Source organism: Mya arenaria, chromosome 3 (assembly GCF_026914265.1).
Source record: "Mya arenaria isolate MELC-2E11 chromosome 3, ASM2691426v1".
In the NCBI taxonomy this organism is placed as follows: domain Eukaryota; kingdom Metazoa; phylum Mollusca; class Bivalvia; order Myida; family Myidae; genus Mya; species Mya arenaria.
Window position 1 is genome coordinate 76,834,613 of NC_069124.1, and position 144,179 is coordinate 76,978,791.

The 144,179-nt window shown below is 36.6% G+C and overlaps 8 protein-coding genes across 11 annotated transcripts in view; 7 read left to right on the forward strand and 1 right to left on the reverse strand.

Annotated features, from left to right (window-relative positions):
* Positions 1-984: 984 nt before the first annotated feature.
* Positions 985-11,549, forward strand: LOC128228306 (uncharacterized). The gene is made up of 2 exons (XM_052939541.1): positions 985-2,184; positions 8,903-11,549. Exons 1-2 carry the CDS (start codon positions 1,164-1,166, stop codon positions 10,402-10,404), a joined length of 2,523 nt encoding a protein of 840 aa, XP_052795501.1. The 5' UTR covers positions 985-1,163; the 3' UTR covers positions 10,405-11,549.
* A 6,554-nt stretch (positions 11,550-18,103) lies between these two features.
* LOC128228027 (probable ATP-dependent RNA helicase DDX49) lies at positions 18,104-50,536 on the forward strand. 2 transcript variants are annotated; one of them, XM_052939053.1, is made up of 11 exons: positions 18,104-18,270; positions 26,356-26,565; positions 31,407-31,528; positions 34,836-35,014; positions 36,926-37,066; positions 40,656-40,808; positions 43,002-43,099; positions 43,334-43,408; positions 44,039-44,127; positions 44,694-44,765; positions 49,672-50,536. In XM_052939053.1, the coding sequence occupies exons 1-11, from the start codon at positions 18,114-18,116 to the stop codon at positions 49,831-49,833; spliced, it is 1,458 nt and encodes a 485-aa protein (XP_052795013.1). In that variant the 5' UTR covers positions 18,104-18,113; the 3' UTR covers positions 49,834-50,536. The 2 variants fall into 2 exon arrangements, with proteins under 2 accessions (XP_052795013.1, XP_052795014.1); XM_052939054.1 differs by having other exon boundaries at positions 31,467-31,528.
* Positions 50,537-55,560: 5,024 nt separating this feature from the next.
* Positions 55,561-77,353, forward strand: LOC128227831 (uncharacterized). Its single transcript, XM_052938704.1, has 21 exons — positions 55,561-55,640; positions 56,035-56,192; positions 57,882-58,824; positions 59,120-59,420; positions 59,652-59,818; positions 60,094-60,216; positions 60,542-60,664; positions 60,971-61,045; positions 62,984-63,102; positions 63,535-63,624; positions 63,884-63,964; positions 65,251-65,352; positions 65,551-65,641; positions 65,908-66,258; positions 66,715-66,852; positions 67,053-67,135; positions 68,397-68,467; positions 70,459-70,478; positions 70,681-70,840; positions 71,099-71,172; positions 74,804-77,353. The coding sequence occupies exons 2-21, from the start codon at positions 56,082-56,084 to the stop codon at positions 74,857-74,859; spliced, it is 3,279 nt and encodes a 1,092-aa protein (XP_052794664.1). The 5' UTR covers positions 55,561-55,640; positions 56,035-56,081; the 3' UTR covers positions 74,860-77,353.
* Positions 77,354-77,838: 485 nt separating this feature from the next.
* Positions 77,839-104,485, forward strand: LOC128227690 (dual oxidase-like). The gene is made up of 35 exons (XM_052938452.1): positions 77,839-78,632; positions 78,882-78,965; positions 79,241-79,402; positions 79,608-79,795; positions 80,380-80,596; positions 80,852-81,018; positions 83,405-83,504; positions 83,681-83,819; positions 90,981-91,071; positions 91,216-91,309; positions 91,411-91,469; positions 91,635-91,742; positions 91,885-92,072; positions 92,330-92,454; positions 92,639-92,803; positions 93,072-93,188; positions 93,412-93,650; positions 93,859-94,041; positions 94,190-94,273; positions 94,771-94,906; positions 95,031-95,124; positions 95,335-95,513; positions 95,705-95,801; positions 96,793-96,957; positions 97,185-97,327; positions 99,192-99,422; positions 99,618-99,711; positions 99,871-99,920; positions 100,095-100,255; positions 100,519-100,639; positions 101,624-101,853; positions 102,201-102,359; positions 102,730-102,885; positions 103,279-103,407; positions 103,677-104,485. The coding sequence occupies exons 1-35, from the start codon at positions 78,590-78,592 to the stop codon at positions 103,797-103,799; spliced, it is 4,821 nt and encodes a 1,606-aa protein (XP_052794412.1). The 5' UTR covers positions 77,839-78,589; the 3' UTR covers positions 103,800-104,485.
* Positions 104,486-105,930: 1,445 nt separating this feature from the next.
* On the forward strand, positions 105,931-109,416 carry LOC128227626 (uncharacterized). The gene is made up of 2 exons (XM_052938337.1): positions 105,931-106,166; positions 106,715-109,416. The coding sequence occupies exons 1-2, from the start codon at positions 106,116-106,118 to the stop codon at positions 107,639-107,641; spliced, it is 978 nt and encodes a 325-aa protein (XP_052794297.1). The 5' UTR covers positions 105,931-106,115; the 3' UTR covers positions 107,642-109,416.
* A 21-nt stretch (positions 109,417-109,437) lies between these two features.
* LOC128227625 (tripartite motif-containing protein 59-like) lies at positions 109,438-114,821 on the reverse strand. Its single transcript, XM_052938336.1, has 3 exons — positions 114,264-114,821; positions 111,430-111,519; positions 109,438-111,243 (listed from the first exon to the last, which is right to left on the reverse strand). The coding sequence occupies exons 2-3, from the start codon at positions 111,491-111,493 to the stop codon at positions 110,213-110,215; spliced, it is 1,095 nt and encodes a 364-aa protein (XP_052794296.1). The 5' UTR covers positions 111,494-111,519; positions 114,264-114,821; the 3' UTR covers positions 109,438-110,212.
* On the forward strand, positions 114,007-121,775 carry LOC128227624 (tripartite motif-containing protein 2-like). 3 transcript variants are annotated; one of them, XM_052938335.1, is made up of 5 exons: positions 114,970-115,164; positions 116,098-116,228; positions 117,932-119,006; positions 119,350-119,390; positions 121,571-121,775. In XM_052938335.1, exons 2-4 carry the CDS (start codon positions 116,147-116,149, stop codon positions 119,384-119,386), a joined length of 1,194 nt encoding a protein of 397 aa, XP_052794295.1. In that variant the 5' UTR covers positions 114,970-115,164; positions 116,098-116,146; the 3' UTR covers positions 119,387-119,390; positions 121,571-121,775. The 3 variants fall into 3 exon arrangements, with proteins under 3 accessions (XP_052794294.1, XP_052794295.1, XP_052794293.1); XM_052938334.1 differs by lacking the exons at positions 114,970-115,164; positions 119,350-119,390; positions 121,571-121,775 and adding an exon at positions 114,007-114,152 and having other exon boundaries at positions 117,932-119,320; XM_052938333.1 differs by lacking the exons at positions 119,350-119,390; positions 121,571-121,775 and having other exon boundaries at positions 114,971-115,164; positions 117,932-119,320.
* Positions 121,776-143,165: 21,390 nt separating this feature from the next.
* The window catches only part of LOC128226282 (sodium-dependent glucose transporter 1-like), a 4,986-nt gene continuing 3,972 nt past the window's right edge, over positions 143,166-144,179 (forward strand). Inside the window, exon 1 of the mRNA XM_052936163.1 lies at positions 143,166-143,435. Coding sequence (XP_052792123.1) covers positions 143,166-143,435 — 270 coding nt within the window. The remainder of the gene's footprint in view (positions 143,436-144,179) is intronic.

Below are 144,179 nucleotides of genomic sequence, written 5' to 3' on the forward strand. Positions count from 1 at the left end.
GATCGTAACTCTGGTGCTATTAATGCGATCATAAAGGATCGTAACACTGCTGCTATTGTTGCGATCATAAAGGATCGTAACTATGGTGCTATCGACGCAGTCATAAAGGATCCTAACTATGGTGGCATTGATGCGATCATAAGGGATCCTAACTCTGGTTCTATTGACGTGATCATTAAGGATCGTAACTCTGGTGCTACTGATACGATCTTGCGCACATTAGAGCTAGGTCTACAATGTTTGCCTATATATAGACATTTCAATGGACCTTTAATAAATGACGTCGACTTTCGTTTGTGATCGAAAATATTTGTAACAAAGCGGGCGTCGCCGGCGACACGAAACTCTACAAAATCGTTCGAGCCAGACAGACGGGCAGTATATATTAGTCTAGATAAGCTTTTATATATATATGTTTCAATCTTTTTCGGTCGAATTTTGAAAAAAAAAGTAAATTAAAAAAAAGTATATCAACGTGCTCCGTTTTAAGTTTAATCTGTCCACCATGCCAATTTAATAATTTGGATCTCCTTTTTATCTTGTGTCTATACATCATCATGAAGAAAGTGAATGCCGTACGAACTAGATATAATAATTTTATTCTATTTATGTACTTATTGCGGCTTTGTTTCAGATTATATAGCATGATTTAACGAATATAACTCGTTCATAATACACTATCATATAGACAAAACAATCTATGTTATACTGGTAATTCATATAGCAAAAACTTTAATTTCGATGATGGATTAACTACGCACTAACTTAGACAAATATTCTAAAAACGTGGCATTTTCACTTACTTAGTCAAGTACATAAACAATGGTCAACACAAATGGAAATACCGAAAATCATTTATGAATGATGATATACTAAATATATGTATCATTATGATTATGATTGGAATGTTTTATCAAGCATTGAATTGACGTTTTTAACAATTACATTTTCCGCCATTGACACTTGTTCGAGCGTTATGGGCGGAGCGTATCGGTAAGATGTTCACATGCATCGTTTACATCGTTTAAAATTTAACTCGGCGTGGTCGGAGCTGGTTCAATTTACCGAGCTTTATTTATTGAAAACACACTGTTGCGTAGAAGACTTTTATTAAACAGAATTACATGCAAAGTTCAGTGAATGAAATAAAATAGAAAAAGAAGATGCAACATCAGAAGTATTTCGTTGTTTCGATTTATTTACTTGGACTGCTGGGATTTGTTTCGAGCCAAAAATGCAGAGAGACCTGTCAGCCTCCGGATTGCTCATGTCCAAGGTTCAGCTACCCGATGGACAGGCACGAAATTCCGCAGATGGTCTACTTTGGCTTCGACGACGCAGTGAATCCAGTGATGTCTTCGTTGTACGATAAAATATTTATTGATGAGAGAACAAATCCAAACGGATGTCCGATTAAAATGACTTTGTTTATATCTCATCAATATACGGATTACAACAGAGTGAAAAGGTTTTATGAAAACGGCCATGAAATAGCAGTTCATAGTGTCACCCACTCCGCTATTGATAATGAGATAATATTGAGAAAGGAGGCTAAAGAACAGAAGGACAATTTGGTTAAATTAGCAGGAGTTTCACCGGAGGATATCGTAGGATGGAGATCGCCGTTTTTGAAGCCTGCTGGGAACAGTCAGCCGAAAGTCCTGAAAGAGCTAGGTTACGAATATGACATATCATTGACGTATTCTAGACCTCATTTGGACGTTCCAAAACCATGGCCCTTTACTATGGACAATGGCTGGCCATACAAATGCGGCGTACCCCCTTGTCCTACTGGAGCCCGCGTTAAAAACTTCTGGGCCGTCCCTGTCGTAAGCTTGATGGACCACAAAGACCAGTATCCATGTTCCTTCGTGGATGGTTGCGTAGTTCGAGCATCCAGTGAGAACAATGCGTACAAGTACCTTATGGACAATTTCATGTCATATTACAACACTACACGGACACCCTTTGGTCTGAACATGCACGCTGCATGGTTCTACACGCGCTACAACCTCAAGGCGATGATTCGTTTTGTGGAAGACATTGGCAAGCTGGACGATGTATATGTGGTAACAGTCAAACAAATGCTTGATTGGATGAAGAACCCGACTCCCGTATCCAACATTAAGAATCTAAAGTCATGGCAGTGTTCTGACAAACCAGCAGCATCTGACGGCCTTGCAGGTAAATAATTCGCACTATACCACACTTATGGTACCGGTATTTTATAAGGCACGGTTTCAAATTTATAAATCAGCGCCTGTATAAGTATTGGACGGCCAATCATGTGCCGGACAAGTCCTCTAACAAGGCAGATAGAATCGCCTGGCTTGGTCAAGTTGATAAGGCAAATTCAGTAGAGTTAGAAATTCACGCGTCGTTGATTCCCTTCAATATTTAGTTTGGTTGGCAAACGTATCTTATATGTCGTCGATTCATACAGTATGATTTTTGATGGTTGTTTCCCGGACATGCAATGCCAATTTACGCCACTGATTAAAGACAAGTTTAGAGTGGTATTTCAAAAAAAAAACCTATATATTTTTGCGTAGTGATATTTAGGTTTGTATTGTCCTATTTATAGCAATAGCATTTATACTCAAATGAAAATAGGTAACGATAACAGGGTTTATAATGTACCAAAGCAATCCATCTAGTTAGCAGTGTAGAATAATTTTCACGTCCGAAAAAAGTGCCAATGCGCAATGTTAGAAAGAAGGCAGAAAAAACGGAAATAGCCACAAATTATCGTCAGAATAATTCAAATACAAATAGAAAGAGCAACGTTTTTTGAACATTCCTATTTCCTCGATCAGTTTTCTGGCCCTCATTCGAAAAATCGCCCGTTTACCATAGTGTTTTTAATTTGATAATATTTATTGCACGCAAATACAAATGACAATGAAAATATAATGAAAATATAAAAGCATAGTGTGACAAAAATAATAAATATCAAATATGCAAGGCGGTTGTGCCACGAGTTTAACCAACACCTGTTTCGGCCTTTTCCTTGTCATGCAAAAGTGTTTTAAAATATTATGAATGATTAATTATGTATACACTTTATTGTCAAGTAAAAACATTAGAGATATGAAATTCAAGAGACAGCTATGTTGGGGTAAGAAGAGATGTCTGGAATAGACGAGCTTCTGATTGATAACTGAGTGAAATAGTTGTTGTGGCTAATAAGTGACCAGAAAACAACATTGGGTAAAATTGTAGCAGCCCTTGAGCATTTTTTTCAAACACAATATATGACAAAACTTGTATTCTCAATAATTATTTTAAGCAAAACGATATATAATCAAACGGTCATCAGAAATGTTTTACGGACAGTTCTTTCCCGTGCATGTCAACTGAACATATACATATTCAAATCGACCTGAAGATAACTGACATATATAACTTACATATCAAAGGCATCACTCAATTAACATTGTTTAAAATTGTTGTAACAGGTTAACGCCTGTCTGTAAAATCATTCTTGACATTATGATGCAAATAATAGTATGCACATATAATAGTTTGACCTTCAACAGTTAATCATCCTCTAAATATTACCATTAAGAAATCAAATTGAAATTTAATCTTAACAAGGGGCTGCCTTTATATCACTAGAATTGGTAATTGTCCTTTTACGAACAAAAACTTTTCGTTTTGTTTAATTAATTATTATAATGAAGCAACGCACAATTCATAAGCATCCTAGTTTATGTCATAAAATGGAAACATTTAATATTTGCGCACCTGTTACTGTTTTCTCGTCTCATATGTTTGCATAAGTTCCCAAATATTATTCTTATATTCAATATTAGATATGCAGTTGCATGGTGACATGACAAAGGCCAAGATATATAAAATTAATAACAGCACGTAACGCTCATGCTTTGACATTTTCTCATTTTGTATGCACCGTTTTGATATGAATGATGAACCTGATTTTCCTGTCTAGGTTCGTACGCGATTACACAACATAAGTATGTATTAATTACATCTTTATTAAATTCATGTCGACTGTGAATGATGCTTGAACACACTCAGCTTTTTGTCCGTTATAACTCTCCGTCATCATCCAGATACCACAACAATGTATCCATTATTACCATCATTCATTCCAGTTCATGTTTTGTTAATGGTTACGTTTCTGGTACAACATTTATTAAGACAATACAACCTTTTATGTTAGAATGACCGCATTTTAAAACTCGATTGCCTGCCTTTTACCTTATGTTAACATAAAATTATGGTCCAATGTATGCTATCCTTCAAAATCAATCCGTTAACATCTTACTATATTGTATGATTATTAACTAATGCTTTTATGTTAGGACATAATAAAGTATAGTAGATCTCATATATGGCTTATTGCCTCCTGATAATTATCCTATCACCATGTACCTAATAAATATTTTATATTGAATGCCATGTCAAAGTGATAATCTTAAATATAGATTCATTTTTAATTTATATTTAGTCTTTGCAAATAAAACAATATGTCAGAGCACACAAAGACAGTTTTCTACGTGAATAGTTTCAAGTTTGTTAAATATATAACACATAATTGGCGTGGAACAGGGTGGCACAGGGGTGACACGATGTACCACCACGTTCCAAGAGTCTGCTGCCTCCCTGTAATAATGGGAATAAAATCGCACATGCACTCTAAAGTTCCACTTGCAATCATCATCTGATAAGCCAAAACCCAAAACTGCTGAAGAATTATAAAATTTGTCTCGATCGTGCAGATTTTGTTTCCATACATAATTTATTTCATGTTATCACCAATTAAAATCTAAATACCGCAATGATCATTTACAAGAATGCTAATGAAAAGTACATTTTAATTTATTGAGTGTATATATTTTTATTATAATGACATCGTTTGTTAATGAAATAAAGTGCACTGACAATTAATGAGCGATTTGTTTTATGGCTTGAAAATAGCAGCATTCGTTGAGAAACATATGCTAGGTTAATCTATATTAAAGTGGGTGATTGTTTTAATTGCCATTATGAACCAATACAATAGTAAAGATGGAATATTAAGAATAGGTATCAAATTGATTGAGAATAGAGAGTAACAATAGTAGCAATCAGAGTGGCACAGGTCATTATCCCATCAGATTGCTGGATTTCCAATAAATTAATGTATACATAAAATATATAAGAATATGATTACTTCATTTCTCATTCCTAAATAAAATAAAACAGTGTTTTAAATCGCTTAAAATATACATGTATCTATATACTCTTTATTTACCACCCTAGAGTGATTTGAATGTTAACATTTGGAAACAATCATGTACACTATATGAAGCAGTACAAATAAGAAATACTATGCACACAACTTCAAGCATTTCATTAATAATCATGTCATAATATAATATGTATATGATGAAAAATAATGAAATATAATTTAACTTGCTGTGCAACTAAGTTAACGATCGGTTTTACGACTAGTCTTGTGACTCTAGCCTGTGACAGGAACGGAAAGTGTCCCGGATGACACTAAACGAGACACACAACGCCACAACACAACAACTGTATATATATATCAACGTTTATATGCATATTGAAAATACACAGACCTCAAAAAGTAATCTTAATTAGAGTCTGATAGAAGAAAGTACACCTACATCAATTGATAATACTGTGCTCAAGCATCAAATAATAGGATACACACCTATCTAATTGGATATTTTTTCTGATTCAGCGTCATATTGTAAGCTTTATAGGTACCTAATTCGTTAATAATCTGAATCAGCATCTTATAGTCGGATATACAGCTGTCCCCTATTTTTTGTTCTTGTGCAATATCTAATTATTGGAAATAAGCACCTTATTTGGAAATATTATTGGGCGACGACTTTTTAAAGAATATCCAAATAGCTGGATATAAGTCTGGAAAAGATTTCTTTCTTAGTACGCCGTAGTGTACGTGTTCATGTCGGCACAGATGTCGCTCAAGATGTGAACATGCAATGATAAATTTTGGTTAACCAATAAAAATGTATATATGAAGGGAAACTATGCGATCTTTTAAAATCAAAGTATTCATATAGACTGTCTTCTACTATTAAGAAATTAATATCATAATATCGTATTACCTCGTCGGTTTCTTAGAGAAAAAAGTCGCGGTATTGTCAATGCATCGTTGTCGTCGATCAAGTTAAAACATAGTGTAGCATTAACTGTAATTGCATGCTATATGCACTGATTTTGACGTTATTAGTTACAAAAGCATATGCAGACGCCAGTTGTTAATCACTTATTGTGGTGTCTAGCAAGAGAAAACAAATAGTGAAGTTTTAATGGCTGGTAAATTCCACTGCTTAAGCCGCAAATTAACCGGCAACGCTTAAGACCAACAAAACAGTCACGAATGCAGACCAGTTGGTACGTGGTTAATTAAACTATGACCATGGTCCGTTTTATTGAGGCACTCTAAGAATATCTTAATATTAATAATTTGTAGAAGAAAGTACAGTTCAAACTTACGATGCTTCTGTAATATCGCCAACGATGTGAATTAAACTTGACTCAATTAAACCAAAACAAAACAAGACAGATGCGTGCCATATATTAATATGTTCAAAGGCCTTTGATATATCGCTTCCCAAAGAAAAAAAAGAGAATGACCAATCACATCACAGCTAATTGTGAATACTCTTTGTTCTTTCTTCTGTAATCTTGTCTGGTTTGCGTTTGAAGAGATATTAACAAGCTCAAAATTGATGTTATACGTCTTGAACATAAAGAAAAATATATATTAAGTGCATAACAAATTGTTCAAACCAAAACAAAAATTTACAATACTGTGATTTCATATAATTAAACAGAGCACCTGATGACCGTAACTGGTAATACACTTGGACGTAATTATGTTATTTCTCCTGCCTTATAACATGTATGATAAATTGAAAATTCATAATTCAATTATTTTTTTAAAAATATTTTAAGCATGCACATGTCAACACTATTAAATGATATGAAAAAGAACCATGGTACGTAAAGTGACACTCTTATTCAAAATCGATACATACACGTGTCTAACAAACATAAATTTAGCTGATAAACCTTTAACTACTTACTAAATAATGCATGTATGGAAAATATTAATTAATGAAAACAAGATTGTAAACGTGCATTTAATAGCACAAAGCGCAAAAATATTAAATGATTGGTGAATGCTAAAAGATTTACTGTGGTCTTCTATAGTCTCCTAAGGTAGAAATACCGTGTTTTATACTCATTTCTTTCAAATTCAACTCGGTAATCTTCATAAGAAAAATTGTTTTCGACATTTATTCATCCTTTTTGGAATATTAAAACAATATTATTAATTGTGGTAAATCTTATTTGGGACTAACAATGCATCTTTCATATTCTGCCGCTTATATTCTGCCCCTCTTCAAACATGTCCATGTCTCTATTTTTAAATGGATTGAGAAGAATGTTTAGGGCACGTCCCATTTCCAAAAACACACATGATAACTCGAAATACGTTGGTTTAAATTTCAGTTTGAAGTAAATTATTGAATTCATTTTTAAACAAGGGCAAGGAATATGAAATATTGGTGCATAATAAACATTCCACAATATGCAAATTACTCCTTTGAAAATGTCATTATTATATTGAAATGGCTCATTTGTAGAAATACACTTAACGAAATATTTTCGCGAGGACAAACGTAATAAAGATGTATCGTTTTGGGTTTATCCTGTTACTACCGTAACCAATACTCGCGTAGATTATACACATTGATTTCAATAGTAGCTCATGAGGTCATAATAAAAATTGGCTGAAACCCCCGTCGCCAGCAAGCACATCACCTCGATGGTTTTGTCACATTGAAGTAACCACAACAAAGAATTTGTTTCTATTTTGCAAAGTCATACTGTAAATTATCAAGTGTTAGAAATACATTAATTTCAAATGTGGTCGTATGATGTATGGCTGTTTTCATTACAATATGGTAGACAGTTTTCTTTTGCTCGTCATTTTTCTATAAATGAAACAATTCAGGATATGCAAGATACTTTTTCCTCCCCCCAAAATTCGAAAACCCCTTACTCAAATTCGTTTGACGTCGAACAAAATAATAATGTACCTTTTCAAATTTATAAAAACTAATGAAGAGACCAATGAACAGACCAGAACAGAAGATAATTTGAGCATAAACAGCTCATCGTAATAAACACAAAAAAAGATAAAGGTTTATACCTTGTGAACACCAAAAGTAAATACTAGTAGTTCACTTGTGGCTACGCCACTCGTGAAATATAGCTTTGGGGCCCCATCGGTGAAATATATTGCGATCCTTAACTGAATTACCCTCTATATACCTCTATCCCCTGTTCTTTATTTTGTTTAATTTTGCGATTTCTGTCATGATATTCTTTTAAAATAATGTTTTCCACGTCAAATAATCTTAATTTTGTAAAGTCAACCCGAAAAAGCAAAAAACAAAACAAAACGTTTTTACTCAATAACATAGCAATTTTCAACTTCTCGACCCATTGTAAAGCTGTAAACAAGCAAATTTCAATTTGTCGCGCAAGATTATTGGTCGACGAGTTGACATTTTCACAATAATTAACGTGTGAATGTCAGTCAACTCGTCGGATCAAGTTGTAGTGCCTGTATAAAAACGTTGAATTTAACACTTTTATTAACCAGTTTGTGATTGTCATTAATTTCATTTTTTTTTATTAATTTATATCGTTTACCTAATGACAGAGATGCTGAAATTTCATTGTGCATCTGTTAGAAAAGTTGTCAATAACCGGTATATTTTCTTAGGGTGTGTATTGTTTTGAATAGTTTTATTATATCTGTAAAAGCAGATATACTTTTTCAACTTATTTGCAATACAATTTTGCAATATTAATTTACTTGCAGTCTCTTCTCCGCTTCCTGCTACGACCCGCAGGCCATTTACTCGCCACCCCCTAAACCAAATACCCACGAACAACCAGTGGCCGATCCCGATGGAGTGGAGAAACCAGATTAGCAGGAACAGACCATTTGTGCAAGTTCGGACCGCTCCCAGATCAACACCCACTACAAAAATCACGCCTAAACCGACGACTACTACGACAACCACTACTACACCTAAACCGACAACAACTTCAACCACAACCACCACCACCACCACCACCACAACAACAACACCTAAACCGACAACAACTACCACAACCACACCTAAACCGACAACGACTACCACAACCACAACGAAGCCCACTACTACAACTACAACTCCCCAAACCACTACGACCATAAGAACAACCAGAACACCGAAACCAACTACATCAACAAGCGAAGCAACCGAGCTCATCGAAAATGGTCCCATTGAGGACCTATTTGGTCACATTTCTGATTTTGAAATACCAAATAATCCTCCTCGACCAGCCGCGCCAGCTCTGCCTTGGTGGAAATCTGTAGTTGATACCTCAGCGATAGACAACGAAGGAACTTTATGTATCCAAGGACTAAATTGTCACCTTCCAAATTGCTTCTGTCAGGGAACTATCGTTCCAAATAACATGAAGTTAAGCGACATACCTCAACTAGTTTATTTGACGATTGATGGGTCTGTCAATGCACCTCTTTACAGACGGTACAGACAGTTTGTAATCGGCAAGCGAAACCCGAACGGATGTCCAGTTCGAGGAACAGTCTTTGTCACTGGCATGGGTTCCCGTCCTCGCCTTATCAAAGCACTGAAAAACATTGGAGCTGAAATAGCTTTACGTGGATTACACCAGCATCACTACGATACCGCAAAACACCTCGAAGTTGAGCTAAAGGCACAGATAAGAGCAATGAAGACTCTCAATATAACAGCAGAGGGCTGGAAGACTCCAGAACTAAAGGCACTCGGAAATGACCAATTCAGTCTTTTACAGGAGAATGGTATGAAGTACGATACGACCATTTTAGAGAGTGTACCGAAAGCGGGTGAATTCAAGCATTGGCCGTACACTCTTGACTACAGCTACAATGGTGACTGTACAGTCCCCATTTGTCCTACAAAGAAATTCCCAGGAATCTGGGAGCTACCCTCAAACTCCCTACATGACTACAGAAAAATGTTCGAATGTGCCTACATTGACGGCTGTATGTTCAACCCTCCTACCATGCTTCACACCGAGAACTTCCTTTGGGATAACTTTATGGAAGGCTATGAGACAAATAAGGCACCTTTTGGTATACATTTGCGACAAGTCTGGTTCTCGCACCCAGCATACAGGGATAACCTGCAGGGACTCATGAATTTTATAGACAAACTTTTAACGCTCAAAGATGTTTACCTAGTCAGTGCAGGCGATGTAATCACATGGATGAAAAATCCAGTTGCAGTAAAGGACATGACGAACACTACTCCTTGGAACTGTGTTTGAGAAATGTATGCAAACCGACATAACTCGATCCTTTTTAGGTAGAATTAACTATTTAAGGTCCTACCAATGGAGGGAAAACTATAAAATGTCATGTTTGTATTTATCAATGGTGAAAACAAGCTTTATTACTTCGAACATTTATGTAAAGATGATATGAAAACGCCTAAAGATGCGCATATCAATGCATCCGTGATAAACCTTTGAACTCGGACAGACTGCACAAGCATCATAAAACGATTTATTATAAAATGGGGGTTGCCGGCTTGGGACGGTCTATTAAAATGACGGGTCTGTTGTCAGAACAGAACCAATATTTTATTGTAAACTCTTTTACATGTAACTGTTTTTAAATAGAAATACCGGCATATGATGCTTAGCAACGGCATTGAACGGTGTCATGACAACGATACATTTCTTCATATCGTTGTACCGTGCACACTAGACAACGTCAAAATCATATTCACAAAGCAAGGCAAAAATAAAACAAATTCCCCTTTATATAGGTTACAATTTTAAATGTAGTCATAAGCAAATCGTTCGTAACAATTGAAATCAAATGATGTCATAGCTTGTTGGTTCTTCGTTACTTAATCTGCTTGCAGAATATTGTCTATCTGCATGTGCAGAATATGGTCTATCTGCATTTGCAGAATATGGTCTATCTGAAAGGGCAGAATATGGTCTATCTGAATGTTTGGTTGGTTGAATGAAATACATATTTAAGTACCTGTACTCCTTTCTTTGTTAATGTTGGTGACGTTTGTGTACATTAAATGAGTAAATTAGTAAAAACAGGTGCTACTGATTATACTATTTATTAAAGGAAATAACACATTGACACATAATTAATATTATCATTATACATGTAAATTATCATCAGTCTAAATATGAGCGATCGTCATAACCAGAGTGGAACATAGTTTATGATACTTGTACGTTATTTATTCAATATCATTAAGGAGGATCTGATGGTGACACTTTGTTTAGAAATAATGATACATGTAATAGGGCATCATCAACATAAATTTTAAGTTATTAACATGCTTATTGAAATACCCTTGTACATACTTAGTTTGATTCCGTTGCTGTAAAATTGCATTTGCGAACTATTGCATGTTTTAAAACAAATAAAGAAATTCCCACTCCTCAGTTTTCGTTTACTTCATGTGCATTATTTGAAGACGTCTCTTGAAATGATAAATTCAAACAATGTCATATAACTGCAGTTTCTTTAAGAATTTGCTGGTTACCTGCTTTATGCAGGGTATAAGGGGATAAGAGAGCGAGGTTGACATGGTTATACCCGGTTCAAACGACCGGCGAATGCAGAAGGTCCCAAGCCTCTCCCTCTCGTCTTCGAGTTTCTATGACCATCTTCTCCCATTTTATAATCCGGTATCTTTCACTGTTATTTGTTTCATTGAATGCGTTCATAAACTTTTTGCCTAATGTAAACCTTTTAGACTATTTGAGGAGAAGTGGTTTTGCCTGCAAGCTTTGATTTTTTCGAAAAGGATACTACGATTATTGCGCGCACTGTAAAAACTTATATTGGTCGCATTAAATTGCGGACGAAATATCTGACAATTAAGGTTATAGCAGAAAATGCGGACATGTTGAAGAACCAACAGATCTACTGGAAAAGAGCTAGGGTATCAAATGCAGATCTCCTTGTATCTCACTCAGTTTTTTCAACTCTGTTTATTTCTAGATGTGACTATGTATTGCGATCACTTTTAAAGCATTGCCTTTAAATCATTTAAATACACTTTAGTCGTGATGGTACAATATAGCCAATGAGCGCTGGCAGACCTTTACAAACTCTAAAAAACAAGGACCTCGTGTGCCAGATAAAATACGAACACGAAGTCGAACGAGCTCATCTGTGCCTTAACACCGATTATTTTAGAGACCATGAAGCACATTGTAGCCGAGCGACTCTCTGACCCTCGGACACAACCCACGGAACCTCTGTAATAATGGTCTCGAACACGTTTCCCTATGCTGAATATTCCATACGCATGTATGTTTCTGGAACAGTGTCCAGAGCATTATCTTTTTTTGGTACCAAACTGCTTAGTTTAGGTCGTGGTCAAAGTATTAAGTGTTGATGGCGCGCGGCCTTCTACGGAATATACAGCTACTCGCCGCGTCATAGTTTTGGCCTCTCGGAGTTGTTTTGTGCGTGATTTTCTATCACACATACTAGGGTTGCAGCAATATTTTGTCGTCGACATGTAAAATGATGAATCTGGTGAAATATTCGTGAACCTTTAGGCTGACTTAAACATAACATAGAACATAACCGGCCTGTTAACGGTTTGTCTAATCGGTCGTAAAGTCAACCAAGATCGTTAAGAATGATTTGTGTGTACGTCCCTTGCTGTGTGTAGCGCCATGACCTACAAGATCTCGTTCAGAATTTTGGTTGACGTGTTTTATTGTCCGTCTCTCTCACAAACCCATGACGGGGTGGGATAGAAAGTTACCTTCGTCATCATCTTGGCTGCAGAGTCTATGTCCCTTCATGGCGAGTTAACGGATGCCGTGCAGGTTAGTCATTAGCCGGCGACGGATTGTCTTGTTATCTTGTATGTTGGCGGTAGACAGCGTCTTCCTGATATCCTTGGCCTGTCAAGGGGAATGTCACGTGCCTTTCAAACCATTCCTCATGGTATTTGGTATTTGAATCTCCGTCTCGGCATTAACTGTTGCTGATGTCCGCAGTTGGGCCCCCCGTTCTCCTTAGTGTTCCTGACGCTGTTTTAAACATATTTTTTTCAATATAAACAAGAAAACAATCACTAAACATAACCATAGGAAATTTAATATAGAAACATTTCCATGTTGAAGTTTATCTCATATATAATTTTAAATAATTAAAATTCTGACAGTGATTTAAAAAAAATGCTTAAAGCTTATCCGATATGTATCTCTTCTGTTCCCGATGTTGGCACCCCCATGGCTATTCTGCAAATGAAACAGAAGGCTTGGTCTATGGCCTGGAAATAAACAAGTCTCTATTAGATGAACATGTGAACTATTAATCTATTTTATTACTCTAGCAAATGCTATGGTTTTGAACAAATTTATGTGGATTTTACTTTTATATTTTGAAACGCCCCGACATAAATACATGTTAGTATTGCTGTAGCAGCGGTGTTAACTGTGAGTCGACTGTTGTCGTTCTTCCGATGTACAGGAAATCGCCAAAGCTGAAAGAGCCTTTTACAACAATGATTGCACATGGATGTAAAGGAACGTGCTGGGTTACTGATTTCATTTAGTTAAATTACAGACGAGGGCCATTCCAGAATATCGTGACAGCCGAGGTTTAAAAAAAGGGGAATTGGAAGACATTTTCGGACAACAATTTAATGACGACGTCAAAATCGCCAAATAATTTGAATCTGAAAATGTTTTTCAAGAAACGTGGAGTTTCTTTAAATGGCGCTGAACAACACTTTTTAATGTTGCATGTTATCTTTTTAAATACGCATCATCCTAATATTTATTAAACTCCTTGTTTACAAAAGATAGGTATTATATTTTTATGTGGTATTCTTTTGAAGCGTTTGAAGATTAATTTTCATTTATCATGATATCACAAGGATAACAACCTGTAAGTAAAAATACTCAATACTTATGCTCATGCCTCTGTAAACAGCTATTTTTAATCCTCGCGTATCATTTACTTATAATTTTCCTCAGAATCTAATAACCACATTTCATTTTTCACTGCGCTGTGTTATCGCCCGAAATCATTATTTTTGACATTTTCCTTTTCCGTTATTGCTTCTCCCAATGCCCTCGTTCTAGAAAATTCATTTTGAATTTGTTATGCAAAATGTTTGGTGTAATTAAGCAGGCATTAATACGATTAACGTCTCAGTAGTTAGTTCCTAAAAATATCAACTATACACCAGAATTAAAATACTTTGTACCGGAAACACTTGGCGTGCGCCCGTTCACTACAATTTACAAGATACAAACACGGACCTATATAGGTCCGTGATACAAAAATCTTTATTTAAAGTGGGGTGTATATATAATAACAAAAATAGCTCACTGAGCTGTCCGACATAAAAAAGCAAACCTACATATCATAACAATACCTAGAAATACAAGAGTTACAATTGGTTTATTGGCGAATCGGCATGTTCGCTTTGGCCATTTACAAACAATCTACTTATGGCAAAGACACATTAGTATAATGATAAAGCAATTATGTGATGACATAGCATATGTATTTAAAAAAAGCAATATTCTATTAAAGTGAAACTCTTATTCAGAATTAATTCATACACATGTATATCAAAAACAAAATTTGAGTGAGAAACCTTTAACTACTTAATAAATAATGCATTTATGGAAACTATTAATTAATGATAACAAGATTGCAACCGTGTATTTAAAGGGGCGGTCTCACGTATGATAAAATAGCGAAATAAAAAGAAAATTGCACCGATGTGTACAATGCATTGAAACTTACTAACTGAAGTACCACATAGTTTACAATTTATTCAAGTTTAGCAGTTATTTCGTATTTTTCTCTTAAAAAAGATTACTAGGTATGTCTACCAGGTAGAATTTATTCCTTATGCGTGATTGGCTAGTCGGTGTTATCACGTGATATTACCGCGGTAGGTGTATAGCTTAATTATGTCACCCGATTAGAATAATCCTTTGTAGCTCATTGAGGACTGCAATTTTGGCGACACGGGTTCGAACCCGGTCTCCGACACAATTTTTTTTTACAATTGGGTACTTTTTTACAATTATGATATCAAAGCGTATCACATTTTATTAGATAATTGTCCTGAGATTCGTTACAGAAAAAAAACTTGTTTTGGTGCCAATCTGTGACACAGTCCCTTTAATATCTGAAAACGCAAAAATATTAAATGATTGGTGAGTGCTTTTTTTACATTTATTCGTCTCTGTGATCCTTTTCGGCATATTGAAACAATTGTATTAATAGTGGTAAATATTATTTTGGAGTATGAGTGCATCTTTAATATATACGCAAATCATATGATAACCAATAGAAGCAGCTAAACTTCTAACGTTTCTTGTCTTAATTTCAAAGCACTATAATTATATAAAAAAATAAAGAGGCCAAAAAGAAACCACACGGATGTCCGAACCTGAAAACTAGAAGCTGTTGCGCAATGCTTCACTTTAATTCTCGAAGTCTCTAATAGTTCAGAACCCGCCCTAAACAGTACAAAATTATACTTTAAAGCTTTCCTATATATTAACGTGATGTTCCCCAATCGGCGTCGAGACACGAACTTGCCATTTCTATGCCTTTCGCTGCTTATATAACCTAGCATCACGTGTTCAAAACGGAATGATACATTTTAACAAACCCTATGGGTGAAACCATTATATATTATACTTACATTACAGACTAGTGATGTCAAGTTCACTAATCTTTAGAAAAAGTAGAAACCAAGAATATAACTTCTTTCGTATCAATCTTATACTAAACCATGACTTTAATATTAAATACACAAAAAATCCTGAAGAAGTAATAAGAAAACAGCGAAACTCTTAAAAAATAAATACTTTATCAATGTCACTAAAACAGGAATGTTTATTTTGTGGGCTCCGGACTACATGATTCCAAGAACATTACACAAGCAAGTAGAAAAAAAATAATGATATTCAGACTTCACAGTGTCATGTAAACAAAGCTTACATTTTCTGTCTTCTCTGTTAATATCAATATATCGACCAGTCTCTATTTCCAATGAATGAGATGATAGTCTAACTCTTGATGATTCTTTTCTGTGTTAATCATCACTGAATTAGTGACCTGGAAATAAAAGCATATAGTTTTAAAAGGTTACACATGGGAAAAGTTATCAACAAAAACAGTTTATAATAATCATCAGTAATATACCAAGACTTGGTCGCTCCTATGATTGGGTCAATCAGTACTTAAAGGCTACTAGCAACATCTCTGCCAGGCCACTCTCCAGACAATATCAGCACATTTTTATGCAAGTTGAAATATATTATTTGCACATTACGGGAGGGAGCCGTTCAGGTGCAGGTAAGCCTTTTAAATTCTAGCCGGGTAGTTGAGAGCACCTTATTTCCTTGTTTAGGCTTTTCCACATCTGAGTGGCCTCAAAGCAGAAAGAGTTCTTTTCATATTTAGGTGTTCTTACTGATGGCGCATTTTTCATATCTGACATTAAAATTTCATGTCTTAAAGCTTCAAGGTTTGGAACATTTTCTGGTGAGATACTGTAGATACATTTGTTAGTTTCAATAGCGATGGCGATGCATCTTACTCTTCTCAATCTCTATATAAAGAAGATTTCCATAAGTTGAGGTGTAATCATTGAAAACAATTTTTAAAGTTCTGTATTGAAACTTTTTGAAATTTCTTCTGTGTTTATCTTGCTAAAAAGGTGCCAAACAACAGGACAGTAGTTGAAATTGAATCTGAAAAAATATTTAAAGAACTTAAACTGCCTAAAAGTTTCGGAAAAAACGTTCACACTTGTTCCCAATTAATAACTGAATATGGTGCAACAAAATAAATGTGTCATTGATTTTTGGACAACCCTCGTACCGATCCACATATATGTGAATTTTGTATGCCTGGTTAGCTCATCTTTTTAAATGTCAATGGGTTTTGTGCAGTAACAAAAATAAAGAAATACCCAAAATATGTTTTTTAAATATGTTTGACTTTTAGAAATTGCAAAAGTGGTACTATTACGTCCGATTTCAGAAGAAATGAAGAGCAAATTTACACCCTGTATTACAATGTATATCCGGTGTAGTTTGGGTAATTTGTTTGCATAAATTATTAATAATACAAAATTATATGGTGTCACTGTATTAACATTTACCATTAAGGTTCCAGAACTAGCGTTGTTTGTGGGTCGGATTCCTTAAAAACTTTTTTTTAAAATCCCTCTCAATTAAATACTAGTTCTACGATAGATATATACAGCAAAATACGCCATAGGGGCTAAATTACTGGACAGTTAAATGTATATACTAATTGTATTTTTAAGGGCACTGTATATTACCTGGTATTTCAGGTGCGCTTAAGGGCTCAAACAACTTGCCAGTTTTAAACGTACATAAGAACTGTACTAATTTAAGGGCACTGTTTGCAGCTTCAATACTGCCTTAGTAACAATACACACTCATGCATTAAGCAATTGGTGGTGTCAGTCTTAAAATTGTCTTACCTTAATCTAGGACCAATATTTATCTTTTTCCCAACCCGTTAATGCATGTAGTTCATAATGATATGTGTGGTAAGACTATAGATTAAAACTTATAATTCTATAATGCATCACACTTTGTTTCGGTCATATAGGTCGATACATTATAATACATTAACTGCACAGCATCAATCGATTAGACATGTCAAATTAAATAATTATAGATAAAACGACCTTTATTATTATAGTATTTTTACTGATTTCAAGAGTGTATATTTATTTATACCAGGTACTGTATATATTAATTCATTTATAAAACATAATTTAATAGTTATAAAAATATAAACGAGTCATTATGTAAATGACAATCAGACTTTAAAAAAACCCCTCCCAATTAAATACGAGTTTTATGATAGATATATACAGCAACATACGCCATAATTAAAGCCGACCAATATCTGTCCTTTTTCGCGGCACTGGGTACGCTGTAACGACGGGAAATAGCTAGCCAATATGGACGACACCAGCATGGAAAAAGAGATAAACACATCAGCACATGCAGATTTTGACGAGCTTGGTCTTGATGAATGGCTCGTTAATCAATGTAAACAAATGGGATTATCAAAACCTACAGAGATTCAGCAGAATTGTGTTCCACACATTTTGAAAGGTATTATAGTCACTTTATCATACTATTTCGCGATGGTGTAAAAATGTCAAACTTTCATCAGGTTCAGGAACATCCTAAATTTCGGTATTATACTTATTTATAATATATGCAGCGTTTCCGTCAGGATTTAACGAAGGCTTGATGAGCATGACTAATGGGGTGGGTATGGGAGGGTGATTTTTTGATAATTGTTGTGCACATCGTGTGATTTCCTGCATTCTTAGCTAAACCATGGACCTATAAACCATGGATTGGCAACTCTCATCTGTGTTAATGCAATAATCTCAAACTCATGCGTGCAGCGGGATTTCATTCCGAGATCTTACCGTGTGGTCATTTCGAGACGCCCAAATCGGCCGAATATATATATGTAGGAAAACATTAATTAAAATTGACTCAAATGCATGGTACATTCATTTGAGTTGATAATAGTCTAATTGAATCTGATTAAAATCACAGTAATTAATTATAATTAAATCTATAACGAACACGGTATTATTAGCAGAGTTGGCGGAAATAACCGAAGATTGCCGTTAATCACCGATCAGAGATTCGGCGGAATTTTTCGATATTTGCCGAGCGCGCGCTAAGGATTGTGGGTAAATTATTATGTCTTATTGTTTCACCGATATGGGGCAGTTGCCAATCCATGGTTTATAGGTCCGTGGCTAAACTAATCTGTTATATAGGCCAACTATAAAATTGTTTTTTATTAGAATTGTTTTGTATTCTTCAAAGTGTTTTAACCCTTTCCGCATGATTGTGCCAAATTGCCCCTTTATCTATTCCCGCATGATTGTTCCAAATTGTCCCTTTATCGATTACCGCATGATTGTTCCAAAATGTCCCTCTATCGATTCCCGCATGATTGTTCCAAAATGTGCCATGCTTATTTACGGTCATTTATTAACATATCTGTTGCTTATTTTTTCGCAACAAATGCATTTTTGTGTAATATAAACATCGATAATTATATAAATAATTAAAAAAGATGATGTTACTATTCAAGATTTTCGGAAAATCGTGACTAAAAGAGACAGGGGTCAAACACGCCTTAAAAGTTTACAGCGCATGCTTGACGCGTGCTTGTCTCGTTTTTTTAAATGGAAAATCCCCATACACGTCACTAGCTATTTAAAACTACCAATAATTAATATCAAAAATAAATATATCCTATTGATCACGCGCTAATGACGTCACCTGCATGGTTTAGAAATGTGTCAAAATGGCTGATTTACGATGTAGTAAACAAGAGTCTGGCTTGAATAAACACATGTCATTTGTCACTTCTGTTTCCAAAAATGGAATGTTAATCCGGTAATAAAAATGTCCCCTTACGTCTGTTAATCAAAGTTAGTATTTTGTTGTGAACACTCGGATAATAATAAAATTATATGTGATATGACCCAGTTTGACAGCTGTTAAAACACGTGTTCTCTCGACTCGATAAGTACACAAGAATGTTGTCGTAATTGTCCATGCATTTCAGAACTTCATTTATTGCCTTGTGTTGACAGATTTTAATTATAATATTATTACGGAATCACTAAATTTAATTTAAATAGCCATTCTGACTATTAAAAATTCGAGTTGTTCGGCTTGTTGAGGGAAATATCTAGTACGTTCCCAAAGTTTTTAAAACAGTGCCAGTAGCAGACCCAGCCTTTTATTTTGATATTTACAATTATTTTATTCAATTCATTTCAAAACAACGGACATGCCAATTTTATTTATGAGAACAATGAATCTGAAATAACATTTGTTGTTTGCCCAATTAAATTGTGTTTATTTTTTAACAATGCATGATTTCTGTGATTTGAATATTTGTTTACAGTATTGTCAAAACATTTTTAGATTAAACTATGATCACTAGATTCGAAATTCAATACACTACAAATACTATATTCATTATTTGAATTTCTAACATTATTTTAATCAAAAGAAATACTACAAAATATTAACGTTGTTATGCATAGGTGTCAATGGAAATATACAGTACACTCCACGCGGAACTACCACTTTCCTCGGTGACTCGGAGGCGTTTTTAATTTATCGCGAATTTCCGCCGAGTACGCAACCTTTTTCCTCGCTAAATTTCGCCGAGTTGCACCCAGTTAATCGTTTTCTATGGAGGGTTTTATTGCCGGTAGCGCCGGTGATCGTATCGATTTATTGACCTAATCGCGGAACTCGGCGTTTTGTGCATAGCTACTACAGTACATTGCTTCTGTTAAAACAGTATTAAATAATTAGATAATTAATTTTTCAAAGTACAGTAAGTTTCTTTTTAAAAACAATTATTGTAAATTTTCATCAGCATCGTCAAACAACTGTTGTTTTTCACATTATGTAATTAAAAGATATACCTTAGCGTGCGTTTGTTATTGTCATCTTTCTCATACTATATTAAGGTGTTGAGAACTTTGTAAGTGTGAATATTTTTCGGTCATTATTTCTTAATTTGCATTTTACCACTTATTAATTTATCCGTAGTTATCAATGGTTCTAAACTTATTTATTACGCATATAAGTGTAAATCCTTCATCAAGTTAATTAAAATCCCATTAAACACCATTTTATACATGCATTGAAATGAATAACACATTCTATCGGCTTCAGATCAAACAGTCACACTGTGTGACGTCACATAACTCACAGTTTTACCCACGAGGATCTCATGGAGAGCATGTATATTGTTATGCAGGATTAATGTGTCTGAGACAATCGAAAACACCACTCAGACTCTGAGTGGTGTTTTCGAATGTAACTTAAGTTTTGCATTTTCAACTTTAATTCATCACATTAATTAGTTACCTATATCATTGAATGTGTTGACTTTTATTGAGGATTCAATAAGTATAACTGTACATAATTGCTTCTTACAGTCTATAAGTGTGGTACAAGTTTTATTATTGGCAGATCGTTTTACAAAAATGTCATGTCTTTGTTTTCTTAATCCCTTGATTGCCTTTGTTGTTTATTTAATCCTACAATAAATATTTCACACTTCCTCTTTCTACATGCAATACATCGTTTAGGATAGGTATTTACTAATGAACTTGTCAACAGTGGTGTATACGGTTAGGTAGATAGATAGATAATCTTCGTCTTTGAAACTTGGTAAGTGTGAAAGTTACGATTGATGTTCTTTGGATGTCCGAAAATTAGCTATTTTTATAAATAATTACGGGTGTAGCAAAAAATATCAAATAAATTAAACAAAATTAGCTACAGTGGGAGATTCTTATCGGTTTTCCTCCGAGTTTCGCGGTGGTTTTTAATTATACGGTCCACTGATCAGCCTCGGTGGGTGAACGAGTAAAAACGCCGAGGAAAGAGGATTATGATCAATTGGATGTCGTGTCCGCGATGACCAAAATCCGCGGAGGAAAACGGAAAGTGGTAGTTCCGTGTGGAGTGTACTGTAGTATAATATGAAATCAATTGAAACATCTTTAATTTTTCACAGGAGTTGTGTTTCTCTATAAATATTCAACCAAATAATTGAGACAACAGTATAAAAATTATACCACTGGGTTGGAAATTCATTTACCAACAAGCTTTATATTGAACTATAATTGATTAAACCAAAACAAATACTAGAAAAATAAGTTAGAAATTCATAGGGGGCAATTTTTCAATATTCTCCAATAATCTCCTATGCAGTAGGGGTACTTATAGGGGCTTATTATCTATTGGCTACTGGTTATCAATGTTCTGATAAGCCATGCAGTGGCAGGTCTAATATGGCTGATTTGACATGAGGGAAAGGGTTAACTAAACAATTTCACATGGTAGTGAGTAGTATTGTTTTTATTGACACCGGAGATCTACTGTACCCAGTGAAATGTGTAAAATGCGGTCTCCCTGGAGTCTGCTGTCCTTGTACATATAATGCACCAGTCAATTGTAACCACGGCCCCCCCAGGTCCGGGGAATAGCGGAGACTTTGACTTTCAGTCCAGCCAACCCCGGCTGAAATCCCCTACCTGTGGGGACGAACAGATGGTAAAATCCCCGCCAAATGCCCCCGCACCCCAGGGACCCTAGGTAAGACCCATTCCCTGCTATATTTAAAGCGAATACAAAACCACCGCATTCACCCGGCACTGCGGGGCCACCTGAAAGGTAAAAACACAGCCCATTTCCCTGGCCATCCCTGAGATCCCCGGACCTGGGGGGGGGGGGGGCTGTGGTTACAATTGACTGGTGCATAAAGCTCAGTCAATGCGAATGTCCGTCGGCCAGTCGGTCATGTCCGGTAATTTTCGGTGATGACCGGCTGAAATTTCTGTTTTTGTTGGACACAATGTCCGACGAAAATATTTCCAGTGAAAAGAAATCAAAATCGGACATTTATTGTCAGGAAATTTTATAAGTCCTGATGAGAAAAGCCACTTTTATTTCAGTGAGGTTTGAATTTTACCTATTTTTATGCCCCCACAAAGTGGCGGCATATAGGGTTGCCCTTGTCCGTACGTACGTACGTACGTACGTACGTCCCGAAGATTGTTTCCGATCTAATTCTTGAAAACCGTTTGTCCAATCCTCACCAAACTTTAAACACATGTTTGTGACCATAATATCTTGATCAAGTTCGATAGTCATGGAAATCGCTTTAGTCATTTAGGAGTTACGGCCCTTTTTTGCCAAAAATTCCCGAAGATTGTTTCCGATCTAATTCTTGAAAACCGTTTGTCCAATCCTCACCAAACTTTAAACACATGTTTGTGACCATAATATCTTAATCAAGTTCGATAGTCATGGAAATCGCTTTAGTCATTTAGGAGTTACGGCCCTTTTTTGCCAAAAATACTTCAAAAATATATGTTTCCAATCTAATTCTTGAAAAGTATGTGTCCAATCCTCACCAAACTTTACATACATGATTGTGACCATAATATCTTGATCAAGTTCGATAGCCATGGAAATCGCTTTTGTCATTTAGGAGTTACGGCCCTTTATTTGCAAAAAAAGACTTGAAAAATACGTCCCGAAGATTGTTTCCGATCTAATTCTTGAAAACTGTTTGTCCAATCCTCACCAAACTTTTAACACATGTTTGTGACCATAATATCTTGATCAAGTTCGATAGCCATGGAAATCGCTTTAATCATTTAGGAGTTAGGGCCCTCAGATTATCCTGAATAATCATTATGGCTTATTTTCTGTGACAAAAAATCGAAGTGGGGGCATCCGTGTCCTATGGACACATTTCTAGTTATTCACTCTGACACATGTTTACGTTTGCAATAAAGCTAGCTCTGTTTACGCTCACATTCGGTTACGACTAACTCAGCATGACAGCGAGAGTGTCGCTGTATTTCATTGGTTCATGGACATTTTCTTAGCCAATCGTTATTTTTATTGCATATATGCGTTCCGCTCTGTTTGTCCTTGTCATAAACACCGAGGTCACGTCAATCAAAGTCAAAGGTTGTATTTTTCGACCTATTATAAGTCAATTTATAGTGTGTTTGTTTTGATTTGTATTAATAAACAAGTATTTTTTGTCATTAGCTTGTGTTATTTATTAAATTAAAAGGATCTTAATAGAAACAATCACGTTTTAGACCCAAGTGACAACTTCTCCAGACAAACTTTTTGACAGTTCTGAATAATAATATTTTAGTATTTTCTCAAACTACGATTGCAATTAACCATTTCAGATTATTTTTTTAAAATATTCTAAAGATGCTCAGCCAGGGCGTAAATTGCAAATTTCATCTGCAGAGCAAAAGAAAAGACCCCCTGTAGACAGAAAGTTTGTTTCATCTTGGAAAGAAGGCAGGCCATGGCTTATCTTCAATGATGAAAAGAAAGTCATGACCTGCTCATCATGTATTGAATTTTATGGAGAGAATGCACCATGTAACCCAAATTTAAAAGGGCAAAATAAATTCCTTGTGGGCTACAATAACATGAGGGTTAGTGCTTTGGTGGACCATGAGAAGTGCAAGGCGCACCAGGATGCCTGTAGTAAGTTTGCAGCCAAGGCAGCTTCTCTGGTCGAAGTTAGCCAGTCAAAGGCTGGCAAGGCTTTAACCTTACTGAAGGCGTCTCAAAGAGCCAAGCTGGCATTATTATTCAGAAATGTTCATGCTATCGTGAAAAACAACAGGCCCCTCAAAGATTGTGTATGGTTGTATGACCTCGATGCAAAGAAAGGTTTAATGGAAGGTGAAACTTATCACTCCCAGAAGTCTGCTCTGCCTTTTCTCTCTTCCATTTCAAATGTTGAGCGTCAGAAGATAGTAGAGATGGTGAAACAAGCCCCCATCTTCTCATTCCTGATGGATGGAAGAAGAAGAAGAAGAAGGAAAAGAGGAAGAAACAGATCTGTTGGAGGATGAAATCAGTGACATGTTTGGGGAAACAGACTCAGAGGATAAGATTACGGACTATCAAAGTGTTGAAGAAAATCTTAGGGACATTGAGTTTCTTTGTTGGGACATTTGAAATTATGTGTATATGAAATAAATGAAATAATTTAGAATAGTCTATTAGTCTTTGTCACTGTAACTGCTATAAGCAATGCATTCAGTATTGTAAGAATTAATTGTATTGGGTAGAAGTTGTCGGACCGGGTAAAAAATGTCGCGATAGGTTAAAAATGTTGCGACAGGTAAAAAGTTGTTGCGACAGGTAAAAATTTGGTCCTTGTCTGTCGCAATGTCCTATGAGCTAGAAAAAGTTTTCGCATTGACTGATTTAGCTGGGATCATGTGAATCATTTCGTCATTCTCAATTAATAATTAAATGCAATCAAGTTATACAAATGTACATCATACACTTATTCATTCAAATAGGAATCAAGTTGGAAAAATACCTCTAGGAATGACGTCACCATTACGCCATATGTACTTCCGTTGTGTGGAAAATTCTCAATAAAAAAAAAATGTTCTTATGATTGATAGATATGTTTTCACATGCTCAATACACTGTAAATCAAAACTATCATTATTCCTGAAACTTTTATACATTTAGTATCTATTCTTGCTTGATTAGAGATTAAAGCATAAACCTATAGTTGAAAGGTCATTTTGGAAGATCTGCCATGGCGGACAGTGCAATTTTTAGAGTTTGTTTTTTCAAGTAGAGTGATTTTTCTTAGGAATAACTTGACACCCCTTTTTTATTGGCTTAAAAGGTAATTTAAAGTTGTACTTTAAGAATATATGTGGTTATCATAGTCTGCATTCGCTCGAAATGCCTTTAAATGTTGTCTAAAAATTATAATTTTACATTGAATTATATAGGGAATAACACTGGTGGTGTGTAACCTCTATATACGATTATATTGCGGTGAAATATTGTGAGCTTCACCTTCAAGCCGTCTGACGTCACCTTCAAAGAGATGCATGTATTTCCTTGAGGAGCATGAGATCACCAGACTCATCAGAGGCATGGGGAATTTGCGTTTAGACATGTTGAAATTCTTAGACTGGGAATGAATTGTTTTTCATGAAGACTTACAATTGAAACTTCAATTTGAATTAGCATTCTTGATTCGGACAATATGTTATTCATGATTTTTTGTACTGTTTTTTGTTGTACTGCTTATTCTTTTGATATTTTGCCAGTCAACGAAAAAAGACTTGGATTATCAAACCCAAATTCTTATACCATTGCTTGGCACCAAATTTGTTAACAAACCCTGCTATATAAAATTCAGAATTCGAGCAAGCCCAGAAGACATTTTACTAGTGCAGGGCTTGCGGGCTTGTGTTAATTTGAATCATTGCTTTGCACATTATAAGATGTGGAAGGTGTTATATATATAAACATTCAACCAAGAGATTTTTGAAATTTTGTTTTTTTAAAACACAGATTATAAATTTTCAGTATTGAGTTCTGTTTATCAACAGAAGTTTATAAGTTCATTAAACCAAGTTGTTCAATTCAAGTTGTGGCATACATGTACCAGAATGGGGAGGGACGCTTTCTGAGGTTTATTCAAGATTACCTTCTTCAAAATTCAGTCTCAGTGTAATCAGTTTATTGTAGAATAAACAGTATTTGAAGCACAGCTGACACCAAAGTGTAACATTTTTAACAAATAATACAAGTGTTTAATTTGTCTAGGTGAAGACTGCATAGGATGTGCCAAGACTGGAAGTGGGAAAACAGCAGCCTTTGCCTTGCCCATCCTACAGAAGTTGTCAGAGGATCCATATGGGATATTTGCGCTCATTCTCACCCCGACTCGAGAACTGGCCTTCCAGATCTGTGAGCAAGTCAGTGTTTTGGGTAAACCTGTCGGAGCGAGAGTGACTGTCATCACAGGGGGACTAGGTATGGTACCTGATTAATCTAAGAATTGCTATTTTCCTGTAACCTCTTTCCATTTTCAATAAAGGATATATATATATATATATATTATGCCAAAAAAAATGTTTTTTCTCTTGTCACACATTTAGCTAGAACAGTAAACTCTGATATAAAGTACTCCTCGGGACCTTTCAGACTAATTGCTTATATCTGCAGTGTGTATAATCAACTAACATTTATAACAAACAAGACTTTTAAGCACACATGGAATGTCCAATTACCAAAACCACATTTCATGGCATTATTTTCTTTTTCAAATAAACTTCATGTTTTTAAATTTTGATATAACAGTATGTCTTTTTCATTTATTTACCTTTGCATGATCTCATTTTTACCTCCTTTGAGAGAGTTTTAAGGAATAGTTACTGCAATATCATTTATTATGTCTCCCCCTCTCTGGGGGAGACATATTGTTTTTGCCCTGTCCGTCAGTCCGGTAGTCCGGTAGTCCGTCAGTCCGTCAGTCCGTCAGTCCGTCCGTACGTCACACTTCGTTTCCGATCGATAACTGGAAAACCGCATGACCTAGGATCACCAAACTTGGTAGGGAGGTTGGTCATGAGGTGTAGAAGATCCCTATTGTTTTTGGGGTCACTAGGTCAAAGGTCAAGGTCGCGGCGACCCCCAATGTAAAAAACATTTCCGCTCAATATCTTGACAATGGTTTGACCTAGGTTCACCAAACTTGGTAGGGAGGTTGGTCATGAGGTGTAGAAGATCCCTATTGTTTTTGGGGTCACTAGGTCAAAGGTCAAGGTCGCGGCGACCCCCAATGTAAAAAACATTTCCGCTCAATATCTTGAGAATGGTTTGACCTAGGTTCACCAAACTTGGTAGGGAGGTTGGTCGTGAGGTGTAGAGGATCCCTATTGTTTTTGGGGTCACTAGGTCAAAGGTCAAGGTCGCGGCGATCCCCAATGTAAAAAACATTTCCGCTCAATATCTTGAGAATGGTTTGACCTAGGTTCACCAAACTTGGTAGGGAGGTTGGTCGTGAGGTGTAGAGGATCCCTATTGTTTTTGGGGTCACTAGGTCAAAGGTCAAGGTCGCGGCGACCCCCAATGTAAAAAACATTTCCGCTCAATATCTTGAGAATGGTTTGACCTAGGTTCACCAAACTTGGTAGGGAGGTTGGTCGTGAGGTGTAGAGGATCCCTATTGTTTTTGGGGTCACTAGGTCAAAGGTCAAGGTCGCGGCGACCCCCAATATAAAAAACATTTCCGCTCAAAATCTTGAGAACGGTTTGACCTAGGTTCACCAAACTTGGTAGGGAGGTTGGTCATGAGGTGTAGAAGATCCCTATTGTTTTTGGGGTCACTAGGTCAAAGGTCAAGGTCGCGGCGACCCCCAATGTAAAAAACATTTCCGCTCAATATCTTGAGAATGGTTTGACCTAGGTTCACCAAACTTGGTAGGGAGGTTGATCATGAGGTTTAGAAAACTCCTATATTTTGGGGGGTCACAAGGTCAAAGGTCAACGTCGCTGTGACCTCTAATGTAAAAAAATATTTCCGTGCAATATCAGGAGAATGCTTTGATCTAGGTTCACCAAACTTTGAAGTGAGGTTGGTCATGATGTCTAGTTGATTTTGCAATCAGTTGGTCAAAGGTCAAGGTCACTGACCTTGAGGTGAAGAACCGGTTTCTGCTCAATAACTCAAGAACGTTTACACCCAGGAACTTCATACTTGGTATGCCAGTTAGTCATGACTAGTTGATGGCCCCTATTGATTTTGGGATCCATCATTGATTATTTCTCACCTACGACCACACAATGGGGGAGACATGCGCTTTTTCAAAAAAGCAATCTCTAGTTTAGTATCAGTATGCATCACATTGCATTTTGCCTTTTGGTAAAAACAACAGCTCGTTTAAAACATTAGCTTCACTGCTCATTTTTCACTTACGTCTAGAAAAAGTCTGGAGTTTAGTTATATCCGGAATAGTTTATATCTGTATTTTATACATTTAATTAAGACACATAATGGAAAACGAGCCAAAGTATTTCTTTGTTGTATTATTCTGGAGGTTTGTTATATCCAGAGTTTACTGTAAATGTCTGTCTTTTTCATAATGGTTGCTGTATATAAAAGCTATACCACTTTGATACTTTTTAGTTTTACAGGTCTCTATCTCTGTGAATTTGTCATTAGTGATGAACACAATACGTTTTTTTTAGACAACAAATTTGACAAAGACAAATCTTGTGCTGGTCTGATCCGTGCTGTAAATGAATTTTTAACAATTAACTTTATTATTTATACGGTATTTGTTATATCTGTTTGCTATGAGAAACTAATGGCAAAATGTAATGCACCGGTCAATTGTAACCATGGCCCCCCAGGTCTGGGGGTATACCGGGGATAGGCGGGGAAATGGGCCGTGTTTTTACCTTTCAGGTGGCCCCGCAGTGGCAGGTGAATGCGATGGTTTTGTCTTCGCGAAAAATATAGCGGGGAATGGACCTAACCTAAGGTCCCTAGGGTGCGGGGGCATTTTGCGGGGATTTTACCATCAGTTCATGCCCGCAGGGCGCGGATTTTAGCTGGAGTTGGCTGGACTGAAAGTCAAAGTCCCTGCTATTCCCCGGACCTGGGGGGGCCGTGGTTACAACTGGCTGGGGCATAATGTAATATAAGTGCCATTGTTAGAAATGTTTTAGTCATACCTAGCAGCCAGTGATTATCTAAAAAGTTGATTAAGTTTATGTATCACCTTCAAAGCATGGCAGAAACATAGTGATATCCGCATCGTTTTTATTTCCGATCTATAACTTAGGTACAATGTATGACATGTTGTAGAGTCTTTACACTTGCTATATATAAACACATTGGTGCTTATAGATGACTAGTTATATGTAAATAACAAACAATACATCAATTTAAACCATTGTGTATATCAGTTTAACAAATGTTTTTTTATGAATACATGTTTATATTTAGACTTAAAGAAATCTGCCTCATTTTTTATAAACCACAAGTCCTTTAGAGGTATTTGTGTACGTCATTACTGCGTTCAGATTTGATACTAACAACGTCATTCAATCACTCACAATTATTCTTTCAATGATTGGCTACTAATAATTCCTGTTAACCGAGATAATACTTTAAGTGTGATAACATTCTTTTGTCAAATTTCCTTTTATCTTTATAAAAATGTCATTATATAACACTTATTTTTTTACTGATGAAATAACAGTAAAATGCACGTAAGTTTATTATGATTGATAGACATTCTAGTGTGTTCAAGTTTAATGAACAAAGTAGGGTTTTTTCCAAGAATTGCTAGCATGCTTCAAAGATTGCTGTCACAAACATGTATTGTCAATAAGTACAACTGACCAACTAATCTCAGTGATGTGGTGAAAAATGCCTTTTTCATTGATAGGCTTAACTAATTATTCTTTAGAGCAGAGTTTCTTTGCAAAAAGATAAATATTTATTAGTTTTATTATAATTATTGAAGTGAAACCCTATAACAAAAAGCCCAAATCAACATATAGGTTAAGTCCTGCATGGGTTTTCTCCGAGGCCTTCTTATAGAAATAGAAATATAGTGTGGGCAGTCCTTATTTTAAGAGTGAAACAAAATTCTCATAAAAAAACATCAGTTTGAGTTTAATAAAAAAATATATCCTTATATCTGCACTAATATCTGATGACCCTGTGTCTAATATTAATATCACAGCCCATCCTCATAGTTTGAATGTTCCTGTCATAGTTTGAATGTTCCTGTCATAGTTTGAATGACATTTTAGAATGAAATAAATAAATGTTACTTGTTTGTATTTTTGGCAGACATCTGTAAATGTGACTTGTTTGTATATGTGGCAGACATATTTAAAAAAAATACTTGTTTTATTGTGTGGCAGACATCTGTAAAAGTGACCTGTTTTATGTGTGGCAGACATCTGTCTATGTGACCTGTTTGTATTTGTGGCAGACATCTGTAAATGTTACTTGTTTGATTGTGTGGCAGGCATCTGTAAATTTGACCTGTTTGAGTGTGTGCCAGACATTTGTAAATGTGACCTGATTGTGTGTGTGCCAGACATTTGTAAATGTGACCTGATTGTGTGTGTGCCAGACATTTGTAAATGTGACCTGATTGTGTGTGTGCCAGACATTTGTAACTGTGACCTGTTTGTATGTGTGGCAGATAATGTTTTTAAATGGAACTTGTCTGTGTGCCAAAATACTGTAAATGTGACCTGTTTGAGTGTGTGCCAGACATTTGTAAATGTGACCTGTTTGAGTGTGTGCCAGACATTTGTAAATGTGACCTGATTGTGTGTGTGCCAGACATTTGTAAATGTGACCTGATTGTGTGTGTGCCAGACATTTGTAAATGTGACCTGTTTGTATGTGTGGCAGGTAATGTTTTTAAATGAAACTTGTCTGTGTGCCAAAATACTGTAAATGAGACATGTTTTTCTGTGTGTCAGACTACTGTTAATATGACTTGTATGCATGTGGGTCTGATAATGTAAAATTAACTTTTAATGCTCTCACAAAAAGGGGGGGAGCATAATAATTTGCCCTTATTTGTCCATGCATGCAAGCTTCCGTTATTTCGTCTGTAAGTATTATGCCAACTTGTATCGCAGAAAACTCCAAAACTATATAACCTTATGTCATGAAAGCTTCAGAGAATGTTAATTGGCCATTTAAAGTTTTGCACCAGGAGTTTCGTTCCCCACTGCACTTTGTAAAACCAGAGTAACAGCTCTTGAATTAGCAAAAAAAATGTTTGTATGTGTTTGTGCCAGATAATGTAAATGTGATTTGTTGCAATGTGTATCAGACATGATGCAGCAGGGCCTGGATCTGCAGGTGAAGCCCCATATTGTCATCTCCACTCCAGGCCGCCTTGCTGACCACCTTGACAGCTGCGATACATTCTCTCTCAAGAAAATCAAGTTCTTGGTGAGAAAACTTTACCTTGTTTTATATATGCAGACTTTCAAGTGGGTCCTCCTTTTTCTCCCTTTTCCTTGAAAACCATACTATAACTACTTTTTGCCTGTTCATAGAACGGGACGTAATATTATAGTTCAACCTGTGGCATACGGGCAGTAGGGTGTGTTGTCAGTGTCCAGTATGTTGTCCAATAAATAGCTTTAGAAGCCTGTGTCCTCATCATCAAATCTGTTGAAAATAAATATAGTCATAATAACTTGGAAAATAACCAGTCATATCTCTTGATTCATTAGAGACTTATTGTCCTTTAATTATATCAATTAGAATTGGTCTTGACTGATCAATTATTTTAGAAGCCTTTGGCTTATTATGCCCCCCTTCGAAGAAGAGGGGTATATTGCTTTGCACATGTCGGTCGGTTGGTCAGTCGGTCTGTCGGTAGACCAAAGCTTGTCCGAGTGATAACTCAACAATTCCTGGACGTATGGTCATCAAACTTGACATGAAGGTTGGGCCTGACCAGTAGATGACCCCTATTGATTTAAGGGCTCATCGGGTCAAAGGTCAAGGTCACAGTTACCTTTAATGGTACAGTCAAACCTGGTTGAACGGTTACCTGCTTTAAATGGCCACCTGCCTTAACGGGCCACTCCAAATTCCCCCCTTACGTTTTTACTATATAATGTACGTGCTTAAGCGGCCAACTGTCTAACGCGGCCACGGCCACTAATTTTTGTCCCCATGAAGCCATATAATCACTGATTAGCGGCCACTAATCCCTTGTCACTGACACTTACGCTTATAAATGTTTCCAATACACAGCTTTAATTGCATATAGAAGTTAACGGAAAAGAACGACGGCCTCGGGTATCTCTCAAAAATGTGTGTGTACATGTAGTTGTGTAAGTGTGTAGACTGATATGTGGTGTGTTTTGTTTATGCCTTGTATCAACATTTATCTAATGTATTTTATTTATAAATTTGAAATAAAGTTATTTTATCTATACAAATGTATTTGTATTCAACCTTCTTCAATAATATTGATACAGATGTTATTGATTGTGGTATGAGGTGGTGGTTAAACCTGGATTAAGTGGCCACCTGTCTTAAGCAGCCACTTTGATCATTTCCCAAGGGTGGCCACTTAATACAGGTTTGACTGTGAAATAATTTAAAAGCTTGTCCGAGTGATAACTCAACAATGCCTAGACCTATGGTCATCAAACTTGATATAGAAGTTCGACCTGACCTGTAGATGGCCCCTATTGTTTTTGGGGGTCATCAGGCCAAAGGTCAAGGTCACAGTGACCTTGAATGGTAAAAGGTTGTCCGAGTGATAACTCGACAATGCCTGCACCCATGGCCCTCAAACTTGACTTGGAGGTTGGGCTTGACCAGTAGCTGACCCCTATTGTTTTGGTGGCTCATTGGGTCAAAGGTCAAGGTCACAGTGACCTTGAATGGTAAAAGGTTGTCAGAGTGATAACTCAACAATGCCTGCACCCATGGCCCTCATAATTGACTTGGAGGTTGGGCCTGACCAGTAGATGACCCCTATTGATTTTAGGGGTCATTGGGCCAAAGGTAAAGGTCACAGTGACCTTGAATGGTAAAAGGTTTTCCGTGTGATAACTCGACAATGCCTGCACCCATGGCCCTCAAACTTGACTTGGAGGTTGGGCCTGACCAGTAGATGACCCCTATTGTTTTTGGGGGTCATTGGGCCAAAGGTCAAGGTCACAGTGACCTTGAATGGTAAAAGGTTGTCCGAGTGATAGCTCGACAATGCCTGCACCCATGGCCATCAAACTTGACTTGGAGGTTGGGCCTGACCAGTAGATGGCCCCTATTGATTTTAGGTGTCATTGAGTGACAACTTAACAATGCCTGCACCAATGGCCCTCAAACTTGACTTGGAGGTTGGGCCTGTCCAGTAGATGGCCCCTATTGATTTTAGGGGTCAAAGGTCAAGGTTACAGTGACCTTGAAAGCAAACTCAACAATTCCTGGACCTATGGTCATTAAACTTGACATGAAGGTTGGGCCTGACCAGTAGATGACCCCTCTTGACTGGGGGTCATCAGGCCAGGGTCAAGGTCACAGTAACCTTTTACACAAACAAGTTAACAAATCTTCTCCCAGTGATATCTCAACAATGCCTGAACCTATTATCATCAAACTTGACATTGAAGTTGGGCCTGACCAGGAGATGACCATTATTGATTTAAGGAGTCATTGGGTCAAAGGTCAAGTTCACAGTGACCTTGAATGCGAAAATGTTTCAAGTGATAATTCGACAATGCCTGCGTCCATGGCCCTCAAATTTAACTTGGAGTTGTGTCTGACCTGTAGATGACCCCTTATGATTTTAGGGGTCATTGGGTCAAAGGTCAAGGTTACAGTGACCTTGAACGAAAAAAGCTTGTCTGTGTGATAACTTGTCAATGCCTGCACCCATGGCCCTCAAACTTGACATTTAGATATTTGGTGACGAGCTGATGGATTTTGAGGTCATAGAGTCAAAGGTCATGGTCATAACACACTCTATCCTCAAACTTTGAATGGTCATAATCTTAAAACTGCCTCAACGGCATCAAATGTCAGGGACAAATCAGCTGTCAGTTCGGTCCATGCATATTTCATTCAATTGTCCATATAATCCTGACAACATGGCGCTCAGGGGGGGGGGCATAATGTTTGACAAACATCTCTTGTTATCACCAATTTTGGTCAAAATGTGTATGGGAATAATATCTTGGTCAAATTTGATAACCAGCCATGTGGCTGGAGTTACTCAAGAGTAATCATCCTTCAATTAATTCAAATAATAACCTAAAATAGGTCTTCTCAGTTCAAGAACTTGAGAAGACTTTGTCCAATCCTCACCATATTTGGTCAGAATGTGTATGGACAAAATATCTCACTTCAGAGTTATGGCCATTGAATTTGACAAAACTGTATGTACATTGTCTTCTCTCTAAATTTGGCTTAATGTAAAGGTACAACAACTTATCACCAAACTTAGTGTTCTGAAAAGATGCCGGGTATATGTTGTGATAGGTAGCCCTCTTGTTGTGAAATAGTTTGGGAATAATATTGCATTATAAAATGTGTTAGAAAATGCCCTCAAAATGCAGGAAATAAGTACTCAATTTCAAATGTTTCGTATGCCAAATATCAGTTAAAATCATTACAAGTAATAATACATGTCAAGTTTATTGAAATTGAATATAATGTTTTTCCCAAGTAATCAAAAATTTCGTAAAAGATAAAAATAATTTAATAAAAAGTAAAATGTGAATTACTATCCCAGGTATTAGATGAGGCTGACCGGCTTATTGAGGACGACTATGGGGAACAACTGGAGGCGATATTCCGAGTGTTACCTAAGAAACGGCAGACCCTACTGTTCAGTGCCACCATGACACAGACTCTCCAACAGCTCCAGGAGGTGGCACTCAACAAACCATTCTTCTGGCAGCAGAACTATGAGTAAGGGGAAACTGATTGGTATTATGTTCTGTTTTTTCTGGTGTTGGATTAAGTTATAAAAAAATTGTGTTCAAATCTTTTGTTGAGACCACATTAGATAATTAAATATTGCCAATAAATAAAATGGATAAAAATTTTATATAGCATGTATTACCCAAAAACAAAATGGATGAATTTTTGGATAGCACAAATTAGAGTTAGATCCCGATATCTGTGGTAGTAAATGTTATATTACATACAAGTTTTATTGTTTCCTTGGCAAATTCACTTTGGGTCGGATTCTGTGATAGATTAACCATGCTTTTTTAAGGTGTGGAATGTAATATGATAATGAATGCTTTTATTACTCACTATTTAACAATAAAATATTTGTAAAGGATGATTTAATATAATAATAATCATTACATAAACACAATTTATGATATATATGGAATACAGAGAGTAAATCAGCCTTTTTATGAAGAGGAAATAATTTATGCGAATTGATTGGCATCTTTATGGCAAATTATATACTTGGTGTCCTATCCATCAGTCCAAGAGTGCAGCTGGTGGGTTGAAATAGGTTGAGGGATGATTTAGGGGATGAAATGAAACTAAATATAACATTTTTATCACATATCTTAGGATTCAGTTATGCATATGAATTATGTAAGAATCCTGCATGATTTATTATTCACTAATTCCTCCAATGACCCTATTTTGTGATCATGTATTCGAAATTAACAGTTCATAAAAATCATTGTATAAAAGAAAAACAAGCTAAATTGTTGTTTTACCATATTTTTCCCAATTAAAACCACGAGGGGACAATCAATTACCAAACATGCAATCAATTGGTGACCTCGTATTAAACTCACGTTTTGACAATACTTGATATGCATTTTATCCCTAACATGTATATGAAACAAGTGTTGTTTTTTTCACCATTTTGGAAATGATGCTCGGGCCTCTGATTTGGAAGAAAGCATCATTTTCACCATCCTCGGCACCCCAGTGTATCATAACCTATATGATATCCTGGGCAAATCAGCTGTAAAAATCTCATACTCATGAATAATTCTTTCCTTTTTGTTATTGGATAATTCATTGGTCGGTAAATGCTTATGAATATTCAAGATTACGAAGTTTTCGAAAGCTAATTTGCCCACGCTGGGGTGCCGAGGATGCATATTGACTTGGAATTCCAGTTATTTCCTAGAAATGAAAAAGAATGCTTTAAGGAATTGACCGAAAAGACAAAAGAAAATGAATTGTTTCTTCCATTTAAAACAAAAATGAAAAGGAATTTTATTTTCACTTTTTGGAAAAAAGTATATAGTATGTTTAAACATCAAGGATGGGGTTCCAAATTGGTTCAAAAACACACTGCAAAATGAAGTTCTGTTTTCTAAGTTCTTATTCAAAAGTAACCTCACCGCCACTGTAATGTACGTTTCTGAATGCAATAAGGCCTTTGAAGTTTATTAATTTCATTTTTATGACAGCATCGCTGGTGGTCGCCAGTTTTTTAACTAGAACGAATCAACCATATTAGCACAAGAAACTTTTGTGGTCTGTACTGATTGATTGATTGAATAAAGGATTGATTGATCTTTTTCAAGTTTGAGTGTGTTGTGCCCTGCTATGTTTTGAATATAAAAAGGCATTTTTGGTAAATCAAATGACCGATCTGGTAGGGTTATTTTTTACTGCTATAAAGTATTTGTAAAAAATGAAAAATGAAATAGGTTGGACCCTATATAAGGACCATTGCGAAAATTAATTACAACCTTAATCATGAAACTAGAAACAGAAAATTTGCTTTTTTGACTAAAAAGCACTGTACATATTGCATCTACATGATTGTTGAACAAAAAGGCAGACTGCTACAGGTATGCAGGTATTACAACAATAACCCCCTCTTGATTTCAGTGTGGTGACGGTGGAGCAGCTGAAGCAGTACTATGTGTTGATGTCTGCTGACGTAAAGGATGCGTACATGATGCACTTGCTTGATGTCTACTGCACAGACCATCCCAAATCCTCAGTCATGATCTTCACATCCACATGCAAGTACGTGCTTCACTGGTCAGCAATGATTCTTGTGGCTAGATATGATATGTAGTATTGTGTATAAGTTTTATGGACACTATCTTTTGTTCATGTTGTTTTGCGCATTTCAAGTTCAAATTTGTCTTTGCCATATCAATAAATAGATGTAAGATGGACTTGAAAGGTTAAGTTAATTAATTCACAGTCTGTTTTAATATTGCATACAAGAACACCATTTATAATTTTATGATAATTGAATGAGATAAATTACTGTGCTTGCTCATAATTCACAGACAGGCATTAAACTTTTTAATGCTGCAGAATCATATATCATCATTGAAGTTTGAGGCTGAGTGCTTCAGTCCGTTTCTGACCTTGTTATCTGCTGTTTTTATCAGGAAACTGTGCCAGATTAAAAGCCCCGTTTTGAATTTATTTTAGGTCCTGATTTTATTCCTTCTTTGTTTTTAGCTCTAGTGGCCAAAGGCCAGAAGAGCTTATGCGATGGTAATGTGTACGTAGTATGTGCGTTCGTGCGTTCGTGTGTCCGTGCGTCTGTAAACAATTGCTTGTGAACATGATACAGTCTTCAGTTTTAATTGTATCTCGATGAAACTTGTACAGTATCAAGATATCCATTAGAGCTGGGTTCCTTTCGAAAACCAGCCAGATCTGCCCATGCATGCCTAGATTATGGCCCTTGATAGTATAAAAAAATGCTATTGTGTAAACAATTGGTTGTGAACACGATACAGTCTTCAGTTTTGATTGTATCTCAATAAAACTTATACAGTTTCTAGATATCCATTAGAGCTTGGTTCCTTTCGAAAACCAGCCAGATTCGCCCATGAATGCCTAGATTATGGGCCGTGAAAATTTTAATGAAATGCTTTCTATTTTTAGCCAGGTCTGCATGAGCGAATTCTATTTTTAGCCAAGTTTACATGTACATGTAAATTCAAGTCTAGAGTTAAGGGAGACAATTTGCAAGTCTAGGATTTTGAGAGACAATTTGCTTTTTGCTTCTGCAGTTGATTTTGTGAATTACTGGTACTCTGCCTTGTTCTTGTTGAAAGCCCAAAAGCCATTTTTTAGCTTTAAATTCTGTAGTTTGTGCATTCATCTTAACTAAATTGGTTGTGAATGTTTAAGTTATGCACCTGGTGTCATTACTGGCCATACCCAGGGTTCACAGGTTTGGTTAACATAAATCTGGAAAGGTTTGAAAATCTTTTTGTGTGTTCGTGCATCCATCTCAGCACAATTGATTGTGAATGTTTGTTCAAATTGATCAATGTTGTCCTAGGATGCCCTTGACTTTGACCTTTTGACCAACTTTTTTTAACTTTTAAAACTACAGAAATTTTTACTATGAGTACAGTTTTGAAAGCATTTTTTTTTGTCAGATGACTTTTACTTGGCACATATTAAAATAGTTCATGCAACTAATCTGCTTACAATACTTTCTGGGCTCAGATGTTGAACGTTCTACGTTTTCAGGTAACCCAAACACAAAACATAAACTATATGTCTGTTGCCTTTTACCCATACATACATGCTCTGGATTGATATGACCACAAAAGCCATGCCAGTAGAGCATAGGCCCTTTTGGGCCTCTTGTTGTTGTTTTTTTTTACCAATAATCTGAGATGGCTATTTCAAAATAATCCCTATTTCAAAGCCAAAAAAACTGCCCCGATTTCGAGTTTCACATCTATTTATCAATCCTTGTTTTGAACTGGAAAATATCAAAGTTTTCCCACCATACTTTCTATAGCACTCAGGCATTGGCTTAAGGTGCTAATGAAGTTTAAGAATGACATAAAGCATGTGTATGTAACAAACATCGGTGTCAAATAATGTCCATTTTTTTAGGGTGGTGTAGTAAAATGTCTATCTCATCAAATTGGATCGGCACATTACTCACTGGACCTGCTACCGAGCAATCCAGAGAAGGGCCCAGTTAGCCAATTGTTTCTACTGTTATGACTGCATACATGTGAAATGCATACATGTGCTGTCATTTTGTTTTACATTCATAATGTGGTTTTAATTAAAAAAATATTAAAGAAGTAGACTTCTAATAACATATTATTTATCATTTATGAAACAATAATTCAACAAACACATATACTCAACATTCACTCAACATATTGGTAACCTGTATCCGACATTGCATTCTTTATGACTTAATATTTTGGGGCAACAATAATTCGTGAAGAACGCTGTCATTTTCAAAAAATTGTTAATCCGAAATATAGTTATTCCAATTTTTTTATCTAGGTCCCGATGACTTGGGATTAACGGTGTTTCAATGTATATTATTTTGATAGGAGATCAATTGAATTAGTAATAAAGTGCAGCTTTCATAAAAAAATGGGGGTACCATGCTTAATTTTCTGTATGATATTTAGCTTGGCTATTTGAAATATAAATAGGCTATACTACTTGGCCCGGCGTCTGCATCAGCGTCCAGCTTAAGTTATAGGGCTAGTTGGCATTTTTACTTATAACTCAAATAACCCTCATTCAATTCACTTAATACGTCACGCAGTTGTTTAGGACCATCACGCAATGAGGTTACTTAACTCCATATTATCCTAAATGCAAATTATGGCACCTGATTCAGATTGACTTAGGAATTAGTAGTTATAGTTTTATGGCACATTGTGTCAGGTTAAAGTCTTTATGGCTAGTTGGGATTTTTACTTAAATCCAAATACCTTTATTCAATTAACTTAAAGGGACTAGACTCCAGATGATATAATTGCAAGGAAAAAAGAAGATTGTCAAAAACTAACATAAAATTTATATCCTTGTGTTCAACGCATTGACTCTTACTTACTGATCTATCACATTACTAACGGCACATGTATCTTACGCAGTTTTTGGGTATTTTTCCAATTAAAAATTTACTTGGTCTGTCTACCACGTAAATACCAGTTAAATAGCGTCGATATATGTATCTGTATTAAATAAATGAATTTCGGGTATATATACTGTAAACTGGGAAACAGTACGCACTATTTTTAAATGAGTAAAGTCAGCTGAGACAGCAACAGAATATATTTTAATCATGTAAAGTGATATATTATAGGCCTAATACTAGCTTGTATTGAAAAATCTAGGCTTGTCTTGAGGAAATACTGTATTTGCACTTTTATTATGCAACGTGTACTTGTATGGCACCCAATCGTTTTAAAAAACTCTGACACTTTTCTCTGAAAACTGAATATTGAAAAATATATTTTCATGATGACCAGTTCTGTATTCATCTTGTAAGTGAACATGCCATAGTAAGTTTTAAAAAGAGAAAAAATAGACAAGATATCCCCATTTTTTCTTTTATGTATTTTGACCTTGAAACAAACTTGACCTTGACCTCAAAGAGATAATTCATGTATGTAAACACCAAACATGAAATAGATGCATGCCATGCATTTAAATACTTATGTCTAAGATTTATAGTGTTACACTTGTCCAATTTGCCATATTATTGAGACTCGATGAACTACAGTATATGTAAGGCAATGTAAGTACAGTAGAACATTCAGTTTATCCAAAAGTTATGAGTATCTTGATTGGACAACACATCTTCATTTGTTCCCAGGTACACCCAGATTCTGGGGATGGTGTGTCAGGAGCTGGGCTTTGACTGCGTGGTCCTCCACTCCATGATTCGACAAAAGGAACGTCTTGCGTCTCTCGCCAAGTTTAAGTCCAACCAGGTGAAAATCCTCATCGCCACAGATGTCGCTTCAAGGTGAGATTTTTCAAGGATTAAAGACTGGTCTTTTATGGGTAAGTTTTCCTGGCATGAACAGTTTCATATATTGAATAACACTTAAAAGCTTTAATGGTTTATTTATCTGAGTGCTAATGACATGATGTTGTTGTTGACGGTTTTGCTATTGCATTTTAAATGTCCAAAAACCACAAATTTTGAATTTATGAAAGTATGTTTAAATGTTCAGTTTTAGTGTAATTTATAGTATTTATGGTATAAACACCCAATAATTGTTTTTACATCAATCAGGTTTATGTTGTTCTTTATCTAAGGCTACTCGTTTCAAAACATCATAAAGTACATGTACATGTATATATAACTTATTAGGTAAAACATAATACCATATTTGGATTGCAAAAATATAAATCAAGGACGGTGTTACGAAATATTTGTCACGGTTGGTAATTAGAACAATAACATCTGGATTGTTATCATTACTTTAAAAGTTAAATCAAATAATTAACTTAGATATCAGTATTATCAGAATTGATCGGTTTCTTTGTTACTAATTTAACAGTATTGCGGTATATTTGTCACGTTTTTTACAGTTTCTCATGACCCAAGCACATTTTGTAAATAGATCACAAAGTTGTTGAACTGGACAATATGTAAGTGGAGATGTCTCTTTCTGTTGAAGTGATCTTGTTTAAACAATATTTATTAGCAGTGATTAGGGCAAGAATATTTTAGGGTGATCCTTTTTGTCTGCCCCAATAGTTTTTATTTGACAAAAATTTGTGTTGGCAAAGAAATCGTGAATATGGTTCCAAGTTTGAACATACTACACACTTTTTATAAAAATAATTGTTTAAAATGTGACAGGAGTTTTTTTTATTTGATTTTTATTAAATTATATACAAGCACCTGCCACATTTGTTTTGTTAAAACTGGATAGATATCTTAATGGGCTACAAGGAGAATTATATTCTTCACTGAATTTTGACCTTTTTTGTAACATTACTCGAAGGAATTCACCGATCTTTTCATGTGCAAATACCATTAGCATGATTTGTAAATTTCCTGGAAGTCCACAAGTTAATTTTAATATCATTGCATACTTATTAATCAAAGTGTGCTAATGCTGCACGTTTCTGCAATTAGTAAACTTAATTTGAAATAAAACCTTTCATGTTGTCAAATTAGATATCTGATGGCCTAGAAAAACAACTTCGTAGTGATTATTTGACATGATCAAAAACATTAATGGACATTACTTGTATTTACGACCTCTTAAGTGATTCACACTGCTCTGCAAATAGTGCGGTTATCTACTGCCAACCTGTCACACAAATGTTGGAACATTGTAGCTTAAATGTTATTTTAATTGTCCAAAAATGGTGCTTGCACCTGTGCTCCACCAAATGTGAGATTTGTTGGGGCTAAAGTACATTATTTAAATTGCCAGTTTTTTTTTATTTAACCGAAGAAAGTCTATACTAAAATGCCTTGTTTTCAATTTCATTATGTAATTTTATTGTAGTGTCATGCCTTTGAAACTTAAAGTAATAGTTTCATGATCATACCAGTATATCAGTTTGGACCCATAATGTGACCCTCATACCTAGCACTGAATGTGATATTGTGCCTTTTTTGGACTGGTAATTTTGACCCTTGTACTGAATGTGATATTGTGTCAGTTTTGTCAGGTAATATGACCCTTGTACTGAATGTGATATTGTGTCAGTTTTGACAGGTAATATGACCCTTGTACTGAATGTGATATTGTGTCAGTTTTGACAGGTAATATGACCCTTGTACTGAATGTGATATTGTGTCAGTTTTGACCAGTAATATGACCCTTGTACTGAATGTGATATTGTGTCTGTTTTGACCAGTAATATGACCCTTATACCTTGAATCAAATGTGAAATTGTGTCAGTTTTGACCAGTAATATGACCCTTATACCTTGAATCAAAGAGATATAATGGTAAATGTTTGGACCGGTAATATGACCATCACTCTTTAAACCAAAGTTGATGCTATGAATAAAGTCATATGAACTCCATACTTTGAACCGAATGTGATATTTTGTATGTTTGGACTGGTAATATGACCCTCATACCTTGCACTGACTGTGATAGTGTGTATGTTTGTACCAAATGTGATATCATGTATGTTTGGACTAGTAATATGACTCTCTCTGACTGTGATGTTGTGTATGTTTGCAGAGGCCTGGACATTCCGACAGTTGACCTTATCATCAACCACAACATTCCCAACAAACCAAAGAACTACGTGCACCGAGTAGGCAGAACCGCCCGGGCAGGTGAGAAATGTTTCATGTGTTTGAACTCTTTATCACAGGTCTCTTTATTTTGTATTCGTGCAATTGACTTTAAACTGCCTTATAGGATTGAACAATATAATGCCAGCACATTTGAAAGTTATTTTTGAAAGCATGAGTACATGTTTAATCAACTGGAAGTTACCTTATGATTGTTATGCATGTAGCATTAATTATGTACGAGTTCCTATTTTGAGTTTGCCAACCTATATGCAGGTCGGGGAGGGATGTCTATATCTCTGGTGACCCAGTTTGACATCAAGTTAGTCCACGCCATAGAAGCCACTGTCAGTAAGTATAAGTAGAGACAGTTACCCTCCATTAACCGTGCTCTCGTGTGACACAAACTATCACGGTTTCTATTTAAGCACCTGTTCTTTAGTCTTTTACAGAAGTTATAAATTATATTGTGATTTTAAGATCATTTGGTCAAAGGTCAAGGTCACAGTGACCTACTGGTGAAAACAATTTGTTAGGGGTAATCTAAAGCTGAAAAATGTTTTTCGCTCAATAACTAAACATGGCTTGCACCCAGGAACTTTATACTTTGTAAGCCAATGGATCATGACTAGTAAATGACCCATATTTATTTTTGAGATAAGTAGGCTAAAGGTCAAGGTCATGTTCACTATTGAAAATGGGTGAATAGGTCATACGTCAGGGTCACTGTTGGTTTGTCTCCAGTCCAAAGTACAATTTCAATGCTTTTTCAAAAAAGGAATCTTTAATTTTTCCCCAGAAAGTAGAGGTCATTTGTTATTGTTTCAGCAAATGTAACAATATCTCATCTGATTACCCACCCAAAAGCTCTCTTTTGTTTGTAATCTAGCATGTTCAAAACACTAGTATTATGAAAAGAAAACATCAACCAGTACTTAATAAAGTTATAGAACATGCTAATAATGTTTCGGTGAATTTTAGAGACAAAGATGGAGGAGTACCCGACAAAGGAGAAGGAGGTGATGAAAATCCTCACTGAGGTCGCCGTTGCACGCAGGGAGGCAGAAATTGTACGTACTGTTTGTAGAAGAATCAGTTCATGAAAACATGCCCTTGTTTTATGCATTGTGCAAAAACACTTATTTTTTCATAGTATTGAAACCATTCAAGATATTTATATGAAGCATTGTACCGGTACACAAGTTCAAAATGACAGTACCTCTAAGCATAAGCAAACATAAGGTTCTCTTGCTATCTCTTATCACTCTAGAGTACATATATTTTGAGTATAACCTTAAATAAGCTAAACAAACAGGTAGGTGCACCTGTGTGTGGTACTTCTCATTTGTAATTTTAAGATATCTGTATACATGCACATGCATTTGTATGATAAAAATATAGAATACTACAATATACATATACTATATGTAACTACACATGTATCAGAGATAGAAGAATAAGTTCTTTCCTTCTTTTTTAACTCATATGGTGTCTGTGATCTACACCATGGTTTAAATTTTGGATCAAATGCTTTGACTGATGTATATTGATAGTTGTTCTATACTTGGTATTCCCAGGAAAGATCTTGCATGTTTTGTATTACGTCAACCCAAATCACACATAATTTATTTTACAGAAGCTTGATGAGCGAGATTTCGGAGAACAGAAGGAGATCAACAAGCGGAAGAAGCTTATACAGGAGGGCAAGGTGTGTGTGGGGGTGGGGGGGATGTTTAGGGGAGCAATTCATCTAGTAATGGCATTAAAAATAAGTTTTTGATATTTATTATTAACACATTTGTATGTTGCATCTGCTGGTGGCTTTAAAACATAAATTAAGTTTCATCGCATCAAAACCTCAGGGAAGTAATCAAAATATTAAATTCGTTATGCAACGTTTTGATTATTTCTCTGACGTTTTGATTCGATGTTGATGAATTTATAAAAATTACATTTCATTATTTTTCCAAAAAACACTCAAAGCCAAGAGGAAATAAAGACATAACAATCTTAGAGCGATAACCGGATCTCAATAGATTGAGTTGCAATTCCAAGAAAAGACCATCATGACTAGAATCAATCAAATAGGAATACATTTTACACCTTGATTGAATAAAGACATGTGGTTTTGTGTTATAAATTTAAAATAATTATCAGCATGTGATATCAATAAATTTTGTACAACATGAGTGTTAATTATGGGAAACAATAGACATTAATAAGAAATTAATTTAAAATGTTGGCAATCAAACATGGGCCGCATCAAGCAATTTAGGGCCTTTCAAATTATATTTCATTTGATTGTTTATTTGGTGGATTGTTATTCATGGTATTTGGGTGAACGGATCTTTCAGGAAGCAATACTGAAATTTTGATATCACTTATATTATGAATGATATGTAATATTCAAGTATGAATGTGCATTGCACATTTTGCATTATATAGTTTGAAGTCACAAAAATGACGTCAATCACATGATGTCACACAAATGATGTCATAACAAAAGTACCTTAGGCCACACCAAATTGATAACTTGTTCATCGGATTTTTTCCAAAAAATAATGGGGTGAGCGAGCGAAATAATAATGAAAATATTTTGTTTTGCATTTAGCAAAAAAGAGGAGCGAGCGAAGAGCGAACAATTTTACTCACTTTTGCTCACATTTTATTCACTTATTAACTAAACAATGATATTGTAAACAGTACAAGAATAACATCCAGTGAAAGAATGATAACACTAAAAGATAATTCTATACAAATATTTGTTTTTAGATCAAACAAATGCTATTTGAGATCAAGCAAATGTATTTCTTTAAAATATTTAATAAATGAGAGAACTCAAAACCACAGTTTTTCAGTTTTTTAAACCTTTTTGATTTTTTTTTTTCAAAATACCCTATGCATGGCTAAGTTAAAGCCTGGACACAAGTGCCAATGGTCACAGCCACCTGCCTGCCCAGTGGTATATCCAAATCTATAAACTAGGATTTCCACTTTTCCTTAGGAAAACTTGGTTAAAAATAACTCTATTAAAATACATTGTCATATCTCATGCCATGGAAATGACTAGAGACAAGGTGACTTGAAAAATAACTCACAAAATAAATATAGGCATTTGCAATCAAATATAAACTACAGCTATCACTCTTGCAATGACTACACGATTGGCCTGGTGGTAGCCATCTTAGTTCTGGAAGAGAAGTTACAAAAATCCTACACCGTAATGTAAACCATTTCAGCACCAACTATGTCACAGAAAATTCCAGCCAGCGCCCGAGTGATTTTAGGCTTTCTCAGAAACGCCTATCATTTTTAAACTTGCAGATTTTCCTTATTTTTTTTAGATATCTTGTTCAAATTTAGACAAGTAATAGAAATACAAAAGACACTTTTACTTCTTTTGTACTGCAAATACTGATTGTGTCAATTTTCTTATATAGCAATAAAATATTTTAAGAAAATACAAGAATATGCAATATGTTTTCATAGACAAAAACCAATCAGCATAAATATTTAACACTTGAATGATTTTCATATATAGTTTAAATATACACATGAACATCTAAAAAATCTAAAAACATTTATTCGCAACACAAAGTGTGATTAAAACCTTTTTCCAAACACACAGTCTGACACCATTTTTTTATCCTTTTTGACTAATATTTACAAAATATACACATTCCGGCTTGTTTGATGTTTTTTTGTGAATGGTAAAACTCATGGGATTCCATGAAGCACATAGGAATGTCAGTCAGGTTAATTTTTAGCGTCATCCTACTGTCCACGAACATTGACTCACCGGGGACCAAGGCCTCCACCACGAGCACGCCCTCATTGCCTCATGGGGACAGGAATTTCATGATCCGCTGCATTGGAGGAATCTGAAATTTTAATAAGCAATATTATACATAATTGTTCATTGTAGTATAATGTAGTATGCATTACTGAAACAGTTTGATGATAACACAAGAAAAGTAGTGCTCGTTTCTTGGCCAAACTTTATTTTTCTATTACTGTACATGCATTGCATTTGAATTAAATAAACACTATACTCTGATCTGTAGCAAAATAAAAACAAACATGCATAAATCATTAAATATATATTTTTGAAGGCAACAAAAAATACATCATATTTGCTAACAACAAAGTTAAAATACACTCCTGAAGTTTTTACCTGGACAGGTGTAGTAGGTATCTGAATTCCCGTCAAACATGTCCGAACTAAATTCAAACTTTGGATAATCACTGTCATTCACGACAAAATTCAGCACTTCTTGCTCAGTATATAATTATATGTTTACTTTAAGCGGAAGCCAAATTAAAACAAACACATTTGTCCAAAATTTAATCAAACTTTAAATGGTGGTAGAATTGTCATTTGTTGACGTAATTTTCAAGAATCAGGAAATGAAATAAATGTTTTCATATTGCCAATTTAATCTCGATCATCTAGACGCTTGTATCCGGGTCTATATCGTTCATTGACTCTAAATAGAGCGGCTGCATGATTGAGACTAGCCGGTGCTTTGAACGAAAAACACGGTTATAAGGGAAAAGGCTACATTCTACTAAACAAATAAGCGCTCGTAAAAAAAACCAAACTCTTTTTTTAGATGGTGCGGGCGCAAGTAATGAAAAAATAATTTTTTTTTTTTTTGCTTTTCTGAAGAAATAAGTGCGGGAAATCCGATGAACAAGTTATTAATTTGGTGTGGCATTACTTAAATGATATGCATTATTATAATATTAATAATTCAACTAGCTGATAATTAAATTTTTATCCTAGCATAAAATTTATATAAAATCTAAATAAAGAACAGTTAAAAGATTTCTTTTAGCATTTTTAAACATCCAGTCATTTGAAACAGACACAATGAATGCAGTTCAAATAAGTCAGAATGATAGCTGTGGTTGCTATGGAAACATAAGTAAACTGTTACTTAATTGTCAGAAATCGTCAAGAAAATGATGTGCCAATGACAATCCTTTTAGAGATCGAAGTTAAGAAGAAAACACACTGAATAAATAATTATTTTTCACCTTTTATGAAAGATTACATCATTTGTAAATATTATGTAAAATGTCCCAAAATAGCAAGATCTTGCTTATGTATCTCAGTTTTGTTGTTGATTTTTCCGACCAAAGACAATAAGAATAATGTGATGACATTAAAAGGAATTGAGACAAGAACAGGGCTTAGTACATGTCACAAATTAGTTGAGTCCTTATTCAAGCTCATCTCTCCCTGGGCCAGTATGTTCTGACCGGCATATTGCTTACAAATGAAAGATGTGGAGACAATGTTTGTGTTCTTGAATATTCTCAGGTGAAAAATCATGTTTTTTCCTAATATCAAAGAAAGGACAAGACCATCCAGTGATTTAAACTGCCATTGCTGTTGCATAAAATCCTATTTTTTTTATCATTGTTAAGTTAAATTGTGTAATGGGATGTTATCTTTATATCATTTTTTTGTGTGCAAAGTATGATTTGTTTGAAAGCCATCTGTTCTGGTTTGGTATGAATTAAGTCCATCATTTTGTATCTGTTATTCAGTGGAACGCTTATTAAAGTTATTTTTATTATGTTTGAAATGGTGACTGATTAAATGATGGTATAACCTGTAACTGACACAATATGCATTATTGTTCCCACAAAAACTGCGTGGTAGGCTACATCAGTTAGGATATTTACGTTTGTTAGTTCATTATAGAGAATGAAAACTACCATTATTTTGTTGATGACCTGATTTGTTTGGCTGAACAGGAGTTATTGTGGAAGAGTTTAAAAGATTTATTCTGCAATTCTGTATTTAGTTGTCAAAATGATATTTTGTCTGATGGGATGGCAATATTTTTGATGTGTGTGCATCTCATTGCACCATTTAATTTGATAAATACATACTAATGATCTTAAATCTTTTGATTTTGAAACGCATAAGTACTTGAATTACTTACACAATCAATTACCTAAAAGAATGGTGAAACTTTAATTTTACCATAATTAGGTACAAAAATCCTCACGAAGTTTCTACAAGAATCTTGTTTATTCTTAAACCTATATAGATGGAATAAAAAGCAAGTTTTAGTACATTCTTAAAATAATTACTTTTAGGTCAATTATTAAAGCTGCACTCTCACAGATTGGACGTTTTGACAACTTTTTTATTTTTTGTCTTGGAACGAGCCAATTTTTGGGAAAATCCATGGAAACCTGTTATTTAAGATTGTTGACAAAAATTAGATCGCAGATTTTTATATTTCAGTTCAAAATTGGATGTTTTAGGCATTTTTCTTAAAACGTTAGTAAACCACAAAACATTAATCTTCGAAGGGAAATATGAAACATTATGATCTGATTTTTTGTCAGCAATCTTATATCATTGGTTTACAGATACTTACGCAAAAATTTGCCCTTTCCAAGACAAAAAATGGTAAATCTGTGAGAGTGCAGCTTTAATGGAACTAGATTATTAAATAAGAATTACTGAATACAACAGAATTCTTAATGGAATTGCCCACTTTTCTTCTAATTTCAAAAAATTTCAGGCAAATATCGTCTATTAAATGAAACGTAAAAAAGAAAGTAATAACATCTGTGTTAATCAATTTTAGAACCCAGATGAAGAAGAACGGAAACGAAAGAAGATGATTAAACAGAAATTCCGCAAACATCGGGCAAATATGGCCGTACAGGAGGAGCGGAAAATACAGAAAAGAGATAAAATTCTGGCCAAGAAGAAGCTGAGGGCCAAAGGGAAGGGAAAAGTGACTTGAATGTAGAGTTTTATTGTGGGAAATCATGTTTATCTATGATCCATGTGGGCTTTCAAAACAGGCGTGTGTAGTACTTGTTACTGGGTATTTTCTCATCTCCTGTATGCTGTTTTAAAAGCTGTATTCTTTTCATGAAAGTGTTTTTTCGAAATGTGCTAGAAAGATATATTAATGCTTAAATTTATGATCTACTTTATATTAAGGGATGATTGATTAATATATTATAATATCAAGCACACGTTTTGTTACTATATGTGAAGACAACTGCATTCCTGGTAATAATATGAAAGATTGAACGAACTGATGCCATCATTAGTATTATTTTTTCATTTAGATGGTGTTTGGGACAGTGTTTTTGACAAATGATGTGAGCAAAATAATGAATTACAGCAATGCAGTTTATGGGTTTCAAGAATATATAATTGCATCAGTGGAAGATTTATGGATTGTAAATTCCCTGAAGCTAATTGGTATGCAACCTATATTGAACTGCTTGATTGTAATAGATTACTGCAAGGTACTTACTATTATTGATTGAGTTAGCGATATTCTTTGACACTGACCTATACTTCATCAGTGCAACATGATGTTGAGAAGTGTGTTAACAATGAATGTGAGGGTTTTGCTGTTTGACATTAATAATGTTACTTCCATGAAGATATTGATGTATGTAGCAGAAAAAAATAAATTTGAAAATCGTTAATTTATGTGATTTTTAGCTCTACTGGCCAAAGGCCAGAAGAGCTCATGCGATGGTAATGTGTACGTAGTATGTGCATCCGTGGGGTCGTGCGTCCGTGCGTTCCTGCGTCTGTAAACAATTGCTTGTGAACACGATACAGTCTTCAGTTTTAATTGTATCTCGATGAAACTTGTACAGTATCTAGATATCCATTAGAGCTCGGTTCCTTTCGAAAACCAGCCAGATCCGCCCATGCATGCCTAGATTATGGCCCTTGATAGTATAAAAAAATGCTATTGTGTATACAATTGGTTGTGAACACGATACAGTCTTCAGTTTTGATTGTATCTCGATGAAACTTGTACAGTAAACCAGCAAGATCCGCCCATGAATGCCTAGATTATGGGCCATGAAAGTTTTAAAGAAATGCTTTCTATTTTTAACCAGGTCTGCATGAGCAAATTCTATTTTTAGCCAAGTTTACATGTATATGTAAATTCAAGTCTAGAGTTTAGGGAGACAATTTGCAAGTCTAGGATTTTGAGAGACAATTTGCTTTTTGCTTCTGCAGTTGATTTTGTGAATTACTCTGCCTTGTTCTTGTTGAAAGCCCAAAGGCCATTTTTTAGCTTTACGTTCTGTTGTTTGCGCATTCATCTTAACAAAATTGGTTGTGAATGTTTAAGTTATGCACCTGGTGTCATTACTGGCCACACCCAGGGTTCACAGGTTTGGTAAACATAAATCTGGAAAGGTTTGAAAATCTTTTTGTGTGTTCGTGCATCCATCTCAGCACAATTGATTGTGAATGTTTGTTCAAATTGATCAATGATGCCCTTGACTTTGACCTTTTGACCAACTTTTTTTAACTTTTAAAACTACAGAAATTTTTACTATGAGTACAGTTTTGAAAGCATTTTTTTTTTGTCAGATGACTTTTACTTGGCACATATTAAAATAGTTCATGCAACTAATCTGCTTACAATACTTTCTGGGCTCAGATGTTGAACGTGCTACGTTTTCAGGTAACCCAAACACAAAACATAAACTATATGTCTGTTGCCTTTTACCCATACATACATGCTCTGGATTGATATGACCACAAAAGCCATGCCAGTAGAGCATAGGCCCATTTGGGCCTCTTGTTTATATTATGCCTGGGTATTGAGAGTGCTGCTCTCATAGACTTACCATCTGAGCTAAGTATGACCGGATGTTTTTTGGTCTGACTGGATACCTAGTATTACCTACACTGATATTACATGGCATTTCCATAATATGTGAAACTTCTGTTTTCTTCCTAGTTATCATTTTGTGTAAACCTCCTAATACCAAAGATTTAAAATTCAAATCCAGAGGAACTGCAGTGCAATAGCAACAGAATAAAAAACACTCCAAATCCTGTGTATAAAAATCATATGTATGTCTAAGGTCATCCAATTTGCTTCATGACTACCTTTTGTTTTTCTGGTCAGAATTATAGGGCCACCAAAGCTCACTTGCTTTTGACTTAGTTTAATATTCATGATAATACTTTTAATTCTATTCTGTTGCTGATTTGAATGTATAAGGTACCAGTGGTTGTCACAATTACCTATTAGTTGTTTTAGTATGCACCAAGCTCACTCCAAGAATGTGGATTCTTTTGCACTGAAGAATATATTAATGTTATCATTAATGCGTTCCAGTCAATCAATCAAATGAAAACAATTTTGATTTATATAGATCAGGCTGTTTTTTCAACAAAAAGTTTGATGAATTGTTTATAGCCGTGGTTGGATTGTGCAAAAAACCTTTATGTTAACCATAACTAATTCGTTCAAGATAATTATGCATATAAAACTGGGTACAGATGTTGCATGACACCATGAGCAAATGGGTAGAAGCCCCATGGCCTCAGCAAAAATGATTGTTGAGATATGCTGTTTTATGGACTCAAAAACATCTGGCAATCATCGGCAAATCTTGTTAAACAAATATGCTGAACATCTCAAAAGTTAGTGAATTGAGATTTTCATTTTGATAAACATTTTATTTATTGTACTTTATTTTTTGAAATACAACAAGACGTATATAGCCTATTTTACAAGAAACATTAAAGTTGTTGGATAAAATTTAAAGTTGTTGGAATTTTTTTATAGTTGTTGGATAAAATTGCGATCTCCACCCTCCTACTACAAAGGTTTTAATACGCTGTTCACAGGATGGGATGTATGATAGTTTTACTTGCGGCGTGTTGTTTGATTAATTACATAAGTGTTCAAGCGTCATGGAATTTCGTCAAAATTTATATGCTTTGATAAGCAGCCATGTCGCCTATGTCACTTCAGAGTAATGATCCTTGAATTAAAATGAAAACTTATTAACATAGGTTGCTCTCTAAATTTGGCTTTAGGTTCAACCACTTATCACCAACCTTGCTGTCCTATAAAGTGGATGGGCATATTTGCGATAGTTGGCACCTTAATTTGTAATAAAAAAGATGGTTAACAGCATTGATAAAACTGTTTGCAATTGCTGGTATGATACTTTTAATTTAATGAAAACAGTTATCTTTGAGATTTTAGGCTTAGCATTCATTCATTTTATTTCAAGCAATTTATATATTGTAGTTGTGTCCATTGCTGAAAAATATTGTGTTGCATGCATATTGCATATCAAAGATTATTGAACCTACATTCATAAAACTACCGGTATATAGTAATGCTTATCAGCATGGGCAGTTGTGCACCTTGAGTTTGGGTTGATTCTTCGTTGGGTCAAACAATAGTTATGACCCTTGACATGGAAAACAATGGTCTAAACAAACTTGTGTTGCATGCAGATAAAACAGTATTGCACTTTCAGTCTTGTGTTGCATGCAGATAAAACAGTATTGCACCTTCAATCTTGTGTTGCATGCAGATAAAACAGTATTGCACCTTCAATCTTGTGTTGCATGCAGATAAAACAGTATTGCACCTTCAATCTTGTGTTGCATGCAGATAAAACAGTATTGCACCTTCAATCTTGTGTTGCATGCAGATAAAACAGTATTGCACCTTCAATCTTGTGTTGCATGCAGATAAAACAGTATTGCACCTACAATCTTGTGTTGCATGCAGATAAAACAGTATTGCACCTACAATCTTGTGTTGCATGCAGATAAAACAGTATTGCACCTACAATCTTGTGTTGCATGCAGATAAACAGTATTGCACCTTCTCTCGTGAAACATATCCTAGTTATTGTTGGTCAGCATGAAAAAAAATATCTGAAACATCTTGGTCAGTATGTAGCACCAAAAACATTTCGCAGCTTGGGGATTTTTTTACATTCTATAAAAGCTTACCGGTTAAATCTCAAGAACTATTATTTAAGGCTGATGGAAATTCATGCAAAATGAAAATCCACTTTGTTAAAAGCATCTCAATACATAATGATAAAAGTATGCAGTTGCTCCTCACATTTTTAATCATTACTGTATCCTGGCAATGTCAGACTTTTATTTAAAGTATATTATTGTTGTGGTTACTCTACCAATAATTTGCCTGCTGTTTTCAGATATAAAGCCACCACAGTGGGGAATTTTAAGGCAATAATGGCTTTTAGTTTTCATGTTCATTTTGCATCCCACCTGCCCATTTAATTGTTTAGAAAAACAATAATAAAAACACTATCTATTACATAATATTTGATCGAAGATAATTGTCCTATTAGTGTTTAAGAATGACAAATGAACATAAGGATAAGCTATATTTGTTTTAATAGATACACTATTATATGAAGATCATTTTGAGATCTTATGCAAAGTTCATATACAACTGTACGTGTACTTTTACAAAATGCTATTTCCAGTATAAAACTAAAAGGCTTTTAATGTTAAACTGTAAAACAACTGAAAAAGCCTATTAAAACATCTACCGGTAAACTTTAATTTCCATGTATTTTAAGGTTCAACAATTTCAAGCAATGTTTTGATCATGATTAAAACACTTAAAGGGACTTTTCCTATAAGGAATATCAGCACAATTATTTAATAAAATGTTTTACTCTGATATCATAATTGTAAAAAAATACCAAAATGTCAAAAACAAATTGAGTCGGAGACCGGGTTCGAACCCGTGTCGCCAAAATTGCAGTCTAGTGTTGTATCCACTGTGCTACCAAGGCTACCCTAAACGAGTGGAATATTTCAGCTATATACCTGACTTGGTAATATCACGTGATAACATCGACTAGCCAATAATGCATAAGAAATGAATTCTACTAGGTAGACTTACCTAGTTATCTTTTTTAAGGGAAAAATACGAAATAATCGCTAAAAGTAAATTAATTGTAAACTATGTAGTAAGTTTCAATGCATTGTACACATTGATACCAAGTTTATGTCTGTTTTCGACATTTTTTTTCGCTATTTCATCATATGGAGTACAGCCCCTTTAAAGGCAATGTTTGAACATATTTTGCACACAACAATATATTTACTACTGGTAGTTTTACTGACTGTCTTATTAAGACTAGAGTCGCCATAAAACCAATTATCTTTTTTATAATTACCATGCTATACTTCGGTCTAGGTATCCTGAATTTTGTTTTTTTCTTACAAACAACATTATAAATACAACCATTAAATGAAGGCTGAATTTCAGATATTTTAATGTATTCAAACTTTAGAACATTAAAATGATGAAATGACATATATGTCTTCATCGACTGGGAATTCTTTTGAATTTAAATTCATGACAAAAACACAAATCTTGAAGCATAATCATTATGATAGAGATCTTTTGTTTTCATTGTGTAGATGGTTTTTTATATAGTAAAAATATGTGCCAGCAAATTTGAAATTAGATAGACATTTGATTTAAACAATTAATTGACAATTGAATTACAAATGGAATAAAAATGAATAATCAACAAACAATTCTATTGTTTTTATATAATGTAAAAAGCATAACAATGAAATATGTTTTTTACTCATAAATGGAAATAACCCATACTTCACAAATATGCTGTAGGTGGAGAAGTTACTCCCCCTTGATGTATTAATATCACTTGTCCAAGTTAAATATAAAGTCTGGGATTTTGACTAGTTTCTGTTCAAGGCAATCATCATTTGGAGAAAACCTTTTTACATTTTAATGTAAGTATTAATATTACAAAGCATTGATTATTGCAGTATATAAATCAGGTTTCGTTTGTTAAATCTGTGTGTCTTACTGATATAATTTTAGATGAAAAAATAGTTTAAAATGATCTAGGAAGATTGAAATACTAAATAGAAAGTTGGAACAGGAAGGTTAAAATGAACTGTTAACTTCTTTGTATTAGTTTTCCTCATTAAGAAGGAAATATATCAACCAGTAAGATATATGTGAATCTGAATTTTAAATGAATTAAATGTACATTGTTTATTATAAATATAATTGTGTGTATATTTTTCATTGTGAATTCAGAACTACTTCTTAGTATGAACAATTTTGGAAATTTTTAAAATATTTTGTATTGGAAACCCACAGTTTCTATATATGTGACAGGTTGACTCACCACACAGGCAGCCCCCTGTGATCACCTAAGGAGCAGAATGGGGGACAAGGGAACAGAACTCGAGGTCAATATGAGGGATTTGGGCCCAGAACCCCATGAACAAAATAATTCAGGATTGAAGGAACTCATCAAAACTCTAATCAAGAAGGTAATATAGTATTTTTTTCAGAATTTGCTATTTTAGATATCATTATACACATGTGTTGGTTAATTTAAGAGTTTTGTGGTCATTTTAACCCAATGAAGGTAAAAAAATGTCTAAATTCAATTTACATTTGCACTGGGACCAATAACAAAGCCTACTTCAAGGTTTGCATAATTATAAAAGAGTTCACTTTCACTTTAGCATATTACATGCATGATAAGATATGATACTTTTTGTTTAACGAAAACAAGCATTTTTAGCTTGACTTTCAGAAAAATAAGGCTGGTTATACTACTCGTTCAGGGAAAGTGTCTGGTTAAAAGTAAGGGCAAGTTGGCATTTACACTCAATCTTATAACTTTACTGAAATTCACTTCTTACTTCACTAATTTGTTCAGGACCATCACACAATTAAGTTCCATGACTCTAATCATCCTAAATACTAATTATGGGCTCTGAATGACTCAGGGCATATTGTGTTTTAGGGCATTTTCACTTACAACTCCAATACTGCTGAATTCACTGGACGCATTGTACTTCACACGGATGTCCACGGCCATCACACAGTGATAGTTCATAACTCCATGTTATCCTAAATACAAATTACGGCCCTTGATCCACTTAGAAAGTTTTAATTGGTTAAAGTTTTAGGGCATGTTTGGATTTTCATCAAACCCTTCTTTCAATTCACTTCATACTTCAATTGTTGACAGCCATCATACAGTTAGGTTAAATAAATCCATGTTATCCTTAATAGAAATAATGGCACTTGATAGACTTAGAAAGTATGGTTAAAGTTTTATGGCAATTTTGGGTTTTTAACTCAGTTCTCCAGGAATGTTCACTCCATAGACTTCATAATTCACACAGTAACTGATGTTAAAAGTTCACAGCCATCACACAATTAGGTTACAGACCTTGAAATGAACCTTAATACAAGTTACTGCCTTTGATTGACTTACCGGTAACCCTTTTGTAATGACCTTGAACACACAAAGATTGTCTGATTGATAACCAATGTCCTAAAGTCCCAAAATTGGTAGAAAGGTTGTTCATGACCTCCAGATGACCCTTATTGATTTTGATGTCATCATATCAAAATTCAGGGCCACAGTGACCTTGAACACAACACTTTGGCTTACAGTCTTCAAACTTGATTAAGAGGTTGGTTATGGCCTTTAACTACCCCACAAACATTTGATGAAAACAATAATGGTCTAAATGCTCCAATAATGGTCTAAACTTTTAAGTCTCAACTCAGTTTATATTGTTAAATGTCCCATTAAACATGCATGCCCTAATAAATGCACCGGGGATCTTTTCGTGGATCTTTTTTCCTAATTTGAGACATGAATAATGGATAACTTAACCCTAAACTCCAAAACTCCTACTTCCCCATTTTAAAGCACTTGCTGAAGTCATGCATATACAGAAACACCATTCCCTGTTGTACACAACAACAGTCACACTAAAATTGCTGAAAATTGTGTATTGACTTTTAACCCCTGTGTGCCGTGGACCACTTTATTGATTTATAAAGAAGGATGTGTTTTATGTAAAAAATTTGACTGATTCAAAAATATACTGAATGGGGAAAATGTTCCTTTTTGTGCGTGCAGACTTCTTAAAAAGCCACATGCCCTGCATGTTTAATAAGACATATACGGTTATATTTTTAATTTCAATCCCAAGGTGACAGAGATGGAATCAAAGGTGAGTGAGGTTGGTGAGAAGATGGACATATTGAGGCAGGAGGTGCACAGCTCATTGCTACGGCGACAGAGCTCGCGACACAGCTCCTCTATATCCTCCAGCAGCTCTGCGTTCATCTACACCGGACGTCGAGGGGAGGACCAGGGCCTGTCACACAGTCCTGAGAGAGGCCGCCCCATACTTGATGAGATGGACACAATTACTGAGAACGATGTTGCAAGTTATTCACATAGGTCCAACATCAGACAGAACCACTCTGCACCTAATCTTATGTCACCGCAGGAAAATGTTGACATAGCACCATCCTTTCACCCAAACATTTCTCCATCCAACAGTGATAGTCATTTAGGAATTGAAGGTCCAGTAAACTATGGGAAGAAAGAGGGGGAACAGGTATTAGGAAAATCAGGTGATTCTGGTGATTCACTAAATGGTTACGCTTCACCTAGTGAAAAGAGACAGAAGAAAGACTCTGTGGCAAGCTTTTCTTCAAGTGGCTTTGACTTTGGTCAAGATACATTGACCAGAAACTCTTCAGAAACAGAGGTTAAAGAAATAGATGATGATGATGAAGCTTCAACCACTGAAGATACTGAAAGAAAGGCAGTTACATTTGGTGGGAATGTGACAGATTCTGAGGCAGCATTTGACCAGGATCAGAATGACTTTGAAGTTAGGGAAGATAACACTAAAGAAAATCTTGAAGAAATTGAGCCAGAAGTTAAAAAGCGTCCAAGACAGAAAGGGCCCAATGGTCTCAATTTTGACATAGTTTCTTCTTCTGTTTCAAGAGTATCACAGGTTCCATCCAAAGTTGGAGCACCAAGAAAGATTCCATATTCAAGTCTGAAAGGAAAACAAACCAAGTTTGCCTGGGACAACAGGCCTGACTTCCTGATGAACTCATTCACAGTCGTTGAAGGTTTGTTAGTATTTTTTTTCTCAGAGTTATAGGTTGTTATGTTTTTCCATTTATAACAAAAGTGAAATATTTCCTTTCTTAAATTACTTTCCATGACATCGGACTACCCTGGTATAACTAAGTCATAATTGTTTAACAGTGGGGAAGACACTTAGTAGGTACTTAATAACCTGCGACCAACAAATGCATGTTGATTTGGGTTTAATATAAAAAAAAAGTTAAACAAAGTAGGTAATTATCTGATTTAGGCATCATATCAACTACATGTTTAGCTAAATGGACAATTCAACTCCAGGAGCTGAAGAAGTTAAACCCAAACCCAAGCAAGATGATAAGTCTTTAAACATGGCACCTCTGCTGCCTCCAAACCAGCAACATCAGCAGCAGCAAGCAGCCCAATCACAGAAACAACAGCAGCAGCAACAGCAGCAAACAGTAGCACCATCACTGAAACAGCAGCAGCAGCAGCAACCAGCAGCACCAAAACAACAAGAACACCAAACACCAACATTCCCTCAGTCCCCAGAGTTTGCGACCAACAACCAGGTGCTGCCCCCTTCAGGGCTGAAGAATGAACACGGAGATGAAGACAACAGGTGAGAATGGAAGTGTTGTGATACAAAATCGTGCAAAGTAGCTATACACACCATTGGTATCAAGTTTCTCAATTTTGATTATTAGCATGATTCTTGTTCATAAATTTGTATAGGAATGGAATTAAAACATGGTTTCACTGTACAAGATATTAAACAATCACCACAAGGTTACATTTCACAGCATACCAAACCATGCCTACCATTGGAGATCTGTAAGATAGTTATTTCCAGGTTCCGTGAGGAGGCCCATGAGGAGATGTTACAGTCGGGGCCTCCCTACAGACGAATGGGTGTGCTCTCGAATGGGAGTCTCATCAGGAACGGCCTCGGTCAGCGACACAGGGATCAAGTCGAGGATGCCCATATTCAGGAACTGATACAGAGAGAAAAAGACCATGGTTGGTGGTAGTAAATCTTAATTTGATTATCAAAGTGTTCAGCATGTTTCTATCTTTGGCCAGTCATGAATGTCTGTGTTATCATTTTCAATTACATCTAACTGGTGTACGTCTTTTCTTTGTGTTTTAGGATGTAAAATTTAAAAGTTGGTAACAAAAACATAAAATTTTAGTAGGAAATATCACAATGTATTAAAAAAACTAATTGTTCATACGGTAGCATCTATTAAACTTCTAATATCTTCAAAACCTTTTGAGTTTTCCTTTTTGTACAGCCCATGAATGCAGTGACGTGAAGTCATCAGGAGTGGACACAGTGATCTGTCTTGATGTCTCTGACAGTATGCAAGGGGATAATTTAGAGAAGGGGATAACTGCCATCCGACAGCTACTGGATGGTAGGCTCACCTTAAACACTGCCCTGATGAACTGAATCATGAACAAAACTGTTTCTGATTTTTATCAAATATATGTATGAAAAACTGTCTGAAAATGTCTGCTTGTAATTAAATAAGTTACTATTTTAGATAATAAATTAAGTATTCCTGCTTAAACAGCAAAGGTGATGCTACTTAATTTTGCATTAAATGGTAGTTTAATGTGAAAAACAAAGACAACGTATGTTGAAATAATCTTGAATAATTTTGCAAATACTTATTCCATTTATTTGGATGATGAGAAATCGCCACTCCCTTATTCTGTCAATAATATGACATTTTATAGGTTTTGAGAACAATAGTATAGAATATGACTTGGAGGAGAATGTTGCCTTGGTAACGTTTGGGAAGAGGAACACCATTGTCCAACACCTGACCAATGACTTTGACCGGATCAGGAAAACACTAGGTGAGCATGTTACTGTTAGATATTAAACACGCTTGAGTTGCATTGTAGAAAAGATCTTCTCTCTACATGTAGTCCATTCTGTATTTATCTGTTAAATATTAAGAAACTTATGAGAATACTATAAATGATCACAAAAAAGTAAAAGAGTTGTACTGGTATGTCTTTTTTGGATGGCAAAAGAGGAACTGACCAAACCTCATGATATCAGTTGTCATCAGTTGTCATTTTGAGCACCTCAAGATAATCTTAAAAGAAGGTAATTCATTTTTCAGAATTCATTAAAATGGTGATGACATTGTATTTCAGAGTGTCTGGAGGTTGGAGGCCCCTCTCCCTTGTGGCTGGGCCTGGCCTTGGCGCTAACAGAGCTCAATGAGAGGGGTAAGGCATTTACGTGACTGTTTTTCAGAAAGCAAGCACCTTCTGTTGTACTCTTTATTACTTTTGTCATTTCCACTTTATGGTGCCCATTGAAATATCCACTTCAAAACTTTATACATTTCCTCAAAGTAACAATACACTCTCTTATGAACTTATTTAATACTAAATAATGTCCCTTTTCAACGAATCAATTAACTTTCCAGCAGCACTTTAAAGGTTTGGAAGGAGTCATCATTATGTCAACCGTTAAACTTTTTTGATAGGAAATATAAAAAAAAGATCTTTTTACTTTTGAAAGATTGGTTAATAGCTATATCAACGTGTGCACATTTAAAAAAACTATAACTTTGTCATATTTTCCCCTTATTTATTTCCTTGACAACAAAGTAAGTTGTTTTATGTTTAATGAAGAGAATGACAATCATAAATTGGTTGATTGCAGCATGTTTTTATATCCGTTTGAGATACCATAACTCTGTGATCTATATCTCCCAAAGTTACAGCCCCTGATGTTTTGATGTAAATAAACCAAGATTGGGATTTAAGAATAAAAATAAATCAAAAAATACTTTTGCTTTGCACAGATGGCAATGTGAATTAATGTTGCAAGAGCTTTCATTCTCATAACAGTACCTTTAAACATACATGTATGCTGATGATCAATCCCCCTTTGTTTATGTTCAAATATGGTGTTATTCCAGTATAAACACTTTGAAAATAATTTGATACAAAGTGATATTTCTGACAAAATGTTTGTATGATCTTTGAGGAAAATTTAACTGCATGGCCCATATTAACTTACCGTATTTTCTCGACTATAAGACGGGGAAATTGGGTCCCGATTTTTACCCCCAAAGTAGGGGACCCGTCTTATAAGCGAGTCGATAAAATATTAAAAAAAGATTCAAGTCAAAATCAGTTAAATTTTACATAGGGTATTCGTCTATCCAGTCTATCGTCTGCTGATATAAGTATGGGGCAATTAAGTAAACAACAACACGAAATCTCTTCACCGCGCGTGCTCTGACGTCACACAGTGTACCGTTATATCTGCATTTTTTCTCATGGCGCGTGTCAGTATAATTAGTATGACAGATATATCAAATCAATAAATTGGAATGTTAATATGATGTAGGTACCTAACTGTCAATTTGATTAAGCAAACAAATGACAATGCGAATATGAATCCTTTATGTTCGTCGCCAATCAAGGGACAATATTGCCTAAAGCATTATTGCTAAACCAACACCTATTCATGCCTCGGCTTTTCGCAGTTATGTTATTGAAGCCATTTATTTTGCCGAAGAACTTCATTGGTGTCTTCAATAAAAAATAAACTAAAACAAACATATGTTGTTATTAATTAATTATTACAATTTCGATAAGTAACGGCCTGTCCTGCAAACGTATGTACTCAGTTTTAACCTACCTCCAAATAGAGAGCTCACAGTTGCCCGCCATTTTCTTTGAGTAAAACAAAAACAGTTACCGCGAAAGTCGATAATTGTCCGTTGAGCTTGAACATTTTTACACATTAGGAAGAATTTTAGCATTTTAGATTTGCTTAAAAATTGACCCCGTCTTATAAGCGAGTCGAAACAAAAAGCACCAGATTTCATAGGCAAAGTTAGGGGGCCGTCTTATAAGCGAATCGCCTTATAGTCGAGAAAATACGGTAGTAACCCCTCTTTACTTTATCACTCCCTCTTTCCTATATGCTATCATTCTCAGCCCTTATCACATTTTGTGACGGCTTTAGTTCACATACTGTTTTGTTTGGTAAGAAATCTATTCAATTTTTCCTATAATAACAAAAACTTGGACTTATTTCAAAATGTTTTTTACGATGTTTGTCAATTTCAAGACTTCTTCTGCTATTGTTACAATTTTAAAATCACTGTCTTTATTTCCTATACTTTACCATAAAAACATTTCCAGGAGGAATAGTTGATGTTGGTCAGCTGAAGGTTCGCCCCAGGATCATCCTGATCACAGACGGCTTCGCTACAGAGAAGCACAGGCTGAGTGGGACAGACAGCAGTCGGGTTGAGCCTCAGGTAATCATCACGAAAAAAAATCATCGTAGTCCAAAAACTTTAACCATAACCATGACTCAAAAACTGTTGGAAGATATTAAATTTAATGTTGTGCACATTATTCAAGAGACATTTTGCACATGTATATCAAGTCCCTTAACTCTTTAATAATTGTCATGTTATGCCCCTTTTTGGACTGACCATTTGTATTTTCTAGCAGCACTCTTGTTAATGCATTTAAAATACCATCAGTTTCACTAAAGAGGAGTTCGTATTATATCATTAATGTTGAAATACCTACAATGCATGTATGCTTAGTTTCTATGAAGAAAAAAAAACTGTTTCTCTAGCATTGCATACAAATAAACCATAACCTTTAAAAAAGTAAATCTGCTATTATAAGACAAGTAAAAGTTCTGTGTTCTCTACAGAGTTATTGCCCTTGATTTTCAGGCATTCCAAGAACTCCAGCAGCTGTTGGCCTCAAAGCGTGACGTTGTCCATGGCATTGACTGTCTCCTCGTCTCTGACAACTATGCAAAGGTAAGTCACTTGGCTTCATGCTTATTGTCTCTACCACAGGTCAGTTATGTAGCGACTGGCTTCATGCTTCATGTATTCCCGTCCTAGACATAAGACAGATATTGATGTGTAATCCAAGATTAATATCGAGTTAGATGGGTAGATTTATGCTGAATGCAACCTTAAATAGAAAAGCCTAATTTAAATCAAACTTGTCTTATGTTTATTATTTTGCTAGCATTGTATATCTTTTTGTGTATTATATTTTCATTTTCTACAGGATGTGCTGGCTACTGTTTCTAACAACAGACTGTTTCCATTGGATTGTATAGAATACCTCACACAACATTTCAGAATCCAGGTTAGTTTACACATCACCTGATTGAGTGTTCAAGCATTTATTTCAAGTTCATACTACTAGTATTTTTTATATTTTTTTATGCCCCCGAAGGTGGGCATATTAAAATCGCACCGTCCGTCCGTCCCGCTCTGTAACTTTCCCTTGTATGGACAGATTTTAAAATAACTTGCCACATGTGTTCCACATACCAAGACGACGTGTGGCGTGCAAGGCTGGTGTCCCTACCTCAAAGGTCAAGGTCACACTTAGTGTTTATTCACAATGGAGTGCTGCATATAAGGACATAGAGTGTAGGTTGTCGTGTCCAGGCTGTAACTTTCTCTTGTATGCACAGATTTTAAAATAACTTGCCACATGTGTTCCACATACCAAGACGACGTGTTGCCTGCAAGACCCGTGTCCGTACCTCAAAGGTCAAGGTCAAACTTAGTGTTTATTCACAATGGAGTGCTGCATATAAGGACATAGAGTATAGGTTGTCATGTCCGGGCTGTAACTTTCCCTTGTATGGATAGATTTTAAAATAACTTGCTACATGTGTTCCACATACGAAGACGACGTGTCCTGTGCAAGACCCATGTCCCTACCTCTAAGGTGAAAGATACACTAAGTGTTTATTCACAAGGGAATTCTGAATATAAGGACATAATAGTGTAGGTTGTCAAGTATGGGTGGTATTTTTTTTATGTTCAGAGGAAATTTAAAATAACTTGCCATATGTATTTGACACATAAAGGCAAGATCAACTTTTCATGTACTGACCTTGTTCGTAGGTCAATGTCACATTCGGGGGCATTCATCACATACTGTGACAGCTCTTGTTGTACATTTTATTGTTGTACCGGTAATATTAATAATTCTTTAACAATTTAACTTTCACTTCAACCTTAGCTATTCCCAGTTTGCAATTTCAACAGTTGGCATGGATATTTGAATTCATTTGATTTAGTTATTGAAGCGTGTCTGTTTTTCGAAGATTTTTTTTTGAGATGTTGCCATGCCTTGGTATCGTTTGCATGCAAATTTTTAACCTAGGCCATAACTCAAAAAAACATTCAAATATTCAAATGAAAATTGGTTCACGTATTGCCAGAGAAAATAAGCACATGTACAGTCATGCTAATAACATTGTTGATTGCTTCTTGATTTGGTCTTGTTCTGTTACACAATACACAATAAAGGACCTGTTGCTAAATTGCGCATTTCAGCAATTATGTCAAACATTTTTAATGTAGTGTATTTAAATGTTTGTAGTTTTTTCCCCATGCTTATTATTTGTAACCCAGGAGAAGGCTAGTGAGGTGTTCAGGCGGCTACGTGGAGGCTCCCTGACATTTGCCCAGGTACCGGAGGACCTTGCGAAGTCACAACTCAACCATCTAGCCCAGGTACGGGTTGGGCAAGAGATCTGGGAGTTCTTGGAGAATAATTCTTAAAGCATTTCATGTACAAATAATATACATGTGTATACATGTAATAATGTCCTCTCACCCATAGATGTAAGTAACCTTTATATATTACCGTAGTTGTTGTGATTTTTATAGAGTAATACTATCTCCAGTCTATATTCTTATGGCTGTTTGTAGAATGAGGTGTTGCTGATGTTAAAATCCCTGGACCTGGGTCAGCAAGGGGGCAGCCTTGACCCAGATGCAAGCATCAGTCTCCCAATAACTGGTACAGTTGTATTGACAGTACAAAAATAAAACTTCTCTTTATAAAAGAGTAAAACTTCATAAGAATGTTCTGTTAGGTATAAGTTTTTAACAAATCCTGCAAATATTTACGTGTACTTAAATGACTTCCTGGCATGGCCAAGTTTGGTAACTGATACAATCATGTTTGATATTTCCACATCTTGTATTGTTTGACATGCAATATTAGATTGTCTCAGAAAAACATCAAAGAAAATAAGTAGTGAGCTTTTGTCACAAACCATCTAGAAAACCAGTCGAGGGAGAGTCCCAGACAGTCCCCAGTTCGGGAGCCAAATCCCCAGCCAACAGAAGAAGACCACCTGAGCACTCAGAACCAAGGTGCCAGACCAAAACAGAAATCCCTGGGCAATCCCTTACCCCAAACACTTAGTGGGGCAAGCCAGGATCTCATGGAGTCCAAATTGCCCTCAGACCCCCTTTCCCTGGGGTCCCTGGAGGGGCCCGAGTCGCTGGAGCCCATAGTGGATGAAGTAACAGCACCTGAGTTTGGAGCAACTATCAAGGCCAACCCAGACTGGGTTGGATACCAGACCCGACACAGCTTAACAGGGACAGTCATTAGTAAGAGGAAAAATGGTGAGAATGGAGGTTTTTTTATTTTTTAGGTTGCCTATTAATAATTGCTTTTAAGGATAATCATTATTTTTATATTTTTTTTGTTTATTTAAATTGACATTTTTTATTATTCAAACAGTATGTACAAAATATATACAAACAACCAAAGTAACATTTATACGTACATATATGATATAAATGGTATTTCTATCTTCTGATTAAGTAATTTTGGAGTCAATTTTATAATTGTTGGAATCAAACATATATGATTTTATACTTTGGTGGGGACACAAAGCACTTGATCTTGTATCAATAAACTGTATAATTCTGTGATCATTTATAAGAATATGATAAATACAAATGCATAAACAATAAGATATCATTTTAAGGTCTATTATGTTCATTTAGAACAACTCCTAAAATATATGTGCATCAGAAATTCTGTGCCCTTTTGTCTCTCATGTTTATGGCTTGCAGGGATGGTGAAGGTTGTATGGAGTGATGGTACCATTGATAAGCTCAGGTACGGGGTAGGAGGGGTGTACGACATCACCCTGGTGAAGAACCAAGGTGGGGAACAGGCAGTCATGAGCATCGGGGCACTCGTGGTCAGAGGTGAGAGTCTTATAGATGGAGGTAAATCTACTAAATTCAAGACTTTAAAATGGACAATACCATGATAAACAGAGGTAAGATTGGTTACATTTGAATATATGAAAGCAAAATGTTTTTGGAGAATTTTTTTTTTAATTACAATTCAAGAGTAAAGAAAGGCTTAATAAACCACCACTGCAGTGTCGCTGATGTTATTTAAGGTCCAGACTGGCGCTGGGGAGAGCAGGATGGACGAGAAGGGAACACCGGAGTTGTCCTCAAAATTGAGAAAAGTGTCCTACATGTAAATATTTTTTTCTACTGTATAACAACTTTTTGGGGACAAAATGTACATATAAAGGCTCATAACTTGGGCTTTAATAATTGTTGAGTTTAACCCCTTTTTGACAGATTTTGGTGCACTGAATAAATACAGCTATTAGTTTGTTATCCCCTGCCGAATCAAAGATTCCCCCGGGAGGGAGATATTGTTTTGGCGTTGTCCGTCCGTCCTTCCGTCTGTCCTTCCATCTGTCCAACCATCCAGTACCATATCTTGGTAGGCATTGATCAGAAAATGTTCAAACTTGGTCAGAATGTTCCCCTGGATCAACTCTCCACCACTTGTAAAAGTGGATCACATGGGGTCAAAAACTAGGTCACTAGGTCAAATCTTAGAAAAATCTTTGGAACATACTAGAGGCATTATACATGGTCAGATATTAACAAAACTTAATCAGAATGTTTTCCTTGATGAAATCTTGTTCGTAAATAAAACTGGGTCTTATATGATCAAAAATAAGGTCACTAGGTCAAATCTTAGAATGTTTTTGTCCGGAATTGAAATGATTGGTTGGATTATGTTCAAACTTGGTCTTGATGTCACATGGGGTCAGAAATCAGGACAGTAGGTGGGATCTTTGAAAAATTGTGTCCCAAACGAAACATTGGTATTGAATAGTCAGTTATGTTCAAATTTGGTCATAATGTTTGCCTTAATGAAATTTTACAAGAATTTTAAAATTGGTCACATGGGGTCAAAAACTAGGTCACTAGGTCATATCTTACAGAAATCTTGGGAACACTCTAGGGGCAATACATCTGCTCTAATTTCCATGAAACTTAATTAGAATGTTTGCCTCAATGAAATCTTGGAATAGTTTGAAACTAGTAGGTCATGTGGGTAAAATCTTAAAAAAAACACTTTTGAACACTCTAGAGGCTATATTTTTTGCAATATATCTGGACCGATCTTAATGAAACTTGATCAGAATGTTTGCCTTGATAAAATCTTAGATAAGTTTGGAACTGGGTAACATGGAGTCATAAACTAGGTTTCTTGGTCAATTCTAAATGTTACATTATATACAATATTTTTTTATTTCAAACAGTTGCAATCAAACTCAAACTCATATATAATTATTTCACCAACAATTGATTTCCATTCCTTGACTTAGCCCAATCAGGTGGGGGATATCAATTCAACAAATTTGCTTGTTGAAAATTTTGTTCGGTGTGATACTGCAATTGTGAAGGAAATTCTTTACTCAGAATTTTATCTCCAGGTGATATGGCAACATGGTGGCCAGGGAAACTACAGATATGGATACAGCAAAAAATATGACGTTAAGCTGCTGTAAGTATAACAGCCATTATCTACCTACCAATATACAGTTGCTTTTCTCATGTCTACATGTATGTATGTCATAGGCATACAGTGTTTAAGATCTAAAAATGTTCATTTTGCAGTGCACTGTGATTGAACTTTAACTTAATATGTTAAGACTCACAAATGAGTCCCACACATGGGTGTGATTCTAGAATGGGCTGGGCAGGGTCCCACACACAGGCGTGATTCTAGAATGGGTAGGGGAGGGTCCCACACATTGTGTGATTCTAGAATGGGCAGGGCATGGTCCCACACACAGTCCTGATTCTAGAATGGGCAGGGTAGGGTCCCACACACAGGCCTGATTCTAGAATGGGCAGGGTAGGGTCCCACACACAGGCCTGATTCTAGAATGGGCAGGGCAGGGTCCCACACAGAGGCTCGATTCTAGAATGGGCAGGGTAGGGTCCCACACACAGGCGTGATTCTAGAATGGGCAGGGTAGGGTCCCACACAGAGGCTCGATTCTAGAATGGGCAGGGTAGGGTCCCACACATGGGTGTGATTCTAGAATTGGTAGGGCAGGGTCCCACACACAGGTGCGATTCTAGAATTGGAAGGGCAGGGTCCCACACATAGGCTCGATTCTAGAATGGGCAGGGTAGGGTCTCACACACAGGCGTGATTCTAGAATGGGTAGGGTAGGTTCCCACATACAAGTGTGATTCTAGAATGGGCAGGGTAGTATCCAACACACAGGCCTGATTCTAGAATGGGCAGGGTAGGGTCCCACCCACAGGTGTGATTCTAGAATGGGCAGGGTCCCACACACAGGCGTGATTCTAGAATGGGCAGGGTAGGGTGCCACACACGGGTGTGATTCTAGAATTGACAGGGCAGGGTCCCACACACGGGTGTAATTCTAGAATGGGCAGAGCAGGGTCCCACACACAGGCTTGATTCTAGAATGGGCAGGGTAGGGTCCCACACACAGGCGTGATTCTAGATTGGGCAGGGCAGAGTCCCACACACAGGTATGATTTTAGAATGGGCAGGGTCTCACAAATTTTCTGATATGGTAATAGATCCCTGTTGGATCTCTGTTGGGTCCGGGCTGATCCAGCACAGCTGGGGGATGGTTTTTGAAGACAGAAATGGTTCTTGACTGTCCAGATCACAAAGGCAGTGTTAAACAGTCCAAAATTGCCCTGGGTGTTATCCCGGACCGTCGGGACCAAGTGGGGGGGGATTTTTCAATCTTGGGTAGTCTGTGTAGTGACCGTGTTGGCTCTGAGAAAGTCTGTAGCATAACCATGTTGATCCTGGTCGGTGTTGCTTGTTGGACAGTCTGTAGCTGATCTGGGATATCATCCGTGTTGGTCTGGGAAGGTCCTGGTCATTCCAGGACAGTCTGTGGTGCTGTCTTTGTGATATCAGGATAACCTGTGTTGGCTCTGTTTATCCCTGTTCATCCTTTAAATCAGAAGGATCATGATACTGTATACACCTCAACAGGGACCGGTCTACAATTTGATATTGGAGGGGATGTATTGGTGAGAACTTGGACAATTTGGTGTGGGGTGTAATGTGTGTGTGTGTGGGGGGGGGGGGGGGTTTAGGTGACCATTTCATCTCAAATCTCAATTGTGCAATTTACATTTAATTTATTCTGTCCTCATCATGTTTTGTTATTTTAAAGACCGAATCTATACTTGCCGCTGAAAACAAGCTTGATTACACCTTGTGACTTTTTCCCATGTCTGTGTACGGAAATGACATCAGGGCCATGTTGAATCCCACGATGTAAAAATCTGTTTCCTGTTCCACCACATCAGCATCACTTTGGAAAGAAATCTGCCTGTTGAGGAAATCTATTTTTAAGACATTCATGTTGTTGAAAAAAGTCAGTTTGTTTGGCCCTTCCGTTTGTGAGTCCTATTAATGTTTTTAAAAATGTGCTTAAGAAAGTTCATACTGGTGGTGTTTTTGTCTTAAGTATTGTTTTTATATATTTTCAGAGAACCTGGTCCAAAAGCAGGTAAGACATGTTTCAGGTATTTTAGCAATGGTTGTCACTTCAGCTGATTTTTATCACAGTGTATACTCCATGTATCAAAGATATATCAACTTGCCATTGTTTCAAGTAAGTAAGCTGTAGCATGATGACCAAATATGTGGCAGATTTTAATGACGGTTATTCAAATATATGTGTGCAAATTCCTCTCCAAATTTCCCCAAAGGTCCAAGCCCTTCCCCGCCAGTGGATCCCCGGGTTTTGTGGCAAGTTTGTGACCCTGAGGGCATCTGGCGGCCATTTCCCCCAGAGGTAAATGCAACCACAGAGAAAATGTTCCAGAAATCACCAACCATCGCATTCCTTGTTAAGATACAGAACAGACAGTAAGTTGACTCTCCTGGCTTTCCTTCAGATTGATAAATATTATACTTCTTCTGGTATGACTTTCTTTAATGACAACTGTTTTGCAGCAGATATTATTATTCTTTGTGAATGAATAAAATGATATTGAGCATATATGTCATTATTGCTAAAAGTCAGTTAAAGTAAAGTAATGAATGTAAGTTAAATACATCTGTGTTTTTTAAGTCAAATAATTCAAGTTTTATTTTTTTCTAATAATAATTTGTTTCTGTCTTTAGGTGCAAAGTATTGTTAGGAGAGAAAAAGCTATGTGACCTGTTAACTCAGAAAAACTACCCAATACGCAGAGAAGGTAGGTCGCGAGATGTGAAATGCTACGTTTATATGCCCAACATTTGCCTAATATAAAGCAAATTTGCCACAAAGAGCCCCTGGGCATATTTTTGATGTTTATAAAATTATGGCAATTGAATAAAATGATTAATACTTTAAATAAATATCAATTTTTAATGATAATAAATGACTAAAGAAATCTGTGTGTCTTTCAGACCATTTTTTGTAAGGATGACAGAAAGCTGTTAGTTTCATTCTCAAAACAAATTAAGAATCAAGTATGACGTAAATGTGTGGTTACAGTCCTGAAGCAACACACAATGAATGTTCATAAAAATTTAATAATCTCCACGATAAATATATGTATACAGTTGTACGGAACACTGGTAGAAATGATTTATACACGGCCATCAAAATTGTCTTGTAGCATAAGTATTAGTATTATAAATTTGTAAAATAAAGTAGATGCCTTAAAGTGACTCGCTTGTGTTTTTGGACCAAAAATAAGTTTTCCCAGTAATGCATCTGAAAACACTTATTTTATCATTATTTCACTCTATGATATCGATATTGCAAAAAAATACAGTTATAGCATAAAGTAATTTGGTTTCAGTGGGTTTCGAACGTACGCCGGTAAAGTTAGAAAAAAAATAGAAAACAGCTAGCTAGTCCACAAAAGAGGTGGATATGTTGACCTTTAAGGATACATTGATAACATCACGTGATAATGTCAATCAACCAATCACGCAACACCACAGCTGTAATTAATTTTCAATCGCATTATTAACCCTAGTGAAAATTGTGGTCCTCAAAGACGATATTTGTGCAAATATCAACATTTGCTGAAGGGTTCAAGCTTTTGGTATTTTTGTTAATTTCATATTTAAAAATAAAGTGCATTTTACAGACCATGAGCGTGTTACTTTAAATGTTCCTTATAAATATACGTGTATTTGTAACACAAATGAAATAATATCTTAACTGTCTCTAATAAATATATTTGTAACAGAAATTAGATGCCTTAACTGTTCCTAATAAATGTTCATGTATTTGTAACAAAAATTAAGTGTCTTAACTGTTTCTAATAAATATATTTGTATCACAAATTAAATGCAGGCGGGTAGCTATTCTACTAGCTGGGGCCAATTTGGGATTAAGCAGATCGATGCCTTGGTGTATATTAACCCCTTCACCCTCTACCCCATTTCAGGTTTCATTTGGTATGACAAAAACTTTGACCTGTCAAAATACAATTACGCAACTGTGTATTTGCGTACTTAAACATGTAATGGAGCACCTTACAGTTTGAAGTCTAGAATACAAGTGACTCTTTATGTTTTTTTATCAAACATCTTGTTGTTTTTAAAGGTTATAGAAATAAAAGGAATCTTTGAAATGTCTCACTCAGAATTAGTTAACTTTAATTGTTCAGCTAAAGCCTGTTGCTTAAAGATTTATCTAGAATTTAAATGAATTGGTGCTAAAATCAAAGGCAAAATGTAGACACAAGAAATAAGAGTTTGTTTAAGAATAAAGCCTTCAGATAAAATAAAATAAATAGCATGTATCAAATTTTGCAAATAATTTAAAGGTACAGTATTTTAAAGAATATTAATGATATTACATAACAATTTAAGATTCACATCTGAACAAAGAAAGAGACAATATATACATCTGAATAATGGGATCTATAGTAACAGAAATATCAAATAAAAGTAAACAAAACATTAGGAGGACCATTTGACGCAAACAAAGTGTCATAATATCAGCTGTATTTGCGTTTATATGCACATATATGACACAGGGCAAATTTGCACCCAAGTATATTTTTTATCATACTGTAATATAAGAAACAGTAAGAGATAATACTTTGTGTACTCTCAAAAAAATAAAATAATGGGTCACATATTAAGATATTTTTAACTCTACTGGCCATAGGCCAGAAGAGCTTATGTGATGATAATGTGTATGTCGTATGTGCATTCGTGCGTCAGTGTGTGCATCAGTGCGTTATTAAACAATTGCTTGTGAACACGATACAGTCTTCAGTTTTGATTGTATCTCGATAAAACATGTACAGTATTTAGATATCCATCAGATATTCCTTTCGAAAACCAGCCAGATCCGCTCATGCATGCCTAGATTCATTCTCGTTTACCAGAGTTACCTACCTTTTATACGATTAAACTGGCACATATACCGCATATTTTGATCTCGTCCATATTTGTTTACATCTTCTATCGAATGGAATTTCAATGTTGCGAATGTTATGAAATTTTCCCGTACTTTATATAACAAGTGTTTTGATTGGACAGCGATGATGATGATGGCATCAGGAAAATAATCTATTAATAGCTTTGCACTCGATTTGTCAGCGATTGAATCAGAGGTTAGATTTATAACGATGGAACCTCTGATGAATGAGAATGGCCTAGATAATGGGCCTTGAAAGTTAAAAAAAAATGCTATTTTTTAGCTATATTAAGTCTATTTTTAGCCAAGTCTACATAAGCGAAGTCTATTTTTAGCCAAGTTTACATGTATAGTCAAATCTAGGATTAAAGGGAGACAACTTGCTTTCTGGTTCTGCAGTTGATTTTGTGAATTACTCTCCCTTGTTCTTGTTGAAGGCCAAAGGCCATTTTTAGCTCTATTGGCCAAAGTGTCTGTTGTTAGCGCATCCATCTAAACACAATTGCTTGTGAATTTTTGTTCAAATTATACCCCTGCCAGGGGCCCTGGAGTCATTACTGGCCATCCCCCGGGGTTCACCGGTTTGGTATACTTAAATTGGGAATGTTTAAAAATCTTTTTGTCTGAACCAGCTATGCAGACCGTTGCTATTTTGAATAAGGCATAATTTAGTGGTCCGCTACAATGGTTGTTCAAATTATGCCCCTGGGGTCAAAACTGGCACTGCCCCCGGGGTCACAAGTTTTCTAGAGACAATAGAAAGAACCTTCTTGTTTCAAACCACAAGGCTCATACCATTGATATTTGTTGGGGAGCATTATATGATGATTGTCTAGCAAAACAGTTGAAATTATGCCCCTGAAGCCAAAGCTGGCCCCACCCCTTTTGACCTACTTTTGTATTTTTAAAGCTACAGCAATGAAATTTGGACCATGTGTAAAGTTTTGCAAACGAGCATCAATATTGTCCTCGGATGACCTTTGACCTTTTGACCAACTTTTTTTTTTTAAAGCTACAGAAATGAAATTTTGACCATGAGTACAGTTTTGAAAGCAAATATTTTTTTCGTCAGATGACCTTTACCTGGCACATATTAAAATAGTTCATGCAACTAATCTACTTACATTGAGTTACAACACTTTCTGTCCTCAGATATTGAACCTTTTCAGTTAATCCAAACACAAAACGTGAACTATATGTTTGTTACCTATTACACATACATACATGCTCTGGATTGAAAATGACCACAAGAGCCATGCCAGTAGAGCGTTTATTAGAGGTCAAATATTCTCTATCAATATTTGAATAGTTTCATGTGTGACCTTTAATGAATTCTGTTGTATGTATTTGTGAAGTAAAATAAAAGAAGTATTGTTCAATGTGTGCTGACTTACAAAGATACATGTACATGTCAGGGTCAATGTTGCTGACAATCATATATTTCTCCCATGTTTCAGAGGCACCAGGAAGTGACACAGGTAGCCAATCAGGGACCAGCGAAAACCAACAGTGATGATGCGGAGTGAATGTTTCATGTGTGAACATTGGCTGCTCCTTACAGTGGGTTGTAGAACTCAACTGGATTAAAATCCATGGGCTTTGTCAATGTGATACCGGTTACTCATTTTATATCCATCTACGTTGGAAATTGAACTATGAATGTACTCCTTATGTAATGATAATTATTGTTTTAATCTTTGGATGCATGCTATAATTTTTTTTTGTTCAAATGGATATTGTCATAACTGCTTGATTTTAAGGTATATTTTAAATCAGTGTTTATAACGATGATGAATTGTTTGATCAATAATCTAATAAGTATGTGTTATGTGAGATTGCCTTTATTTTATTTAATTATTTTTTATCATTGATATTTCATTAATTCATTGTAAAAAATATTTACAACTTGTGAGAGCTCTTGTTTATTCTATAATATTGAAATGTAGTTATGAAAGAACAACAATCATCCAGTTATACTTATATCTAACTGAAAGCTTTTATTATAAGTTTCCCATGCCAGCCATAGGCTTTTATTGAAACCCAATGTTGTTGGAACTATTTTTTTCCTTTTACAATGGAAAGTATAATTTTTGAATTCTACAAAAAGGGCATCATACCTAAAAATATTTTTTCTAGCCCTTACCAAACAAGCATTCTATGTAATTGGACAATATTTAATTCAACATCATAATTCACATATTCATCAATATTTGTATTATATGTTATGGTAAATGTTGTACGGTACTCCACTCAATCAACAAATGTGAGTACATTCACAAATGTACAATATTTTATGTAGCATAGAAATTGGTTTATATATGTTGAGTTTTTTTGTTTGTAACCACTAAATATAAGAGTGCATTGTACATTTAAATATGTATCTGTATGTATCTAATTTTTACACATTTGTTCACATTTGCATACAACAATAGCCATTTATGATGGCTTGTTGGTATATCATTATTGTTAAATAAATGTTTTGTTAATAACTTTGATAACATTTTTTTGATAACCAAAATTTGACATATAAACCAATTTATACCAATTATATACAGGGGTTCCTTAAAAACTTTAAAACCTAACTGCAACTTCTACATGTATGTGTACATGTGTAGCTACACAAAGGAGTGCATGTTCATGGTTTGTTTCACAATCCCTGTATTATTCCGAATGATTCTAAGCTATGCAATAATGTATAAATAGGCCGCGCAACAACAATAATATAAGTGGACTGTGCTTCCTTATTAGTTCTTCAGGAAGTTTATGTTCCCAATCTTATCAAGTGTCATAAGATCACAACTGAATACTAATCATGTGTCAGAAATAAATTGAAAGATTAAACTTGTTAATCTAAATAAGCATAGATTAATATTTCCAGCCAGGGTATTTGTTTCAAAGTATAAATCACTACAACTCGTAACAATTTGGGATCATCTATTTTGTAATGTTTCCAATGAGTTGTTTGTTTTTTTAGAAAAAAAGTATTGATCTACATGTATATTAGAAATATAATAATGAAATATACTCAGTGTTTAATAGATGTAATCATACATTTCTTCTTAAATTAGTTGAAATGTAGAACTTGATTGATACAATTGAGCAAAGGTTAAAGTTACAATGATATATACTCCACTTTGGACTAAACATGGGTTTCAAAGCTCAGGAATTCGTTCTGAAATCAGGCAGGAAAGCTTTTAACTTTGATTATTTAACAGTTGTTAAGAATATTTTTGCATGGACATTGGCATCAAAAACAGTAGGCAGTACCTTGGAATTAATATAAATGGGTTTGGAAATATGGGTTAGATAAGTGAGTGATTAAGGGCCATCATGGCCCTCTTCTTTTTGTATCTCAATCAAACATGTACAGCAATTTGATATCTATGAGCTTGGTTCCTTTTGAAAACCAGCTTAATCTGCTCTTGTGTGAGTGGATTATGGCCCTTGAAATTGTGTTGCTCTATTTAAGTTTACTCTAAGGGAGACAATTGTTACAGATAGTTGTGAAATATTGTAGTGCTTGTCTCCCTGTACCCTTTAAACATACGGTTCACTTTGAATGTGTGCTGTACTGACACATATTAAAATAGTTCATCCAACTAATCTGCTTACTACATTGTTTTGCCTCACATGTTGAATAAGCACCAAGTATTATTATGAAGAATATATATTTTAGAAATTAATTCACCAAGTATAGAACATGTGTAATATATCTGACGTCCCATCATTGTTTTATAATCATACATTGCTTCTAAAGTCCGTCAAAATGCAGAGCATGATCGATAGAAATATATAAACTAAAGATGTAGGTTACTATGATGTAATCAATGACTTAGACTAGTTACAGTCAAAACTGTGATACCAGAACATATGCCATAGTATTTATTCGAGTCAAAATGATACAAGTCTGCTGTCTTTGTTTTTTTGCCTTTTAATAAGAGCAAATGATTGATTAATGTTTGTATTGAGAACTCTTTAAAGATGTGCTAAATAAATTATGAACAAGCTAAAAATCTTTGTTTTCACATTACACCCAATCTGACATAGACACACACTGTCCAATAAAGATTAAGGTGACTTTCATATTTGAAATATGACAACTCAATATTTTAATAGTATAAAGTTTGCTTAAGATTAATAATGATAATTAAATGACGGGGTTATAATCGTTATAGTTTATTGACCTTGGTGGATAGAATTTGAGTTTAATAACACTTGTCATGTAACTTAACGCATTGTTGGTATTCTGAAGTTTCAGGTGAAATCAGAGATTTAATGTTTTCTTTCATAAGTTAAAGTTAATTTTATTAATGAGAATTGCCTGATGTTCATTCAAGCTACATAACGACCGGTCGCTGTAACCACGCTAAAGTCATACATGTATATTTACTGCATACATTCAGTAATTTTGTAAACATTGTAAACAGACTAGAACGGATGGTATGTATACATGCTGGGAATATCCTGAGTGCAATCGGATCATATATTGTATTGGGTTTTGTATGAATGATTCAAATTATATTGTAGTAAAGGCTAGCTTAAATATCGAGCCTAACTGAGCCACCTTAAACCAACCATGCTTAGCTTCGATAGACGCTTGTAAGTGACACACAGTGCAACCAAAGTGCGTTTGCTGTTGAAATAATAGGATAAAGAATACATAGACGATCTCAACGGTCTTGCAAGGACATGTATGTCAGGAAGTGTATTGAGATTGCGATATGATCATACAGAGTATACATGAGAAGTGATTGGATTACGTGTAAGTGAAGGAAGACACGCGCGATTGAGACATCCCTGTAAGTGACTCGATTGTAAGCACTAGAATTACAAGAAAACATCTTGATACGAGATACATATGATTTTTAGCAACCACTCCAGGATGAATTAAACGTACTGATTCAGTTCGCATACCCAACAAAGGATAGGTTAAATGATGCGTGCCCAGCAGTTAACGATTGTTTGTGTTCAGGATGTAAATAAGAATGACACTTATCCACCGGACATTGCTACCGTAAGATCATAAGTAAATATGGTGAAAATCTGCAGTACATTAACTACTCTAGTTCGTATTTACTTCTTGTACTGCACTTGACCATTTGCCCAAATAATTGGAAAGGATACAATAGTGATAGTTTTGAAATACATGACTATGAAGTAGTCAACTTTGCACGAGAAAGTGACACCAGAATGAACACTAGAATGTACGTAAGAATCTGAACTGCCATCACCGGTGTACTGCTATGAGACAACACTGTCTGTTTCTTATTCTACTACTCGTTGGAGGTACGTACCATAAGTTCGCTTTATTTAACAATATACATTTCATTTGATTCAGTTCGCTTGTACAAGTACGAAGAAATTCAAGCCGCGTGTATTTACTGGTTTAAAAAATTCGAACGTTCAAACGTTTATGTTATGCTTCGAAATAAACGATAAGAAAAAGAGCAGACTTGTTCATGGCTAAAACTGTAATATACAACTTAATTACTTAACCCTGCACTTTTTCCTGAAGTTGCCATGGTTTCCCTGCAGGTTGCCATGGTGATGACGGGTTCGAGGACCGGCCGTACGATGGCTGGTACAACAACCTCGACCACCCGGAATGGGGAGCCGCAGGTAACACAATTTGGGCACAAACTCCGGTTAATTGAACAGTTAATCTTATTTCAAATTGTCATATGACACTCTTTATTCTTTAACACTAACTAGCAAACACTTTAAATTAGTTGTGCAATATAATAAAAACTAAGTTTTGAAACAAAAGAAAGACGCGAATGTAAAAGTGTATTTACTCATTTGACAATTCCCTTGCATCATGTGGATTCCAAAATCAACTGAATCATCATTTTACATTATAATGGAACACAACGCTTGTCTTCTGGCCATTCCAGAGACGCCAATGTTGCGTCAGAGCCCTACAGCCTACAGTGACGGCGTGTACGGCCCTTCCGGTGCGGGGCGGCCCAACCCGCTGGATATCAGCAAAGCCGCACACCAGGGACGCACAGGACTCCCGTCATTCGTCGGAAGGACCGCCATGCTCGTCTTCTTTGGTACGTTTGTTCTCAAAATGTGTTACAAACCGTTCACCATAGTTTCGCTTAATATCAACAACGAAAAGAACGTTAGTATTGGTTTTAGACAAATGTTTTACGTCTACATAGACAAGTGTAGAAATAATTAGGCAATTATGACCTAGTTGCACCACTGTAAAGTTTATTTATATATGAGTTCTTATAAGTCAGCAATCACTTGCAGGTCAGCAGCTAGTCGAGGAGATTGTGGACTCCCAGCGGCCAGGCTGCCCAGTGGAGTACTTCAACATACCCGTACCCACGGGTCACCCGCAATTTGACCCCCGGGCCAATGGAGACATTGAAATGACCTTCAAACGCTCCAGATATGACTTCACCACGGGATACTCACCGAACAATCCAAGAAAGCAGGTAAAATGTATATACATTGGAATGAATGAAGGTATAAATGAAGAGTGAACTTGAAACAAAAACAAATATATTTTTTTGGTCTTGGAACTAGCAAATTTATGCGAAAATGCATGTAAACCACTCATATAAGACTGCTGACAAAATTAGTCACATATTTTTATATTTAAGTTTAAATATTGATGTTTTGTGCATTTATGTTTAAGCGTTCGTAACGCTTTACGCCATAAAACATTAGTTTTCGAACTAAAATATGAAAATTTGCGATCTAATAATTTTTCAGCAGTCTTTTTATCACTATTTTGCAGATATTTCCGCAAAATTTGTTTATTTCAAGACAAAAAAAAGTTGTTAAAGCGATAAATTTGTGATCTTTAAGAGTTTGAGTTATTCGCGATTGAATAAAAAATGAATAGATATATAAAATATTATGCATAATTTAGTGAAACATAATTTATGCGAAAGAGATTATAATAATAAATTCTCATTTTTAACTCAATACTCCAATTAGTTTTCAGATTGATGTAAAAACCTCTATCTGTATGTATAGCAGATATACCAATACAGATTATTTATAAACTTTCTAGTTGAATGAAATAACACCGTTCCTGGACGGGCAGGTCATCTATGGTCCGAACAAGGCGTGGACAGACGCCATCCGCGAACTTAAGGGTGGCCGACTGGCCGCCAGCAGCCCTGACAACATTATGATGTCCTTTCCGCCCAACAACACCGCACGCTTGCCCTACTCCAACCCGCCCGTCGCGCGCGAACACAAACTGAAGCCAGTTTCAAGGTTTCACGGTAGTCCAGCTTTGTCTAACTTTAGAATGTTCAGTTAGCTATCGTAAAAATAAGCACTTATTTCAGTATAGACCCTGGTGTTACTTAAAGCCCAATTTCGAATAATAAAATATATAACAGTTAACTGTTCAACATTATCACCCTTCTTTCTGATAGCAAAATCGGTCGACCAACTATAATACTAGCTTTACTGGCACTAATTTTCGTTTACTCGTCAGATCTTGTATATCCTTTTGTCCCTATTGTCGTTTCAAGCTCTTGGAAATCCACGCGGTAATGAGAACCCGTTCCTGCTGGCATTTGGCATCCTGTGGCACCGGTGGCACAATTTTCAGGCGGGCCAGATCGCCCTTAAACATCCCGAGTACACGGACGAACAGATCTTCAACATCGCCAGGAAGAGGGTCACAGCCCAATACCAGGTACTTAAGTATGCCTTCTACAAACAATCTAAAGCCGGTGTAACCTTTTAGTTTTGACTCAATGGGTCAATTATCAACGTTGGAAATTTACCCAGACAACAATTTAACTTTGCGTTTTTACCAAAACAGTGTTTAAAAATGATAGGTGTTAATCTTTTAATAATCGGGTCATTCTGAAATGGTTATATAAACATAAAATTAACGAAAAAGATTGTCTCCATGTACCAGGAAAAAAAACAAATAGAAGAAAGGTGAGGGGCTTACGTGCTTTAAGGGAAATAGCAAATGCATCTTATGAGGAATAGCATGTCATCATTATAACCTCTCTGCGCGCGTGTGTCCTTGAAAAGAAGTGTACGTGTGCTTCGACGAAAATCGCCCCCGTCAATAATAATAAATGGGAGTGGGTGCAAAGTGCGAGAACGCATATTTGAATTGTCTCGATTTGTAGATACCGCCGTTATCTGCATCGCTTGATGTTTAGTTTTATCATTGATATGTTATCAATAAAAAATCTTCTTTTTATCAAAAATAGCATAAAGGTATATTCGAAAAAAGGTACGTAAAGTCATCAATATTTACAGAAATGCTTATCAGTAAGTATTTAAGTTAATCAGCATCAACAGTATAATGTTTATATATCACTTATATCAGAAGTGTTTTGGTCCTTGGCTAAATTTAATTGATTGCAGTCTTTTTGTTAATCTACTAATTAGACGTGTACTGTAAAATGGTAAGTTATGCAACTAATCGGGTCAGATTTCAACGTTGAAAAAATACCATTATACGGTCGGGATGATTATAAATATTGGTCTAAATTGGATCTAAGAGTGTTATTAATAACCAGCTAATACAATGAACATAGTTTATAAAGTATGGTCATAGGGTCAAGTTAAGTTTGATATTGAATACCCTTGAACAGTTTCAAGTCAACGAGGGTCAACTGTCCACGCGAGGAAGGGCCGTCAAATAACTGTCGGGGTCAGTTTTCAACTTTAGAAATTGTTCCGACACCCTTTGAAGAATGACCATTGGGATCAGTTTTAACAAGGACAAAATGTAATGTTACATGGACGTTAGAGGCGTTGGCAGTGTTGACCCCCCCGGATCTCTTGTAATTTACTTTGTTACTTCAAGTCTTCTAATGTCAGGATTTGACTGGGAATTGCAGTCACATCCATTTCATGTTACTTATGGCATTTAAACGCAATTATAGTGTTGATGGCGTCACGGCAGGGTCAAGTCATAATGAAGCCAATGGCGCGGACAGGCCTTGATAAACTCAAATAATCAAACCGAAACTGCTATTTCCCCACCTTAATTGTATCGTCGTGGGTATTGTGTGTTTCGGGAGGTTAAGATTCAACATGATTTATACACCGATATAGACTGTAGCAATTTGTGCCTTAAGCCAGCCTGTTGTTATGTTGATGTCACCAAATGCAGTGCAAAAACGTATTCAATAACTTACGCTACAACCAGTTTCTACACTGAAAACTAGGGTTAAAACGATGATCGAGTATTGTCGAAAGTCGATTATTTGTGTCCGAGGTCGGCGATAATCGAATTCATATTTCCATAATTGATTATCGCTAATGTACGACAAAGGGAAGTAACCGTGTTGTGTATTTACTGATTTTCTTTAAAACGGGAAACGGTACGGACTTATACTTATATAAAATTATCAAGAAAAAATGATTATTTATTCAGCATTTCCCCATGTTATATCTTGCTAGAAATTTCAACATGATGTCATGATAATTGATAAGTATTTCATGTAATAGATTGGAACATTTTTTAAAATGCTACATGTAAATACATTTTGTACTACATTTTTGTTCCAAATTATGTTATATCTGATTTAAAGTGATGAAAATGCTACTAATTATGTAAATAATTCATCAGTTTATGGTTGATCTTTTTAATAAATATAAAACTACTGTCTGGTATATACTTGTAGTGTGGAAAAATCAAGTTTTTATTCTCAATTAATTTAGAATTAAGTTATCTCCTTAAAACATTTTACTAAATTATAAATTGTAACCTGGAATGTACAACAAAACAGCATATAAATCATAACTGATTGTAATATGTTTATTCATTTAAAGACATGTATGTACAAACCAATATAGTTTTGGACATATTTGTAATATATTTATTTGTTCCGTTTCGATTATATAATCGATGGTTGATCGAAATGGCTCGTCCGATTATTTTCGATGATCGATTATGACTTTGGTCCGATTTTCAATCCCTACTGAAAACATATAACACGGATAAGTTTCCGCTGTTTGCCTTTTAGTATTCTCTTAGCGATGAATTAAACTGAAAGAAATAAATTGCGTTCCAATCGATTGAGATTGTTTTATTCTATCAATATTTTCAGAAAATCGTGTTTTACGACTGGCTGCCGGTGTGGTTGAACACGAGCGTTTCTCCAGACCAGTTCAAGCGCATTTACCCCTACACCCGCAGCAGTGAAACAAGTACGGTGATTTTTATAAAAAAACATACATCGAAAACATGTAGTTGTTAACAAGTTAGGACACATTATCTGAACATGTTCGTCTTCTCCGAAACGTTTATTTAAAATGGGTCTACTCATACAGTATTGCTGTACATCGTGCTGTGTGTGGTAATGAAGTTACACTTTGTTATATAGCTTCGAAAAGCGACGGCTTCCCGTACGCGGGTTCGTATAGCGGCTACATGGCAGATGTACATCCGGGCATTAAGTTGGAGTTTCAGTCTGCCGCCATGAGGTTCGGCCACACCCTCGTCCCGCCAGCCGTCTGGAGGAGGTAAAGGGATTAGTATTTATATATTTATTTCACTGATTTTCACTTCTGTTTTAAAGCAACTGTGCACCAGATGATCAATTTGCAAGAAAAAAAAAGAAAATTGTCGAAAACTGACATAAGCTTGGTAGTAATGCGTACAATGCATTGAAACTTACTAACTGAAGTACCACATAGTTTACAATTTATCGATAAATCCTCAACTTACAAGAACGATTGAAGCGCTTAGCTTCTCTTACTCTAATTTCAATCATAACCATACGTTTTTGCTATATAAAACAACAGAGCAAATAACTTGTCAAAATTTTATTTTGTTTTATTTACATTTAAAGTTTGGATTTAATGGCGAGGCTCCATGTTATTTACACAAGCACGAATTCACAAGCATGAACAGCGAACGAAGCAATCTGGTCACCTGCCAACTTGGCGTATTACTGGCGACCGCCCCAAAGGGCAAAGCAGCAGTTTTGAATAGCCCCCACTGGGCTTTACGAGTTTGATTATGAAATAAACTTAAGTATTTGAACGTGAATTCCGTCAAGGTGTACTATGGCCGGAACTCACAAATTAGCATTTTAACTTTAAGTATACTGTCTGTATTTATATAATTCCAATAGCTTAATAAATATCATAATTTAAGTGCTGCCGAACGCTAATCACAACTCATAAAGCATTATATACATGACAAACACAAAATATCACGATTTTAATAGGAGCCACGCCGCTGGTAAATTCACGAGTTGTCCATCCGATGAGAGTTTTGGTCCCACGCGTGAAGAATATGCACCTGTGTTTGCGTAGTGGTCAGCGACTTTTCAAATTCGTCGTGGTGGCTTTATACGACCATGGATGTTGTAGCTCTGCTGAAAACAGATATGCAAAACGGGCGCAGACAAATGCACACATGCCGCTATTTATGAACATAACTTTAAACTAATCAAGAGCTAAGAAGCAAAAGGCACGGCAATTGGGTGGGTGGGAGGGATTTTTTCTTAAATAGCAAACCTAGCTCTTAAAAAACTGACCTTTCGGTTCGACTGCCTGAACGAAAGTGAATCGGTGGGGTTGCGCGCTCGATTTAGCGCATGCGCTGAATCTCTTTTTAAGTTTTAACCAATGAAATGCTTTAACGAAATGGCGGGCGCGGGAATCTTTTGATTACGTAATACTGTAAGGCGCCCTCAAGCGGATCTGTTGAATGATTAGATGTGTATTGCTAATGTAAACATAAAGGTGATGAAAACGGGTTGATTATTCTCGATAACAACAGCTATTTTATAGTTAATAGCTGGTATTATCGATAAATCCTCAACTTACAAGAACGATTGAAGCGCTTAGCTTCTCTTACTCTAATTTCAATCATAACCATACGTTTTTGCTATATAAAACAACAGAGCAAATAACTTGTCAAAATTTTATTTTGTTTTATTTACATTTAAAGTTTGGATTTAATGGCGAGGCTCCATGTTATTTACACAAGCACGAATTCACAAGCATGAACAGCGAACGAAGCAATCTGGTCACCTGCCAACTTGGCGTATTACTGGCGACCGCCCCAAAGGGCAAAGCAGCAGTTTTGAATAGCCCCCACTGGGCTTTACGAGTTTGATTATGAAATAGACTTAAGTATTTGAACGTGAATTCCGTCAAGGTGTACTATGGCCGGAACTCACAAATTAGCATTTTAACTTTAAGTATACTGTCTGTATTTATATAATTCCAATAGCTTAATAAATATCATAATTTAAGTGCTGCCGAACGCCAATGTGAGATTCTAGGTACTAGAAGCGAACTCGCCAAAATATAAGCATAAAGAAATAACACGCATCACAACCCGAAACAGAACTGGGTTTATTATCTTATAAAACAATTCATACTTTAAGGAAATTTTGGCTCGGCAGCAAAAAAGCAACAAGAAAAGGAGCCTCGCATTACTCAGCAACAACTTGAATGAACGGTAAAGCATACCGTAAACGTGTATTAGCGTATCATAAAGCGTCGCTGGACAAAACTGATGATATTTATTTCAATGATTTACCAAACTGCACACGCAGGACTTAAAGTCGCGAATCAAAAGCGCATTGCCATGCTCGTTCAAGTGGACACCGTCGGACTTCAATTGTTCAGGCGTAATATTATGAGAAATGAAGGAACCCCCAATACCTAATATGGTTTTTTTTACAAAGCCATTTAATCGGCGCCTTACATTTCCCATTGCACGCTTATTACTCGAATAGCGCCATGTTGTTCGAGGCGTTATCTGCGATACTGCGAGAGTAGTTGATGGGAATAAATCTTTAAGCGCTCTTATTACTTTAGCAAAAATTGCCATTAACACTTTAGTAGGATATTGGCCAATGTCATTTCCCCCAATGTGAATAATCATGACATGAGGTAGTCCATCTTCATTAATATGTTTCAAAAACGTGACTTTCCTTACAAGCGCTTTAAGGCTTAGACCTCCATAGCCCTGCCACCAAAAGGCACTATTGGGAATTCCCAGGTTCGCGTCGTGCGATCGGGCGTAGCAAAAGGCATGCCTAATAATTGAAGAACCGACGACCCACACGCGCGTCGTTCTATCTAAATAAGCAAAAAAATAAAATAAAATAATATGTAATATGATGTGATGAACCAAACCTAAAGTAAATTTGGAACCAAATGTATAGTTTCATGCCGAACGTAACGTTTGTAGGCGTCTGACGTCCACCTACCGGCCTCTTTTATCTGTTCCGTGGTGCAACCCACCATAGCGGCGGTTGTGGCTGCCCCAATGCGAAATGAATGTGTGTTGTACTTTGCAAATTCGAGGTTCCTAACAGATAAACATTTTTTTAATACAGAAGAAAACTGTGTGCGTGTAAGAGGAGTACCATCCATATGACACAGCAACGGACCGTTAATCTTTGACCTGCGTGCCAGAAAAATATTTAAACTGTGTACAGGGCAAACACTTTTACCGGTTTTATTGATCTGAATAATATAACCCTTTGACTCTTTATCCGTCTTTGAATTGCGAAGTGTAAGCAATAAATTGCCGTCGCTCGTATATCTTACATCACTAAATGCTAACGTGTGATTTACAACAGACTGTCGTGTTACGGCTAATTCTCCTACGCGGAAGAACCCAAAGAAAGCCAAAGTGTATGCCGCTGTAAATAGGGCACTTTCGTACATATTTATACACATGGATGGGAGTGTTTCAACAATAAGGCATAATAATTGTGCCGTTATTGGAAGTCGCGTTGTATGTGCGCGTGTATTCCTTCCCATGCCTGTTATAATTTTAGTGATTATATAATTTTCGGTGGTATCCGCGAACCCAAAAAGCTTGCATTGGGCACCGATAGCACATTTATATAGGCGAGCTGTATTGGCGGTTAAGCCATCAAGTGACAAAGATGAGAAAAACAATACCAAATTGTCAACGGATGGAGGCCACAAATTTGGCAATTGATACGTAAGCCTAAAATTAGAGAACCGGTTTAAACCGACTTGATACGACTGTAATGTATTGCCGGACATAGAACAGCCAATTAGTCGTCGAGCCTCATTTCGTAAATCATGCTCTGAAAAAGTGGTGGAATTGGTGCCCTTTCTGCCAAGTCGGGTACCAGCTGGCGAAGGCGCGCCCACTGCTTTCGTGAAATAGAATCAGCGATATTATTAAGTTTTGTTCGAATATGGACAGCCTTAAACAAAATATTATGGCGCATGCATCTTAACACAAAATGTCTGAGAATGTGCATAACGCGTTTGGATTTCGCAGACTGTTTATTGATTATGGCAACTAAAGCCTCGTTATCGATTCGTAAAATTATCTTTTTATTTTTTAGTTCGGGACCCCAAAGGTACAAGCTAAGCAGCACAGGGACCATTTCTAAAAACGTTATGTCTTTCATGACTTCATGTTTGCTCCAGTCAAGAGGCCATGGAAAAAATGCCCAATTGCCGTTTAAGTAACAGCCGCCGCCAAGGCCGGCTCTACCCGCGCTGTCGGTAAAAAGTTGTAAATGTTCGTTTTCCAACCAAGCATTTTCGGGAATGTAACATACCCCATTGAAACTTGTTAAGAAAAACAGCCACATGCGGAAGTCCTCGCGCATTCCTTCTGTTATCCTTATTTTATGAAATTCATGTTTTATACCGGACATTGCATCATAAAATCGCCGCAAAAAAGCTCTGCTTGAACGAATTGCCTGGCCGAAAAAGCAAAATTTACCAGCGAGTGACTGAAGGTCTCGCAACGTTATTTTCTTCCTAGTTATATAGAGCAAAATTAGGGACTTCAACTCTGCGATTTTGTGCTGGGGTATTCTAATAAGCATTTGTGAAGAATCAATTTCCAAACCCAGAAAAACTATTACAGTGGAAGGGTCCGTGCTTTTGACATCGTTAATTGGTACACCCAACTGTACACATACTTGATGGAAAGTGGAAAGTAAATGTTGGCAGTTGCCAGTTCCATGTGCCCCGCAAAATATGAAATCGTCCAGATAATGATCAAGTGATGGAATTTTTGAAATGTCTTTTACCAGCCAATGGATAAAGGTCGAAAATGCCTCGAAATAATATGGTGCACAACTGGCGCCAAAAGGTAAATTTAAGTTTACATAAATTTTGCCATCAAATTTAATGCCTAATAATTCGAAGTCTTTAGGTGATATTGGAAGTAGCCGGAATGCAGATTTTATATCACGCTTTGCCATTAACGTTGATCTTCCCAATTTAAATATCATGTCTGCCACTGTGTCAAATTTTGTGTACGATACTGATTTTAATTGACTAACTATGCCGTCATTAACACTACCGCCAGCCCGTGGATAGCTTAAATGAGTGATAAGGCGCCAACCGCCATCAGACTTCGGTACCAAGCCTATGGGAGAAATTCGAAGATTTTTAAACGGTGGACTAATGAACGGCCCGGCCATTCGGCCCTCCAATATTTCTTTTTGCAATTTATCGAAAACTACGCTTGGTCGGAGTTTAGCCGATCGCAAATTTTTTGCATCGATGGGTTCGCGCGACCCTTCAAATCCTAAACTAAAACCAAATCGGAAACCATTCCTTAACAATGTTGCATGGACCTTATCGGGATATCGCTGTAAAAATGCGTCTAAATTTGATGTGTTTATGGGGCTGTAGCCGGGGTACTTAAGACGACGGACGGGGCACGAATCGTTGTTAGTAACGGGGGGAGAACTTGGACCCGAGGTAAGGGCGAGTAAAGGAACGACCCCGGACGAGTGGAAACCTTGTCCGCGCGAGGTGAGCTGCGTCACGGACAGGTCGGGGCCCGGGGTATGGGATAGAACTTCTTTGGCTAACGCAAGACCTACAAGGATGATCAAGATTGCAGAACATACAACTATGTCGGTAAGCACAAACTATTCGATGGCATTGTCTATAATTGAAATCGAAGCATTTCTTCTCGGCAAGTTTGCCAATATTGCTTACCACTGCCAAGGACGGACCCATGCAAAGAAGCCACAATTCGTAATCTATTTTTGCGAAGGACAGGCCAGTTGGGTCGGCGGCTAATCTAAGTCTAAACTGCTGGTCATAATCACGCCAGCCTAGGCCGGCGTGCTTTTTGGCAGCTAGCCGGATGTCACGGCCATATTTTAACAATTCCTGAGTCCTGCCCGGATGAGCAGCCAAAAAAATGGACATGTATACTAAGAAAGCATCTGTCCACGAACTGATGTCGTTAACTTTTTGTTGTGCGGACTTGTTGTCAATAATTAGCCGACCGTCCTGGCCTATCATTAACGATTTATTTGACTCCTCGACACCTGATTTAGAATCAATCAAAGAAGAGAATTCTACAAATGCACCAGACACAATTTTATTCTTAATCTGATGCGAGATGTTGCACCCAACATTTGAAAAGACACTTGGCATCTGATTCACTGTGTTATCAATAACCGTTAAAGGCAACGGATCAGAAAGGAAATGTTCCGTACCTGCACCTTGTTCACCGTTCGCGACCGATACCTGCGGAATGCTGATGGGCCCATTCAATGGCTGGAGGCCTTCCAGGGCGGCGGTTTGTAAACCGTTGCCAGCGAGGAATGATGACGCGACCTGAGGTGTGGGTACCCTCCCCGTATTAGCCAAGTCTATGGGCGCTATAGGACCATCATCTGCAAGAGCCACAGTACCGGTAGTCAGCGCCACAGATGCATCAGCTGTAGCCGCGGCTAGACCGGAATTCACCGTCGGGGCTGATGCGGGCACTGCTGCGATTGTGTTTGATTTGGGCGTCTGGCCTGTCTGTACTGGAGGGGTCCTCCTTGCCCGCTTAGCGGCCCGAAACTCTTCCACAATATCTCGAAGCGGGAATGCCATCTTTCGGTTCGACTGCCTGAACGAAAGTGAATCGGTGGGGTTGCGCGCTCGATTTAGCGCATGCGCTGAATCTCTTTTTAAGTTTTAACCAATGAAATGCTTTAACGAAATGGCGGGCGCGGGAATCTTTTGATTACGTAATACTGTAAGGCGCCTTCAAGCGGATCTGTTGAATGATTAGATGTGTATTGCTAATGTAAACATAAAGGTGATGAAAACGGGTTGATTATTCTCGATAACAACAGCTATTTTATAGTTAATAGCTGGTATTATTTAAGTCTAGCAGTTATTTCGTATTTCAATTAAAAAGATTACTGGGTATGTCTACCTAGTAGAATTCATTCCTTATGCGTGATTGGCTTAGTCGATGTTATCACGTGACATTACCAAGTTAGCTATATAGCTTAAATATACCACTCGGAAAGGGTAAGCCATCGTAGCGCAGTGGATACAACACTGGACTGTAATTTTGGCGACACGGGTTCGAACCCGGACTCCGACACCTTTTTTTTTACATTTTGGTACTTTTTTTACAATTATGATATAAAAGCATATCACATTCTATTAAATAATTATCCTGAGATTCGTTACAGAAAAACACTTTTTTGGTGCCAATCTGGTGTACAGTCCCTTTAAGCTGAGTGAGAGTTTTGATTCCTGTTGTTTTTGTCCATATTTCTAAGGCTCGGCTTACCTCAAACGGCTCTTAGAGGTATGCATAAGGATAGGTCTTCGCACGTCTTATATGCATGAGTGTATAACAACTACAATGCGCTTGGTGTACAATTGTAAAATAATAACATTGTCCTTTAGGTCAGGTTGTAACTTCTTGCGAAGCACAGACCCAAACTCTAAGCGACAGTATGCTGCCCTACGCCTCTGCAACAGCTACTTCGACTCCAGAGTACGTAAACGCTGGTAACATTATCACAAAAAAGAAACAAATATACTAAATGTAGACATTATTATGCATCACTGTATTTAAATTTTAAACGATTATTTTATAACAGTTTTTATCTATGATCAGGACATTGCATTCTTGTTTTAGGGACCTGTGGAAGAGGACATGGACGCGCTGTTCCGGGGGATGGCCAGCACCATCGCCGAGCGGGAAGACTCCATCCTCGTGCCAGACCTCACAGGTGGGCCAGGATAGTGCAAACTTTTTTTTTATTTCGTACCGCTTGTGCAGTTTATTTATGGGCTGAAAATATATGTTTACACTTTTTCTACTGCTTTTCAGAGAGTCTCTTTGGACCGCTAGAGTTTTCTCGTCGCGACTTAGCAGCATTAAACATCCAGGTACGAACACTTCAAGCCATTTGGGTTATTTCTGTGTTATTTCTTTTAAAACAATAATTCGTATATTTAAGTCGAGGCATTAACATTCAAGTTACAGCTGAGAAACTTAACTTTGTGTTATTTGTGTTGCATTTGTACCTTTTAACCCAATGGTGTACTTTGTAGCGCGGTCGGGACCACGGGTTGGCGGACTACAACACGGTCCGGGAGAGCTACGGGCTGAAGAAAGTGAAAACCTGGGATGAAATCAATCCCATGGGCTTCAATAAACCGGTAAGTGATATCTAGAGCTAGGCTTCACCAGAAATTAGGATGACATTTGTATTCAGAAGCATTTAACACTTGCCAATGTCAATTGAATAATTGTTGCTCAAAGACAAAGAAGTTGCATGTTCATGTACGTCTTGTTTTTCAGGAGATCCGGAAGCTGAGCGAGCTGTACAATCGGACTGGAAGCAGTCTGGATGAGCTGGACTTGTTTACTGGGGGACTGCTTGAGACGACGGCAGAGGGCCCCGGGGAGCTGTTCCACCACGTCACCCTCGATCAGTTCCTCCGTATCCGACACGGGGATAGGTTCTGGTTCGAGAACACCAGATACAGGTGAATTGATAGCAAGCGTGTCTCCTTATTTCTTTTTATCGATTTATCGGTATATGTTATCATCGGACACCCAATGTATTTCATTGCTCTTCCCTTTCATTGTTGAAAACGAACGTAAACGTACAGTGTTGCCAGTAAAAAACGTAATGACGCTATTTTCCGACGGTTTTGCTATAACTTCAAAATCTAAGTCTTCTAACAGAAAGGAAGATAATTTTTGTTGCAGTATTAGCTAATTATTTGTCCTATGATTTCAGCGGACTTACGGAGCAAGAGTTGTATGACGTGGAGAATACGCGGCTGGTAGACATCATCAACGTGGTCACCCAGGTCAGCAGCCAGCAAGTGCAGACGGACGTCTTCCGCTTTCGCCAAGCGGACGGTAATGCTGGCAGTTATGCTCGAATTACTTATCCAGAACGTTATTGGTTCAATTTCTGTTTTACTTACTTTGCGCATAATAAGTGGAATTAAACAGTGAATTTCGATGATACCTGAACGATATCTTTTCACATTATTATAGTTATAATCTATTTTAATCAACAATCAATGTCATTTCGCATTAGGAGGGAATGGATGTTTTGACCAGCCGGTACAACTCGCCCCGAACAAGACATACGACGGTGTCCCTCTGTTGGCTCCATGTAGTGGACTGGAGACGTTCGACTACTTCTCCGGAAGTGAGGTGTCCTTCGCCGTCTCCTTCTTCGCCCTCGCCGCCTGCTGTCCATGTGAGATACAACCTGAAGTATCACCATGGATGTGTTTAGTTTAGGCTCGTTTATAATACTATACATGTATTGTTATAAATACACTTACAATATATTTGAAGCATCTGCCATCAATGCGTTCAATGATTCATTCAGATACATTTGTAATACCATATTAGGAACGAACTTGTATTTAAGTGAACTATACCAGTAAAGTTTACACACGTGCAGCTTTAATATCCAGACTCCTGAACTTTACTTTAAATGTACTTTACTTATATGCCTGTAGTGACACTGCTGATCATGCTTCTGCTGGCGAAGCACAGGCGCAGCTCCATATACCGCACGCGCGTCCTCCCCCAGCCCCTCCAGAGAACCACTTCCTCCAACGTCAATGAGTTCAGGGGTCAGTCCACTCTTTACTGCATTCAACTATGTAAAAAAAACATATTTTTTTGCATTAAGACTAAGTTTTTTTCGAAATCAATTCGATTGTTATTGTTACGTGATACAGCCGTTTGAATTGTTATTCCAAGAATACACAGTAACTAATGGATAATTTTGCTTCCTTTCAAATAAAAATCACTTGCAAATATTGTATACTGAAACAAGAAACTCATTTTGAATAGCATTGGAATGGGTTGACAACGAGAACCCTGAGCGGATTGTGAGTGTTGTACTGGAGCCAGAGGAGAGCAAGATTAGCGTCTACAATACCCAGAAAGTGCTGCTCAGATTCGCGGACGTAGGCGCACTTCCGGCGGGCGAGGCGAGGGACGGCCCCGTGAAGAGCGGCGACCTTGAGCTCCATCTGTCCAGCGACCACGACGAAAATCTCATCGCCGTCAAACTGCCGGAATATGATCTGGTATTTTTACCCTTCGTATGACATGCAATAGATCTAAAACAAAATAGTTCGTAACACTTGTTAACAATTTGTTATGCAAGATTGTGGAAAATTCTCCGGTTGTGCGCTTTGAGCATAATATATCCCAAGATTGCTTAAAACATATTGGTGATCAATATACGTTTTTGCTAGAGCTGCGTTGTGTAAAACTATGATAAAAATTGTTTAGGTGTTAAATTTCCACGACCGAGAGGAGCGTGACCGGTTCGCCCATCGCCTTACACTGTTCATCGAGGCCCGGCATTTGAAGGTCACGCGGCGCCACCTACAGAAGAGCTACATCCTCCGGAGCGCCGTAACTCGAAAGTTCCGCCAGGAGAGGCTGAACAAATTCTTCAAGAAAATCCTCGGTGTAAGGGTTTTAATCATAGAGTAAAATGATTGAACAGTTTTGTATTTATTAAGATGATCCGATAACTATTTAATATCAATATTATTTTACAACTTTCTTAAATGATTATATATATATATACAATGTGTGTATGCACATGTTTCGACAGATTTTCAAGGATGGTGACAAGGGCGAGGAGAACGTGTATGCGGATACCATTGGATCCGAGTTCACTCGCATTGAACTGACTCAGGTATACTTACCGCACAACAGGCCGAACATAGCCAATACATGATGTAATGGTTAAATGACATGAAGTAGGTTTTAATGATAAAGAATGGGCAGAGTAAGCTTAGTAAACGAGCCCTTCTTAATAATTAAAAATATTACTTCAGGTCATCTAACTGACTTATAATACAATCCAATTGCTTGACACATTATCAACACCAAATCTGACGCGGGGAGTTTATATCGGATGAGTGGCAGTAGGCGGACTTATAAACTGTTTTACAACCGCGAAAGTTGAAATTTTTAATGATTAAGCGTAATACTTTATGAATGCATATCTAAAATTTGAATGGCCGAGAATGTAAGTTGTATTCTGAAAATAATTTGATGTGATTTAAATATATTTCTATTAAAAAAGGTTGAAGTCGAAATAAGGTTTAGCTTTAATCAATAATGGCATGAATAATAAAGTCCTACCTAAGCTATATCACCCGTTTTACTGACGAGCCTCCCTCTCTGCAGGCTGAGTTCGGCGAGGCGTTCGGTATGCGGCCAAGCTCGATGTTCGTGAAGCACATGTTCATGCTGGTGGACAAGGACAAGTCCGGCCGCGTGTCCTTCCGAGAGTTCCTAGACATCTTTATACTTCTTTCCTCGGGTATGCAAACGTGCGCCAATATTACACTATTTAGTAATTGTTATGACGTTTTTCTAGTTATCACTGAAAACTTAATTGATGCCTTATTCTTGTTCAGAGTAAGATATAGAATTATTTTTTTCAGACGACATTGAGAGTAAAATCCGTCTGTTGTTTAACATGTACGACCTGGAATCTCGAGGTTATCTCGCTGGCGAGGATGTTGAGAAGATGATCAGGTATGTACATGGATCATAAATAGTTCATGCAGTAGAATGGACTTTGTGCGAAGGACGATGAGTCATAAGTCATGTCCAATCAAGTTGCATTTTGCTGATTTTACGTAATTTCATTATGTCAAAGGTTTATGACTTGCTATTTTATGGTTCATCCTTTTTTCATGGGTTTTCCTTAAATAATTAAAATTGCGTTTGAAATCGGTGTTGTAGGTCTCTATTGGACCTGTCTGAGGATGCGAGCGAGCAGCGCGTGCAGGAGTTCCTCACGGCCGTCTATCGGGAGGCGGGCCTTCGTGTTGGACAGGAAATGACGTTTGACAACTTTCGGCGCGTGTTCGCCACAGGAAACTATGCACAGACGATCAAGAATGCATCTCTTGGCTTGAATGGTTCGTTGCAATTTTGCTTCTTAGCGATAATGAATATTGAAAAGAAAACATCGATGTTTTAAATTGATGATAGTCGCATTGATTGAAACACACTTGCGCATTTCCTTTTTAAAACTAAAAAGAGCTTACTAGAGAGGAAATGTGATTTTTTTTATTCGATCTTCACGTTCAAATTCCTGTATCCTAAAAAGATTCGGACGCGGACAACGACCAGGCGGCGTCTCCGACCTCCCCGATTGCCGGTGCTCGCATGAGTCGTCGCCGCTCAACGCTGCTCAAAGGATACAGGTAAAGTCGGGCTACAAAATACTAAGAATTGTATATAATAATGTAGATATCATTTCATGAGCATTACGATTTGTTTTGTTTCTTAGAGTCGATGATGATCTGCCTGCTCCCATTTGTGCATCATGGCTTTTGAATCCGTCGTGACGCCATACTTACAATACTGACCTGAAATGAGAAAGCATTGACTATAATTCCCAGTCGCAAAGAGCTAGCAGCAGAGTTGAAGAAACAGCGATATACAAGAACATCCGGGCGCGATACCATAACTCTTATAAAGATACCTCTTGATTCTTTAACGTGCGCATACACCACGCGGGAAAAAATAATAATGCAAATCACGAAAACCCGTCTTAAACGTTACCATAGTGTTTAGCAAATGATATCATTTCGACCCTATTGTTTCGATTATAAGATACCGAAATAGTTCATGATGCTGTATTTAGCTTATATTGTATTGGTAAATATGCCACGTTTGTATGAATTGGTTATACGAATTGGTTATACGTGAATCCCTTCTTTGTTATGGGAGTTACATATTATGTAAACAATTAAATAAACACAATTTATACAAACGTGACATCTTAACCAAATATTATATATACTGGGGTTATACTTTAATATGTTCATGCAGACATATACCTATCTATATATATACCTCATCTACCACTGGGCTATCGGGGCGGTTATTAGTCTTACATTTCCTAGCGAGGGTTTTTATACAGCCATATTGAGAAGAATTTATTTTGTTAACAAGAAATTTATGCTATGTAATTTTGCAAAGCAATTCTGCATCGAAACCAAACAAAAAGCACTTCAGTTTATTAGGGTTTCGAAAACAGCAGTGAATCGATTTTGAAGCAATAGGTTTTAGCATTCATTATCATGAATGCTAGCTGTGTATTTCAAGCCTTCCACGAACATCAAAAATGTATATGCTAAAAATCCCCGTCTCACATACGCTTAAAATTCCGTTTCAACTTCTACCTCGCAGCTCACTGGTCTCACAGTCAACTCAAGTTAACCAGGAACCCGAAAAGAAGTCCAAGTTCCTGTTACCACCAACCAGGCCGCCACCTCGAAAAGTCCGTACGCCGAGCATATCCGGTGCCGCGAAGCAGGCGACATTGTCACATAGTCCCGAGAGCGAGATAGCTGGGTAAAAATCACAAGCGTTTCATTCTGCCAACATTTGACTAGAATGCGCAAAAAGCAAATGATTCTTGTCAAATATTTAGTGATGCACCGTCTTGAGAGGTGAGCAATGGTTGTAGAAATGGTGTGCCTTTTTCGTCTTCTAAATATGACCGGCATGGTTTTGTGATAACATTTAATGAACTTTGAGTATAGATGAAATGACCATAGACAAATATGTTATTCCTACAGGCAGGGCCTGGCTGAGGGTCGGGAAGGTGTGCAAGCCATGTGGGACAAGATGGTGAGCTACTGTGAGACCAACCGCCTCCAGATCTTCTGGGTCACTCTCTACTGTCTCCTGTGTGCCGGGATCTTCCTTGAGAGAGCTGTCTGTGAGTGTGGCAGCTGGGTAAACCGGCAACTTGTAAAAGCATTAAATTTTCTTTAATTAAAATTCTTTTTGTAACCATGTTGGTTACAGAATCCATTTTGGAATTGAAGCAGACTTCTTAATATTAAAAATATAGAGAAACGCTCCTTCAACTTGTAGGTACAAGTAAAGTTACAGTCGCACATAAATTCATTTGAGAAAAATCTCTTAACGTACTGACATACTTACGATAAATATCTATACACGTGTGCGGGCAGACTTACGAGAATTATCACTTTGAGTGTACAGACAGATTTACGAGAATTATCTCTTTAAGTATACGGGTAGACTTACGAGTAATATCTATACACGTGTGCGGGTAGACTTACGAGAATGATCTCTTTACGTGTACGGGTAGACTTACGAGAATGATCTCTTTACGTGTACTGGTAGACTTACGAGAATAATCTCTTTGAGTGTACATACAGACCTACGAGAATTATCTCTTTACGTGTACGCAGACTTACGAGAATGATCCCTTTACGTGTACTGGTAGACTTACGAGAATGATCTCTACGTGTACGGGTAGACTTACGAGAATGATCTCTTTACGTGAACGGGTAGACTTACGAAAATGATCTCTTTACGTGAACGGGTAGACTTTCGAGAATGATCTCTTTACGTGTACGGGTAGACTTACGAGAATGATCTCTTTACGTGAACGGGTAGACTTACGAGAATGATCTCTTTACGTGAACGGGTAGACTTTCGAGAATGATCTCTTTACGTGAACGGGTAGACTTTCGAGAATGATCTCTTTACGTGTACGGGTAGACTTACGAGAATGATCTCTTTACGTGAACGGGTAGACTTACGAGAATGATCTCTTTACGTGTACGGGTAGACTTACGAGAATGATCTCTTTACGTGAACGGGTAAACTGACGAGAATGGTTCTTTATGTGTACGGGTAGACTTACGAGAATGATCTCTTTACGTGAACGGGTAGACTTACGAGAATGGTTCTTAATGTGTACGAAGACTTACGAAAATGATCCCTTAACGTGAACGGGTAGACTTACGAGAATGATCTCTTTACGTGTACGGGTAGACTTACAAGAAAGATCTCTTTACGTGAACGGGTAGACTTACGAGAATGATCTCTTTACGTGAACGGGTAGACTTACGAGAATGATCTCTTTACGTGTACGGGTAGACTTACGAGAATGATCTCTTTACGTGAACGGGTAAACTGACGAGAATGGTTCTTTATGTGTACGGGTAGACTTACGAGAATGATCTCTTTACGTGAACGGGTAGACTTACGAGAAATATTTCTTAACGTGTACGGGTAGACTTACGAGAATCATCTCTTTACGTTCACTTCAATGAGCCTAGTCATATAGTCTCATGCCCGTGCACACATGTCAACATAATCGCGTAGCATGCAAGTGTTGAACTACGAGCAATTTATTCAATCACAAAACCAAAAGTATCCGATGTTCAAATAATATTCCCATTTAGTCATACCATTGAATGTAATAATGTTAAATATTGATGACTGGTCACCCCATATAGGTTCGGTATCATTTAAAGGGTATTGCTGACTGATAAGTAATATGTAAAAGAAATGACCGAAGATACATTACAGATAAAGTTGTGAGAGTGTGTATTTTTATTCCTGTTTTCAACTGAAATGGAAAGAAATGACCGTTTTTTAAAACAGCGTGTTTCCAATATTTGTATCGATATAATATTTACAATTTTACATATTCTTCCTCTACACATTAACCGCTTTTTTGTTAAACAAAATGATAATATGTCACTGGGCATTCAGCTATCACATTATTGTACATCGCATACCTTAAAATGACCATGCACTTTCAGACTATTCGATGGAGCGTGAGGAGCGCGGGCTACGCCGGGTGGCAGGCCATGGGGTCACCATGTCCCGGGGGTCGGCCAGCGTGATCATGTTCACATACTCTGGGTTGCTGCTGACTATGTGCAAGAACATGATCACCGCTCTCAGGGAGACAGTCCTTAACAGGGTCATTCCTTTCGACTCCTTCCACCAGATGCACAAAATCATCGCCTGTATCTCACTGGCGTTCACAGGTATAGTTTACAGACCAGAACACTTGTCCTGTTAGATAACATTTTGTTTTGACGAATAACACAATAATCGGTGAAACTCAACCTTCTTTAGATTTTTTGTTTAAACACACTAGATTGTCGCCTAGATTGGTTTGTACTATTAGGATATCCATTGACATTCACTTTTTCACATGTTTCTAACTTCTGCATTGTCAGTGTTGCACATTGTGTTTCACGGGTCGAACCTATACCATATCTGCACCCAGCCCTCCACAGACCTCAACTGTTACCTCAGGGAGTACTTCCGGGCGTAAGGACACTTGATTTCATTGTTAGATCCGTGTAGATTTTACGAATGTTAAAACTGTTTGCTTTTGCGTATTTAGAAGGTAAAGAAAACAAGTTTATTTTCTTTCAAGATGTTATACAAATGTGTAACTTGTAATCATGTTTTTGTTCTCAATTACAGTTCACACGAACTCGGAAGTTTTAGTTACTGGGCCTACCAAACAACAACAGGTTAATAGTTTACTTAATATTTCTTTCTTATTACCGTTCCTATAAAACATAAACGAGGTGTAATGATTTAATTGATCGCACCGATAAGCATTCCTCAGCCGTATACCTGACTATGCTGATCCAATCCTTTTCTTTTGCAAGCATATTTTCCACCTTTCTAACACATTGTGACAGGTTTGACGGGGGTGGTGTTGACGCTGTTACTGATCGTGCTGTTCATATTCGCGGTGCCGTACGCGCGCCGCTACGCGTTCATGGCGTTCTGGGTCACTCACAAGCTCTACTTCCTCATATACCCACTCATCTTCATACACGGCAGCGTCCGTATGGTCCAGGTACGGAGTTACAAACAGATTTGCCCTCGCCTTTATGGTATTGCAAACATCATTCGAAATTGTGACAGTCATGTTTATTACTGCACTCAGCAGAAAATTACACTTTTACATGTTTATATATCGTGGAAAAATGTAATTGAAGGATTTTCTTATAGGGCGAGGGGGAGCGTTACAAATTTAATGGAAAGTGTATTCCTTTGAGAAACATTCGGGATCTATTTATTTCTACAAAACTCACTCCTTAATTGTTTCTGCCATCACAGGAACCTCACTTTTTCTACTACGTGGTTGGCCCGGTAGTGCTGTACACCGTCGACAGGCTTATCAGCACCAGCCGCTGTACCATCAATCTCACCATCGTCAAGGCGGAGCTGCTCCCCTCGGGTATGTAACAATGTTAGTGTATGTCCACGGGTACGTGGCAATGTTGGTGTATGTCCTCGGCTATGTGGCAATGTTGGTGTATGTCCTCAGGTATGTGGCAATGTTGGTGTATGTCCTCGGGTTTGTAGCAATGGTGTATGTCCTCGGGTATGTGGCAATGTTGGTGTGTGTCCTCGGGTATGTGGCAATGTTGGTGTATGTCCTCGGGTATGTGGCAATGTTGATGTATGTCCTAGGGTATGTGGCAATGTTGGTGTATGTCCTAGGGTATGTGGCAATGTTGGTGTATGTCCTAGGGAATGTGGCAATGTTGGTGTATGTCCTCGGGTATGTGGCAATGTTGGTGTATGTCCTAGGGTATGTGACAATGTTATTGTATGTCCTCGGGTATGTGGCAATGTTATTATATGTCCTCGGGTATGTGGCAATGTTGGTGTATGTCCTCGGGTATGTGACAATGTTGGTGTATGTCCTCGGGTATGTGGCAATGTTGGTGTATGTCCTCGGGTATGTGACAATTTTGGTGTATGTCCTCGGGTATGTGGCAATGTTGGTGTATGTCCTCGGGTATGTGGCAATGTTGGTGTATGTCCTCGGGTATGTGACAAGGTTGGTGTATGTCCTAGGGTATGTGGCAATGTTGGTGTATGTCCTCGGGTATGTGGCAATGTTGGTGTATGTCCTCGGGTATGTGGCAAGTTGGTGTATGATCTGTTTCATCGTTCAGGAACATTATCACAACCAAACGATTGAAGTGCAAAGCATTCACGATATAAATGAAATGTCGTAAATCTCTATCTGATAATATCAAACAATAATGTAAAACATCGGACTCGAATGATATTGCCGGATATTCAGAACCCTGTCTGAAATCAAGACAGTTCAGGGTCGCACCGTTATAAGGCCAATGAGGTCACAGTTACAATACTTCTATGTAGCGTCAACAATGATTATAGTTTTACAGTGATTGTTTTCAAATTTCAGATGTGACAGCTCTAAAAGTGAAGAAGCCTCTGGGTTTTGAATTCAAGTCAGGTCAGTGGGCACAAATTGCAATAGATAAGCTCGGTAGATCAGAGTACCATCCATTCACGATGACGTCATCGCCGCACGAGAAATTCGTGACGTTTCACATCCGGGCAGTTGGGCCCTGGACCATGAATGTTCGACGACTGTTTGACCCTGCAAATCGTGTCGGCAAGGAAATGCCAAAGGTGTGTGTGCATTAAACGTGCATGTATTTTTTTTACATGCTTTATGATAATCATAGCTGCGAACTTATACCATCCGCAATTATTATTGTGAGTTTTTTTCTGTAATAACGCTAAAGTAAGATGTAAGTACTTGAACGTACCTTATCATATATCATCATTGCATACATATAAGGTCCCACTATTAATGTTTAGTATAACACCTGCAAGATTACAAAATAACGTCACTTTATATCTTATATAAAGACTTAAGTTTAATTTAAAGATTAGATGAAGGTGGGGGATAACTATTTACACCTCACTTTTTCATGTTTTTTTCTACAAATATCCGCATCTTCCCTTACCCCTAGGTGTTGTTGGACGGTCCGTTCGGCGAGGGTCACCAGAACTGGTACAAGTTTGAAGTGGCTGTGCTTATCGGGGGCGGAATCGGGGTGACGCCCTTTGCGGCTATACTCAAGGACATCGTCCATAAGTCGGAGATGGCCATCAATATGCAGTGCAAGAAGGTAGAACGTTGAAATATATACATACCACAAATCTACATAATAGAAAACTACTTCTGAATATAACTGTATTCAGAGGAAGAATGCCCCACGAACTTCACATATCTTATTAACATCATTGCAATCTTATGCTTTCGTTAAAGTAACTTACGTTTATTTGCTATTGTTAGCCTTCGGGGCTGATTCTACATGTTTAACCGATGTCTATAACTGTGGCAATAATGTGTTCAGGATGCAATGCCCGCAAGTATTGCTTTGTCTAAGTAGGTCTTAACTGTTTAAAACTTTATCACATGAAATACAAAAGCCGCAAATATTTAACAAGCAATTAACTAAAGAATCAGTTTGACAATCCCATCGTCATTCCATGCAGGTGTACTTCCTGTGGGTGACGCGGACGCAAAAGCAGTTCGAGTGGCTTACGGACATCATCCGAGCCGTTGAGGCGATGGACCGGAAGCACATGGTCACCACGCATATCTTCGTCACCGAGTTCAAGTCAAATTTCGACCTCCGCACCTCAATGCTAGTGAGAACAGTTTAAGTTGTCAGTTTTCTGAACAGCCTTATCGTTTGTCAAAGTCATTTTAGTCACACGGATTTAATTGCTGCCTTCAATCACGTTCGGCCTTTGTTAACACGACCGCTTTCACCAGGATACCATGTCTTTTGTTCATTATGTCGGGATGCTCATGTAAAAGGAAGAGATTTTTCATGAATTCACATGTTTTCGACTTGACCAATTTCCCTGTGACACCATGATTTTATCCATCACGTCTGGATGATCATGTAAAAGGAAGTATTTTTTTTCATGAATAAACATACTTTTTATCGAGTGCGCGGTTTGACCGTGTTTGCGGTTTCAATATTTAAGTCACCAAGTACGGGTCTCGTATCATTTTCTGCTCTGCTTGTTTTCCAGTACGTGTGTGAGCGTCACTTCCAGAAGATTTGTGGGCGGAGCCTGTTTACGGGGCTGGAGGCCACCACCCACTTCGGCCGGCCCAAGTTCTTCACTTTCCTCGACGGGCTGAGAAATACTCACAGAAAGGTCTAGATCTTTTGCTCATAGGAATATTTGAGTATTCATATGCATGCATGCATATGCGATGGTCACCAACCATTGTATCTTACCTTTACACAAAAGTTCATACAAAGGGGGGGACCTCAAAGTGGTATCCTTCTTATGTATGGGTTTTATATTGATTAAGATAATAGTTTTCACTTGTATTGTTGATGAATCACCTTTTATAGGTGAGAAATGAGGACACTACTACATTGTTTTTCAAGTTTCACTAACAAAAATCTGGTGTCATGTAGGTGCGGCGGTTCGGTGTGTTCAGCTGCGGTCCGAGACCCATGACGCAGGGGGTGGAGCAAGCGTGTGCAGCACTCAACAAGTACGACTACGCCACCTACTACCACCACTACGAGAACTTCTAGCACCACCCGACAGTCCAATAACCATTATCAACCTACAACCTTTACTAGGAGAATTTCTAGTTTGCTCGGAAAGTGCCCAGAAAACGTACGGAACATGTTCTGGAAACCTAGGATAAAAGAGCATGATGCTGTCGGGCGGACTGCCTGAAATTATCGTTGACAAACGTGACCATGGTATTTTCTGTTGCCATAAGAAGCGATGTTCAGGCGTTCATCCAAACGTTCTAACGTTGAAAATGATGCTCGGAATCGAGGGCAAGCTGAGATTTTGCATGTGTTCGAATACTCATATTGGAAAGTATATTGTTACTACAATGACAAGCACTTTTTCAGCTTCCCAGAGAGACAATTTCACTGTAGATATAGCTTGATACGGAATCTGTATTAAACATATAGTAACACTCAAACCATCCAATATGGACATTATCTGGTCATTATTATTGTTTGTTCTCCATATGCATGTATACACCATTGTATGCTCGTGATGGGTATAGGGACATATACCTGATTCGATAGTATTCAAAATACAATTATTTTAGGCAACTAATTGTATTTGAATTTTAAAGTCTACTACTGATATATATGTTGAAATGTTACGCAAAACAACTTTCTGTCTTTCTGTTTTCATGTCGTGCATTATATTGATGCATTTAATTCAGTACATTAATAAATATAACAGAGCATGATTGCAGTGAAAGCCTTCACGGTTTTAGCTTATTGGAGAATAAGGAGTGCTTTACTACTCGCCCCGGCGTTGGCGTCAGTGTCGGCGTCCGGTTGAAGTTTAAGGGCAAGTTGGCATTTTCACTTATTACTCCAATACCTTTCATTCAATTCATACTTCACACAGTTGTTCAGGACCATTACACAAGGTTATATAACTCCTTATCATCCATATTACCAACTATGGCCTCTGATCCACATACGAACCAAGGTTAAAGCGTTATAGCTTAAAGTTTTAGGGCAACTTTTGGTTTCAGGGCAAGTTATGATTTTTATTAAAAATCATAACTTGCCCTGAAACCAATACTTTTTTACTTAGAAATTCTAAACCCATCATTCAATATACATTATACTTCACACTATTGTTGACAGCCATCATACAGTAGGTTACATAACTCTATGCTATCTTAAATACAAATTATAAACCATAGATCGTCTTTGAAAAGTCGGTTTTGGGCAATTTGGGCTTTTAACTCAGATTTCAAATACCGTTCAGTCAAGTGGCATCCTACTTAGCACATCATACAATTAGGTTACATAACACAATCGAATCCTAAATACAAAGTATGGCCCTCGTTCGACTTTGAAAGTTTGGTTAGAGTTTTAGGGAAACTTTTGGTTTTAACTCTAATCTCAAATACCGTTCATTAAATGGACTTCATACTTCATACTTCACACAGATGTTAAGGACCGTCACAGAATAAGGTAACTTAACTCCATATCATTCTAAACACAAATAATGGACATTGGTTGATCTAGGAACATTAGGGCACATTGTGTCTGGTTTGAGGGCAAGTTGGCACTTTCACTCATTACTTCTATACCCTTCATTCAATTAACTTCATACTTCTTACAATTGTTGACGACCACCACACAATTACATGTAGATTACAAAACTCCATATTAACCTAAATACAAATTATGGCCCTAGTTTGACTTTAATCACTATTTGTATTGTGTTTGACATGCACATATTACATCATTTATGTAATTATGTATTTTCTAAGGCAAAGCAGTGTATATTCGAGCGTGCTGTTCTACGACATTTTCCAGCCATTCCTTGATAAATTGTCCATTTGTTTAAGGTTGTTAAGTCAACAGCTTGCCTTAATGTCTCCGCTTTGTAGAGCTCTAGTACTAACTAAGCAGTTTTCATTAAACGAAGAAGTGATAATGTTCCTTTAATGAGGTAATATGATCGATAAAACACCAGACTTGGTCCGAGCGACGATAAATCATTTGTTTATGGAACATTTTAATAAAATGTTAAAGGTGTTGCGACACATGAGTAACAATGTTATCACTGTTTGTGTACATTCTGATTGCGCGGGGATTGAATCCGTATCAGTTCGTTATCAAACAGCTAAGATTCGCTCATTCAGTAGTGGGAGCATTTATCTTTAGTATTATCGGTGTATTTCTTAAAGTTTTGAAATAATAGATTCCAAACCACGTGGTTTTATAAGAAGAAGAAAACGCCTAATGGTAAATGTGTGCATGACACGATTAATCATTAGGAAAGCCTCGGGGATGTAGAGCAAGGAGGAGGAGGTTGAATATTTCGCGAAATCCGCGTTCTTACATCCATCAAACATGCAGCCAGGCTTTGTGTTTAGAGCCAGCTTTCTGGTCGGACTTTTGGCGGTAAGTCAGACTGCTTATTATCTCTTGTATCTTCTTACCAGTAATAGACAATGCCTACCTCACAAGAATCGTATAACTAGAAGCAGTGTTCGCACTAATAGATTATATTCGTCATCGAACAAAGAATGTTCTATATTATTTAACATGAGAGCTGAGTGTTATATTGAAAGTTAATTAACGAATATATTTTCGAACAATTCCACATAATTATCATTCTATAACTACTATTCCAACTATGTATTAGCAACTATATGCACGTAGCGAAAAGCAACAGATATTCAAAAAGCGTAGTTGATCAGATCAACTTGACGAATATAATTGTTTTATATCAAACTCGGGGATACATAATCTAGATTGCTTGTTGTATAATGGTTACCCCCGGTGTATGTTTCATATGCTGAATTAACCAAATAGGTAATTCTGATTTAATGTAAATTCACATCCTAATTTATATACCAGGCTTGCACAGTTATGTAAAATCAAGAGCTAACGGAGTTCCATGTGCCCTGTTTGTTCTTTAATATGTAACCATGAATTCTTTATTTCAGAGCTGTATATACGGGGTGACCACCCCGGTTCCTCTCAACACAACCAATAATGACACCTCAATCGATGTTAAATCCACGTCTGTCAGCACTTCTACGAGTCCTACGCCAACATCAGCTATTTTCCATTCAACATCTTCACCCGCGCCAGCATCAATCTCATCCTCTACAATATCAAACGATACTTCTGCCTTACATTCAACAACACCTAAAGCAATGACTTCAGGCTCTACAGGAATGACAGTTTTTACAAAGGCACCGACAACTAAAACAAGTGTGCTCACGATATCAAGTTCACCGAGTTCTTCGTCCACAATTTTAACTGCAGAAAGCGTTAAACCATCGCCGTCCACTGAGAAAAAGAATGCATCGACCACTACGGCCGTTGTTTTGAACGACACAGTGGCAAGTACTAGCACTGCAAGCCCGACCACCCCTGTCAATGTGTCATTAGCAACAAAGGATAGCCACACTGTAACAACAAAGACAAGAACCGTCAACCCAATTACAACCACAGAACTCGGAACTACAACGATAACAGCACCAGAACCGGCTACTAGTGGACCGGCTGTATATTCAAATAACAGTACACAAGAAACCACCGTGACACACATAAACGCGAACACACACAGTGCAGAAAGTACAGAATCTATAGGAACTAAACAAGTGCAAACCGTAATAAGAGAAGAAACGTCACCGTCAATGTCGACGCCAACGACTAGTTCGAACAAGACGGGGACAGAGGTCCCTGGACCTACGGAAAAGGAGTTCCAGTATGACCGGGAACTGGCCATAATATTCGGGTCAGCCTTCGGTCTGATGGTCGTGGTGGTTATAGTTTTGTGTATCAGTCGTTCAAGGCACACCGAGGAGCAGGAAAAGTACATTGTCGGTGGAGATGGTATCGAAATTAAAACGTCTCAATTTTAGTAGTTTACACGTGTCATATTCGCTTACTAAACGTAATAGTGATAATACTAGCATCTACACGAATAGTAAACGTTGGAACATTGACGTTCATAATAGACTCTGTCGCTCAAGATGACAATTTGCCCAAAGGGACTAAGCTGTATTTTATACTTTACATGCTTTAAGCTGAGGACAGTGAACGAAAGAAAACATGTTTTATTATCTTGACATCGAAGCTCAACAGTACACACTTCAAAGTTAATACAGATCTACATTTTGAGCCATATATTATGAGATAGGCTGTGTATTATCAGTGTTTTATTTTATCAGAAACCTTTAAGGTTTACTATAAGACAGTTTTAATACTGGTTTTACTGTGGGGATCCGGGGTACAGGGCCTACAACAATACAACTCAGTACGATTTTTTTCAGATTGAACAGTGACATACGAGAGTTTACTGATCTACACTTATATTTATTTTAAACATTTATATTAATCGACAGTTAGTTCTAAACTATGTGAACGATCATAAATTGATTAATATGGCGTTAATATGCCCAGTATTTGCCCGTGGGGCAAATTTGCCCCGGGGACGAATACAATCACATAGGCAAATTTGCTTCGGACGAAATGATTTTAGTTGAGAAAAATGAATAATTTGAATAACGCCGCTTAAATACTGTAAAACCCTACCAAAATAAAAAAAATCCTCGGTGGTTAGTCATTTCTTTTGCGATAACTTGACATAAACTAACCATGAATATAACCATGGGGGCAAAATTACACCACCTCTTTACTTGCGGCAAATTTGCCCTCGATGGTAATTTTACCCCCGTGGATATTTGCGTTTATGTGCACATACCCGGTATACCCCGTGGGTAAATTTGCCAAGGGGATTAATTTGCCCCCAGTAGTAACTCTCGTTATATAAACGGCATATACGATACGATTTTAATACATATCGGTAAAATGAACTTTGGTCAATCGTTGAAGAGAAGAAGAATAACAGTTAGTTCATACATTGTTTATTCATAACGATGTTGGTCAGCCAACGTTGAGGATATATAGTTCACGATCTTCCTTCAAGTACAGCGTTTTAATTTAATCGGATAGGTACTACGTGAATATTGCTGTAAAGTGACCCTGGCCTTCACATTCGGCCATGCCACGCCCAGGGTGTTCTACGACACACCGCAGCTATCACTGACAATGTATATCACTTTAACATCACTCGACGGCCCAACAGTAACTGTTTATTTTCTAGCGTTCACATATTTTAGCCAACTTTATACTTGAATTGTTATTAATAATGCCTGCGCTGTGCCATGAAAATGACATGTATGATTGTGTGTTTACGATATAAATATATATGATTTATATGATATAAATGAAAGCCCAGATGTTTCTTTCATAAGCCGAAATAAACTTGTTTTCGGTTCTGGTGTTTGCATATTGTAGTGAGATGGATTTTATTGATCCACTGTTATTGTGTTGGTTTGCTTAAAGTACTAGTATCTGTCTTTATATCGTTTTCGCTATTTGTTGTTTGTTTATTTCATCTGAACCATTGAAGTGTGTCATTCGAGATTAATCGTGTATAAAAATAAAACAAATCACGAACATACATGTACCTGTTAAATTAAATGTGCATAAAACGTCGACAATGTCTCAGCTTCCTATCTTAACTGGTATAAGTAGCAAAATAAGATGAACTGAATGTAGAGCTGTGTGCAGATCAGCCTTTGAATTCAAGATGTATTGTGCTTTGAGACCTCCAGCCATTACACATACAACACACTACCAGATTTATGCAAGGTAGACACCAGCCATATACGTTTTATTCTGACATATATACAAACTACAAACATAAACTATTGTGTATTCTAAGGATTCGCCTTTTACAACAAAACAATGGTGAAACAAAAATAAACATTAAAGAGTAAAAAACCCATTAGCATTAGATAAATAGATAAAAGGCCGTTTGTTCAGAACCTTGTAAAAGTTAACAACCTTGTTAACGTCATCGTTGTTAAATGTCAAAGTGTCTGGAAGTCTAATGGATACACTTCTGATCTGCAGTAGTTCTAACACATTTTGTTTCAGCTGTACTTGTTATATTTACATTTATAAGCACGTCGTCAAATATTTCACGTTTACAAGTTAACAACGATATCGTTCACCCCTTTGTTAACATTTACAAAGTTCTTACCAATCGGCCCAATGTTACACAGTAACCGAAAATAAATGGAGAAACATTTTTACATTGATTGCGTTAACTTTTGATATTTTATCATTTTCATTTTTCTATGAAGAGTATTTACACAAACGCCTTTACATTGACAGGAAACAATCAAGGCAGTGATAACTGATCATTTCAATTAGGAAATAAACACTGCAGACTAATTGATTATCAATTCGGTGTCAATGTCAATCACCTGTAATGTAGTAAGCAATTAACCACTGTTCGAACTGGGGAACTATTGACATGTTAAGCATATAACTATTAATTCAGTAAAGAAAGCGCGGTGAACAGAAATGAATAATATACCAATAAATATAATAAATGAGTACATATTGAAGCAATAAAGAAGTTAATCGAATTTGAAGGTGACATCCCCGAAATTTGAAATGTTTGATCTAATGCCATTTTCCTGCCGACTATTGAACTGAAAACTGACGGCAAAGTCTTCGGAAGATTGCGACACCGGGATTTCCGGTTTGGTTCCCAGCACATCCCGTGCTGCCTTGTTGAAGTCGAACATGTTTACCAAGTCCTTGTGATCTTTCGTCTGCGACAGTTTAGCCGTCTGTTGCTTAAGTTCGGTTTCCCGGGAGGTAACCATTTTCATACAGTCCCGAAGCATAGTTCTTTTTTTGTCTATTTCACGTTCAGATAGCTCGAAAAGTTCTCTTTCACGTTCGTCAACCGAATCACGAATACGGTCGAATGTTTGTCGGATTTGAACGGCAAGCTCCCTTTGGATTTGTTCCACATTATCAAACGCTTTCTCTAGAGCATGGCGCTTTTCCTCTAGAGATTTCTTTTCACTGTCAATTTCAAACAGAGTTTTGTCTATTGCGGGTGAGTATTTCGTCATAGCTTCATCCACATTTATGACAGTATGGCCACTGGCCTCCTTGTGGTCTATAACAGTACAGTCACAGCAGACCGGCTCCATACACGGCTCACAGAAGAAGTTCAGGGGCTGAAGTTGGTGCTTGGAACAGTAGGATATCTTCCCCTTCCCGATTTGCTTAATGAATGCGACCAGCTCTAAAACAGTGTGGTCATTGGGTAGCTTCAGTATTTCAGTGGCGGAGGCGATGAGGCTCTCACGACAGGAGGGACAGCTAATCTTCACGGCAACGGGCATGCTGCGGAAGGCGGAAGTAAGCGTCTGGCGAAACTCGCCTTCCACTCGGAACATCTGCTGGAGGCAGTCGAGGCAGAATGTGTGGTGGCAGGGCAGCATCTTGGGAACCTTCTCGTCGTCATCGTAATTCTCCCGGCAGATAAGGCATTTGAGGAAAGTATCCTCGAATCGCTCCTCGTCTAACACCAAGTTTCGCTTCCGGCTATCGGTTGCGTCGAATGGAACAAGGTGCATCTCCGTGTCCGCACCTTCAAATAAAAATTAAAAAAAAGATGTGAAATATATTCTTGAAACATTTCGAATATTCTTGTCAGGCTGCGGTCTATGGATATACATTGTTTGACCAACTAACAATCACAACTTAGTATCACTTTGTAACAAACGATACTTAATCCATATGAGAGTATAGAGAGTACTGCAGATTTAGGACTTACTTTCATCCTTCATCTCGAACTGTCTTAGTTTCTCCTCCAGCCGTCGGTCTTCTTCTGTTGTCATGGTAACCTCTCCTTCTGTCACCGAGTCTGTAAGCACATACAAAGAAAGAGTACTAAATTTCTGTTCGATCATCACCTATCCATAAGCATTTAATTTAACAACCGCTTTTACACGTTCCTTGTGGCGTCGTTACAAAAATACTACTAATTAATCATCTTTATTAAGATGAGAGACGAGCTAACTAAAAGTAATTCTATTGAGCATCTTTAAGATAATACTGTTATATGAAATATCATGACGATGGTCCTTAAACGGTAGAAATAAAGATTTCGGATGTACTGTTACTGATGGTGAGCCAGCGCATACTTGAAACTGTGCCAGTGCGGACTCATGGCTGGGCGGGCGGACATGATTCTTGTACTACTGAGAAACTTGATAATAAATGATCCACCTTAAGTAGTCTGATGTGAGTCATTTACCAAGCTAAGTCATCTTTCAGCCTATATGTTGCATTATACAAGTAAAGGAACACAGAGACTATAAACGAGTAAATAAAATGTCGGTTCGATCAAGATTGGACGCAAGAGGGGGCACAGTTTAAGGGCGCACATCGGAGCGTGTGCCTCAATCTCTAGGAACCCCCGAAATATGCAGTAAGTATGCCAGTGAGTGTTGGTGTTTTTCCCCAAGATCAATAAGACTAATTTCAACCTTAAATAGTGTGTTCGGTGTATTGCATAATTTCTCTTCTTTAGTGACATGAAGTGCATTTGTTCATTGTTTTGGGGGCGCGCGTGCCGGGAGCCCCCCTTTCCCAAAGCCGCTTATGTGATCCATTTTACCTATCCTTAATAAGCTTGATGTGGAACGTGACTTTTCGACGTAACCCATGTGATTTTAAGCGTTTACTTACTTTAAAGGTACTTTAAGATATGTTATGAATTACTCCCGCAACTTTCTCACTAAAGTATGTTTACCTTTTTAAGAAAACTAATAAAACAAGACACTTTTACTACTGTGCACGATTAATGAGGTCGTAAAAGTATGTACATTTTTAATTGACTCAATACGGTACAATGGACGTAGACTGTTTATTGCTCCGCTCACATTCCGCAGTGAGCAGTCGTTACCCTTCATAAAACTCCCAAATCTCAATATACTCAGCAAAAAATAATAAGTGCGTCAATTATGTGTTCAAATGTGTAATGCTAAAAAGGTAGTTATATTTTACACACCTTAGTTTATAACGATGTAAAACTATCCAAAGTTCTTTACAACACAAGTAATTCACAAATGACAAGTGGCGTTTGATTTCACTTTGTTTTATATATACTAAGGCTACCTAAGGTCGCATATTTCAGTAAGTAATTAAGATATTTTAAGGAAATTAGGTTTCAGATTAGAACATATTTTGGCCAGTGTTTTCTTATAAGTCTTTGGGATTGTGATATAGGCATAGCTAAAACAATATTCACAGACTGTTGACAGTATTACTAAATCATTTCTTTAAGCGATTATTGTCTACTTTCCTTATTTCAAGAAGGATTACCATACGTAACCTTATTTCAACCCCGCAATAAGATTTTGCTAACTACTTATTTACATTTCACTAGTTGAGAAATGACGGTTTAGATTAAGGCTTGGTCTATGACTGTGTGTGGTGTCATAAGGTTACTGTATATTTTAGCGATGTTTATTACCGCTTATCGGCATGAGCTGGAATAAGTGCGGGGGCCGACATTCCGCCACAATGCCGCCAACATAACTACATGTATTTCTACTGTAACCATATTCATGTTATTCTATGCTGTTAAAGGGTTTATAAGGGTTAAATGATGAAAGCAAAGAAGATGTCAATATCAAAACAATTTAAAAATGGTTTTACTCGTTACGACTAACATGAGGGTTATAACAATCACTAACCACGCCCTTCTGTAATGATATATAACAAGTATGACTTAAATATATATTAACGGGATGTCTCGACCGGTGTTTCCAAATTTATAGAATATCCTAAACAGATCCACTAGGAAAGGCACTGGATTTATTCCATGGAATCAGATTGGTGCATGGTAATGAGAACATGCAGATTCAGCAGAAATGCATGCTAGGTCTGCAAGATTTGTGCAGGCAGGAATCCGGTCTTGACGGGGAAATCTAAAACAATGATTCGAACAATATTGTGGAGATGCACTCTTCATGATTAATTGCAAGGCAAATGGTCAGCGTTTATTCCTTTTTTCATAATCTGGTAAAGACTGCCGTAGAAGCTAGTTAAAGATTGAGATATCCAGTCATACACAACCTTAATACTTTTTCCAAAACAATAAGTATAGCTAATATGAATCTGGAAAAACTCATTTATTTCCCAGTAAAGCCATTTGGGTTATACAGTAATATAAAAATGTGAAGCCTCTTAATAAGTTAGTACAAATGTACAGTTGTATATCATATCTTACACTTTTAACGCGTTTTTTTCCAATGCAATTTACCTGCGTCACTAATGTACCTGCATATATGATTTATCACCGAGTAGGCGAGTAAGGATGGAGCTTAAATATGGTACAGTCAGACTTTATATACATGTAAAGACCGAATTAAAACGCACATGCAACACCTCAATGCTAAGTAAGGAAACGTCCATTAAGCTAGTGTCAGTGTAGACTTATTCGCTTTGAAATGTGACAAAACATGGCATGAAAGACTTACAAGTGTACAGGTATGCATTTCAAAAGTTTAAATAAGACATCGAATGTGCTTAAAGTGAATCGATCTCTGATAAGCAATATTTTATAGCTTTATTAAACAGATATGAGTAATATGTACATACCTTGCTCAGATATAGATGATGCTCTCAGTGCCCAGAGTATCTCCAAATAATGCAGCAATTTTTGTTTAAGACAAAACAGTTTGTTTTGAGCTGTTTTAAGTCATGAAAGAAATCATTCACATGTACACAAACAAACGAACTGTATTTGTAACAGATCCTGGCATTGGCTGACAAAAATAAACTTCCATATAGCGAATTTACATAAATAATGCACTATGTCTGGGTTATATACCACGCAGAGGCCCCATATGGGTTGACGTTTATTAAGACACAAGTTTACCACGTCTAAACTCAGCCGCATAAACTTTACAATTCAAAAACGCGAGTATGAATAATCCATGAGCCCAAACAAGATGATTTTGTTACATTTGAATGTGCTTCTGCAATGTGGAAACATTTATTAATATAACTCTAATCACGGCGGCACCAATTCTGCACCAAATGTCAAGGCGAAAGCGCGCCTTTTTCTGCACAATCACAAATGTTTATCAAGACTTGATGCATGTCAATTGCGCAATAAACCTTTTTGTACATATCACAGTAACACAAAGGACTGAAGTCAAATATGGATGGATGCAACATCCAACCTTATTCGTGCCTCTTTAATCACCACTTTAATCAGCAATCGGCGAGGTGTGTCGCCATTTATAACCTTAAGGCAATTTACCATGCTTCAGCAGATAAGAATAAGCAGACGATATTACTCCATATGTGACATCTGCGCGTGCGCACAAGTCAGCTTCCGGTGTTTTGCTTAACAGGTGTATTTTATGTACAAGTATATGTGTTTTGATCAAATTGCTTCTGGTTATAGGTTGAAACTTAAGATAAATTGCAGTTAATTTGTGAAAGGGTTACCAAGGAAAGTGACAGGAGTGGACACTAGTTGCTAGGCAGACAGGTTGGTTTAATGAGCTACTTCACATTGTACTTGCTTTGATTTATGAGAATCGTTCTCAACATCTCTTAACTCAATATGTATAGCATCATCTATTCTATATTATTTAGATGGTCGAACACTAGCCTTTTCAATGAACATTCGACTTGTTGATTGGGTACATACCGAGCCAGGTAAAAGCTGGACTGTATTACAAACGTTTAAACTACTACCAAGTTTGACTACCTTAAGTTAACCTTATAAAGCTCTTATATTTAATAGCGTAAATGGTAACCTTTTCGTCTACCATGTAATTTATTTTGTAACTTGATATCGACCAATAAATTTTGTCCTTCATTGATTGCTGCGTTAAAGCAATAAAATCTAAGTTTTTTCAGTACCCAGCAGTTTATTCACACTGTCTGGCCCGGTTGTGTCTGGTCAGCCATTTTCATTGTAGCATTAAAACCTATTACCGCATTTTTATCTGTCATTATATAATCATAGATAATATTGCAATTTGTTACATCGCAAACACAAATACTTTTATGCAAAGAGAAAACAACTTAAGTACAGAATCAATAAAAACAACATGAATATGTTTATAAAACGCTGCCTTAAAGTGATAACAAAACTCGCTTATATTTCCTTTGTTTGATTATCACAAAATGATAGGCAGCGTTCGCTCAATGATAAATAATATAAATCAATCGGATCATAAAACGTATTTGCAAGCAAGTGTTTTATAGCTCGATGATGTAAATATAGATGCGTTCATTCATGACTTTTATGCTTAATGTAAAGTAATTACCTGTACTCACCAAAGCAGACTCAGTTTAAACTATGAATGCTCCATGCTTTGTTTATTTATAAAATGCTGATTGATGAGCTATCGTCATCATAAGTGTGTACTATTGTCACCGCCTGGCCCAGTAAATCTTGCTGTTTTATTTCTAGGTCGTGACATTTATATACGGGACAAACAAGCGTCCATACAGCACTGTAAATGACGGACTCGGTCAAACCCACGGAGGACCCTAACTTTAAGGGAGGGGTCATGAGTCCCAACTCAAAACGGACATTCGCAGGTAGGAGTTTATAACTGTGAAACTGCAATTTTGTATCGGTGAATTGAGTGCCTTCCCTCGGATCTCATTTCACGACATCAATGTTGATTGGCGCCTTCTCACTGCAGCGAGGGACCATCGAAAACAACCTCGGATGTATATGGACGGTTTACAATGTCAGAAATCTTTACATTTAACTACGCTGCAAGTAGATCGCGTAGTAATTTCAATTCAGCATTTATATTTTGCTCTGCTGTAGAGAATCAATATTATTTATGCAATTATACGCTTCACTGGCAATCAATTCAAATTTGAATTAATAAATACACGTAAACACTACAATTAATTAATATGATTAGCTAAAAATTTACGAAATTCTACTGATGTACCGGTATACATATGAGGTTGTTTTCAATGGAAAATGGCCGAGGAGTTCCGAATGTTATGAAACGGGATTTTTGGGTCGCACATGGTAGGAAGGGTAATTACAGTCTGATTTCAATTACGTTTACATTATGTGTTAAAGTTTAAAAGTATTTCCTCCAGGAATATTAAATGGATGTCCTACTGAAAGTTTTTTTTTAGAATTCCATGCACCGATGTATACTTTGGCGTATATTTCATAATCATTTATGGTAAAAAACATGTGAAAGTAAATACAACTTCAAATGATCAGAAAATACAATGAATGCATAAATAAATAAATTTAACGACTTCTAATAAATAAATGACATTGTAGTTCAATAATTCCTACATTATATGCAACACAGTTAATACATCAGTAAACGCATGTAATAGATAAACAGAGACGGCGATTTTTGCCTCGTGCCAACCGAGAAATGGCCGCGTCATGTCGTATTGCTCCACGGGAGCCCTCGATTTTTGCCTCGTGCCAACCGAGACATGGCCGCGTCATGTCGTATTGCTTCACGGGAGCCCACAATGGAAATGGAGGGAGTTCAGGGTTTATTGCATAACTTTTATAACATGTCGCGTGCCTGGATTAAGCATGTCGGGATTACAGCTCTGCATGTTGCCGGTACCGACTCCGATAAGGCCGTTGGGGAATATGATTATGAGTCTTATGATTACATTTATTAAAACACGGTTAGAACATCGTAAAGAAAAACAAAATATAGTTATTGTTTCAGTTTCGTTCCTAAGCACCCAACAATTTTTTGAACTTTTTTTACAACTGAAGACGTTGTTGTGAGTGAATATATCTTAAGATAATGACGGCATAATTAATGTATACTGCGATACGCGTAGCAGACACCATTTTCGGCTGTGTGGTGTGACTCGGCGGTAGTTAGCGGCTTTCGAAAATTTGGATACTAGTAATTGTTTTAAAGCATGCTTATAGGTTTTCCCAAAGACATGCGGACACATATATGGAAATCGATCCTAAATATAGTTAAAGCCAAGGCTTTATTTCATCATAAACAGATCAATGTATTTAATTTTTTGTATAGTGCATCATTCCGCTCGAAGTACGTTCCTATTTTTAGAGTAAATATTAGATGCATGAACCCTGAATAACGCCTTAATTTACCACTACTTTGTACTTTTTTGTTATTTTGGTTAAATGAAATATTACAAACAACTTCTTGATATCGATAAAGTAACATGTTTTTTACCTATAAATTATTGGCGCCCTTTGTTGCTTTGCATCAATGGTCTTTCTTGTTATTTATCATAACGCTGAAGTGTGCATGTCATTACAGAGATGAGACAGACGCCGGTGGTAGCCACACAGAAGATTATCCTGGACGAGGACATGTTTGAGAGCTCCTTCCTGCGCTGCATGGTGTGTCGCGAGCGCTACAACATGACAGACCGCTTGCCGCGACTCTTTCCTTGCCACCACGCGTTTTGTCAGGCGTGCATCCTCACCTTTTATCACCAGGAGACAGAGTACCGCCAGAGCATGGCGCTCGTGCCATCCAGCAACAAGACGTACGCCGTATCCATCTCGTGCCCAAATTGCAAGGCAAACTTTATCACGACGGAGAACGGTATCCGAGAGCTTACCACGGACCACAGGATCGTACAGCTATTGGACTTTGTGGGAAGCACGGACAGACAGACCGTCACCTACTGCACCACACATGCCATGCAGCCCGTGAACTTTTTTTGTGAGAAATGTGCCACACCTATATGTAAGGACTGTACGGTACTGGACCATAAGACGTGTTCACAAGAAAAGCTAGTTGTGGATATCAGTGCAGCATCGCAGAAATACAGACCGGTTATCGAGGAAGGCAAGAACAATCTTACAGGAGAAATACAGACTCTTGATGAGCGTAAAGCTGAGTGTGAAAAGTCCCTTGAAGGATGCAGCCAAGGTGACGACACACTAAGTAAGCAAATTAAAGAGACGTTTGCTAAAATAAGAGCTGCGATTGACAAACGAGAACAAGAATTGTTAGAGATGGCACAATCAGGTCAGGGCAATAGCTACACTGTAGTTGAGGAAAAGATTAAGAAGCTTGCTGATAAAAAAGACGAAGCTATGAAGATTTTGGAAGACATAGACCGGGCGACCGCGACAGGAACAATACAAGACTTGTTCCAAGTGTACCGACAAATCCGTAGTTACCAGAGCGAACCAAGTCTGCAGGTGGACGATACGGAAAAGAAAGACAACTCAGAATCGTCATTCCAAGCCCGCGATGAGACCACTCTGCTCGCGCGTATAGGTAATTTCGGCAACATCCAGACACAACCCAACGGCGTTGCTTCCGGTTCCTACTCCGGGTCGAGCTACTCGAGTGGTAGTAGTTACCTGGGCAGCTCCAGGTACGGCAGCTACTCCAGCACTCCCTATTCCAGTAGATACACGCCCTCCACAAGATCTTATAAGTACTGACGCACACACGTGCACTCGTTTGCCAGTCTTCTGGGCACCGTTGTCTCTACTGAATGTACACTTACTGTACTACCGTTACCGCTCTCTGATCTACGAAACCCTTTTCTGAGTTTGCATAATATTTTATTGCACTATAAACGCGCAAACTATTATTCAGTTACGTTATTTTGAATACACACCATGTTGTAACCTTAACATAATTATGTGCTTAACGGTTGTCTGTACAATAAAGATTACTAGTGTCTCATTATATTGATCTGTTTCTTCCTATAGAGTTTCAGCTCCGGGCAGCAGGTTTTACACTCACTGAAAAAGTAAGGGCTGCACACTAACACACTCTCATAGTATAGTGATTTCTAGTGCACATCCCTCGAATGCAGGCGTGATACTTGTGTGCATATTTATTAATATGTATATTTGCAAACCAAAACTAATTGTTCTATGTTTAAACGGCCATCATATAAGCACCCTCCCGCCATATTGATGGGTTTTGTTATCCATGTGGTGTTGACGCGGTATGTAATGGGCATGAGTCACAGGACACATAAATGGCGTTCTGCATTTTACACGATCAAATTGCGAACTCTGCATGTTTTAGCTAGTCTCTCCTCTCCTCAGCCGAATTATATCGTTTAGACAAGGTGGTACGATTTGCATGCCTAGCTGTTTTGGGATTTTTATATTATTATAATAGTTTGAGAACATGCCAACTATCGTATGGTTTGGACTTTCAGCAGTGAATTGTTAAGTTATTTAATGATTGGGTTATTTAATTGTTATCGGCATTTAATAAAATATTGCATATCTAGATACGTTGCTTTACCTGCTTAGCAAATGCTTTTGTATTATTCGACTCTTACACGAACGGGTCATTGTTTGGATTGAGTGTGTGGCAGAACAGTGCGTTAGCATGGTTTTCCGGGGACTGTGACGTCACAGCCTCATATCTGCAAAAGATACGACCGTTGAAATAGTAAATTGTTCAGATAATCGTAAAGACGCATGTAATAGTCTTATTTTTGAAAAACATATTAATAGTCTTTAAATAGTGTTAATTGCCTATTATGTATAATAATTATCTTGTGGCAAAATTTGTTAGAACGATAAACGCAATATTCAACTTCCTTTGTGAGCCATTGGTGATCTTACAAGGTCAGCTACAAAGGGCAAAGTCTGTCTGAAATGACGGAACTAGCAGCATACACAACTGGTGCGTCGGTTATGCGTATATTAGGCAACTACTGGTGATTTTCCTTAGTGTGTTTTATAATCCCATTCTCGTACAGAACGATGATGTTAAGCGTACCATAAATAAATTCAAAGTTTCAAAGCTTATTGGCAGTCGACATACTTTACCTTTGCCATTTACAAAATATAACAACTTTATGACAAAGACCATCATTATCCAACGATGTATGAGAATGTAGAATCCACGATTGCCTCAAACGCGATTCAATGCGTTAATTGTAACCACTGTGATAGCTCGACTTATTTCTGTAAAAAACGGTTGTTGGATGAATGCTCCTTTCATCTAAGATTATAAGTATCTTCCATGGCCGAGAGTGTAAGATAGGTTCATTCTCCACCTCAGATTAGTACATGTAGATCCAATAATTTAACCATGCTAGAAATTCTTATCTTGCCCACGGGCGAAGATAAAATGCCCGGATGGAACTTCTTTTAATGGTCACCACATTGCAATTACCTCCCTTGTTGAAGACTGTCGTCTGTAGCGCATCATGGAAACATTTATGTCTTCTGGCAATATTTAGAACGCGAGTTAATTATTTCTCGCTTAACCTCGTTTCCGCAAAACAGGCTTTATAATGATGATAAATCGATGAAAAATAGATAAGTTCAAACAAAGATTAACACAAGGTTTATATGGCTTGTTTGCACGATGTTACTCGGAAATATGATACTTAATGTTGTGTTTGAAGGGGATTGGGGAGGGGGCATGGGAGGGGGTGAGGTGGGGTAGGGGTTGTGGGAGGGGATTGGCGAGGGGGCCTGGGAGAGGGTGGAGTTGTGGGAGGGGTGGAAAAAGGGGGTGAACGGGGTCGGAGTACGCTTAAAAAACGAAATGTCTAGCTTGTCGACCACGCTAATGTAAAAGTCCATGATCAAGCCAGGAATCGAACCCAGGACGCCTTGATAGGAAGGGAGTGCGATATTCGACAACCAATTCAACATATAATATGTGACGTAATCATTAGAGGCATGCTCTCTAGAATGTAGATTGTCCTCTCCGTTTAATGTTTGGAATTTATTAAGGCATTCTGTTTGGATAATCGTAATCAAGCATACTTGTATAGTGTCCTCTTCAATTAATATTTGGATTTTTCTTGGACATTCTGATAGAATAATCGTTATCACGCATAATTGTAGAGTGTTAATTTATTTAATTATTGTTTGGATTTTCATGGGGCTTTTTGTCCCATATGTCCTACAAAAGGTATCAATATCAGACTATTGTACATGTCCTTTTATTCAGATGGACGCATATCCAGCTGAAATCAAGATTTTCCACATACACGGGGGATAATTCGAATTAAGGATTTACTAATTTTTATGATTTATTGTTTAAATCATTGTGTTTTATGGTTGTTTTTGTAATAATGATTGCAATATGTACAGCTTTATTCCATACTACATGCGATTATATATTTATTATGCAAATAAATCTGTGGAAACATTTACCCATTATTGTTCTCTTGAAGTATTCATATTGCTAATGTGACCAACGTGCATTTTGAAAATATATATAATTTTATGAATGTATATATATATGCATTTGGCTACGAACATGTTAATGTTCATAATTATATACAGAACATAATTTGCGTGAATAATTCATTGGTCCCAAACCGAACAAAATAGTTTTAAATGCAATATTGGTGTAGGGTTTACACACCAACTTCTACAAGTGTTATCTACCCTTAGCTACATACTGAACGTGTTCCTGAAACTAGGGTGATGCATGTTTTTACTTATTTTAAACTTTATCAGTGGAACCAGGATTGAAATGGATATGTTATATGTATATACATATCTAATTATAACGTACGCCTCATAAACCGATGTATCCATAGAATATACAGAGACAAGACACACAGCCACATAGCTAACATTGGTCATGTTAAGACGCACAGGGTTCAATGCAAACTTAAGTGAAGTGTTACTTCCCTTACACCACAGAAATCACTACCACCATGCAAATCACTTGACCATAGATTCTTAAAATATATCGGTAAAGATTGTTAATTATCTTTAATTTTAAACACAGTTTCACCCCACTGCACGTTATAAATCCATCTTTACTGGCTAATGGTGTCAAAGATCTATTCTGCTTGTCAGGGGAGAAGGATGTGTGCAATATCTATTACCCCAGTCATGTTTAGTGTCCCAATTGGAACGAAAAAGAACGGGGTGCAAAGTGGCTTCGCAGCCAGGCATGACGAGGAACAAGTGGCGATTATGTGATAACAGCGAGACCAGAGCGTGGCGGCAGCGAGGTAGTAACCCACTGGGACCGGATTTTCATTTTAATCATTTTATATATTAAAATATGCACTTTGTACTGTATAATATACTAACATGCATGTTAGTACATTGTATATTATACAGTACAAAGTGCATATTTAAAAAAAAAATCAATATTTTTTCACATGTTCGGTATTATAATTTTTAGTAAGGAATTATAAGATTTTTTTTTGATTTTTAAAAAAATGATTGAGTTTGAAAATCCGGTGCCAGTGTAGAAACCCGACTCCAATCGTGTCACAGCTGGTCTACAACGGGGAGACAAGTTGCGCATGGTGGAATCCGGCCGAAATTTGCAAAACGTTGGGGTTTGAACAGGGGCACAACGGCGGGGCAAAAACGTAGCACTTTGACAGGGGCATAATGTTCAGACACTCAAGGAGGTTACACTTAACGTCTAAACACATGTCAGACATAAAAATGGTTGTCAACAAGTCAATAACTATATGGATAACAGGCATGGAACAGTCACTAAAAACAGTTCTTAGAGAACCTGACGAAACAGTATGCAAATATCTAGTTTTGTCTCTTTGACATTAATCGAAAGCAAAAACTGGCATTATTGAATAAAACAACTGAAATATGGTAGGTTACTCGGCGAAGAATAAGGATATAAATAACGAGCTAGGTTAACTTATATCTGAACATGTAAAATGTTGGTGAAAATGATTCGGAATGGACAAGGTTCTGAAAATAAGGACGGTATTATTCGTTCTTCAGTAAAGACAGATACATTATACAATAACATAATTGATATGCTATGTGTACTCGCGGTATCCTTATAAAACAACTACTAGTAAATAAACACACACTCACACAGAAGAAAACAATAGTTACAGACAGACAGAACAAGATACTAGTAACAGACATAAAGGACAAGACAATAGTTGCAGACAATCAGAACATGACAATAGTTACAGACACCCAGAACAAAACAATAGTTACAGACACACATAATAAAACAATAGTTACAAACATACAGAATCAAACAGAATACGACAATAGTTCAGACACACATAATAAGACAATATATACTGACATACAGAATAAGACAATAGATACAGACATACATAACAAGACAATATATACTGACATACAGAATAAGACAATAGTTACAGACACACATAACAAGACAATAGAAACTGACATACAGAATAAGACAATAGTTACAGACACACATAACAAGACAATATATACTGACATACAGAATAAGACAATAGTTACAGACACACATAATAAGACAATAGTTACAGACACACATAACAAGACAATAGAAACTGACATACAGAATAAGACAATAGTTACATACATACAGAACAAGACAATAGAAACTGACATACAGAATAAGACAATAGTTACAGACATACAGAACAAGACAATAGAAACTGACATACAGAATAAGACAATAGTTACAGACACACAGAACAAGACAATATATACTGACATACAGAATAAGACAATAGATACAGCCATACAGAACAAGACAATAGAAACTGACATACAGAATAAGACAATAGTTACAGACATACAGAACAAGACAATAGAAACTGACATACAGAATAAGACAATAGTTACAGTCATACAGAACACGACAGTAGTTACAGACATACAGAATTCGACGATAGTTACAGACATACAGAATTCGACGATAGTTACAGACATACAGAATACGGCAATAGTTTAAGAGGTACAGAACGAAACAATAGTTACAGACTTGCAGAGCAAGACAAAAGTAACAAACTTGCAGAATAAGAAAATAGATACATACATACAGAAGAAGACAATATAATACCCAAGATGACTGTTTTAAGCCTAATTTAACATTTAAAATAGCCATGCATAACGAAAATTGTAAACAAGATTTTATGTTATAGTTAGATGGCATAAAGGAACACGAGCACTGCTGTACCATTTAGATATTCCTTTCAACACCTCATTGGCTGACACATTGGAAACGCAAAATATGACGCAGGAGTGTTTATCGGACGAGTGGCAGTAGGCAGACCTTTAACAGCGAAATTTGACATTCTAGTTCTTATTAATGACTGTCTATATGCCATTTCATTATATGAAACTAATAGGTTGTATACGAATTGAAAAAAAACTCCAACGAAAACGACGTCGTTAAACCTCGTCTATTTCCGTTTAAGGTACATGACCACGTTTCTCCGAAAACTATGAATGTCGGCCGATTTTGATGAAACTTGGAACAAACAATCGTCAATGACTCTACTTTAACGAGGTGCATTTATTTATTTTTTAAATCCCGTTGTTTGTTGATTTTCAGCGCTACCTAGCGGACACGTGCTATTTGGCGCCAACTTTGCTGAAACCGTAAAAAAATATAATTTTACGGCTTTTTTTATAAAAAAAAATCGGAATATAATTTATTGTATGCTGAATAAATAATCCTATAATTTTAGTACTAGTATCTAAGAAGAAAATTATTAATTTTAAGTTCTATGACGAAAAGTCTTCTATAAGGAATCGCCAAAAATAGATACCCATCGTTGAATGTGACGTATTTATTTCGAAAACGAACTCGGGTAGGGTATGTTTTTATTATTTCATAGGAAATGGAATAGAATAATGAATATGATTATGTAAAAACAAAAAAAAATGACGGTGAGGTAAATTGCTGAAAGATTTAAGTATTATAAGAAAATCGATAGAGTTAGCGTGATTTCTACGCCACCGTCAACGTCAATATAAAACACGTCAAGTTAGTGACGCCATGGGTTTGTTTGATGCATGAGAATAGTTGTGGAGTGAAACGTTATATTCGTCCATAAATGATGGTATCTCTTTCTTTTTATTGTTTAATCTAATATTTGCCAGTATCAGAACTAAGTAGAATATCAGAAAATAGTAAGAAAAATAGTAAGAAAATCAAATTCTTATAATTGACGGCTTGTATGGAATAGTTCGTCAACAGCGATGGAAGCCTTTCTTACAAAAGGGGTTGAACATCGAACAGTTAGCGATGGACGGGGATTCAACCACTTGTACTCGCGTCAAGCGGTCTTTATTTCAAGATCTTAAAAAATCACATGATAAAAATCATATAGTCAAAAATTTCTAATAATAAGAATAAGACCAGTTTAAACGCCCTGTCCGCCCACATGCTCAATGAACACTCCTCATGCAGCCCAACCTGGTGTAAGTCTCCAAGTACGAGAATTACCGGCAGGCGCACATACTGCAGGGTACTGAATTGAAAAAAGATTTCCTGAACGTGATGCACGGGTTATAGTTATAATGATAATCAGTTTCGTAAAACGAAGTTTATTTAAACCTGAAATGTTTTATGTTAATTTTAGCCATCAAGACTCGTGAAAAAAGATTTTTATTTTGAATCGACAGTATTAAATCTAATAATTAAAGTGACTCGCTCAAATATCGTCTTTGAAGTCCACGGTTTTCATTAGCGTTAATAACGCGATTGAAAAATTATCACGGATGTGTTGTTGCGTGATTGACACTTTGTCACGTGATGTTATCAATGTATCCTTAACAGGTCAACATATCCACCATTTGTTGAAGTTCCGGTGGCGTGTGGACTAAGCGTATTTTTTTCTATTTTCTTCTTGACTAATCTGGCGTGGGTTCGAACCACACTAAACCAAAATACCTTTTTTACGCTATAACTGTATTTTTTCTGAAATATCGATATTATATAGTAAAATAATGATAACAAGAGTGTTTTCAGATGCTATACCGGGAAAACTTTTTGTCGAAAAAAAAAACGAGCAAGTCACTTAAAGTCGCATTGATGACTAAATATCAAATTACAATATGCCTGTAATGATTAAATTTTCAGGTACACAAATGAGTGTATGCTGGAAAATCTAGCCCATTTACAAAGTACTAACGCAAACGAGAACATGAATCACATGGTTGCAAGGAAGGCGCCAAAATATGTCAATTATTTAGAGTCAGAGGGCCTTGACTTCCGGGTGCCCGTTGCGGTAGCGCAGGAAAACGGTTATAATAACTGTATTGGCACTTCTAGTGGATGCATATCCGGCGCCCGACCCCAAATCCCACCATGTCAACATGTTGTAAAGATGATGCAAATAATTACAATCGCTGATTCAGGTGGCGGGGGGGGGGGACCCGTCGCCCCCCCCCCCTTTCCCCAAACTCAAAGATTTATGTCAATATTGGAGAGAACAAGTAATGACATGTTGAAGTGGTGGTACCACAAAACACCGCTGCCACACTTAAAACAAAACAAAGTCGATTATGAGAGAGGGGCGCAATTTAAAAGGTTACACTCCCAGTAACGACACCTCTAACGTGTAATCATGGAGCCGCCCCTGCATCATTTCAAAATAATTTCAGCAAAACTGCATGGATGTTAGAAGCAGTCTGTAATTTAAACCGCAATTTTTGTCTTAGCTTGCAAATAAAATATAATTTATCTATTTTAAAATAGATATAAAATATATGCAAACATGCCTGCTCTTCTAAAACAATGATATATTTGCTGTTTTTATTGGATTTCATAAATTATCAATTTGAAGCAATTTCCAACATTTTTTCAAAAAAGTCGATCAAGCGATTCAGCGACCTAGCGGCCTAGCTGATTTCACGCCGCTATAGCGCTAACTTCACGCTGCTATGCCGCTAACTTCAAGCCGCTGACGACATTTCGAGCGCATTATATTCAAAAATTGAACATGATCAAAAACGTATGTATTTTGAAACTAGAGTGGATATATGATACTTACAATACATATGTGTAACTAGTCGACTGGACCAGTTATTATTTTCATATTATATACATTGTCAACAACGAGCCTTCCATATCATATGCTCACTCCATCCACTCTTAATCATTTAGATTTATTTCATGTCTTCTAACTATTAATTGAATCTAGTTATGCAGATTCATCTTCAAGTAATATATCGTCGCATGCTATTCAGTTATAAATAAAATATTTGTTTTAACTATTTAGTGTTCTATACTTTGAAACTATATATTTCACGGTGCATATCCATATCGGTACCCTCTTTGCGAAATCTACTGAAACTATACCCTTTTTGTACATGCACCGGCCATTCTCTGCTGAAAACAAATCGGCGATGGACAACAAGCCAGTAAATGTTCATTCAACTGATGAAAGGAGGTATGTCATGTGCAAAAGAAGTATACCACGGAACACTAGAATGTTATAGCTATGTCTTTTTTGTAATGCATATTAAAATGATCAACGCAAAAATACGATAACAATTAAAGTAAAAACATATAACTTAACTCGATACAGAGCTACGAGGGCACCCGAGCTTTAAAAAATGAGAGAGAGGGTACCTGTGATATAAAAAAACAATAGCAAAGAGTTATCCCGTGCCGCTGCAAAACCGAAAGTAGGGTGTTTTTATGAATTTGCCACATATTTTAGACTGTATGAATATGATATATAACTGAATACATATAATATGTATGAGGTGTACATAATCAAACCGGTGGTTCATTTAAGCCCGCAGAACATGCAGAGGCGGTGGGCGAGCCAAGATATATCGATATTGTGTAGCTTATTGTGGAGTTGCAGTAATTGAAAAATGGGCACATTACTAAATCAAAGCGCGAGGCGCTGAAAGACTATCTGCGGGCAAATATGTGAGAGTTGCAAATTTTATTTGAACTATGGGAATGGGTGAAGGGCACATACTTAAAAGTGAAAAATGTGCCGAGAGCGCTTGTGCCCACACTGGGCGAGGAAACAAACACATCTATATCTTTATGGCGTCTTGTGTCATTTTGTTTTTGTAAATGTCACTTCAATCGTCGTAATCCCCTACCCCCATGTATTTAGTGTTACAATGCATGCCCCATTTCAAGCGTTTCTAAAGGTTTTTCGTTGCTTTGATTAGATACCATACGATAGGAAAATACAATACATCATAATATATCATTTCCTTTTATTAACATACACGTTTTGTTTAGGGAAAACCATTTTTTTACAGATAACTTCAGCAATAATTCCATTCAAAATACACAGCTTATCACTTCAGTCGACGTATCCCCATGTATTTGAATGTACAGTAAATGCTCTTTTCAATCGCGTCTAAAGGTTTTTCGGTGTTTTGATTAGATAGCATACGTTAGACAAGTTTTATGAACTAACACGTTTTAATTCTTTAAGGAAAATGATTCTTTTTTTTACGAGCAACTTCAGCAATAATACCTTTTAAAATGCAGAACTTATCAGATGGTCGTTTTCCCGCAATGAGGACAAACATGTGGTCAGTTAATGTATGTAGAAACTATGTTTAGAATACCGGTCAGTTAATGTAGTTGAATCTATTTTTAGATTATCGGAACTTGTCTGTTTTATGAATGAGAATATGATTGTGCTTTTTAAAGTTTATTAATAAATTTAATGTTATTAATGTTTAATGTAAGTACCTGTGTAGAAATAGTACTAGTGCTGTTATGAATGCTTCGTACTTTTTGGATGATAAACAGGTTTAAACCGAACTACTTTGCTTCACCAAATGTATCCATGACTCACTGTCGTATCAGGGTATGTGTGCTTGTATAAATTTAAAGCCTAATGTCTTCAACTATGCCAAGAATACACCGGAACGAAGCTTTTTATGCAAAAAATGAAAACATCTCATTAGAAATATAAACGCCTAAAATCATAGAATGAATAGTATCTTGTTATTGTGTTGCAGGTAAATTACACTGTATAGTATTTGAAGCATTAGCAATGCGAAACCTGAGATACAACTATTTTAAACTTAGACAATTATTTTTGTTTCTTATCTCATAAAAGTCAAATAAAAAGCACCATTACAAATAAGCGTGCTTCAGGGTCACGTCAGGTTATAATAAAAAATCCTGCAGGCGATGGGACACTTGGTGTCGGCAATCATTTCTGAAACATCATGAGCTAAACTCAGAGTAAATATCAATATGTTATCTTTCTACCAGAGCATCCTTTCTCCCACCTCAGGTAAGTAGATCCAATAATTTAACCATGCTAGATATTCTTATCTTGCCCACGGGCGAAGATAAAATGCCCGTATGGAACTCCTTTTGCCACATTGTAATTACCTCTCTTGTTGAAGACTGTCGTCAGCATCAAGGAAATCTTGTCTTATGGTAATATTTAGAACGCTAATTAATTATTTCTCGCTTCAAATGTCACCATAAAACAGTTTTCGGCACCATTCAAGAAATAATGCTTCATTCTCCTTAAAACTATTTAAAAAGACAAAAGTGGCATTTTCATTTAGTCACACGGGTAAGTCTTTGACATGTGTATACATGATGTAAAACTACACGTGTTTAATTATGGCCTGTTAAATAGAAAATAACACCAAGAAACATCACACTTACCTTGAATTGATGGAAAATTGAAATTAAATGAAAAAACCCATACAAAACCCCAAAGCAAACTTATTTTTCTGACCAAGGCTGGACGTCACCATCCTAGAAGGACTCTCTTCGTTCTCGGCGTGTATGTCGATATATAGAGCGATGTTTGGTTTAACTGTAACACTAAATTTATAACCTTTGTGTTGGAATTAATGCCCCGTAATGAAATTTCTTGCCTGACTAAAATCATAAATGGAGTCTTACTTCGCTTGATTTTGGCGTGCGTTGTGATATAGGGACATAATTAAAGTACAACCTCTTTACATGAGAAGATTACGTATACTTTTATCCTCGATACAAATGTATGTTTTAGTGCCAGGTTGACAGATTGCCATTACTCAGTGCGGTACTAATTCAATATTCCGATGTATAAAATCTATGCTGTAGCTCTATGCTCGAAATTGAGGATGGATGATAAAGAGAATGCATGAACCTTCCATTCCCTAGAAATGCTCAGTATTCTTCCCGCAGTTGAAACTGCAATATAGACATTAATTCCTCGTCTCTGATATTTTAGATATATTCAAAGCCAAAGAAAGACATAAATTCTTCGTCTTTATCAGAAGATATTTGATTATGTGTTTTGGTACACGCTGGTACATTCAAAGGGTTGTGCTTGTGGTAAATCCATTTGCCAAGGCAGCGATACATCCATCATTTAGACGCAAATAGCCGCTCTGATGGATCAGTGTGATGATGAACTTTAAGAATGTCTGACGACTCTTTCTATGAAAGATGTCTTTGCAAAAGTAAAAGCATTTCCTAGCAGGAGCATCATATGCTTAAGCATAATCATTTGTTTCTATCCGTAAAGGCCTAATGCTACGACTGTTCAAAATACGAAATTAAAACCAATGCGTATCTTAGTACACTACACACTTTTACACAGTTTTATGCATTTGGAAAAAGTAGTAACTAACGCAGCACCATTTATAAGGCATTATGTCCCCTATACCATGCACAATAGAATGCGGGTTAAGGACAGTCGGAAGAAGAACATCCAAGATAATTGTTCTAAGCGCAATATATAAGATTTAAAATATTCCTACATGGGGGTGAACCCCGCACCCCCTTTCGTACACGAGATTTACGCCTTATATAGGAGTACACGGGTTTCATAGTGTCTCTAAACTTTTAAGGTAATCGTGTACGCAAAAGGCCTAACCAATCAATTTTATTCAATTTTGAATTTTAAAATCGACCATAACGTGTGTAAAACCTCTTACCAAGTATGTTCCATTGCAGACTAATTGCAAACATCCTCGCAAGAAGTGGTGCGACTGTCCAAACCAATTGCTGTTTTATATCACAACTACTGATAAAGTAGTTCTCTCACGTGTGTTACGTAAGTTTCGTATCTTTGAAGAGCAGAGCAAGCAACGATGGAATATACAGAACTAAGTACACATGTTCTCGTATATGAACATACTTTAGGATCTAGACTGCAAAAGAAAGTGTGCACTTGGGGTTTTTCGTAAATTTTTAGGTATTATTTTTAACTGAAGTATGATGTTGTTTGGTTTTAAACTTAAGAGCAATTGCATGTGCGTCTATAGGTCTTCTTGGTCGAATAGGCACGTTAGTTTGCCTTAGACGACGCGACTTGGTATACTTAAACAGTGCAGCATTGCCGTACTGGATGCTGTTTTAAAGCGACGTCGCATGTATATTAACGTTATGAAGCGGTCTGTTCTTGTGATTGTGACTCTGGCTCTGCCAAATCTACGACATTCTGCGACTCCATCTTTTTGTTGAAAACGTTCACATATGCAAATGATTGTTGTTTGCCATCTTAACGTCCTACTGATGTGCGTTACGTTGTTAATGCTTGGAACCAGTCTCGGCATTTTGGTAAAGCACTGCCACTGGTTTAAATTCGGATAAGATTTTCCCATTATAAAAGGCAAAAGAAATGTGACCGTTTCCGTGGTCAATTATATTAACCTCGAGTTGCACGAGGAAATCCTTAGAAATAACGTAATTCCCATTCCAATTACATATCGGAGATGTTATGCTCACGCGATTGAAGACGATGATGTTCTTAATTTTAGACCAAGTGCACACTTTCTTTATTGTTGAAAACTTTTAACTTTGCAATGTTCTCAGCAAATTGGTCTATGTGATAAAATGTTCCTTTCATGATTGCCAAGGGGGATGTTTCGTCGAAAATCCTTCGAGCAGTTTTGTTCTTACGGAAATTTTACGCAAAAAAACTTTCTAAATTCGAGTTCGTTTTTGGTAATAGTTAAATATATTCAACAATGTGTTTTCAGAGCAAAACTGGACCCACAAAAGTTTATTGCTATGGTTTGGTATCAGGTCAAATAGTATTGTCTGAACTCAGGTGGGAAAACGTTTATTTGAACTCTTCCAACCTGCTTGTTTAAAACATAGGACACGGGCCCTTGGAATTTGCTTCAGACATTTCGCAGAAAGCATTGAGTTGTAGAGTTGAATTTTGTTCAAATTATTACTCTGTTGGCAAGAATAGCACAAGGCCATGGCCAGACCGTAAACGCAGCATATTATGCACACTATTTTTAGGTATTATTTATTATTATATCTAGATACTCTTGTTATATATTATAAGTATCTTAAAATGCCGAGAGTGTAAGATTCATTTCGACCCGAGCGTAGGGTGTTATGTGGGAGGTGTGGTGGGTAGTGGTGGGATGAACCTATTTTACACGAGCGGCTATAGAGGATGCTTTTTCTCCAACCTCAGTTAAACAAAATAAAGTTAAAAATTTTTTTTCGCTGGAACTCTTTAGTGAGTAGTGAAAATAAATGCGTTTAGATATGTGACCATTCGTTGTTGTCATGGATATACGCGCAGTGATTCATATTATGTTAATTATGTTAATAGTCAAATCGGTCTTTATATAGTTCTGAAGAGAGTGCAGCATTATTTCTTGAATGGTGCGAACAAACTTTTTATGGTGCCGTTTGAAGCGAGAAATAATTGATTAGCATTATAAATATTGCCACAAGACAAGGTTTCCACAATGCTACAGACGACAGTCTTCAACAAGGGAGGTAATTGTGTGATGACAATAAAAACGGAGTTCTATTCGAGTTCTTGTTTTATCTTTGCCCGTTGGCAAGATTATAAGTATCTTCCATGGCCGAGAGTGTATGATAGGTTCATTCCGACCCGAGCGTAGGGTGTTTTGCGGAAACGAGGTTTACCGAGTTTCCGCAAAACACCCTGCGCGAGGGTCGGGATGAACCTATCCTACACGAGCGGCTATGGTAGATGCTTTTTCTCCCACCTCAGTTTAACAAAATTCAGTAAAAATGTATTTTTTTGCCGGAACTCTTTTGTGCTTAGTGAAAATAATTGCGTACGGATATGTAATAATTCGTGGTTGTCATGGATATTCGCGCAGTGATTCAGAGTATGTAAATGGTCTGATCGGTCTTTAAATAGTTCTAAGATGTGTGAAGCATTATTTCTTGAAAGGTGCGTGAAAACTGTTTTCTGGGTGACATTTGAAGCGAGAAATAATTAACTCGAGTTCTAAATATTGCCACCAGACAAGGTTTCCATGATGCGCTACAGACGACAGTCTTCAACAAGGGAGGTAATTACAATGTGGTGACCATTAAAAGAATTTCCATACGGGCATTTTATCTTCGCCCGTGGGCAAGATAAGAATTTCTAGCATGGTTAAATTAATGGATCTACTTATCTGAGGTGGGAGAAAAGAATTTCTAGCTTGGTTACATTTTTGGATCTTCTAATCTGAGGTGGGAGAAAAAGTGTTATTTGGATATTCTTAATATAACACATTCATAGTTTGTAATAGTAGTGTAATATCATAACATGATAGCCTATTCATATGCGTTTCAGGTCGTTCGCCGCCATATACTGAATGTGTCACACTCTTTATGATAACCCAGGGAATAAGCGGTTACAGCATCCGCCGTACTCTACCAACCTCGCTCCAATTTGCTTATTTTCCACAGCTAAAAGAACAGATAGGAGGTCGAAAGTTCGAATCCAAGAACTGATGTCTGTCTCATTTGCACTTAATCAAGATTTGCCTGCGAATTGGTGTGTTAATCTCTGGCCTGACGCTCACATTTTGACGTCAGAAATGACGTCAACATTAGCGCCATATGCCAGTAGATGTGATGTTTGTGTTACCAAATTGTTATTGTGCGACGCTATCCGTCTGAATATTTCTGACAATGTACATTATATATGTACATTATATTTATGCTTAAGGCCATGGAATTTCGCCGAAAGATATTGGAGCGAGCCAGCGAAAAACACAAAACAATTTTGTTAATTTTCATAAAAACCGAAGCGAGTGAAGTGCGATTTTTTTCTTATATTAAATATAAAGAAGACAGATTGTTTAACATAATTGCACTTTAACCCGTTTGAACACAATCCTAAATTTAATCTATATTGGTCAAAGAAAAACTGTTTCAATATGTTCTATTTACGCAATTGTTTTGAGTAAGCACAGAAATGGATAGACTCAATTACTAAGGGCGTTTTTGTTGATACCAAACTAGTTTCAGTTTTGGTGTCAATGGTTTCAGCAGTTTCGAACTCGGTTTTGATAGTTTGGCTTGAAGTAACAAATGCATGGTTTTGTGTACAGTTTAAACAACATGGCGGAGCTACTACATGTAGCCATTATTTCTAATTATAATTATAACCTCTATCATTTAGCTCATTTGCCCATTGTAAGGCATTGTTATCAAAATGATTGAGTTTCAACAAACGTGGTTGATCACTTTCCGCCATGTTGGTTTCAAAGTAAACTAGTTTTCGGATGGAACGAATCGATGAAACCGCCTCCGGTAGGGGTTTCAATAGTTTCGAAAACCGGTTTCGGTTTTCGTTAAAAAACGATAACACTGGTTTTGGTTTTATTTGAAATTGTAATAACAAATGCACAGTTCGTGAAACCGAAATAAAACCGAAACCAGTTTTAACCAACAAAAACGCCCTAAGATAATTATAACAATTTTTAAACACTTCTTTATGAAAAGGTTTGAACCAACTTATACACCGTCACGTCACCTGAATCACTTTTCGTTTTGATTATCACAGTAAATGCAATGGCTTATGCTTATTAAAATGAACAGTACCAGGGTATGTTCAGAATACTATAACTCCACGCATCGGTTTGTTCCCTTTGCAAAACAAAATAATATACAAGAAAAAATATAATCTCTTATATTGCAGCTTTTTGAAAACCTAATTTCCACAAAAAGTCTGTTTCGTACGAAAATATAGGTGCGATCGCACGATAAAAATTATATATATGTTTTACATTTTCAAAAAGGGGCGGTAAATCAGCGGAACGAAACATCAATTTTGTGTGGCATTAAACATATGTTTAAGTCGCGTTATTTCATTAATCCATATACACGGTGGAGAACCCACGTGACTTATTTGATAAAGTGCACGGCAACAAATGTCAACAAATCTCGATTTAGGTAAGGTTTTTAAAGATAACTTTCTTAATATTTGGAGAATTCTTGTGAAATAAAGACCAAAAACCCCGCATTTAAAAGATCTACTCACGGTAATAAAGAACTTTCTCTAATATTCTAAAGTTTTACTGAAAATCTTGACCAACTGATTTCTTAGAGTTGAAATCTAAGGCAAAGTGCACGGCTTTTGACAAATCTATCGGTTTACTTCATTTTAGCCGTAAATAATTCATACAAAAATCTTATTTTAAGCAAATTTTATGTATTTTAAAGTTTTCAGCGTGTATTGTTGAACTTCTTATAGTTATTTCAAAGGCGAAAATGAACTAAAACCAAATTGATAAAGTACACGGACATTTTAGGTTTGATAAAGTACATGGTCGTTTACAACCTTCTGTGTATATACTCATTAGTTCACTGCCTGGTGCTCAAACGAGTTATTATTAATATATTTATTATTTCTATTCTTCAAATTCATTATTGAACATTACTCCATGTTTGAAAAGACGCATTGTAATGGAGTGGCAATGGACGAATGAACGTGTTTTAACAGTTAGACCGACGGAGTCGCCTAAATGATGGGCTCATTTTCATGAATCATGGAAACAAGTATTATCATACTAAAATTCAGTCCTGTATTAACAATATATTCGCGATTGACATATAAAGGGCTTGAAGTTTTTGTAAAGGGTTTTCCACTTCTTTTTCGTATCGTTTATGTAAAACGTGTTTGTATGCATCATGGTAAACATTAACACATAACTGCTTAAAAACTCATAATTTTGGCAATTTTGAGAAAGAAAAGTTTTCTTTTACTTTTAATGTCTTCGATTGCTAGCTCATTCGATAGACTTATAATTTTGTGATATTTGTTTCATTTCAGAATATAAAGACTCCGACTTTATGCAACGAATGCGGAATGGCATTTCTAAATAAAATAAAAAAAAACATCTAGTAGACCACGATAGAAGGCCTTCTGGTCAATTGCCATCGTTTTTGCGGGAAAGTGTTTACACAGACACAGGTTAGATTTGGCTTTATTTTTTCGCAGAGAAATAAGAATATACTAACAGTTATACTTTTATTATGACACCCCTCGTGTGGAGGTTAAGATTTGCCGTCGTCTGACTGTGTTTTCAACGTTTTTTAGGGGTTGCGTTTTTCACATAATAATGTGGTCCGTGTTTTAGTGGACAGGGTCGTTTAGTTTTATGATGCTGATTACACGATCAAACACTCATTGCGTGGAAGTAAAATAGTGTTTTTTATAAATAATATTCAAGTAGTGACATTGCCAGCATTTCTCGCTAACTTGTGACAGTACATGTCTTTTTTATAGGTGCCGCAATCACGGCGAGACAAAGTTGCACGTTTGCAAATATTGTGGCAAAACTGCTCTTGCAAGACTTGGAGATAAAAGACGCGAAAGCGGCCAATTGAAGCTAACCTGTGATGTGTTTGGGTTCAAATTGGGTGACACGACCAATCTCAGTGACCAAATTTCTACTAGACACAGGGGAATGACACGTCACAAATGTCTACAGTGTCGCGAATCTCACCTAATCAGGGCACTTTGAAAGATCACAATGGTCTTGTTAGTGCATTCCAGTTTGTTGCCGAGTTAAGATAACGTTTTGATGAGTTTAACATTTTATTAAGATAAATAGCAAAACGTACTGTTACCAAATGGTGCTCTTTCAAAATCATCGTTTGTCTTACAGTACTGAAAAATTAAATGCTGTGTAAAATTAGTATGAAAACGGATTGAGCATAAAACATTTTCACAAGGTTTAGAGATGCATTGTTGTCATTTTCCCATTGATGTCCTATAAACTCTTAACTGCATGTATCTTATATAATCAGCAAACTTTGAAACACAATTATTTTGTAATCACATTTAAGCCTTTAGTCTAGAACATTCTAATGTTCCATGCTCTAATCTAGATGTTCAAGTCTTAGTCCTAGCCTGTAAGTTGGTAATATAGTGTGCTCTCATTCCTCCTTGCTGTTTCCCATCTAACTCCGAGCCTCCATCTTTACAATGAGTTCCTGTCTGTATTGTTCGAACGACCGCAGTTTTACTGATGTAGATCAGATAATATTTGTTCAGACTGAACCAAACAAAAGATTCAGCGTTACCTGAAAGGTATGAACAATATGCTTTAAATGTGGAAATATATATAACTAATTGTGATGTGCCTATTTTATTGTTTTATATTAAATCAAAATAGGAACATTCATGAAATTTATAATCACCACAAACGGGCCGCTAACTAGAGAGATCTTTTATTCGCCGTCAGTCCAGATTATAATAATAATATTTATAAGTAAAACTATCTGATTTTTGAAGAAATGTATGTATGATTCTGTATTGATCTGCATATTTAAAAGTAATCGAACTTATAATGGCAGCCTTTCTCTTAAATAGTACCATAGACTATCTTTCAACTCCTCATTAAATATAATTGCTAAATATTTAGTTATTTAGGTGTGCGTTATAATGCAAAATTTATTGATACAACTTAAATAAAAACTAAACATTAAACATTCTGACTTCGCGAATAGAAAATGCTTATATAACTATTAGATTGTAAACCGCACTCTACTTTCAAACATAAACTAAAATGACCGTGTACTTTATCATCCTAAAATGTCCGTGTACTTTATCAATTTGGTTTTAGTTCGTTTTTACCTTTGAAATAACTAGATATTAAACAATACACGCTGAAAACTATAAAAATTTGCTTAAAATAAGATTTTTGTATGAATTATTTACGGCTTACATTAAGTAAACCGATATATTTGTCAAAAGCCGTGTACTTTGCCTTAGACTTCAACTCTGAGAAATCAGTTGGTCAAGATTTTTAGGAAAACTTTAGAATATTAGAGAAAGTTCTTTGTTACCGTAGATAGAGCTCTTAAATGCGGGGTTTATGGTCTTTATTTCACAAGAATTCTCCAAATATTAAGAAAGTTATCTTTAAAAACCTTACCTGAATCGAGAATTGTTGACATTTGTTGCCGTGCACTTTACCAAATAAGTCACGTGGGTTCTCCACCGTGCTATACTTGGCTAGTTACGGCGTCTTGGGACAAACCTCGTATGTCGATATATCATTCGGAACTCCTCGGCCATTTTTTTCAAAAGCAACCTCGGATGTATTTGGACGGTTTACATACTTGAAAAGTGGTACGTTTAAGTCCGCTGCAAGTAGATCGCGTAGTAATTTTATTTAGCAGTTAAACTTTGTGACTTAACTCTTGGGCTTCTTAATTATGTTTGCAATAATACAATTCAATGGCAATCAATTTAAACTTAGATCAATAAATACAACTCTAAAACACTACATTTAATTAATGATATAATTCAAAATTTTATGAACTACTTCAACTAATGTACCGGCATACATCCGAGGTTGTTTTCGATAAAATGGCCGAGGAGCTCCGAATGGTCGATATATAGGGCGATGATCGGCTGTACCATAACACTACATTTATAACCTTTCAGATGGAATTAATGCCACCGTAATGAAATTACTTGCCTGACTAAAATCATAAATGGGGTCTTACTCTGCATGAATTTGGCGTGAGTTGTGATATAAAGACTAAATCAATCCGATATTCTAGTGTAAAGTCTTTGCACTATCTCTTCGCTCAAGAATGTGGCTGGATGATATATATAAATATGGTTAATGAAGACATTCAATTCCCTAGAGTTTCACTGTATATTTTCCTTTGTTGTAATTGGCGTACTGGCATTAATTCTTGATTTCTGATAATTTTAGATATATTTAAAGCTAAAGAAAGACATGAATTCTTCACACGATATCAGAATTTGAAACAGGTTTGATCCATCATATAAACGTAAATAATCGCTTTGCTGGATCAGATTTATGATGAATGTTAAGATTGTGTGATGACTATTGGTATGAAAGATGTCTTTGAGAAAGTAAAAGCATAATCTAGCAAGAGCAACATCTGCCGAACCATAATCACTTGTTTGCCTGCGTGTTGGCCTAATGTTTCTACTGTTTAAAATATGCAATAAATACAAATGCGCTTATCTTAGTGTATACTTAGTTTAATGCTTTTAGTAAAAAACGTTATAATGAATAGGCTATTTGTTGATCACGAGTAAATAGCTTTTCTATGAGTAAAACAAAATACGCTCTTACACTGTACTCAGCAATTTTTCTGTTACTGGTATGCTTATTTTTTTGAGTTTTATTGGTATTTTAATTAATTTTCTAATTAACCACTTTTTTGAAACACATTTGCTACGTTTCTACCCGTGGGACGCCACTCACGCAAAGTTTTGATCGCTGATGACGTAGCCCTCCCTTCTCCGCCGTCTTATGGAGGAAATAGATCTCTGGGATCAATGGAAGTAACAACATATTTTAAAAGTTGTTCTTTTAAGATGATATTTTCACTCTATCGTTTGCAGTGAAAAAGAATTTACTGTTGTTATTTCACTGATAAAATAAAACGCGACATAAATTGTATAAAAGCTATATGTCCACATGTACCTGTTCCAGTCGAAGACATTACCTCTGTTATTACAACTTTTAACACCATAACAAATCGGAGGTGCACAATTGTGCATGTTAGTTAATATTAAGGTAAACTAGTTGAATGTCAATCACATACTTTGCAGACAGGACAAACCATCTCCTGAATATGGCATTGTGTTGCGGATCGACAGTCGAACTGCTTCCACATCCTCGTCCATTGTTACAGGGCGAGCATAGAGAGAGAGAGAGAGAGAGAGAGAGAGAGAGAGAGAGAATGGGAGAGAGAGAGAGAGAGAGAGAGAGAGAGAGAGAGAGAGAGAGAATGGGAGAGAGGGGGGAGAGGGGGAGAGAGAGAGAGAGAGAGAGAGAGAGAGAGAGAGAGAGAGAGAGAGAGAGAATGGGAGAGAGGGGGGAGAGAGAGAGAGAGAGAGAGAGAGAGAGAGAGGGAGAGAGAGAGAGAGAGAGGGGGGGGGCTAACAGTGCTAACATATTACTGTAAGGTTATATTTATTTAAATGAAGAACAGAATTCATACATTGTTTTTTATTGCGAAATTTGTGGCATGTGCGGGCTCTGCGGGTGTGATTTTAATTTAATATTCAAATGAATATGATAAAACTAAATTTATATTACAAATCTGTAAATCAAAATACAGATAATATGTTATGTATGTATCATACGCATTTATGATCATTAATACTTATGATGACTAGGAGTGTAAGAGTTTATATATCAAATCTTAAAACTGATAATAAGCACGAGGTCTAGATTGTATGCAAATTATGTACAGATCATTTTACAATGCGTGATATATTTGACACAAACTGATTGTCCGTTTAATTGAAGACACAAGTAAAACGGTTGCACCACTCGTGGAAATAAGCTTTTCTATGACACTCGTAAAATAATATATAATCCATTTTTCTGTTTCTTTTATGTTTACTCTATGAGATTTATTGGTATTTTATGTATTTTACCTTATACAAACGCCTTTAAATTACCTATTGACGACAGGAGCATCCATGTGCTCTCAGCATAGATCGCCGAAGACGTAGACTGACAATCTTGTGTGGAGATACAGATTTCCAACATAAACAGTATTCAATAAACTTGCATTTATTTTGAAATGGAAGCAGTTAATGCACAAACCAAATGCAACTGTAAATAAATCAAAATGACACTGGTCGCCATTTACTGAATTAAATATTTGAATAGTCAGAAGTGAACACAATTGGATTAAAAATTGCAGTGTGTGTATACCGCGTGATAAATTACGTCATATATGCTACGTCGGAAGGCAACATTTTGCTTAAAATGAATACTTAGATCAAAGATAACTTTTCTTTTACCACACCATTTTTAATGAAACAAAGGGCAATCTATGCCGCTTAAAGAACCCCGCCTTCGTTTCATTACCAAAGTCTGCTAAGGTGATTAGTTTCATGAAACACTTCGACAAACCTGTTTCCAAAATAATGTTTTGACAGTGCTCCGTCAGTCGGCCGTATTGTGAAAGGTTTTGTCGAAGTGTTTTAAACAAATAAACTCTCTATCAAACTCTGGTAAAAGACCGAAGGTGGGGCTCCGTAAGCTGTTTCATTTAAAATGGTGAAAAAATAGTGAAGTTTAAAGTCTTCATTCGAAGCAAAATATTGCCTTCCGACGTAGCATTTATGATGCAAATTATCACGTGGTATACACCATTGTATTAACATTTTATCAAGTGTTTGGGTGCTGATATTTGGCAGGTTTCAGGTTCATGATGTTGTTATAGTTTAGCTGGAAATTTGCTACCCTTTACTGATAAACTAAGCATTCCAAGGTTTTGAAGCATCGGGCAATCGGGGCATTGACATGTATGAGCAACTAGTGCATATCATATAACATGATTATTCTTTTTGTAAAATAAGCTTATCGAAAAAAGTGGTTGTCAATCATTTAACACGTTCACATTGCAATTTAGCACTGAAGACGGGGTAACGTTATACCACCAAAACTAAAATGGCCACATCAGCCATTTCAAACGTTGCGTTTGAAATCACTGCTAAGCTTTTGTATTCGCAGTTCTGCTTGTCGTTTGCTGTCGTCGTTCCTATCTCTAAGGCGATATTTGTTTCCAAAATATAGGTTCAAATACTTACCCCCCAAAAAGCCTCATATCAGAAAGAACGGTGTGAGTGACGGTCTAGTGTTATAGTGGTTGTAATACACTTACTCAATATTATCAGAACGAAAACTGTGGTGCAGAAAAAGATGTTATTATGACGTATTATTTAGATCGAAAGTCCATTTTTAATAGAATTCAATAAAAATAGAGCTTCACCTTAAAAGTTAGAGCTGCACATTTTTTTTATTCTGACGTATCGGGAAAATTTGCAATGACAAATCCAATTCCGTCTTTCATTACATGACAACACCATCATATATTATTGTTGTTGATATACACGCTGTTTTATATTTTCTGAACAAAGAATGCGGTACACGGGAATATGTCATGCGGTTTGCTGGCAGAAAGCTGTGGGCTTATGCAGTCTTAAGTGTCAAGAAAGTGCTTTGACTTATTGCTAGAGGTGAAGTAGAAATAAGAGTAGTTCAAGTAGGTTCTAGTGTTCAAATTATTGATTTCACTAACAAAATAGACAAAATATGCGTCAGGTTACATAAAGGAATCATTCAACAATATAAAACGTTGTGGAATTGCTTAAAATAATTGCGATACTTTTCATTTTTTATTTATAGTTATTGAAACATTAACAAAAAAGACTACATTGCACGTCTAACGCAATACCAACCTTGTCTTTATGTTTCTCAAACATGATAAACACATGGCTTCATTGGAACTAACACACAAATGCTTATTCAATATTGTCATGTGAAGGTTTTGCTATTTCCCACGGCTGTTCATTAATAGAGTTATCAACGTCAGATATAAGTTTTGATAACGACATCTCCATCTCGTCACTTTTGATAACATATCATTAAATACATATATATTTGCATATTTGACATCATAACTGGTTGTAATAATTGTGTTCGTGTCTCTATTTAAGGGAACTTAATTGTTTCAGTGATTTATTAACGCAAAAGTTAACTTATTAATGGACAAATTGGAATAAGATCATATTTTGAAATTTATCAAGAAACTATTGTAGATGTAACTTGTGCTAACAAAGGTAAGTGTGAAAATGAAAACGAATGTTGAAAACAGCAATGAGCTGTTAGACTCAGAAGTTGATGATGGCCAAAGTCCAGAGAATACAGATAAGGAAATTCATCGTCTATTAACACCACTAAAAGCAGAAGATGACGAAATAGACACTGAAGTTACAATTGAAATGTGTGCTGGATTTAAAGGAGAAAAAAATCACATAACTGACTCAAACACAAAGAATGGAAGGTTCAAAACGCATAGATACTTCCACACGATTTGTGTGTTTTGTAGTATGTTTGCCATAGTAAGTTTGCATTGAATGCGTTTTGAAAGTTATGCTTTGCGTTTACCTATAATTTCTGTAAAGGAGAATCATGTGAATTTCTTGCAATAATATCTGTTTATTACAACAGGTGTTTTTTATTATAATGCAAGGGTTTTATACATGTATTTTCAGAATAAATATACCCTGGAAAGATCATTCACCCAATGACAAATATAACAACACACACCCGAAATGTCATAAGGTGAGAATGGTATCGTGGTATAGGTGTCTGCTTCTTGAAGGCCTAGTTTGAGCCTTCTATAAGTAACCCCACCCCTCTCCCAAATCTGTGTACAGTTAACAACCTCTGTGTACTGATCTTGAGCTAATTGCCTTGATCCTTCTTATAAGATCTCCGATCTGAGTATCATGCTGTGCAGTTTTGGAGGTTTTATTATAGAAATGTACCCTTAATTACCCTGCGCCAAAAAACAAATATACAGGAAATTGGCCCATACTTTGAAACCAGTGCAATTAGCAGGAGATAGCAGGGGATTTTCATGCCAAACATTCATTAAACTAGGTCTTAAACAAAGAGATCGTGTGTTCGGTCCCCTCCAGGGGACCAAAAGATTGATTTATATCAGCTTCCAATTGTCTTCACAAACCAGCAAAATTAGATAACTGGAAATGAAAAAAAACACATCAAACAAACAAAAAAACAAGCCAAGCAAACCCCTTAGTTTTTATCACATAATAAATAACTAAACAAAACAATACAAC

Bases quoted from the DNA above. Each gene is read 5' to 3' on its own strand.
- LOC128228306 (XM_052939541.1), top strand. From the start codon at position 1,164: ATGCAACATCAGAAGTATTTCGTTGTTTCGATTTATTTACTTGGACTG. The intron at 2,185-8,902 runs GTAAATAATTCG...ATTTACTTGCAG, and splicing joins AGCATCTGACGGCCTTGCAG to TCTCTTCTCCGCTTCCTGCT.
- LOC128228027 (XM_052939053.1), top strand. From the start codon at position 18,114: ATGGACGACACCAGCATGGAAAAAGAGATAAACACATCAGCACATGCA. The intron at 37,067-40,655 runs GTACGTGCTTCA...ATTTGTTCCCAG, and splicing joins ATCTTCACATCCACATGCAA to GTACACCCAGATTCTGGGGA. The intron at 43,100-43,333 runs GTGAGAAATGTT...ACCTATATGCAG, and splicing joins AGGCAGAACCGCCCGGGCAG to GTCGGGGAGGGATGTCTATA.
- LOC128227831 (XM_052938704.1), top strand. From the start codon at position 56,082: ATGGGGGACAAGGGAACAGAACTCGAGGTCAATATGAGGGATTTGGGC. The intron at 67,136-68,396 runs GTAAATATTTTT...TTTTATCTCCAG, and splicing joins TTGAGAAAAGTGTCCTACAT to GTGATATGGCAACATGGTGG. The intron at 70,479-70,680 runs GTAAGACATGTT...ATTTCCCCAAAG, and splicing joins AGAACCTGGTCCAAAAGCAG to GTCCAAGCCCTTCCCCGCCA.
- LOC128227690 (XM_052938452.1), top strand. From the start codon at position 78,590: ATGAGACAACACTGTCTGTTTCTTATTCTACTACTCGTTGGAG. The intron at 78,633-78,881 runs GTACGTACCATA...GTTTCCCTGCAG, and splicing joins TATTCTACTACTCGTTGGAG to GTTGCCATGGTGATGACGGG. The intron at 80,597-80,851 runs GTAGTCCAGCTT...TGTCGTTTCAAG, and splicing joins GCCAGTTTCAAGGTTTCACG to CTCTTGGAAATCCACGCGGT.
- LOC128227626 (XM_052938337.1), top strand. From the start codon at position 106,116: ATGCAGCCAGGCTTTGTGTTTAGAGCCAGCTTTCTGGTCGGACTTTTG. The intron at 106,167-106,714 runs GTAAGTCAGACT...TCTTTATTTCAG, and splicing joins TTCTGGTCGGACTTTTGGCG to AGCTGTATATACGGGGTGAC.
- LOC128227625 (XM_052938336.1), bottom strand. From the start codon at position 111,493: ATGACAACAGAAGAAGACCGACGGCTGGAGGAGAAACTAAGACAGTTC. The intron at 111,244-111,429 runs GTAAGTCCTAAA...TTTTATTTGAAG, and splicing joins GTTCGAGATGAAGGATGAAA to GTGCGGACACGGAGATGCAC.
- LOC128227624 (XM_052938334.1), top strand. From the start codon at position 116,147: ATGACGGACTCGGTCAAACCCACGGAGGACCCTAACTTTAAGGGAGGG. The intron at 116,229-117,931 runs GTAGGAGTTTAT...ATGTCATTACAG, and splicing joins CTCAAAACGGACATTCGCAG to AGATGAGACAGACGCCGGTG.